Consider the following 107,263-nt stretch of genomic DNA (forward strand, 5'->3'; position numbering starts at 1 on the left):
GACAAGCCACGGAGATTACACTGGTAAAGACTTCCCGGCCTCACCGATTCAGTCTGAGTACATATGCAATATATTTTCCTAACACTGTTGTCCATATTAACGTCCAATAATTACCTTTATTCCTTTTCTTGAAAAGTCGATCGATTGGATCACTTGGGGCTGATGCAGCTTATAAAAGAAACACGCTTATTCCGGTCGTGAGTTTTCACTTTTTCAATCAGTGCATTTAGAATATTTGATAATTTTCTCTTACATGTACGCCTTTGATAGACATGTCTATGTAATCTTAGATTTATTACATAGAGGTAGATTGGTCATCTGCATCTCTTCGCGCTGCGCAGTGAATAAACCTTGTTTATTTCACTATAATATTATTTTCTTTGATCATTGTCCCTGATCGATATTCCACCAACAAGAAGAGCGCGTAAAATGGCACGATACCACTAAAATTTTCTTTGGTAGCCTCGTGTTGTAGATAGACGGCGTCTGGGGCAAAAATTACGTGTTACTTTTAGAAAACAGCGTTAAAAATGGCACTTCACCTGGCTGAAACTACAATTGGTACCGGCCGACAAGAGTCGCAAGCGCATCGAAGCAAGTAAAACCATAAAAAAATTTTTACTGCACAGACTTTCTGCGAGGAAAACTGGGTGTACGCCAGCGTCCGCGCAACGGACGCGCGCTCGCTAGCAGACGATGCATTTGACAAAGACAGCAAAATCGAAGACGTCATGTTGTATAACCGATGCGTCAGATATCTATACGTAGCAAAAATGGTGCCAATATAAATTTGCAGTTGAAATAAAGCTCCACCATGAGAGCGTACGCGCGCAATTGGTCTGAACGCCCGCAGCGAAATTACGTTGAATATGCTGTGCTGCGAAGCGTTTCTCAACCCCCTCCACTCCAATCCAGGTAAATCCAGGTCGCTCGCAGCGCCCTCGCAAAATTTTTCCACACGCAGAGCCGAGTCTCGCACGAGGCGTTCATTTGAAGCATGATTTGAGGGCACTCCCACCGTTTGTGCGCAGGCGCGAGTAAGAGCAGGCGCGAGAGAGAAAATGTGGGGGTTTTTCTTCGTGGGGTTTTTGCTCTTTGAATATGTGACGTCCGCACGCAAAGTTTCACCCGAGACGCCAGCGCTCGTTTCTCCCCTGGCGGCACAGATTCCCCTCCCACGGGTGTATGTTTCCGTCGCTTCCCTTCGCTCGCGCTGCACGCGAGAAATGCAGAATCAAGCGTCTTTACTTTCTCTAGATTGCTCTCATCACGCGAGAAAGCATTTGTTTGCGATGGCGCCTCGCCGGAAGACTGGTAATTACTGTTGTGTTGTGAACTGCCATAATAGCAATGTAAACACGAAAGGGCTGCAGCCACCAGTGACATTCTACCGATTCCCAACTAAATGGTACGAGAAAGGCCGACGACAGATGTGGATTACCGCTGTGCGCCGAACAAAGTAAGTAAACAAATGTTGTTGCATGCGCTAGCAGTGGTCAGAGTTCACGCATGCTGAGAAATTGAATGTGTGCCCGATGCATTGAACACGACCGCAGTTCATTCCTGCATAACTACTGCGGTAGCGCTGAGCTCCCTAGTGCTCCCCTCCTCCTTTGCCTTCTGGATTAGATTGGCGCGGCTCGCTACGTGCTTGCGCGCGCTTTTCCGAGCGCAGATTGGTGTGCGCCTGGTTTTCACACTGGGCTTTTATAAGATCGCCTGTCGCCCCTTTCCTCTGGACTGAATCGGCGCGGCTCGCTAGGTGTGCGCTAGCCTGCGCTAGCCATGGCGCCTGACGAGACGGTCATTTGAGGAATCGCCAGTCCACGGGATTGGCCAGTCGTTTCAGCGGGTGCAAGAGAGAAAATCTGGGGGCGTTTTGCGCCTGAAATTTCTCCCTTTGCCTAGGTACCGCGGAGGAGCAGTTTCTTTGCTCGTTCTATATGCGTTTGTCCCTAGGCGTGCCGGCATTTTGCCGTGTGTCGGCTGGCGATCCTTCATGTCTCCTTCCTTGACTAAGCTGCGCGGGCCGTGCGTCGTCTACAAGTTTTCCTCGTGCGTCTCCTTGGGTGTTGCTGGCGCAGTGCACTGGCGCGAACGATTGTTGTCGTTTGGTCAGTGGTCTCCCGTGAAGGCGAGTATGATATGGCGTTGCCCTGTCACTACCAGTGTCACACGTATACTTCTGATCGCGATCGGCACCGATCCGGATTGAAATTCTCGACTGCGATTGGGTCTCTCGCTCATTTTGTCCAAAGGAGGCAATCACGACCGCGAAATTCGATCAGGATCGGGTGTGATCGCAATGAGCAGTGCGCCGGAACACAAGATACACACACAGCGCACACTGTCAACAATTTCATTGCGAAAGCATTGCGACCTTTGAAGATTAGTGCATGGCATTAGTCACTTGATAGATATAGCATGTATTACATATATAGCAAAATATATAGCATCTTCACAGTTTGCCCTGTGTGTGCGTTTTCGTTCCTTGCTTGTGCCCCTGTCACACTGGTATCCTACCGTCCTCGCGAATTTTTCCATGCGTCGAACGCTTGGAGAGGGCTCAGTTGCGCGTTATTCAATTGCCATAATTTAAACTTTAGAATGCTACTAACTTGTAGCGTGGGGTCTCTTTTTCACGTTTCTGTGTCTTCGTCCGCTTCCGCTGCTGCCTTAGTATGTCAAACGGCAAACTTCTGACTGCTGTTGCAGAAGTCTTAGCGTCACAAGTTGGCGGCTGGACGTAATAATATTTATTTTAAGTCCGGCACGCTTAGGCCTCCGCCACGCTTAGGCCTCCGCCACTCCAATCTACGGGCCACCCTGCTTCCAGCTTTGACCTCCCCACTACCCCTTGGGTGCCCTGGGGATCCTGCGCCGCCTGCTTTATTATAACCTCAGGTCCTCATCTGAGGTCTCCCGTAGCATGTGCCCTCTTGGAGCAGTGCTTGTAAAAAATCCAATCTATCGTCGCGAGTTAAAAAGCGACCCGCGACTTATACAACACCAGTCAGAACTTTGCCTGTCGAACCAAGTCATTCTCACCGAATTATTTAAACGATTAAGCGACTTCTGTAGGTGTCGGTCAATGTCATATTAAGCCACTGGCAAATTTGTTCCCTTTACTGGACGGATCCTGCATCTCGGCATGCATTTTATAGCTGTGTATTCGTATAGATGTAGGAGCTTGGTCGGAGATCTCTATTAGTGCAGGCAGCATGCGCTAACACCATGTGGCAGATACCGCTTGATGATTTCTAGTATACCATACCTGCGCGCAGCTATCGTGTGCGCTACGGCCTTTATAAGTTACTTGGCTCAGCCTAAGTTCCAGCTTTGCTCCGACACCACTTAAGTGCTGGTTTCCCATGTGTGTCTGTCCACCCAGTTCTTTTAGCTGACTGCTGTCATCATTGATTTTCATTTCTCGTTGCCAGGATCGTGATCCCCGTCTTCACATTGCATTAGTACAAATAATAAGAAAACTTTGACTACTATTGTCACCACTTTTATTAAAGTTCAGGTCCCTGCAATAATGTGCATTTCACTGTGCAGCTACCCACAGCACTAGCTATTAAGCAGTTTTGTTCTATTGTGTATCTATCATGAAAAACTAGCATCAACATACACACTTACGGACACTATGATTCAGTTATGCACTCAGCATCTCTGTAAACTTGCAACAATCACTCTCTCAGGCATAAAGCGCACTCTAAAGGGCCATCATAAAACAATATGTATACATTTCTTTTCTTGGGAGTTCTTCGAAAGTATATTTTTTTCACTGGAAGGTTGGTAACAATGAGCACCTCACCGTCATGGGCTAACAGTTTGGTGCAATGTCCCACTCATTATAAAACAAACGGTCTATTCTGTGTTATGGTTCTACCTACCTGTCTTCTACAAGCTGTGCATTCACACAAGAAAGAACTGTATATAATGATAGTGATGAAGCGGTGCATCTGAAATAACCTTTGACATCATCACAGGAACTTGAAAACACGTACCACATAGTGATAACTTTGATAATCATTAATCATGTCTTATACATGGCTGGACATGTTTTCGTTCGCTTCTGGCCTTCCTTGGGTCACATGATATTTTCTGTACCTCACTATGGGACCTTGAAGCATAGGCATCTAAGGCTCTCACCTTAAAATAGAAGGACGCAAAATTGATTGCTTCAATGTTGCTTACCATGAAAATGAACTACTTGTACTTTGTTTAATTTATTCACTTGAGAAATGTACATATAATACCATCCATGTTAACATAGCAGCATAGGTGGCGACTATGTGGGGGGCTCCGGGGCCCGAGCCCCCTCCGGAGATTTCCAGGGGGGGGGGGTGGCTGAGCCCCCCCACCCCAGGCGAAGCCAAAGCCTCCCTCCCCCTTCCCCCCTACACACACCTAAAGTGCCAATACCAGTGCTTTGTCACCCACATCATTTGAGGTTTCTTTTCACTTTCCTCGACCTTTTCCCTTAAAATTTTACTGAGGCTAATAGCTTACTGCATCCTTGTTGGTGCAGACTTGAACGGCTTTTAATTCATATTTTCGATTATTCCTGCAAAAAAAATGTAATTATGCGGTTTTATGTGCCGAAACCGCAATCTCATTGTGAGGCACCCCTTAGTGGGGGACTCCGAAAACTTGGACCATGGGGGGGGTGCTCTTTAACATGTACCTAAATCTAAGTACATTGGTGTTTTCACATTTCGCCCCCATCGAAATGCGGCCGCTGTGGCCGGGATTGGATGTGGCGAGCTCGAGCTTAGCAGCCCAACACCATAGCCACAAAGCAATCACGGCGGGTCACTTTATTTCTTCAAGTCGTGACAATAGGGGGACGCGCCCATCAGAAGCACTCGCGGTGGCTGCCTCATCCGTACTTTCTTACTTTACCATTATTTTAAATTTCCACTGTAAACATCATGCACATATACAATATATTTAAGTATACACACAGGACAAAGTTTATAATATTTTTGAAAGAGATGGAGGTAGCCAATTAAGAATTATTTCTAACGGTATGGATAGCCTGTGCCTAGAGAATGAATATGTTGTTGTATGCTCACGACGCTTCAAATTGTTTTGAGTGGTTTTTTGATCATGAATAAAACCTATAGACTTCAGTGACCCCTTCAGCAGACTCTTTTATCAACGGCGTGTGAAATGCACATAAATGTTGTGTGTCTCGGCATTGCTTCTCTTTACAGTAAGCAATGTCAACAACTCATGAAAAAAAGAACATTTCTAATAATTTACAACATTTATTATGGATGGGAACATCGTCACTTACATTCAAACGTAAATATATACAGAGTGTCCCAATTAATTATAATGCACTAAGATTTAAAAAGAGCAATGCGTTACTCGAAGAAAACCTAGTGCATATTGTTTACAGTACATTGCAGTAGCTGCCAGTAATTTTTTCGTTATAGAGATTTAATTTGATCATTGTAATTAATTATCTAAGTCAAGATGTACTATCCTAATTATCAAATTATCAATGAGGCATCTGAAGGCACAGCCAAGAGACATCTGACTGCGATATTTTCAGCGACGTACTAATTGCGTACTAATTCTTTATGATAGATAAATAAACCCTGCGAAATATGGAGAATACCATGTGACTGTGCTCCCACCCGCATCATAAAGCAGCGCACTCGAACATGCTCCCTCTGAGTTATCCAGGACGAAATAAAGGAAATAAAGAAAAACATTGTGATCGACCTAATGCCTTATCTGCCGCATCCCTGCCGAAGTAACACGTCTCGTTTGGTGTTACCTGGAAAAAAGTTGTGATAGCTGTTGTCTTAGCGTAGATAAAGTGCACGGATGCTTTTTTTTTTTTTTTCTACAGAACCTGTCACCACAAAAGTGAATTGACGTCAGTGCAAAGATTTAAAGGTGCGTTTTGTTCCATCCCATTTGCCATGTGTTTCTCTAATGAGCACCCGGTAAGCATGATCCTTGCCTTGGCATCTGCAAATGGCAACAAGAAAAAGACTGCAAATATGTATATCACTCATGGAAGTGTGGCGGTAGACCAAATGCATCGACTATCATCAGAAATTGTGAAAACCTGAGACAAACCGGCAGCTTCAACAAACCGGCGGAGGACTCCATCTTTGAGTCCTAGCCTTCGCAGGGATGTTCTAGCATTTATGGCCTCAAACCCTCATGCTAGCATGCGGGACATGGCCGGCCAGGTACCAATTTCCAAGTCGTCAGTTTGGAGAATTCTAAATGACAACCTTTCACCCATCCCACCTTAACCAGCAACAATGCTTGGAAGATAGGGTCCCGTAGAATCGTTTATATTTCTCACAAAAGCCCATGAGTCACCATACTTTTTGGGCTCCAAACACGCACCTTACCCTCCCCTTATGTACGCTCGCGCTATCACTACGTCCACACCGACCCTTCCTGCACCCTCTGTCACCACCCCAAAGCCACTCTCGATCACATTCTTTTCCTCTGCCCGGCGGATCCTCCCCCGCGGGGCCTGGAGCACCTTACTACTTGGGAGGCTTGGGAGACCATACTGCGCTCCGAGGACCCGGCCAAGCAAGCCATCGCCACAGGCCGGGCTGCCAGCGTCATGAGCCTCCGGGACATGAACGTTTGAGTGCAGTGGGGCCGTGCGGGGGCCCAAGGACCTGCGTGTCCGCAACTCCCCTGTGTGCAATAAAGTTATCACCACCACCACCAGCAACATCATGTGCACAGATGAAGCCAATTTTCGCCGAAACGCCTAGGTACATTGGCATAATGCACACTAGTGGAGGGACTCCAATCCATAATGTGTGAAGTGCAATAGGCACCAGTACCAGTAGTCGCCCAAATTGTGGTTCGGAATTTATGCTGGTGCTATAATCGGTCCCATTTTCTTCGATCACATACTCACTGGACGGTGTTACATCAACAAAATCCTTGAAGGAGTGGTGGATGAGTTTCTCTGTGAAGTCCCGCTGTCACCTCTTCCGCTTCTGTGGTACCAGCAAGATGGGGCGCGCCCGCACACAGCAGCAGCCAAGCACGAAACTGGCTGGATGCGACTTTCAGTGCGCGGTATGGTGTACAATCTTTACAACGAAGTGACCAGTATTACGAACGATTTTGGAGGTCCCTGGCATTTTCTTATGTCTTTGACTGTACATGTCAATGCCCATCTATCTGTCACCCTGAAGGTCCAAGCCAAGTAGGTCCACTTGCTGAGTTTCTGTTACTGAGTAAGATGCATGCCAATGAACCAGCAATAAGTGCAACATTTTTTTTTCTCAAAGTATAGATCAGAAGTCACTTCTTGAAACAAACCAGCTTGGTGTCTTTATACAAATGCTGCTTAGTCACTGCTAAGCTTTTGCAATTTTTCCTCCATGCAAGCATGGACTGATTTATCTTCTGTTTGGGAGACAGTCGTAGTTTGTCCAGTGACCCACTGGGCTATGTGAATAATGTACACCATGATGCCATTTCAGACTTTTCTATCATCATGATGTCGATGGCACTGTCTACAAGACTATCACCACTGTATTGCCCCTCTTCAGCGGGCAAGGCAGCAGCAGCACTAATAGGTGTGGTACCATGATAAAGCTTACTGCCTATGTTCTGACCATCCCTTCATAGCTTTATTGCCCACATAGTCAGTGCCTTAATTTTATTCCTACATATGCACAGGTGGCGTCCCAATCCTGTAGCCCTCTGGTGAATGGGGGTATTGAGATGAACCATCGCCCTATTAGACCAACTAAAAGTTCACAGGATAAAAATTGTAAACTTGGTCCCCCAATTGATGAATGGCTAACGTCATGAACTATTGTAGTGTTGATAGCTCAGATATGTTGAGATAATTTTTGCTCTTCAAAATGAAAAAAAACACATGACATTGCTGAACTGTGGCTGTTCGTCACCTCTTGATATTAAACAATAGAAAATCTTCTTACTGCCCTCAAATAGGTTGTGCGCAGTTTACAAGCTGGAACATACATTCAAAAAACTTTCTCCTCAAAACTTAATAACTGCTTCTCAGAATTAAAATATTGAAAATTGTTCATGGCAGAACAGCTCTTTTAATAATAGCGATCCCTTGCTATTGATAATAGCGATCCCTTGCTATTGAAAGTTGTAACATTCTTTTCATTAACATTGAAGTTCGAAAGCTTTCAAGTCCTCTTAAATAAAGAAAAAAAAAATAGGAGGCTTGGGACATATTGTGATATAGGGCCTATCCAGACATTTTTAAACTGCTGGAATAAGAAGTGAACATTCATGAATGTTTGTACTGAGAAAAAGGTACCGAGTTCCGTTTATCTAAGCAGTGGTTCATACACACCTTTAACACCACGCCAGGAGGAGCCAGACACTGTCATATTTTTTCCAATATACACCCCCCCCCCCCCCCTCCTTACTTTCTCCCGCACGCAAGAGATATTCGCCAAATGCCAGTTAGGTCGGAAGAGACAAAATAGAAAGGCGTCTTTTTGCGCCTCTTGTTCATCGAGCAATGTTTCAGAAAAAATGACATACAAGGCACTGTTTCCAACTAAATTTTTTATCCAAGAAAACCAATATACAGTAAACTACCACTTGAATGTCACTTAAACAAATTATTTAGCTGTACAAACTTTTTTATATCCCCCATCGAAACACCATTCAACCCAATTCAAATGCCTTTCAGTTTAACAAAATTCAGTACAGTGGCATTTCAGTTCTGTGACCATATTCTGCTACATCATCATCATCATGATTTTTATTTTTACCACTGGATACAAGGTGAAAAAGGGAGAGCCGGAAAAAAGGCGAAATCTCTTCGGCTTGACAAAGCTCCGGTCTCCCAGACAGGCACGAAAGCGGCTGGTGTAGCAATACAATCACGCATAAAGTGTGGATATAAGAGTATTTATAAACACAAATACATATAGAAATTTTCATGTTATTACATAGAAACTAGTTATAATACAGTTGTGTCAAATGACTCCCAGTATACATATATAATCTGTTATCTTGCATATTATTATTTAACACAGACTCAGTCGCATATATCATAAGAATGCAAAAGCAATGTATGTACACATATATATACATATATACATACTTGAACGAAAAAACCAGTCAAAAACACAAAGGACAAGAGGAGAGGTTCACACCACAACGGCTGGACTATCAACTGAGGTTTATTAGAATCGGTGTAGTCCCAGCAAGGCCAGCAGAGCATGCGCAACTGCATCATCGCTAATCACATAGCATGAAAAGACCCCTGTTGTCCTTTGTGCTTTTGACTGGTTTTTTCGTTCAAGTATGTACCAACTGGCCCAGATTTCAACCCTTCTATATACACACACACATACATATATAAATATAACAAATTTCACAGAAGTGTACAATAAACACGTTACCATAAGGAAATGTTCTTTTCTTTAGAAATTATTTTACATACTTGCAAATATATATGTGCATCTATGTTAAAAAAAAAAAATATCTGCATATAGGCTGCTGCTTTCACAACAGACATCTCGGCAACATAGCCCAGGGCGTCGTCACATCCTTGAATTTTAACAAACGCGAAGATGCCCTTTGCAGCATCCAGTTTACAACGCAGAACCCTGCCACGTAGTCCAGGCACAATCACTGCAGCGGAAACCTGGATTCTAGGAATAATAGTTACAAGTGTGAACGTATAAACACAACGAGAGTATATGATAACTTCTGCGGAACTGTTAGAGCAGTTAACAATACACATCTATAAGAACAAATCCAATATTTTAGTTTTGTTTAGAGATAACACATTGTGATGTTGTTAGGACCGTCACGTTGCAAAGCGTGTGACGGGAGGAAGATGGAGGAGACGGTGCATGATGAGCAAACACACAATTATATTAGACGGCACGTAAACACGAAGAATATCTTACTAGACCCACACATACAAGGTTGTTCGTAAATGGAAAAAATGTAGTCTCACGAGGTTGCGGTTAAGTCCGGAGTGTGGTGAAACGTAGAGTCGAGTCCTTGAGGTGGAACACTCGCTTGTAGAGTGATGACCGGCGTGGAAGAGCAAACGCAGCAGCACGGGGCAGGAAAAGGTGGACGGCCCACAGCTCCGTAGACGAGAACAGGCCACTTGGTCGCCCGGCCACCCGAACCTCGCGCGTAGAAGCGGGTTCCACGATGCCGGCAGGCCGACCTGAGGCCTCGTGCAAGGCAACGACCCGAGGCGCTCCTCGTCTCTACGACGGACGCTCGCTCTCCCAAACCTCGCGCGTAGATACGGGTTCGAGGCTGCAGCAGGCCGTTCCGGGGTCTCGTGCCGTGCAACGACCCGAGGCGTTCCCTGTCCCGAAGACGGACGCTCGGTCAGGTGAACCTCACCGGTAGATGTGGGTTCCGTAGGCCCGGCGGCCCTAGTCGTGCCGGCGTTCCAACGATCCCCGTTGCGCGAGCCCCTTTTTCATGCGCTGCACGAGCCTCCCTCGTCTTTCTTTGCCTCTTGTTGAGGCCGGCCGCAATGTCGTCTGCTCTTGCGCTTGGTACTTTGTGAATACTTCTTCACAATCACCCCCTACTTAAGAAAGTTCTTTCGTTCAAAGAACTTCAGGATACTCGCTGTCTGCTGGTCCACCATAGCACACGCGCACCACAAGAGTATTGCCACTGCACCACAGTTCCGAGCACCGCACACTCGGTACGTTTGAGTACACATAAAAAATACCACAGTGCTACAGTTCCGAGCACCGCACACTCGGTATGTAAGAGTACACATAAAAATTACTGCAACACTAGAGTTTCGAGCACCGCACACTCGGCATGATGACTACATTAACAAGACACAACACCACGATAGATGGTAAAAAAAAGAAATCCACGAAACTAACATGCCAGGAAATGTTTGTTGTTCGACATTAAAGTCACACCGGTTTAACGTTCGTGCTTTTGAAATACCATGTTTCCGCAGACACACTCTTTTATGTGCTTGGCAACCGGCTCATATAGTCTGCGCCTACATTCTCGCTGCCTTTAATATACTCAACCGAGAAGTCATACTCCATAAGTATGAGGCTCCAACGTAAAACACGGCTGTTGATGTGCTTGGCCGACTTGATGTAAACAAGGGGCTTATGGTCGCTCTGTAATATAAACGTGCGTCCAAACAAGTAGATGTGGAACTTTTGGACGGCCCACGTAAGAGCTAGGGCTTCTCGCTCAACTGTTGAATATGCAATTTCTCGTGGTTGTAGTCGGCGGCTTGCATATGACACCGGGTGCAGAATTCCTTCATGGCGCTGCATAAGTATGGCACCTATACTTGTTGATGATGCGTCGGTGCGGAGTACGAAAGGCTTGGAAAAATCTGGTGCTCTCAATATAGGTGGTGTAGACAGGAGGATCTTGAGTTCATCAAAGGCTTTCTGTTCACGTTCTCCCCAAACTACTTTATTAGGGCCTCTTTTCTTGGTCAGTTCAGTGAGCGGGTAGGTTACTTCGGAATAATTGTGGACGAAGTCTCGGTAATACCCCGTAAGTCCGAGAAACGAGCGTACTTCTTTTTTCGTCTGCGGACGCTTCGCAGCCTGTATTTTGTCTAGTGTTTCGACCTGCGGTTGCATGACACCGTTTCCAACAAGGTGGCCGAGGAATTTCACTGATCTTTGACCAATTTCACTTTTTGTTGGACGAATTGTCAACCCAGATTCTCTCACTCGTTGTAGAAATGACTCAATTGTACCCACGTGTTCGTCCCACGTTTCAGTGGCAATGAGCACGTCATCGAAGTAGTAGTAAATATGTGGTATGTCTGCTACTACTTTTCTCATGAGGCGGTTGAAAACAGCTGGTGCTGTTTTAATGCCAAACGGCATGAAGCGGAACTGATATAGGCCTGATGCCGTAGCAAAAGCTGTCATTGGTTTCGACTCTTCATCCATGGGCACCTGCCAGTAACCCTTAGAAAAGTCAAACTTTGAAAAATACTGTGCGTTCCCCAGTCTCCCAAAGATAATATCCACCCGAGGTATAGGCTCGTTGTCATTGACCAGTATCTTGTTGAGTTGCCTGAAATCAACGCATAGACGCATCGTCCCGTCTCTTTTCTTCACGATAACTATAGGTGATTGGTAGGTGGACTCAGATGGTTCTATGATGCCTTGTCGTAGCATTTCTCCAATTTCTTTTTGTACCGCTTCTTGGGTAGCAAATGGTATTGGATAGGGCCGCATGTTTACGGGTGTATTCGTGGTAAGTTTCAGCTTACACTGGACGAGATGTGTCTTGCCGGGAACCTCGGTGAATACATTCTCGTATATACTCAGTAGACCCGTGACTTGAGCGCGCTGGTCAGGAGAGAGCGATCCCGATAGACTCACGTCGGCCACCGATTCTTTTCCTTGAAATGGTACACATGGTAGATCGTCATTTTCGGTATCATCAGTGTGACAAGCAGCTGACGCTTCCGGTAATGGCGGTGATATAGGTGGCCGTTCCTCGTACTTTTTCAGTAGATTTATATGGAACAGTGTCGTCCTTGTCCCGAGGTCAATAACGTAATCGACGTCATTTCTCCTCTCAAGTACAGTGAATGGCCCTTTCCACGTAAGAATCAATTTGTTGTTGTCCGAAGGTAGCAGTAGCAAAACCTTGTCTCCAACAGCTAAATGACGTGGTCTGGCCTTCCGGTCGTAGTGTTTCTTCTGTAAAAGTTTTGCTTTTTGAAGCTCCTCCTTGGCTAAACGACAAGTGTCTTCAAGACGCTTCCGTAGCTCGACTACATACCCGTATGAAGTTTTTGCGTCATCATCAATATGATCACCTGTCCATAATTCTTTCAATATCGCCATGGGTCCTCTGACATAACGGCCATACAACAAGTCAAAGGGTGAAAAACCCAGGCTTGACTGAGGGACTTCGCGATAAGCAAAAAGCAAGGGTGCCAAGTACCGGTCCCATTTTTTCGGGCTCTCTTGACACATTCGTCTTATCATTTGTTTAAGGGTGCCGTTGAACCTCTCCACAAGGCCATTTGCCATCGGATGATATGGAGTTGTTGGCAACTGCGTAAAAGAGAGAAGACGGCTTAGCTCCTTCATCAGGCGTGACGAGAATGATGTACCTCTGTCACTGATTATCTCCTGTGGGACTCCCACACGAGAGAACATCTCTAGAAGTGCCTCAGCTATTTTTTCTGTTTCAATGCTAGGCAGTGACACAGCGTCAGGATACCGCGTTGCCATATCGACCATTGTCAGCACGTACTTATTCCCTTTCTCTGACATGGGAGTTAATGGTCCCACAATGTCAATGGCAACTCTCTTAAACGGGGTATCAATAACAGGAGTATTTCCCAATGGTACTCGACCTATTAAATGTTTGGGAAAAGTCCTCTGGCACGTATCGCATGATTTAACAAATCGCGTGATGTCTGATTGGAATCCAGGCCAGTAGAACTCTTCGCTCACACGATCTGTGGTTCGCTTTATTCCTTGATGTCCGGCAAGGATCCCTTCGTGAGCCATCTTCATCACAAAATGACGAAGGCTTCTGGGCACGACAAGCTGTTCCATTTGTTTCTTTGACCGCAGTGTGTACTTTCGGTAAAGAATTCCCTCCTTTACAAAGAATTGGACGTCGGCGAACCTCGTCTTCATCTCTTTGTCCACTGCGTCAAAGCATTTACGTAGACTGCTGTCCTCCCTTTGCCTGCTTTTCAAATCGATTGGGCTGATGTCTAGGGGGTTTATAGCTGGTACTGGCAACGAATGCGAACCTGATCTTGTATGTCTGGTTGTCGCTGCCACTTCCGACTTGTCCCTGGTTTCTCTAGCAGCCGATGATAAAATGTCAGCAGAGATAGATTCATCGGTAGAACAGTTTCCACCTTCTGCTCTAAATGATTCATCCGGAGCGCTCGGTGTATAAAGATGTCTTTTCCATTCATTGTCAGGATTGGAGGCATTCCGGACACCTTTCATATTTCCCAGGACAATATCATATAAAGGATTGTCCATGCATAAAACCCTAGTCTTGCCTGTGAAGAACGGTGACGCGATCTCCACGGTTGCTTCAGGTAGCTTCAACAATCGTCTGTCCAGAAGACAGACCGAGGAAATTTTTCCTGTCAGCTTACTGTCTGGTACGAGGGACCTTTTGACAATAATAGAGTCGCATCCCGTATCTCGCAAGACAGTAGCGGGATGTCCTTCAAGCATACCTTCGGCAGTAGGCATAGACTTCTCGTCTCGTTTATGCATTTGCGTTCTCCCGCATTCCAAACTTCTGGGAACTCGACGCAAGGTCTGTGTCTCTTCGTTTACTGCCTTGGACATGTCTACTTGTTGCATCGAGCACGAAGCCTTCTCAGTACTGTTGGGTTTTTTGGGGCAGTCACCTGTCTTGTGCCCAGTGCGGCGGCACTTTCCACAGAAAAATGTATTTGTATTTGGACCCTTCGTATTGGTCCAGCAATCAGCAGCTCTGTGACCGCGTTTACCACAAAGAAAGCAACGTGGTCTTTCCTTCTCTTTTTGTCGCTCAGGAGTTCGAGCTTGACCTGGTGGCTTGCTAGGTTCTCTCTCGTTTTTACCTTTGCCAAGGTTGACTAACCCTTGCGCCTCCAGGTAATGATCAGTAGCTTCCGCTAGCTTGTCAAGTCCCTGACAGTTCCTCTCTCTCAAAAAGACTGCCAGTTTCTCATGGCAAGTCATCAGAAACTGTTCTGAGACAATCTTGTCCCGCAGAGCATCGTATGTCCGGTCCGTATTGGCCATTTCTTGCCAGTGATCGAAATATCCCAGTAGACGACCGGCAAACTGTCTACCAGTTTCGGAATTATCGGGTTTCGCCGACCGAAACTTCCTTCGGTAGCCTTCCTCCGTGAACCTGAAGCGTTGCAAAAGCGTCTGTTTTAGTGTCGCATAGTCCATGGCATGATCCGGTGCCATTCTGCCGACAACACTCAGAGCTACTCCTGTCAAACAGAGGCTTAGCGATAGGGCCCATTTGTCTTGTGGCCAGCCCTGGCTCGTTGCGACGCGCTCAAATCGTTGAATGTATGCATCCAACTCATTGCGTTCTTCATTAAATGGTGGAATTAGTTTGTGAGGACTTTGGTGGCTCTCGGTAGCATTTGCGTGCACACTCTCTGTAAGCTGCCCAGCAGTAATGCTACCCGCTGTCGCATCTAACTCCCTCAACTTTAACTTGAGCTCGAGGACTTCCCTTTCTGCCTTTAATCTAGCTAGCGCTTCGGCATCAGCTTCTTTTGCTGCATTGCGTTCAGCCAGACGTGCTTCACGCGCTTCCCTTTCGCGTGCGCGCTCTTCGTCTACCCATTGTTTTAGTGCCTGGCCGGTCAACCCCAGTTCTTTTCCAATTGCCGTAAGCTTGTCTGTCTCCATCCTCACCCGTCAGACACGCATATGCAATGTGCTGCTCTTCTCTATAGCGTAAGAGCAGTCCTGTTCGCGGACGCCAGATATGTGATGTTGTTAGGACCGTCACGTTGCAAAGCGTGTGACGGGAGGAAGATGGAGGAGACGGTGCATGATGAGCAAACACACAATTATATTAGACGGCACGTAAACACGAAGAATATCTTACTAGACCCACACATACAAGGTTGTTCGTAAATGGAAAAAATGTAGTCTCACGAGGTTGCGGTTAAGTCCGGAGTGTGGTGAAACGTAGAGTCGAGTCCTTGAGGTGGAACACTCGCTTGTAGAGTGATGACCGGCGTGGAAGAGCAAACGCAGCAGCACGGGGCAGGAAAAGGTGGACGGCCCACAGCTCCGTAGACGAGAACAGGCCACTTGGTCGCCCGGCCACCCGAACCTCGCGCGTAGAAGCGGGTTCCACGATGCCGGCAGGCCGACCTGAGGCCTCGTGCAAGGCAACGACCCGAGGCGCTCCTCGTCTCGACGACGGACGCTCGCTCTCCCAAACCTCGCGCGTAGATACGGGTTCGAGGCTGCAGCAGGCCGTTCCGGGGTCTCGTGCCGTGCAACGACCCGAGGCGTTCCCTGTCCCGAAGACGGACGCTCGGTCAGGTGAACCTCACCGGTAGATGTGGGTTCCGTAGGCCCGGCGGCCCTAGTCGTGCCGGCGTTCCAACGATCCCCGTTGCGCGAGCCCCTTTTTCATGCGCTGCACGAGCCTCCCTCGTGTTTCTTTGCCTCTTGTTGAGGCCGGCCGCAATGTCGTCTGCTCTTGCGCTTGGTACTTTGTGAATACTTCTTCACACACATCAACATGTTGTTGGTTAAAATAGTTAAGTAGGGAAGGTAGTGTATGTTTAAGGCATTGGCAGCCATAATTAGTATGTGTGTGGTGCCTGGTGACGATATGAATATTCACTTCTAGTCTGTTGTAGAGTTGCCAGGGCTAGGAATGAATCGAGCTTTCCCAGCATAGCATTTCTATAGCTTAGTAATGTATTGAATTTATATATGTCACGGGCTCTGATTATTCTGTTTTGTTGGAAAAGCTCTTGCGTATGCTCGAAAAAAAGAAACTTTCGCTATCGCCCGAATTGCTTTTTTTTTTTTAAGTATTTCCAGCATTTGAATATTTTGCGCTGTAGTGTTACCCCATATAAGTGAACAGTAACTGAGGTGTGAATGGAAAAGAGCATGATAAATGAGATGCTTAACTTTAAAAGGTAATGCACTTCTATTGCAATTTAACACACCAACAACTTTTCGTACCTTTGAGCAAACATGACTAACGTGTTCATTCCAAGACATATGCACTGTGAATATTACGCCTACGGTTTTTATGGATGACGTAATGGTAATTTTATACCTACCCCACACAATGTTATCTGGCAATGTAGTAGAACTTCCCGGAGCATGAAAAATAACGCATTTTGTTTTGGTTTCATTGTGGATGAGGCCGTTTGCCTTAGACCATGCTCGAAGTCCATAACAAACGGAGCTTGCTATAGGCGTTATTTCTTTTAAATCTTTACCTATAAAGAAAACAGAGCAATCATCTGCATACGCGACAAATTTACACATATCGCTCACTTGTACAATATCATTAATGTAATACAGGAAAAGTATCGGGCCAAGAATGCTAACTTGGGGCACACCCGCTGTCAAAGGTTTTATCTGCGATCTGTTCTCATTAATTTCAACAAACTGATGTCGGCTTTCTAAATAAGATCAGATAAGTTCAATTGTTATCCCTCGGAAGCCATATTTTTCCAGCTTTATCAGCAGCAATTTCTGGTTGACCGTATCAAAGGCTTTGCTGAAGTCTAAGTATAACCCTAAAGTCAGACAATTTTTTTTCAGTGTTCTCTAGAATAAGCTCCTTCTGTATACTTAAAGCAGTTTCCGTAGACCGCTTTTTCTTAAACCCGTGTTGACAGTCGGTTAGCAGGCAATGTTTTTGCTTAAAATTATCAATACGAAAGTTAACAATTTTTTCGAGTCCCTTTGATAGCACAGGAAGTATAGATACTGGCCGATAATTGCCCATATTATTTTTGTCACCTCCTTTGTGAACTATTACTCTCACTACCTGCATATTACGCGGGAAAACTCTGGTTGACAGGGAAATATTAAAAATGTGCATTACTGCAGGTGCAAGTAAGTCTATGACGCACTTAATTGGCCTAATTTCTAAATCATCTAGGTCTCGACTATGGCTATTTTTCAAGGATGAAAATGTTGTAATCACCTCAGGGATGCTAGTAGGCTTTAGGAATAAAGATTCTTTTAATGAAGCGGCATGCATTGTATCATGAATGTTGTGATCTATGCATCCTACTTTAACAAAAAAGTTGTTAAAACGGTCCGCAAGTTCCGTACCATCTACAAGAGTGCCATCAATGTTCAACGTATCTGTTTGTGTATCGACTGACTTCCGATTTAGTGTTTCGTTTATTTTTTTTCCATACTTTTTCACTTCTGCTAGTACCTCCATGGGGTTGTTAGTTGAGTTTTCTTCTCTATTAGTTGCAGGTGTGCCTAATACAGTGTTTTCACTTTAACCTCCTTATTTGCCTTTCTTCACTCTCATTTCCACTTGATAATTTTGAACTTTAAGTGCCTACAACCCATATTAGGAAGTAGCCGCTAGCAACACTTGGGAAGCAATGTTCTTTTTTATTTTAAGCATGAATGACATTGTCATTCACTGTATTTTGTGTGTAGTGCACAAAGCATCACATGGCAATAATTCCTTTGTTAAAAGAACTGTAAAAGACAGACTGGCAAAAATTACTGCATATTTCATTTGGGATAGGTAAGTTGAAAACCCTGTATTTTTTTTTAGAATGCTTTTCTTCCCAATTAGATGTTTTACTGGAAAACATTTTGCAGCAGAAATTATGTTCCTGTGTCGTTCTTCCAAAAGACATAGTGAAACTTGTGAGGCCACTTAGTGTCTGCAAAACTGAATGAATTGGTTTTATGTGCAAGATTATATAGTAATTTTTATGTTAATTATTAAGCTCAAGGATGTAATTAATGCTTTGAAACATTCGTTCTATGCTTTCATATATGTAAATGTAAGCTTTCACACAGTGAACACACTAAATTAGAAATATGCCTGCTATCCATGCTTTTTGCGCGTTAAAGGAACTTGCATGCTTTTGCATGTTTAGGAAATTGCCTTTTATTCTGTTTATACGGCATAATTTTCTCATCTATACTAGTAGCTTCAGTGTACTGAGGTTGAGTGCCAAGGCAAGGGACCCGGAAGTTTTACGGGAATAACTACCCAAAATTACTGTGGATGGATCTGGCAGAGGGAGCGGTTCAGGAAGCGCACTGAAACTTGGAAATTGATGTTCAGTGTGACCGCAGCATTCTGGAGTGAGGGTCTGTGCTGGAAGGAAACTATGAAATATGTTAGCAACTAGTCAAACATTGTTTTAACCCCAATGAGTGCTTTTAATGGTGCATAATGGGAAAGGACAACCTGTGACATCGATGCGAGCCTTCCGACTCTAAAGTTTGCTCTATGCATTCCTCTGCGTCATTTCATCAATGGCAACAGAGCAGGCGTGTACCCAGTAAATTTTTTCAGGGGGGGGGGGGGGCTTATGGGTTATTGCAGGGTTTCATGATTGACGCTGTTTCGCATTATTTTATTTTCCACTTTATCTAACCCATATCGCGGGTATATTGTTTCAGCTCGCCAGCGTTGCGGCGAGCCGCCACGCGAGGAAATAATGAAGCAAAGGGAAAAGTTAAATGCAATTGGTGTTTTCTCTGACTGCAACTCGTTCCACGAGCCTACACACCAGCTGACTAAGAAACGAATCCCTTTCCTGGTCCATGTATCAGTCTAAACAAAGAAGGTTGAACTAACGAAGCAACAGCGATGCACGTGACTGTTGAATAGATGGTGAAAACTAAAGGCATCTTGAATTCATCGCGCAGGCACCGAATCTATGAGAAAACTGGTCTTCACACCCCAAGAAATGCCGATAACTACTATCATCTAAAAGGAGTGAAAAAGGCAGCAAAATGGCAGCTCAATAGCTGTCAAATATCAAAATTCATTTGGCGATGCGTTAGGAATGTGTGAGGAGTGGTGGCGGGGAGGGGGCGGGCAGGGCTCCCACCACCTGGGTTCGTGCCTGCAAGAGAGGAATACTTAATGTGTTGGAACAAGCCTAAATGGAACCTGGCCTTTACACAAGCAAAATAGTCTTGCAAATCACCAGATGCTATCTGTGAAGGCCTGCAGTTACCATGCTGATGGTGCAAAACAAGTTGACAAGAATTAAAATCAGGAGACAAGGTAGCTATGAATCTTGAGAATTTTTAGCTCTGCTCATGTTTTTTGTAAGCACTGCCGGCATTTAAATTTTTTTTTCTCTGGACCCGTGTTATTGCATTTCCTTTATATACCAACAAGCATATGAGCAAATGGACACACCCTTTGGAGTGTGTCCTACACTCCAAAGGGTGTAACTTTGCCTGAGAGTGTAAGCTCTAAGAAAAGTTTACACCCTTTGGAGTGTATATTTGCCACAACAATAATTGTCATCTGTCTTGCCCGCATTTCCTTGAAAACGCTGCGCTCGTTACTTTCCTGTTGGGAATGCTATGTCATGCTGATAACGTGCATGCTGTTCGTTACTGGAAAGTACCGGGCTCGCCGCGTTAAAGAAAGGAAATGCGTACAAAACAAATGACGATTATCGTTGTGTGGCAAATATACGCCCCAAAGGGTGCAACTGTTTTTAGAGTGTAAGAGTGACGATTATTGTTGTGTGGCAGAGATAACACTTTGGAGCGTACCTCTGCCACACAACGATAATCGTCATCTGCCTTGCTTGCGTTTCCTTTCTTCAAAGCGCCGCGCCCGCTACTTTCCAGTCGGGAATGCCATGTCATTACAGGAAATGCGGACAAGACAGATGACGATTATCGTTGTGACAAAAGGGTGTAATTATGCTTAAGAGTGTATGCTAGCCACCATACCTTTACGATAAACATATCTTCTCTGTAAAAAAGAAAAAAAAAAGTTTACACAGCAATTTTTAGTAAAAAAAAGTCAAGTTCGTCTGGCAACAACAACAAAAAAGTCGCTTCCAAAAATTGTACGCATCTATAGCCAAGCCGATCCATGCCTAAAGCTTCCCAAAATGGCCGACTGCATCGTCAACATCGTTAATAGACACTAAGCGTTCACTTGATTTTTCGCTGCATTGGAAATGCAAGCGGTTAATTTCGCCGAATGAACTGTCTCGATGCTTTACAGCGCCCGTCTCGTGCTTCTGAGAAGAGCTTGCGGTATTGGCGTGAACAGACAGGCAAGTGGACGTCTTTATTCTTCAGTTATTGAACCGTTACTTATCGATACATATTGAAGTTAGTCTACAAGCTGTCGTTAAAAGTTCCGTCTTTCAGTAGACCTTGTGCAGCGTACTCTGAGCTCAATGCTAAATTTTTCACTGCGTTCTCGAGTTTTGTTTAACGGTAATGAGAAGGAGTTAGATAATGCACAGAGGCAAGGTTTTGTCTGGTCTTGCAGAAGTCCCAGGTGCTTTTTCCGCCGCGTACACTGTCGCAATCGTTACACGTCTGAGGAACCAGACTGGCGGCGCATAGGTAAAGCCGGCTGCCAGTGCAAGCCACAGTCCCCTACCTTGTCGCTACAGAGAGGAAATTTGCGCGTGTACTAAGTGTACGCAACGTTTGTTTGTTTAGTATAATTTGGCGGTGCCTCCAGCAGACAAAATGTGGATCCCGTACTGCTCCGTCGGTTTGGGCTCGGCAATGCCTCCGCGTTATGGTGTCAAGATAGGCTTCTAGACACCATATCCGCGTGGCGGGCGCATTTAAAAGGAAGCTTTAGCTCGGGTGTTCCGATCTAAATACATGTAAACGGAGTATTCGTTTTTCTCGGCAACCACTGCACTAAATTTGACGAGGTTCGTTACATTTAAAACAAAAGCTTAGAATCTAGAATTTCTGCATGGTACATAAAAGCCAAGCGGGGCATGGTGCTTTCAGTGCCAATTTTTTATAAAACGTAGTTTTCCATTATAAAGGGGACTGTAATGCGATGTCATGAAGTAAAGGGTTGTCTTATATTCAGAGTCAACTTATGTTTCAATACGAACGAAATTTCTTTTAACGAAATTTACCCCTGCTGTTTAGTTCCATATTGTGCGTAGAAGCAACAGTGCGTGCACTTTCAGCTGCTCAGTTTCTCTTCAATGCTGCTCTCATTTTGTAGAGTTCATCACATGTGCATTTGCAACACATTGGCGGAGGCAATACGAACTGCATTTCTCGCTAGCTGGACAAATCGGAATGGCAATGCATCTTGGAGAACAAGACTCGAATTGTGAAAGTCTGGTGGTAAGTCTGAAGTAATATATTTTCATTTATATCTGGTGTTAACTTTCCATCGCAAACTTTCTATCCTATTGAAGAAACATTTAGCCCCCTGTTTGGCCTGTTTTTTTAGGGCCTTCGATCAGGCCCCCTAGCAAGTTTTAGTTTACACTGCAATTTAAAGCTTCTTGAGACCCGAATACAGCCATGGGACGTAATTACTTTTCAAGGTGGTTATTGCCTCCTGACATGTTGCGAACATGAAAGATGTTATTTTTTTTAATAATAACATAGTTTTAATTTTAATAATAACATAGTTTTAAATAACTGGCATCCTTTTTAAATATCACAGTCACGTAGGCAGGCTAAGAGCTGCATCTCCAACAAGTAAACATCTCATGTTCGCTATGGTAAAAACTGCATTTCATTGCCTGAACGCAGAGGTGAAGATGGAGTTATGTGTAGTAGACTGTTACTTTGCTGCTGCATCCTGGATTTTCATGCATTAATGAGGAATTCAACAGACTTCAAGGTTGCTTCCTGCTGTCTGTGACAATGCAGAGGTCTAGGTCAATTTAGAGTGAAATTTCTTGAAAGTAGATGAGAAGAATATGAGTGAACCACTTTTGACAGTTCCACATGCATTGGACTTCATATCCACAATGAATGTTTTGAGTAATGACTTCAGACTTCTCGCATTGCTTCTCGCACTGGTTTATTATTAGAGGAGACAGAAGAAATTGAATGCCCTCTTACCATACCACCATGAGGTGAGCATGCCTGCCAACAGAGACACTCTCTCCCTCTGCCTGGAGTAGCATCCGCAAGCGACGTTCCTTCCTTGCCTTGTCACATACTTGAGTCGAAGAACCACATCGGGTTCACGTGACTAGCACCACCCATTTTTTTTTCTTATCCAGTTTTGTTGCGTAGCACATTTTCCACCATGGCATTGCGCATTCTGAATTGGGCGATTTACTGAAGTAATGCGTCATGGTGAGCGACACTTTTAAGACTGTGTTTTGCGTCGCACTGTTTGTTTGTGTTGCCTTGACTCTGGCTGGGTGTGGCACTTTCTCGAGAGGGAGGAAAGTGGTGTTTCATTTGAAATTTCAGCTGTCTGTATGACATGGACAGATTTGTCATGAACACCTGTGTCATGTGCTGTAAGGCTGTAAACTTAAGAACAGCATTAAATATGTTCTATTAGTGGTGAATGCAACGCATACTTATCTTTTGCACTCAAAGAAAATGTGAACAGTGTACAGTGCTCCCACTTCTGCGTCAGTCTGATAAAAAGGCCAACAAAGAGTGATACCGCACTAAATCAAGTATCTTGAAATTTGTAGACATACTAGGGATGCTTCTGCAGCAGACATGATTGACCAGAGAGGTTAACAATGTACAGCTGCTTGCGGTGACCAAATGCACAGCACCATCAGCCGATTGAGGGAACGAGCTCGCCTGCAGATCTTGCAACCACAAGAGAGAGGTTCAAGTAGATTTTATCGCATTAAAGTGCAACAAGTGACTAGAAAAAAAAAAAAAAAGCTTGAGCATGTCATCAAAAGATACCGTTGGGAACAAAAGTCGATGGATCTACACGCACCATGAAATACCCAATTTTTTTTCTTACTTGCCATGTTGGCATACACTGGTCCACAGTAAAGTTGCAGAATGGGGCAGGGCCCTCCATTTCATTCCTACTTGACAGAGTTGAGATCTCTTAATTCCACTCTTTTTAACTCCCCAGAATGCGAAGAGTTGTACCATTCCTCCAACTTTAAATGAAATTCCTACTATAGTTGTTCACTAGCTGTGCCTTACAACAAAAAATTTATTTTTGAAGTTCTAACAACATTGCAAATAATGTTATACTTTTTTCACGAGAACAAATTCGCTTTGTGACCTTTTACTTTTGCAGTACGTTGCTAGCTGTATAATCTCTCTCAAATCTACTCTTTTTGATGGTACATACATGTTACCTGCGCAAGTTTAATTCATGAATAAATAATGTGATAGCAGAATATATTCAGTAATGTTAATCTATAATGGCATCAGTTGGGCAGATGTAGTTGGAATGAAATGGGCACACAGTCCTGTAGCGCTAAACCTTCACTTAGAATAAGTCTGCAAAAACAGGTATCTTTGCCAATTACTCTAAACTAGACTAGGCCAAATTTGTTTACATTTATAAGTTTTTACTGAATACTGGCTCTTTCAGTATCTACCTATAGGTCACTACCTCTGCCATAGTACTTGCCAACAAAATGGTATTCTACATATTGTGAAATTCTGAACTCCTGGAAACTGTTCCATGGTCGAGCTTTAATTGCACTTGAACACTAACTTTTAGTTGCCAAGAATGATTCTATTTAGCAAGAGCATGCTTGGACTATGACAGAAGGATGGAGGCCAAAAAAGTTACTGCCCTTCCACTGGTGTGAAGCGGGGTGCAAGCGAAGCTTGGGATCTGCGGCACTTTGTAACGCCTCACGGCGAGGTCAGCACGTCATTGTCGACCTCTTTTTCGAACGAGTTCCTGGTGGCATTAATCAAACACTGCCTGTTCTCTGGCCAAACGCACAACACGTGGCCTGATCCCACTGCCATTCCTTCAACGCAGCCTGCTCTTCGGCAGAACAGACCAAACGCGGCCTCCCCATCTGACTGCTGGGCCTGAACTGGTGTGGGAAACTGCAGGTGTCAGGCGAGCGAACACACCCTCTCCCTCCTCCGGAGGAAGGGTACGCCCGTGATTGGCTCATGCCTTGCGCGGCTTCTACTTACCCTCCTTAAAGGCAGTGTTTGATGAACTGACAGTGGCCGAATCGGTTAGCGTGGTGGTCTCGCAACCCGGGGATCGGTGGTTCGAATCCGCAGCCTGATAAGCAATTTCTATTTTTCCGCAGCTTGGGTTTTTTCGTGCAGTAACACCGACACCAGTGAGGCAATACAAGCTTCTGTTAAAAAGGTCGCAAATGGTTGCATCTTATGCCAGTTCCTGTTGATGTGGACATTCACAATGTTATTTTTCACTGTCAGAGGTATCCTTGAAGAAAAAAGGGGGGGGGTGTCAACAAAGTATCAACACTACAGAAGCAACATCGACGTACATGGTAGTTGAAATAAATTGATGATTAAATGTTGATTATGCTGTCATGTACGACGCACAAATTAAGGCGATGGATCTGGCGAGCTTCAAGATCACGTGTCAGCACTCTCATTGGCTTGTTGAGCATGTGCAGCGTCGGTAAGATTGGCATTGGCAGTGTTGTTGATTGGCAGTGTTGACTGCTGCATTGTGACGTGGTGGAGCATTGCCATTACGAATCCCCTCACAAACTATGAGCTACCAAGCTGCACTGAGACCAGTTTCACGTCTGTGCGCACTCAAGGATGACAGCGCGCATGCATTGTTGGATCTGGAGGACAATTCCAGTTGCTGTCCCCCAGATTTTGGACCTTGCCGTTGGGTGTGGGAGTTGGCCGAGGTTGAGGAGAACTTTGAGATGAAAACTGGAGGTTTATTTACATTATTTACAGTGAGAGTACAAAGAAATTAAGTCATAAAGTCATTACGGGCCAGCAGCAACTCGGACGCATCGGCCCGTGACAAGAAGCTCGAAAGAAATGAATGAAGGAATGCTCTGGTGCTCCCAATCTCTGGCTTTTAACCCCTTCGGTGTCTCGAAGTCACGTCACGTTCGGCCAATCAGCGAGCCCACTCAGGTGGCGTCATTTTCGGCCAATGGTAGGTGCCCGTGCAAGTGCAAGTCACATTCGGCTCAGAGGGTCGCTCCTTGGGCTCCAGTTCTCGGAGGGACTACTTGTCTGCGGTATTGCCTTCCTGGTCTGCAACTGCCGTCACAAAGGTGGACGGGGGGGATTGCTCCCAGGGCTTCACGGTGCATTACGGCCATCGTTGCCTCGCGGCTTGCAAGCACCGTCACAATAGGCGGATGGGGGGAGACTGGTTGTCTTCGAGCGACCTTTCAGAGCTGCAAAGCAGCTTTGCTCGGGACCTACGTTACCTGGAACCGTGCCAGGCTCCCGCTACACTTTCAGGAAGAGTCGAGCAGTGGGTTTGGACATATGCCGCGCCTTGGGAATGTGGTAGATGTGCTTCTGCGCTCCTTAATTAGGTGTGGCGCGATTCGATGTGGTCTGGTGAACTCGAAGTAGGTTCAGGAAAACGTCCCATATCTAACAGCATGCGCACTCAAATGTGCATACATACAAATTCTTGATTACATCTCTCATTGTACTGTTACACTAAGGTACGTTTTAATACTGCATAAAATTACTGCTTAATTTGCATATCACCTAGCATTAATTATAAAAAATTCAGCATGTGCATCATATAGCCGGCTATAAAGAAAAAAAGTTACAGGGCTCCTTCCAACACATCATGCTACGTTTCGCAAGCTGGTCCAACAATGAAATAGATGATTGCACAATGGTGGCCGCTTTTCATAAGTTAGCATCGCTGGAATACATCCGTGTTTGTGGCAAAGCATACAAATTTGGTTTCGTGTCTTGGTGAACTGTGCAAGCTATTTCCGGCCCAAATTTCTTTTTAAAGAGTTGCACGCATTCATCCTATTTTAATGTTCAATGCAGGATAAAGGCACCTCCCTGCAATCTCCAATTATCATTGTCTTGCACTAGCTGATGCGAACTTGTGCTTCCAAATTTCATCCTTGATGGAACTTCCCTTCCCTTGGCACCCATTCTGCGACTCTAATGGTCCACTGGTTATCTACCCTATGCATTATATGGCCTGCCCAGCTTCATTTTTTCCTCTTAATGTCTACTAGAATATCGACCATCCCCGTTTGCTCTTTGATCCACACCGCTCTCTTCCTGTCTCTTAACATTTATCATTGCATTGCTCTTTGTGCGGTCTTAACATGTTCTCGAGATTCTTTGTTAACCTCCAAGCTTACGTGCCATACTGCATGCTTAGAAGAATGTGTCTACCAAGTTGACATTTTCAAATTCCCTGATTTTTTCAGGTTTTCGCCAAGTTTCACAGAACTTTGTATTATGTCAAGATGGGCTAACACCATGTCACCTGATGCTGTCACTCTCTGGTAAGCATGTTAAAAAAATAAAAACAACAATCCAGTTTGAACAGTAAGGAGTAGTGTTTATTTTATTCAAAATAGAAAACTGAAAAGAGGGGTTTGTAAAATGCACAGCTACTAAAATATCTTCGAAAAAGACTTGGTGCCTTTTTACTCTGTGAAGGATGACCAGCGAAGCTGTGTATGTGGGCCCCTTAATGGTGAACTGCACCTCCACTGCGGTTCGGCCTGGTATTGCACTACCTATGGGATTGGCCCGTGTGTGGGGAGTGCTTAAAGCCTGCTTCATCTCCGCCGCAGGTTGGACTGGTATTTCACGACCTTCGGGATCAGCCCACATATGGGGAGTGCTTAATGCCTGCTTCACTTCTGCCTCGGGTCCGCCTGATATTGCACTATCTTCGGGATCGGCCCACCGTATGAAAAATTGTTGGTCTATGCGCGGATGCGATCCGCCAGATCCTAGCCATAGACAGCTTTGCTGTAAAAAAAGTGGTCTAGCTCACGCAAATAGAGTCGAACATATTAAAATGCAAATAAAAAGAGATGCTGTTAGGAATCGCCGTACGGGGTGGCAACGTGCCAGCTATTTCAGCCCGCTGCACGTGTTCCAATCCAACCAGACGGGGCGCACTTCAGAGAACTGCGGATAACCGGCAGCCACGTGGCGCGGGGTCAGCTCAGGAATGTGGTACTCGGCAGCGCCACCCTTGATGGAGCAGAGTTCTACGAAGCCCTCTGACGTCGGCTCCGGACCTTTACACCTGTGTGTGTGTGTGCGGCACTGAAACCTGTGCGACACGTGTTTGTGAGCCCTCCTCCAAAAGGGCGGGTCATCTACGGTGACGTCGAACGATTACTGGACGAACGTTTACGTCCACTGGGAATCAAGGGGGGAACAAGTGCTTATAAGCAGCGTTTGCCGTCATGAGCTGAGTGCTCGTTGTCACGCTCGTAAGCTGTTTGCTGTATGCATCGTCTTGCGTGCTCCATGTGGGAGTCACGCTAGACTGGCGATGTATATCATGTTTTAAATATAAATCCTGCAAATAAACCCTGCTCACCTAGCCCTGTCGTCCCAAGGTCCTCCCGACAACTATGACCGCTCCAATCCCGATAATGCATACAAAAGCAAATAGAGCTATTTGTATCAACTGATCGCAAGCTCATTGGTATTATGCCCGAACTTTGTCACAAGTGAGATTCTCCAAACAACTGGAAAGTCAACCTCAACTGTCCTGGCATACTCTCAGCCTGCGCATGCCTCAGTGTTGCGTTTCACTGCTTTAAGGGGTTCATTTTGGTTTGGATGTGGGTAACCTGCATCTCAGCATCAGCCAACACTTTGCTTTTTGAGCTCAAGCTCCTTCAAAGAGGCGGTGGCACTGTTCCTTTCCTGGTCATTCCTCAATGCAATGGTCTTTCCTATTCTTGTCCTGGCTTTGATTAAGGCCATTTCAAATCTGCAGTTGCAGCACATTCGGAATGCGGATCAATGGTGAATATCTCAGCAACAGTGGGGACAAATTATTAGTGATTGAGGACCTTAACCAAAAAAGTGTTAGTGGGTTTGAAGATTAATATGCAGAAGACAATGTTCAAGAATTCACATCGCCAGTCAGCCTTTAGAGTCTGTACAGGAGTAATTTTACCTAGGTCAGTTGCTCGCAAGGGACCCTGATCATGAAAAGGAAATTTACTTAAGAATAAAAATGAGTTGGAATGCATATGGCAGGCATTACCGAATCATGGCTGGGAGCTTACCACTGTAATTGAAAAGAAAAGTGTACAATTCTTGCATTCTACTAGTGCTAACATATGAGGCACACATTAGAATCGGGTAAATACCGTAATTAAATGTTGTAATATATGGTTCTTGCTTGAAAAGTTTCCTAGGGCAGGCATAAATGGGAGTTGTCGACACGCGATCACAGGTGTTGAATGCATACATTGTTTCCTAAGCATTGCCGAGGTAGACGTGCTGCCACCATAGGGGTCAACAGCGAGTCATTTCTCAAGTTCAAACTATCCCGCGAAGGCCAATTTTACAATCAAAATAAGAGATTCGGGACTAGAAATGTATGACCGCCGGCCAGGACTGAATTACCCGGAGTCGAATTAACAGAAGTCGACTGTACCATACGGCAGTGGACTTTGCAGCAAGAATGTATCTCCTACTGCACATAGCAGAATATTGGCATGCTGCAGTGCTCAGTGGCTGCAGAACAGTAGACTCGTATTAATTTGATCCCGGCTGAAAGTCCCAGCCGGCACACGTGCATTTCTATAGGTCCAAACTTTAGTTATTTTGATACTAAAATAGGCCTTCACCCAATAATTCCAACTTGAGCAGTCGGCATGCATGCTGACCCCTACAGTGAACCCAATAAGCGACCCCTTTGGTGACATACCTTAGAGGACAGTAGATGTGTTAAACAGACTTCATCTCCTGCAGGAAATGCCTATTTTTTGCCTGCCCAGGAGGAGCTCCAAGCAATAATCACAGATCAAAACGTCTGATTGCGGTATTTACCCATTTCTAATGTGTCGTGCTTAACAAAACTTCCTTGGCGATTTTCGTATGCTTTACCGCATAACACGGATGTACTGCGGCGAAGCTCACTTTGGAAAACTGGTTGCAATGTGCAACACATCAGACCCTTCTCCATTTTTTTAAAATAAAAATTGTGTGCGCATTTGATTTCTCTTTCATTTTAGGGGCTTTTGTCCTTTCTATGCTAGTTTACACTTTGGACACACAGACAGCGGGCGTGTGTTTCACTTTGGGGCATGTTAGAATCTGTACGTAAACCATGGAAAATAAATCAGTCGTGTGTGTCGCCATTTCTTCTGCACCTTCTTAAATTTGACCCACCAGATAATTCAGTCTGTCTCGTCGGTCCCATCACAGTCGAATTAATGGAATGAAGTCAACTGCATTTTGCTTGCTGCTCAGAAGTATGAGCTTGAATAAAAAACATAACACACAGGACATAAGGAGACAAATGAAGTGCTGCAACATTTGCCAACTGGCCTAGGTTAGCACTATATGAGCTTGAACCCAGATGTGCCAGCTGCATTAAGATTGTGATAAAATGTAAAATCGCATGGCATGTGTTGAACTCGGTAGGTTGGTTTTCCTTCTTGAAAAAGTGTTGCAGAGTGCCTGTTAAGGATTTACTGAATGATGCTGTCGAACTGTCAACAAGGCTGCCAAAAAATCATTCTTAATACAATCCTTTCATGGACACAGCAAGGTAACAAATTGTTTTGTGTGTGAAGCATTAAGAGTATATTCGTGATCAGATATTGTTCTTAAAAAGTGAACTTTGAAAGCAAACAAGCATTATGTATGAATCAAAAAAGTGGGAGATATATGTCTCACTGTCTAGATACACTATTTTTATCAAGGAGACGATTACATGATCTAGTCACCCGCTTCTACCTTCTCATGGCTGCCTGTAAAATGGTAAGAAGCAGCATGTGCATGTTTGCATGCTTTTGTGGTTTTTACTGGACAGCCTTTACGCCAGCAGCATATTTTGTGATTTCCCATTCCGGTGGTCGGTCACATCAAGATGTTGGGCATGACAATAGAGGTGAACGGCTCGAACACCATCGCAGTCGCTAAGCTCACCACGAAGGCTGAGAACGCCACACGCCTTCTGAGACGAGTAGCCAACCGGCATCACGGGCTCAAGGAGGACAGCCTGCTTAGACTTGCACAGGCCTTTGTAATCAGTCACTTCATGTACATCGTGGCCATGCACTATTGGTCCAAAGTGGAGAGAGACAAGCTTGAAACGCTCTTGCGTAAGGTCGCCAAGAGAGCCATGGGTCTACCCATGCACACAAGCACTGGACGCATTAAGCATGTACAACACGCCGAGCGACATAGCGGAGGCACAGGAACGGGCACAGATCACTAGGCTGTCCAGCACACTTGCGGGCAGGTGGATCCTACGAGAAATTGGTGTTGCGCTTCGGGAGATCGAGTGGAACAGCCACGGGCTAACACCCGACAAGAGGAAAAAGATCAGGGCAGCCCCTCTGCCCAGGAATATGAACCCAGAGCACAATACCGACAGACTTGGTCGAGCCAAAGCACTCTGACAGGCAGCCCCCTCCGGGAAAGCATGCTGCTTTACGGACGCAGCTAAATATCCTGGCAAACGAGCCTATGTAGCAGCGGTGGTCAACAAAGATGGCATGGTCATCAAGGCGTGCACGGTCCGCACTGATAGTCCTAAGGTGGCCAAGCAGGCGGCGGCCATCAGCCTTGCACTCCTAGAATTCTGTCCTTTGAAACAGGGAGCATATCCTGGACCGTCGGCAGAATACTTGGTACTCATCACCTCACCCCACACTATGTCAACTGGTTCCCGGCACACATGGGACCATTCCTCCAATGGCTGCTCCCTAGCCTCAACGACACAGCACACGAGACCGCACGAGCTCTAACTCACCGTGCGAGCCCGGACTTCCTCTCGGCAGGATGGGCAAGCGAGCGCGATCCCCTCGTCACTTACAACGATCTCACCCAGCATTATAAGTTAGTCATGAGAACCGTGCCGCTACCGCACAAAGCACTCAAATAAGCACAAGAAGTCACGTACAGGTGGCTTCAGACGGGCACCTACCCATGCCTGGCCTTCCTGCACAAAATCTTTCCGGATGCGCACCCTCACAATGCGAGTCGCTACTGTAAGGATATAGCTAGCCTTGATCACATGCTCTGGGCTTGCCCCCTGGCGCCGGAACCACAGGGGTGAGTGGGACCGAGCTCTACACAGCTCGGACCTTGAAGCACAGCTCTGGGCTGTCCATCAGGCCCGCGAGGCAGCGGAGAGGCATGGCCTCTCTGTCCCAACGTGGGAGCGGCCCACTGCATAGTAATCGCGCGTACCGACGGACCTCAAGAAAGTTATCCATCCATCCATTATCACAGCAGTTGTCAGAAAACATTCTGCAGGGAACAGCTAAAACACTATGCATTTCTCATTATAGTGCTATTTTGTGTGCGTGAGTTTAATAAATAGATAATTTGCAGGTGTGTGTATGGCAAATTGAGATGCTGACTTCACCGAAATCATAAAAGCACACAGCACTCTACTTAAAAGAATCTGAGCATTTGGCCACTGTTGTGTCACTAATGTGCACTGTCCTAGCCGTCTTCATTACCAAGCAGAAATACAACCAACAAACTATTTTTCGGGCATGCATGAGAATTTGGGTATCTTTGCAACACCGCCACGTACCCCATAGAGGCAATTAATTATAAGGACAGCTGAAATTTCGGATGCTGAAATGCTTTGCCTTCAAAGTGTGGAAGGCACGACCATTGTCAAAAATGTTGTATAATGCCGGTTTTCAAGCGTCAACTTTGCTGCAATATAGCTTGCTACTGGAAGAAGCTTATGCAATGTATTGTGGTGAAGCATACCAGCAGTGGAAAGGGGCCACTGTAACATGGCATGATATGTATTTCTTTATTTACACACATACATACTCTCTCCTGTTACAGCACAAGCACCAAGAAGCCTAATAAGTGTTGTGGTTTGTTTACAAAATTAAGAAAAATTAAATTATGGGGTCTTACGTGCCAAAACCACTTTCTGATTATGAGGCACGCCGTAGTGGAGGACTCCGGAAATTTCGACCACCTGGGGTTCTTTAACGTGCACCTAAATCTAAGTACACGGGTGTTTTCGCATTTCGCCCCCATCGAAGTGCGGCAGCCGTAGCCGGGATTCGATCCCGCGACCTCGTGCTCAGCAGCCCAGCACCACAGCCACTAAGTAACTAGGGCGGGTACAAAACCTACCCAAATAAAGATGTTTGCAACATGATGTGCATGGTATACCGTCCTTGGGAAGACAAGCTTAATTGGTTGCTGTTGGCTTTGTGTCTTGCTTCACTCTTGAGCAGCACTTACTGACTGCACAGTAATAACAAGCTCCACCAAATGGCTACAGATTACTTCTGTACTACTCCAAGTGTTCCAAAAAGACTTTTCGAACACGAAGTAGAAAAAAAATTTTCTGCTCCTAGACTGCTCCAGAATGACAACTTTCTGCTTGAAATCCTAAACTGTCTTGACCACCACTGAGGGGTTGATCTTCAACATCACTTATATACTTAAGATAAAATCTCGAGTAACACTTACTGGTTGTCTAAACATTTTGAAATGGTTTCACAGGTACTAATTTAACACTTCTTATATGCACTTTTTAAAACATAACAGTGCATAACGATTTCGGTAACATATTTCAGTATTCTACAGTTGATTTGGAGGATTATGCGCCATCACTGGTCTGCAATTATGGAAGTGTAGAGATAAAAAATTGGGGGCAAGAATGCCTACGTTTTACACATTGTCGTTGTACAGAACAAAACCTATGCAACTTGCTATAAAACTGATTTATATAGTATTTGAAATTACCATAAAAAAGTATGTAAACAGCTGGGGTTTCATAGTTCTATATTATGTTTTCGACTAGCACGTCCCTTTAAATGGCAGTAAAAGGCATGCATAAATTGTTTTTTTGGACTGCCTGATTTTTTAAATGTTTTGTTTTCGCAGTCCTCAGGGAGCCACCCCCAAGAAAAAGCACCTTTGACTGTAGCAGTAATCAGTGGTTTGCCTAATTGGCAAACAGTTGAGGATGCCAAACAGCCTCGAAACAGCTGTACCTCTGATAGAAGGCACTAATACACAGTGCAATGCACTGTTTCTGCACTCTGGACAACTGTGATAACAGCTGTATTATGTTACCTATTATAACTGCATGGTGACAATACAGACAGGATATGCAGGGCATGCAGCGATGAGGACAGTAGCAATGGAATGATATCACCAGTGTACAGAGCGCTGAATTCATTCTTGCTCTGTTTACTGAGAACTGCATGAAATAAAAAATGCGAGAAAAATTAAGAGAAAAATCCTAAGTGTGAAGAATACTACTCATCATATCTATTGCAATTATTCTCAAACAGCATTCCCTCTTTTTTGCTTTTATTATTAATGCATTTATATAGTAATGCTCACCTGCTGTTCCATGTGTTCCATCGACACATACACAATCAGTTGTGGTGTGGTCATAATGACTAGCATAAAATCTCTCATCCAAAAGGTCCTCATTTTTTCTCTCAAAAATTTCACTTTTGTAAGGTTGTCCTTGGTGGATCCTGCTTGCTTAACAGGTTAATGCAGTGGAACGTCTCATCCACGTTGGACCGCACATTATCCAGTACTGCATCCATGGACACGCCTTCTCGCAGCTTGTCTTGAGAGAGTAAAGAGAAAGTGTATATTAGTTGAAGCATAAGTAAATATTACCGAGCACGCAAGGAAGTGAAATGGGCACTGATGAACATATTTAATATCATTATTTAGAATTCCTTTAATTGAATAATGAGTTACATTCACTTACAAAAAGCTTTTGCAATGGTGTGTAGTAAATAGTTCAAGCTGTCGCAATTTTTGTTCTTTTTACGTCAACTCTTTGCAAGGACATGGTGCTGTGCAGCCTTCAGCTGCTGAAGCGGCAAGATTACATATTTAAGTGTTTCAATGTTTGGTGTCATTGATAAACGGTCATAGGGATCATCTGCACCAGTGTTATCAGGTACGTAAGCGAAGAAATTTATTGTGTGTACCAAGTTTACAGCTAGGCTGCCAATTTCATCCTTCACTGTTGGTAACCTTGTTCGAACAAAAGACATTACTGAACCATTGTGAAAGCATTGCACTGGACTGGACATGTGAAGATTGTGGTTCAGATCCTACCCAGGGCAATAATGTCTTCCAACTTTTATTTCCTTTGCTAAATATTGCCATTATTTACAATTTCTATTCTTCAGTTAGAACTTCATTTTCCAATTACATTCCATAGCATAAGTTATTGCCACTTCTATAGTGGCATGCCACCATAGAAGGGCAAAACAGGGTCGGCAATCGAAAACGTGTAGCATTTCCAGATTAACTTAAACATAAGCATCACTGTTACTGATTGCATTGCTGCACATAATTTTATTAATGTCAATATATATATATATATATATATATATATATATATATATATATAATGAATTAATGCTTTCAGCAATTATTTATATAGTTGATTTATCAGTCATTCATCCATATTTACAAGGAGCAGACACACCTGTGAACGTATGCTTTGAAGGCTATACAGTCATGTGGGTTTTTGAGTTAAAGGTATTATTTCAGTCAAGTAGAGTACTGACTGAACACTTGAAGCTGTTTTACGAGTTCATGTCTAAGCCTAATTATCGTTATCATTCCAATCATGTTTCATTCATGTAGCTGATTCATGAGCATTTAAAATATTTAGGTACCATATTTTCCAAACCATAGGTGCCACCTTAATTTTCGTCCAAGCATCTTGTACAACCGTGCAACTTATATATGCAAGACCAACATGAGACATTCTTTTTCTCCAGCAATGTACTTGATGTTTATTTTGTCTGCTGGAATGTGCAGCTCATAAAAATTTTTTTTACTGAAGTTTAGTGCCCTGAAATGGGTAAGTATGATATTTTAGGATAAGTGTATAAACATGCACAATCGCATTTCACGATGCTGACCCAAGTTAAAATAGATGCATCTTATACAATGAGTTATATACACATTTTTTTCTTTGAAAGTTGTGAAAAGAGGGGGGAAAGGGGGTGACTTGTACAACAGTTCAAATTATAGTCCAGAAAATATGGCACATGGTTTGTGAGCCCTGCATATAGAAGAGTAAAATACAACTTGGGCTGATGAAAGTTTGACATGGACAGTACATCTGCTGTGGATGACCTACAGTAGTGGCGAGAGGTCGCAGTTTCATCGATGTCTGTAATAGTTGCACTTCAATTTAGGCAAAATGGCAGACATAATTATGTACAATGCACCTTAAGTAAACCCAAGTGGAAATGATTCCAGCTTACTGCTGTTTTGAGACATTGAATCCCACTAGGATCATAAGCCATATCAATCCAGGTAACTGCAAGCCTGAAAGATAAAGCAGAAAGGGAAAAAGCCACAGTCTACTGCGTGGCATACAGTGCACCAGGAGGCACTACACCTTCCTGCTTGGTACATGAAGTGATGCAAACAGTATAAACAATAACTAAAGTCGTTGCCTGCAATAAGAATAGCCATATAGGTCAAATAAAGGCCACTGCCTGTGCCAAGGTAGTTGTTACCACTGTGAAGTTGGAGAACGGTTCCCTTTTTTCTCTCTCTCTCTGAACCCTTCAGGCATTGATACAATGTAGCAAAATGATAAACATGTTTATGATGTCATTAACTACAATGCCCTGCAGTCAGTAAAGGTGGCCTCAAATTATGTGGACATGAATTTCAAATGCACTAACATGTGCTCCAAGTTCATTGCATGGTCTGGCATGAGTATTGCCTTGTATTTGTGATGTTAAAAACTCGACAACCACTCTTGATGTATTATAAAGCAGAGCAAAAGCGGTTTCTTACCAGCAATAGCAGCTCTTTCCGACTTGGACAGAAAAACACCACCCAGTTCAAAGTCGTGGCCTCTGTGCTTGGATTGGAAAACCACATACACACTTGTGTTGTCTTCAGTCACGGCCATTGCTGCAAAACATCTTTTTCCACACTTAACACTTGAAGGCCGCTTCAGCTTTTGTTTACTTGTAGCTGTGGAAAAAGATAACCAGGGTGGTTTATTCTAACTTAAGCACTGGACTTCCAACACATGCTTAGTGGTGGTTATACTGCGCCGTTTACACCATTTAGCTACAATTCAACTTGCCTGAAACCTGGCTACGCAAACTGCGCAAAGGTGCGGTATTTTCACGCTTTCAGGGCAACACAGCGTTTTCAGCAGGGGTATGAAAAGACTTAAATATAGGAACCAAATAGTGAATGTGCAAGTAATTCTGTTTGAGATGCATCATCTACTAGACTTTTCAACTATTCAGTAATATTTGCAGTAGTGCAATGGATTGCCCGACATCAATGCATTGCATGCAGCATTTCAAGGGCACTTGGTTTGTCTCGGAACAAGCACACAAATAAAACAAATCTGGGTTTTTACATGCCAATACCACGATCTGATTATCAGGCATGCCTCTCTCAGTGAAAGCTTCGTCCTGGCTCTCAACACCGATCGAAGCAATTACTATATGCAATGCTAACAGGGTATGGTGACAAAAGCAGCATTTATAGCAAGCACAATGGCATGCGCTAAGATAAGACCCATTGACCACTGGAAGGCACACAGTTTGCATTGCATACATGTGCTCTTGCACGTGGCTCAGAACTGTATGACACTTTGTAATCCTTTAAGTACAGGAACTAACTTCTGTGCACGCTTGTGATAGTTGCTGACTTGTGAAAAGAGGGGGAGGTTACTTCTGCCAGGTTCAAATTATTGTCCAGAAAATATTGTATATGGTTTGTGAGCCCTGCATATAGTAGAATAATATAAAAGTTAAAGTGATGGAAGCTTCACATGGAAAGCACATCTGCTGTGGATCTTGTGGACTCGTACAGCAGTGCTTCATCAGTTATCAAAAACCCGTACGAATGATCTCAGAACCAATCGCCAATTAGCCAATCGTACCAATATATTAGCGCCAAGCTTTCTGCGACGGCTTGCAGCCCATATCACAATCACCAAAAACTAATTTCATGGCACACTACCCTGACCTCTGGCCCTAATCAGCACTGCTTCGTCAGGTCGGTTGGGTATCAGCAACTAAAGCTACAGTTAGCTGATTAATCGACTCATATCTATTTGCAGAGGCCAGCAAACCACCTCGCAACAAAATTGAGTGCATGGAATGGTAGCAATGTTGTTCGTGCCCACTACCGCCATCTTTGCATCCATTTGTGCTATGGCACCTCCTTCTGGACGCCGTTCATAGCCTCGCAGCAGTCTCTTGTCGAGCTTCTTGCGTTGTTATCGGGTGTAATACACTTGTGCATATTGCCATAGTGCTTGTGAAAGCACACATGTCATTTGCAATGCACATAAGACATTCACCTTTACTTCTTTTGTTGTGTGACAGAGCAAATTGTTCTAGTGCAGTTGTAATTTCTTGCCTCTCTGACGCCTAGGCACACAGCTGCTTTCATTAGCCCACAAAATTTTTGTTTACAATGGCTTTCTACCTACTCAAATAAAAGTATTTGCAACATAATGGCATGGTACTAATTGGCTGGTTCTAGGTGTTAAAGTTTTCTTAAATGTGTAAGCATTTCTATGCTTACCCAACGTCCATCATGCAAGATAAAAATGTGGGCCGATCCCAGAGATAGTGCAATACTGGGCCGACCCACGGCGGAGGTGAACAGCCTTCAAGCACTCAACAAAGTGAAAAGTGCATACAATATAGATAGAGCATGCAGCAGCGAGTGGCTTTACTTTTGTTCTGCCTGTTGCTACCACGAGATCAAAGCAGCGCTCACAAATCTCTCAGCACACATCGCACCCTGCCCCTTTCGCAGATCGCTTTCATGATATGGGCCCACTCTTCAAGGCAAAGCTACGAGAACACGGTGTTCAAGATATGGTGCACGCGGCGCATAATAATTTGACGTGGACGGATAAGGCACTAAAGAGCAGTACCAGCTTATGATCAGAACGTCGTCAGCACACCTGGTGCCACCATCCGCAGCAGTCCATGTTGCTGCGATGCTGCTGTTTATACCGGTCATATTAACTTCCATAACACTCTTTTTTGTTCAAGTACCCTAAAGAGTCCAGGAGGCGTAGGGGTGGGGGATGTTACGATTGGCCAGCGGGGATAGTGACCTTCTGGCTTCGCTGCAATGAATCGCTTCGTGAAGCCAACAACACGCCCCCTTCGAGTAGCCCTACGGAGCCAGTAAGGCTAGACACGTTTGGCGCACAGGATTGTTAGCTGGTTCGCTGTCAAGTTTGTTCTATGGCGTTCCCCCATATACTCTGGTAATAGTCACGGTCGTTTGACAGATTCAGCAGCTAACTGCAGAGTCAGCTCAGGAACCAAGACGTGCCAGCTTGAGTCAAGCGTGACAACATCTGTCTACGAGGCCCCACTCGTTTCGGTGTGTTCAGTGAAACAAAAGTGCAAGAGAGTATGTTAACCTTCGCCCTTAAAGGCGGGTACTTCGACGACTTTGAATGCTTTGATTGGATGAAGGTTGGATGGCAGCTTTCCCTGGCCTAGGGATCTAGTAAGGACAGAGTGTGTTTAAGCAGACATTTTCGGCTGTTCAGTGTGCATTTCAGTCGTGCTAGACCCCTACTCCTTGTTCTTAATGAGAACAAGTTCCTCCCTTCAACAACATCCTTAGCATTGAATGAGTCGGACGACGGTATGGGCCAGGTACCCCTTTTTTCATGGCAGACACCAACTCATTATCAGATCTCGGCTTTGGCACGTGAAGTGTCAAAATTTGAATGTTTGATTTAACTGCAGGTACGGCGGCTGCCTAGTTCCTGCGTCATTTTAGATTACTTTTATCGTTCATTTCTATCTTCGTTTTCTGTTTGGGCTCCCTGGGGCTAGACCATAGCCGTTATGGCTAGACGCGCCGATGAAAAAATAGGAGAGTCTAGAAGCGTTGCCAATTTTAGTTCCTTAAAGTCAACTTTGCCGTAATACACTGCGGTGAAGTATACCACGAATGCAAAGGGGCCACTGTGAGGGGACACAGCACGAGTTCCTTAATTATACACGTGCGTTCCAGTTTTCTGTCAGTACGAGCACGGAGACAACTAATAACCAGAACTTTATTTCTAACAAGTTGTTACAATTTGTTGGGGTTCTTCAAGCGAGAAGCTGTTGCAAACAGCTTGAACGTCCTTGACAGCACAGCAGTCAGTGTAGAAGAAAATAAAGCATGTATATAATCATATATTATATATAGTGATATACTACACACTATATTAGATCGTGCTTAACAATGGTAATTGCACAGTTATAAAATAGTAAAGAGGGTGGACAGTGCAACTCTATGCCTCAACCGAAACTAACATGAACACAGTATATATATATGTATATATATATATATATATATAAAGAGAGAGATAGAACAGCGCATTAGTAACTCCAGTTACGGATATCCAACATTTGTTCCCGCACACAGGCATCATGTAACGAACGATTGTAGACCAAAAATTATTTCGCGTTTCTTTCCGGATAAAGACATGAACATTAATAATGCCTTGGTTTTCATACTTATTTGGAAGTTAAGCAACATTACAGGTTAGCGATTGCGTTAGATAAATTGTTAGCCTTTTTGGCACGAGCCATCTATTCTGGCGGGCTAGTTGGTGCGAATCCATGAATACTTTGTTTAGCGCAAAAGAACAGACACAAGAAAGACGATAGGACAAGGCGCAGCACCTTGTCCTGTCGTCTTTCTTGTGTCTATTGTTTTGCGCTAAACAAAGTATCCATCTATCCTGGCTGTAGTCCCGACAGTGACTTTACAAGTGAAGAGAATTTGTTAGAGGAAAAAATATGAATGCAGTAAAGGAAGGTCATATACATCTGGCAGTTTGATAGCATCAAATTCGGTAAAAAGTGGTGATGTTGCGTGGAGGTATGGAACGTTGGCAATAATTTGACGTGCACGTTTCTGAAGAAAAAGCTTGTGTGTGTTAGTGTTCACAGTGGTGCCCCACACACGCATGCAGTAGTTAATGTGAGACGCAAATAGTGCCTGGTAAATTTGTAATTTCAACTTTTCTGGAAAGAAATAATGATATTAAGGCCGCTGTGGCTGGACCATCCCAATGAAGTGGAAAGGAGCGCGTTCGCTTTAGGAATGACATTGCAAGCCTCCAGACCAGAGACAAAGAGGTTGGTATCATCTGCATATAGAATGGTTGTTGCCTCGCTTTCTGCGAGGGTTCATCGAGCAATAAGGTTCCCAAAGAGCTCCAGCCACACTGGAAGGTGTGAGGTGAAATTCGGCAACACTGATGCACGCGGCTGTTCCCCCACTCTCTATTCCCCCCAGCCGCACTTTGCCTCGCTGCACCGCTCATTCTTGGCCCAGCACCCGTCCGATATGGAGGTTCCCATTGTTGATCCCGCCAAGTACGAGATTCGTTCCGTAATTCACTTTTTGCACGCCAAAGTGACTCCACCCATGGATATTCATCATTAGTTGACAGAGGTGTATGGCGACAAGTGCATGTCCGTTCAACACGTCCGAAAGTGGTTCAGGGAGTTTAGTGCCAGTTGAAAGAAAGTCCACGATGATGAACGGAGTGGAAGACCGTCAGTTTCGGTTATCAAGATGGCCCAATGCAAAGTGCTTCAGAAGAGGAGGATCAACATCTGTGAACTTGTTGCTCAGATTCCTGGGAGTTCTTACGGTACAGTAGAAAGAGCTTTAACTGAAAAATTGGAGTATCATAAGTGTTGTGCTCAATGGATGCCGCGGCTATTGACATCAGACTACAAGGAGAAACGCCTTGACTGTGCTGGCCAGTTTCTTCAAAATTGTCAAGAAGATAAGGAAGCATTGTTGGGCTCCATTTTTATGGGAGACGAATGAAACAAAAATCCTGATATGAAACAAAAATCCAAAGAGTGGCGTCACCCAGAGTCACCAGTCGCAAAGAAGTTCAAACTCCTGCTGGCAAAGTCATGGCCACTGTTTTTTGGGATCGTAAGGAAGTACTGCTGATCGATTTAATGGAACGTGGGACAACAATAAACTCTGCGAGTTATTGTGCAACACTATGAAAACTCAGGCAAGCTATCCAGAACCGCCGGCGAGGACGACTGGCAGCCACTGTAACACTGCTTCACGACGTCCGACCTGACGTCTCCCGTCAAACCCGGGAACGTTTGACAAACTTTGGCTCGACTGTCACGCCCCACCCACCGTACAGTCCGGACCTCGCGCCTAGTGATTATCACTTGTTCCCCAAGCTAAAGGAACATTTGAGTGGCCAACGCTTCCGGAGCGATGAAGAAGTCGAAGAGGTGAAAGGCTTAATCAATGGGTCGGCGGCAGACTTCTACGACGCTGGGATACAGAAATTGGAGCACTGTATACAAAAATGCGTAGAAAAAGATGGCGATTATGTAAGTTTCATCTTTCCAATAATGTAAATTGCTATGAGAATAAACAGTGTTGCCTCTTTCTAAAATTGATGGGAACCTTATTTCTGGATCAACCCTCGTATGTCCATCCATCATGTCATTAATGTAAATGTCGAAGGGGACCTAAAATGCTGCCCTGTGGGACACCTAACAATATTGCCCTGTTGGAGGAAATACTATTTCCGATGACGACACATTGCCTGCAATCAAGCAGATACGAACACAAGAAAAGAATATGCCATTCCGTGTACACCGTTGGCAGTCAACTCTTAATAGAATCTTGTGTCGTAGACGGTCAAAAGCCTTGCTGTAGTCAATAAATATCCAGACTACTTGGTTTCATTTTTGCAGCTTCTTGATTAATGCCTGCTGAACAAGCAGTGGAGTTTCGGTAGAGCAGGTCATCAAAGCTGTTTCGCCATCGCCAGGGTTCGTGCCACGCTCCAACCATGATTCCTCGCTCCTTTGTGCCCTCCAGAGGGGCACGGTCATGGCCCCCCAAACAAGGGGCTTAAATCACCACTGCAACATAATTGCAATTTTTCGCTTTTAAATATGCTTCAACGCAATACATTGCATAAGCTTCCCTGCTTAACTCAACTGTGATGCGGCAGAGGTGACTTTAGGAACACTTTCTAGACGTGCCAAACAATATGCGCATTCTAGTCGGAACTACACCTGACTTAACATTCCGACATGTAGACATGGCTGGCCCTTGTGCAGTTTAAGATATGGATACGCATGCTGGTTGTGGCTTGAGAAGATGCAATTTCTTAAACATGTTTCAATGCCAATGCCCTAGACTGAGCTTCACCGCAATGCAGTTGTGTTATGTATTGCGTAATGTATTGCGGTCCATCACTGCAGCAACGCCAGAACCAGCTTTGAATGGGTGCCAGATGAGTTATTAGATGTCTCGGTGCGCATACTGTGACAGATGACGGCGCGTGTGCGCATGTATAGTTGGGAACATGTGCAAGGCTGCGTTGCAGTCTCGTATATGGAGCTTGCAAGATGGGCGAAGCAAGGCCCAAATCACCACAACCCTGCCGGAAGTAGCTCTAAATCCCTGCCTGTACACTTCTTAGGGGTCTCGGTGCTTTTACAGTGATCGGAGATTGCACATATAATATTATATTTTCAAAACTGAGCTCATTGAAACATCTTCCTGTTCGTGCTACGCACACAAAAACGAGGAATAAGAAAAAAATTGTGCAGATCCCACACACTGTGGGAATCGATGTAAGTGAAGCTTTCCATGCTGGATGCTCTGACTGATGATATTTAGCAGTGTTCACGGCTAAAGCTTAATTTCTTGCAACGTTTAGGCTAACACGAGATTGGCGAATTGATGTTAAACGTTACCTTGCGTGCACCACTGCTGTTTGTCTGCGTAATAGGCAGAACACACAGGAAGAGGTGTTTGCATGAGGCGTTATTGTGCACCATATCTTATAACCTCTGAGATGGTTGAGCGTTGTCATTTCCTCACACGGCACATCACATTATGGCAGAAGTATTAAACGAATTGGATTATGGGGCTGTACGTGCCAAAACGACACTCAGATTATGAAGCACGGCATAGTGGCAGACTTCAGATTAATTTTGACACCGTGACACCATGATGTTCTTTAATGTGTCCCAAATCTAAGTGCACATGGGTTTTCTATTTTGCCCCCGTCGAAATGTGGCTCCCGCGATTGGGATCAAATCCATGACCTCTAGTAATGCCATAGCCGCAGAGCTAATGCGGCGGGCACAGAAGTGTTGATTTCACAGTCAACCACTTCTGTAGTGTTTCCTGGACGCTGCGGTGCACGTTAATTAATGCAGCTCTGCTTCTGCACGCCCTGTGTGAGTTGCCCGCTTGACATACTTACATGGCGTTTATTTTTCATAAATAGCAGCAATGTATTGTATCGTGCCTTGAACTTAAGCACCCTGCAACCGCTGTTGTATAGTAGTGGAGTTTCCTTGCCTTCTCAAGTCGCTTCCCCCATCTTATATGGGAACTGCCTCTTCTCCCTCTTCGTCTCCTCTCAACAGTTCTATCTGCATCCCCTCTCGCCTCACACGTAAGCCTCACTGCAGTTTCTGCAGTGCTTCTGAAGGGAGTCACGGATAATTGCAGCTGTCAAGTGGCTAATGTGACAACGGCCAGGGAGCTCCAGAGGGCATAGTGTACACTCGATGCGGTGGGGTGAAAACAAGTTTCTCCCATGTCCTTTCCTCTTTTACTTGTGCCTGTCATGTATATAAACACACTGAACACCCTCCCCCCCGACGTGGTGTGTGCGACATCAGCAGCAGCCCACAGCAGCTGCTGGAGTGGGAAAGTCAAAGGAAGAGACAAAGAAAGCTTCACTTTAAAACAAAATGCGTAGAGGTTTCTATGCTTACCCAATGAGGAAACCCGTCCGTCACGTAAGATGGTTGCTTTCAAGATAAGGCCCACATGAGCGAGCGAATTGTAAGATCGGGCCTGCGCAGCCGCGCCATACGCAGCTGGTGTACAGTTGATAATGGTTTGCATTGAGAGGAGGCAGCGTCATCGACCACATCTACGTATGACGTCTACCTAACTTGACACTGTTCAATTACGTCACGTAGAACAGCACGCATTGGCCAATGCTCATCTTCCACGAAGCAGCAACATCATCCAAACGCACCATGACATAAAAGGAGTGAACAGTGCTACTACTGGCCTCTGCTTCATACTCATGATGGTCTCAGTTTAACATTTCAGTGTTGCAACTGCGCTTCTCCATTTTATGATTTTTTTGTGGCATTTCTCGCAATTATATGAAACACAGCAGCATATGACGACAAAACAGTAGGTGATCAGTAGCAAATGCTTATGCATCATTTAGATAAATCCCACAGGATATTCTGCATGTAATTTTATCTTTTTCCACTTTCAGTATGCTTCACCGCTATGGTATGCTTGACTGCGTAACATTGCTATGTCCAGTGTCTCTGACCCTTTCCCACTGTTGGTATACTTCATCACAATGCTAAGTGCGTGGTTGAATGTGTAACACTACTGTATTGGGATGAAGCTAACTTATGGGTCTCACATTAGACAGTTTTAATTTGGCGTACGCTATATGCTATAGTATAGCGTATGCTAAGCTGCACACATTTTTTTAGTTTAGTTGGCCTGTGAGATGTTCGGATCTCAGAGGCCATGTGCCGTCATTGCGGCTATCTCCCGACTGCAGCTATAGGTGGTGCTAACATGTCGAATGTTTCTTTCATTAGGCTTCGACTCGTTCGAAATGAGAAGCGGTCTCAAAAACACCACACGGTTATCCAGAATACTCTGTCGTCGAAGCAGCCTGAGACTAAGCAAAAGCCATTTACACAGTCATTTGCTAAGAACAAAGTGCATTTTACAAAAGCAACGCCAAATTCAATTCGAAGTGGGCAGCCGGGCCGCCGCCATGTTTCACGCAAACTCCGCAAACCACGCAAAGACGCTAACGCTAAATCTGAGAAATAGAGTGCGTACACTATACGCGATAGGTCGTTTAGCGTTCTGCGCATGCGCAGTGATGACCCACTATTTTACAGCGTACACTAAACTAAAAGTGTATATTATGCAGCATGTTTTAGATGCTTGCTAGTTTTAAAGTCCAAACGGCAAGATACAACAGCGTCACACACTATCGTGAGGAAAACGAACCGCTGCATGCAGCAAGTAGCATCAGCATAAGCACTAGATTACAGTCGAACAGCTCTACAATGAAGACCACAATGAATTTGCCTGTACAACAAAGAAACTTATGCGTCCCTGGCGGCTGATTTGTGTTTATAAAACGAATGCCACACCAGCGCCGCCACTGCCCTGTGAAGATTTCACCAGGGTAGGCTGTGCGCTAGTGCTAACAGCAGCGTATTTGAAGAGCGTGCTGATATTACTAGTCCTGTTGCCCTGCTCCAGGATTCACTCAACTCGTATGCTACTTGTTGTAACGCATCAACGGCTGACGAATGCATGGAAAGGCCACGAATGTCAATGAAGGCGACCAAAAATTTTGACAGCAAGGGAGGCTTAGTGGCACTAGACAATCGGGGGCTTTGCTTTGCATGGCTCCTGCATTTGGTTGGAGAGCAAGCTGGGAACCTCAATGGAGCATAGGGTGGCTACAGTAGAACATGCTGTCTGGGTTATTGTGCGGAGAAAAATTATCAGCCTATCTCGTTAAGTCTTTCTTGAATTCTTGTTAAAGATTTTCTTTTGTTGAAAGTGCTTAGCTATTGTGAACAGTGAGCTGCGCAACCTTTTGCACAACGTGACCTGCGTAACGAAGGATTTTGAAGGATTTTGAAGGCGTTTGACTACATAGATACATTCAGAGCAGCGCCTTCTATCCTTTAGCCCATGCAGAATTTGTAGGTCCTATGTTTGTAGGTCCTAGGTTCTGCTGATGTACTGCAGTGAAGCCTTTAATATGTGTCCCAATGTCCGATGCTGCGGAGTTCAATATATCCATTTAATGTCAGAACAAGTTTGATGTATGAAGTTTCATATACATGTAATTCTCTTGGTGATTCACCACCTGTTATTTAAGCAATAATTCCATTTATCATTGTTTCATATAACAAGGTTCAATTGTAATGAATTATTGCTATATGACATTCTTTCCATTACTATAACTAATACTCTCAAGCTTGGAACCTCCCAGCTTCCTCATACAGTTGGCCAATGTGACAGCACACCTGACGCAACAAGCCATGTCGTACACTTACTCTGTGCATATTCACAGCCCATGCAAGCTTGTGCTGAAAGCTTGTTGCTGCTTGCAGAGGTAAACATTTCACTTGACTGTTGTAATGATCTTGCTGACTATGTGATGGAATAAACAGTTACTCCACAATAAAACAGTATCAGGCCATTTTGTAAACATTCGTTTGAAGTAAAACTGTGCCATGCATCGTCGAAAAAGGAAAACAACATTACAGGGATGAGCATAGTTATCGTGGGCTTGTCTCTATAGCTTTTATGTCTTGCTTTGTCCACATTATGCTGCACAGTTTTGGTTGAAGCGGTTATTGGCTGGCAGACGTCTTCCCAACATGTTACTACGAGTTTTGATGAAAGCAGTCTTGGCCAACCTCTCTACCCCTGGTTCTCTGGCTTAGGTGGTGGTGCCTCCAGTGGTTCAGATTTGAATGGGTGCAAATTAATTTTCCCTCTCAGTGAAATCATACCAACTTTCCCAGGTTACCTGGCTTCTACAATTCCTCCTAAGTTGGACTTGTTCAACAGCTTTACCGAGTACTTTAAGTAGGCAGTGTATTCTATGTCGTAGGGCAAACAGAAAATTAGCATAAGTACTCTTGCTTTCAGGCTACCACAGACTTCGAGTTAATAGTGCAGTCCAAATCAACATGTCCTACCTTGATCCCTCCAGCCTATGTGCCAGCCTTCCCTATGAGCCACTACTTGTGCAGGTGGACATACCTTCTTTGTTCCATGCAAAACATTTTGTTAACTGTTTTCAGGAAAAAGTAGTTCAAGCATAAATGGCTAACACATGCTCTTCATACCAGGGTGCCATGGATAATGAAGATAGGGAAGTACAGGCTAGCATCGCTGTCCAAGATCCATCCGGCAGCTTCTCTGTCACAGGTCCATGTGTCCCAACTGCTGGTCTTCAATGGGAGTTGACACTAGGAGGTAAACGCACCTTGTCTGTAAAAGAAGACTGTGCAAACATACCCAGGACTTTCTAGTTATGTCTGTGGTTTCAATGTCGTGATCAGAAGTCATGTATGAAGCGAACCCGGCTTACAGTATTATAGCCAGAATACAATGGTTTAGTAACATTGAAGTTGTTCTGTCATTTTTTTAGCTTGGTCAGAATCACAACAGAATTGAAGGCAGCAGAATTGTGCACCAAAGGCGCAATTTTTGATAAATCCAATGCTTAAGGTGACCATGAGCTTATTCAACCTAAGTTCCTAACGTCTACTTAACATGTCACAAGATGTTAGTGGAAATGAAAAGACCGCCATTTATAGTGATAGAACCAAGCATGCTGTTTGTAGTTCAAGTAGGAATGATAATTTTGAATTGGCACAGAAAGTTGCAAAAAACTGGCCATGAAAGCTTTTTACTTGAGATTTAGTCCATGAGGTCACTGTGTAAGTCACCTGTTATGAAGAGCAGCATACTTATTGCTTAATATTGCAGCCTTTATATTACATATATGTTCCTGCTTTATTGTATGCATATTAGGAAGTAAATAAAAAGTTCACACTAACAAGCGGCGCTGCCTTCAGGGCAACGAGTGGAAGGGCAGAGTGCTGATGTTCCTCACTGCACGGTGGCGAACGTGAGTGTTTTTGTATGAGCAGGAGTTTGCAGCTGAATACCCCGAGTACTGTGCCACAGATGGCTGGCAGCACTAGAGTAATAGCACTACTGGCATACTACTCAGGTTAGCTTGATTAAATAAAATGAAAAAGCTTTCACCTTGTACATGATGAAAGCAGTTGGATGGGAAACCATAAAAGGATGTACCTATTATTGTAGAAATACTTCAACATTTCTGAAAACATGAACAGCAAGAGCATTGGCTCTACACAAAGATTACTTTCTTACAGCTATAAACACTATAAATTGGGAAGGGCCCATTTCCTCCCAGCACAATCCTCGCTAAGTAGACGGCAAGCAACGGCATGGCGCCTCTTAAAAACGGATACATATTCAAACCCAATGGCCTACCACTGCTACTACCCGGACCTTTACACGAATTGATGTAGATTCTGTCAAGAAAGGGCAGACCTACACCATATGGTTTAGGCTTACACTCAGATGCCCACGCAGAATAAAATACACAAGACCAGAAAGCAGTGGAAGACCGCGTAGCTCAGTTGTGCACCGGAAGACCAACTTAAGCGAATCCAGCAGGCCGAAGATGCCGCCATGGTCCAGGGGCTCGAGGCCATCATCTAGGTAGAGAGGCCTAGGTCTGAAATCTGCTGTCCTAAAATAGTTTATTCCTCCTCCTCCTCAGATCTAGGGCTGCACTTGTCTGCTTTCCACCAATGCCAGCGTATAAGTTCTATTATGCCCACCTATCACTGTTTCTGGCAGGTTCCCAGATAAAAAAAATTTATATCAAGAATTTTCCACAGCATTTTCCACGTTACCTCTGTATGGTTGGATACACTGACCGGTAAGCTTTCCATTGCATTTTTAAAAAATGAGTTCCACAAAAACTGGTGTTCAGTCCGTTTTACTAAATCTATAAGTCGCTGTTACCAATTATAGTTAGCAGGCACGAGTAAGTGTGGTTGGTATTCTGGCAAGGTCATATAAACAAGCTTACAGAACTGTTTTAAATAACACGACTGCTTTCTGATGTTTTACTGGCATTTCAATTTTCTTTCTTTTCTTTTTCAAGAACTAAACTTAGGATGAAGTTTTCATAGTACGATCTTGCTTTTGGAGATTAATAATAGGTAAAATACTGTAAAGTACTGGTGTTTCCAGCAAACTTCCTCATTTTCAGCCACGGTGCTACCTTGAGGTTCATGGCCCACATGATGACTAGTGTAGTGCATTTATTGTGTTAGTGCGAGTAGTGTAACCTGTTATGATATGACATGCTAGTCTTGAGTATTTTCTTACAATGTGCCAGCACGCAACATGGGAATATTTACTGTGAGGCAATTCACTACAAAGCTCGTCCTGGTCCAGGACTCGAACCCGGGATCACCGCCTTTCCGGTGCAGCCACTCTAACATCTGAGCTAACCATGCAGCTAGCAGATGGCAGGGCAAAGTCAAATTGCCTTTGCATCGAGTTGTCAACAAATTCGACTTCGCCCTGCCATCTGCTAGCTGCCTGGTTAGCCCAGATGGTAGAGTGGCTGCTTCAGAAAGGTGGTGGTCCCGGGTCCGAGTCACGAACCAGGTCGAATTTTCTTCAACTACGAGGCTTTTCTTTGGAGGAACCCGTATGGGTTTCCTTTGTAGCAGTTGCTATGATTGGGTGGATGTGTCATTTTTCCCTTAATAAATTACTTCTCTCCACCTTGCGGGTTTTTGCAGAACTATTACGTTAGTTCAGTATAGTACACTAACAGAAGACAGTGATGTGTATGAAAAAAAATAGTTTTATTTCAAATAATGCATAGTAACTAGACGTGGTGTATTTATCCGCATGAACATGGAATATTAAAAGCTTAAACGGGCTGTGCTTTGATGTGGATAAAGTGGTAACTGTGATAGTGCGGTGTTCTTTTAAGCAGGATTATGATATAATTGTAGGGAATTGTCATAGCTGGAAAAGTTTGAAGTACCAATTAACATCATACCTGCCAACTCTCCCAATGTGCCTGGGGGACTCCTGAATTCCAACCAATTCTCCAGTTGTAGAAACACGGCCATAAATTTCCCAAATATTTGCCCCGACCCCAATGCAAAAAGGAGTATCATGCAGCACAGCCGTGTCATAATTGCCATTGTGCACTAGAAAGCTAGCTAGCTGAAGTGCCATTTAAATTCAAAACGTTTGTGTGTAGGCCTAAGTAGCCAAATTCGTTTCAGATGGAGACATTCATTGAAGAGCATGTGTGTGAGACAAAGGTGTAATAGGTGTTGCATAACAGCCGGGTCTTTTAGGTCAGCTTTGCAGCACTTGATAGAATACACAAATGATGGTGAAGCATATCAAGAGTCGAAAGGGGCCACTGTAACGGAACCTAGCATGCGGTCCTTAAATATACACGCACGCACGCGGAGTCTCCGGTCAAAGTACAAACATTGAGACGGCTAATAGCTGTACTGGCAGCCATTCAGTCTCACATTTCTGTGAGCCAAGAAAAAGAGTGATTTCATCATTTTATTGTCGGTGGCCCCCCCTCCCCACCTTTGGTTGGCGAATTTTCTTTCGAGGTCCCAAAGTTGGGAGGTTTGATTAACATGGATATCGACAGGAAAGAGAGAAGAATGCAGCCCAATATGTCCCCTGGCTTATTTATAGCATTAACAGAAGTTTAAATTTGCACAGATATGAAAGCATACTGACTGACAAGTTAGCATTTCTTTTTTCACTTGGTTTTACATCGTAGGTCGACACCCCTGAGAAGGCTTCCTTGCAAGCTCGTGCAGCAAGACTTGCCTCTAAGCAGCAAAAGCAAAGAAAGGAGATGAAAAGTCTGCAGCAGTCAAGGTGGCATTTTCAAAAAGAGAATGCTAAACTGAAATCCGTTCTGAAAAGACAAAACACACAATATATTTTATTCAGAGAGCAGGTTTTTGTGCTTGATATTCTTGGTGCTGCAAATCAGTTGTTTTTGCAACAACGAATGGGTAAGCAGACAAGAGAACAAACACCAACAGACTGCTTGCTTAAGCAGAGATATTTTGCTCTTACTTTAAACTTTGCTCTGAACAGGCATACAGGTACATGAGGAAAGTGTTTGATGCATGTTTGCCACATCCTTGAACTTTAGGCAATTGGACAATAGCGGTAATAGAAAAGCAGGATTTTCCAAGGAGGGTGTAAGTGCGCTTAAGTTGCTCAAAGAATAGCAAGCGAGACCATCAAAATATGTGGAGCCTTCTAGTTGACAAGATGTCCATTAAACAGCACGTAGTGTGGCAAGAGGGACATTTTGAAAGCTATATGGACATGAGCAAAGGAGCCACAGGTGACTGCTTGCCACAGGCAAAAGCTGCCTTTGTAAGAATGGCTGTATGCATGAGCCACCGTAATTGTTCACTGAAGTCTGATCACATGACCTAAACTCGCCACTCTGATGTGTCTGTGTCTGCTCAATGTTTTTCAAACCAAGCATAACAAGTACAGCCGCATACAGGTTGCACAGTGTATTGCACATTTTAAAGGAGAGTCATGCAAGTCATACAAGTCATGCAACTACGTCATACCTGCCTTGTTGAGTAGGTGCGTGGATCACGTCTAGGGCTCACTGTCATCTGGTAGAGAAAAACTGCAAAACTCAAATATTAAACAGTACCGGGTGGCACAGTTCTTTCCTTCTTTCTAACCATGCTATGCATTTCATTCAGTGGAATTACACCAGAATGGGCTTTTGTGTGAACTGCACATTATATATCTTTTTACAGGTTTGTCAAATGGACAGTGTACAGGAAAATACACACAGATTACCACATATATCTGCTGGGCAAGGCAAACAGCTGAACATTGGCCTGACAGTGACTTGTTTTTGCCTTGAGAATGATTATGGGTGTGTTGACAAGTTTGGCCGGACTTGTCCTAGGAGCATTCTTAATTTTGATGATTAAAATGAATTTTTTGTGCCTCATAACCGAGAAAACTTACATAATAGTTTTATGAAAAACAATAATGTCTTCACAAAATAAAGTAGAAAAGAAAGCAGGAGTGCCCAGTCAGTCACAAGTGCTTTTTGCAAATTTTGCTGAACCTGCATTTTGTTAGCCCCTAAAGAAAGAAGTGCTGTCGCTAGAGTTTTAAGAATATTAACTCATTACCACATGAAGAATAATATAATCACAAAAAGGAAACATTGAAAAAGATTGACGAAAGTTCAGATTTTTGCTTCCACATGTACAAAGAAGATGCCTTAAAATTTTTCCAGCCTGTTGCGATAAGAGCCATCAAGTTTGAGGAAAATATATTTGCTCTTGTCGGAGCTGAAAATTCACAAGTGCTCCATGTTTAGCATGTTTGAATTAGTGCTATGTTAAATACCTTTTTTCAAAAAGAAAAGCTTTCCTTAATTTTACAAAATTACATGTATTGACATAATTACGCAATATGGAAAAACATGTTCCTATATTTGTTTGCTAGTGCATTTACAAAGCAAGTAGTGTGACTGAATAAATGCCACCACTGCTGTGACAGTGTTTGTAGGTGCTTGATGCAGGTTCTTTTCCTTTAAGACACCAGAACACTTCATGATGGCTCGACGATCGCCTAAACAGAAAATTTATGATTGAGAGCTTTTGGAACATTCCTGGGCAGGGGTCGCAAAACAGTGCATGGGTGCAGTGAGAGAAGAATGGTGGGGCATTGTCACGGGGTTTTAGAGGGCCTGCTCCTGATATCAAGCAATAAAGTGCATCTCTTGCATGTGGAGAGCATCCAAGAACAGTTTACTCTGTTGAATGCAGAGCTATCACTTTATGAATGAGAGAGAGTGTGCAGTGGAACTTGCGGCACCGAAGTGAAGTAAAAAGACACTAATGGAAATGAGATTTCATCCTCCCAGTGCCTGTTTAAAGACTTGGCCTTTCTCCACCAGAAGTTCATCTATTGGTTAGTGAAATAAATTTTTTTTCTTGCAGAACTAAGATTCTTTTCGTTGTCCTCAACACTAGGTGGTAAAATACACTTTTTGAAATCAAAATTAAAAATTGTCGCCATATGTGGCTGGCTTAAGTTATCTGAACACACCCTTATGCACGACATAAATAAGTCACACAGATAGACATCTTTAATGCTGTGCTGCAACAGTAAAATAGTAGCCTCAGATGAGACTACACCTTTTAATTGTTAATATCCTCTGAATACAGGTGCACTTTTCAGCAGCAATCTGAAAAGTAACGGGAGACAGAGACCAGGACTATGTGCGCCAGCATTGAACAGGTGCAGCGGGGTAAAAAAACGTGTTTTTGGAATAAGGCTTCTGCCTTGATGCCATACACTAGGCCATGCCATAGGTTTGGGCAAGAAGTGGTGCCTCTCTGCCCATTTCCTCCCGCGTCGAGATCCAGCAGGCAGCATGACAATGGCGTAATACACTCGTCTTCTGGTTTCCCTGTCACTCTCGCAATGCGTACTGCCCTTCCCCAGACTTTAGAGTTAAGGAAAGTATCTCTCTCTGCGGAAGAGACACTGGCTCCCTGACTTTGGCCATCACTGGATTCGATGAATACTTGCCACAACCTATGAGTGACCCATGCCCAACTATTGCAAACAAGGCAAGGCTATTTACTATGTTTTTAGAAAGTGAACCTTCTCTGTGCAAGTGCTACTTATTGCTCTCCAGAATAAATAATGTTGTAGCTGGCACCACTGGTTACCCAATTTGTCAAAACCCAACGTAGCTATGATTACCTGCAGTACGGGTTGCGGAGTACTAGGGAATGCGGGTGTGTGGCTAGACCAGGAGCTTGCCTTCAGCCCTCTGTTTCTTCAGCCCTGTTCAGAGATGGGTAACATTTTGTTTATTGACAGTGACGTACAGATTCAACTTCGAATTTGTTCATTTCGTAGTACTCACTGCTTGCCCTTCCTTCGTTTGTGTGCGAGTGGATGCATGTGCATGTTTTCCCTTCCTCTCTTCTTTTGATCTCTTGGTATATAAACATGCCAACTACTTGACTATTGCCAACAACTTGGCAATAGCATGCCAAGTCTGCTCAGCTAACTTCTCCACCTACCATTACAATTTCTTGCGAGTGCAGACATATACTGACATACTGGTTGATGTGTATGGTTTGCTTGTGATAAATTTTTAAAATTTTCACCTTTGTAATAGTCAGTAAGGCTCTGGAACAAGCTGCCCAATACAATGGTAGAGGATTTTAATGAAGCTGTAAGGGCTCTTGATTTTGCCAAAATGTGGTATGTTGCAAAACAGTGTGTTGAATATTTTATGACCTTTTCTTTTTGCTGAATTTTTTGTCACTTTCACTCATTAGTAATAATATTGGAATAGCCTGTTACAACACTTATACATATTAAGCCTCTTGTTTTCTTCCATTCTTTTGTTTTCAATACTATGTTATTTGCTCCACATTAGTTAAAGTGCACGTATGGGCAATTTCAGGAAAATAAACATGGAATTAAATACATTCTCAGAACATGCAAGTTTTGTGCACAGTGGGTGAGCTGTGGAGTGTGAATAGTGCAACATGCAGTGCATGTTAAGAGAAAATTACCCTAGGCTAGTGGTATGGCATAAAGCAGCACCAAGATTCTTAGGAATTCTGCGCACTGGAACCAAAATGCAAAATATACCTTTTCGTTCACTATTGTACCTAGTGCGCAATGAAAGACTATAATTAAAATGTACAGAGGAAATTTTTCACCTGATCACAGGACAGAAAACCAGTGATTCCCTTATTTCACAGAAAAAAAAGCATGATTTTCATCTCTTTATATAAAAAGTGGGGACAATCAAAACAATCCATGGCACATAATGCAAGATAGCTCCATCTCTTCTTCAATCATTTCAAAATTAAATTAGGGGACTTGAAATGCTGCAAATGCCCAGTGGAATGCTATAATGGGTAATTACGGATCTGAGGTTTAACATGCACCCAAAGCATGTTATTCAAGCATCTTTGCATTCCATCCCCTGCAGCTACCATGGCCATAATCGAAGCTGCAACCTCTTAGCCAGCAGGAACATTGGACATCCTCTAAGCCACTAGAACGGGTCCCGAAATGTATACCTTGACCTATGCCCATGAGCAAGAAGTATATGGACCAGGGATCGTGCAATAAACTCAATTTTCTCATTCGCCTGTAAATTGAACTTGAAATTTGAGAAGCTAATCCCACAGGTGAAAAATTTTTTTGGAACTAATATATTTATACACGTAGGTAAATACAAGGTTGCTAGAGACTGATACTAAGCTGGCAGAAAAATGTGTGTTGGAACTATTAAGCACATTCTAACATGTCTTGTTTCGCTCTCAGGCAATGCATGATGAGCATGTTGAAAATGCAATTAAGTATTTACATCTGAAGCTTCAAATCACCAGAAATCATCTGAGTTAGAGATATGAAACACATGGGAAAAAAAGAAACAAATTCTGCCCTACAATTCAGCCCACTGCAAATTGCTTCATGAAAAGATTGTGCAGTTGTGCCATAGCAACAATCTCGCCAAGTGGCATTAACAAATGGTTCAAACTAGGGGTGGAGGAGACTGAATGCCCGGTCACTTCCGGAAAGGCGCAGTATATATATTTATTTCTGTTTTGAAGATTCATGCAAAGGCTTAAAATGTTGAAGATTCCAGTTTTACGGGAAATTATGAGACATGATAGCCTCTTCATTGCATAGCAGTCAACACTATTGCACAGGATCATTCACAGTAGATGCTGCATCCAACATTAGCTTTAATGATAGAGTACATAGAACACAAACGGAGCCACTAGCACAACTATCTGAAAGTGCGGCACGTCAGCATGCTGCATCAGCACCCCACCTTTTCTTTCATTGGTGGCGGAGGGCTCTCCTGGATCAGGAGCAAATGATGTATGACGCATGCTTCCTCCTTTCACCTCCAGCCATGCTGAATCTGTGCTCCCATCCCCATGGCACACTTTCTCCTGTCCCATCAGGTGCCTCCTCAGTTCGCAACTGCATCGTCCTCCTCTCCAGTTTTTCCCCTTTCTTGCTGTACGCAAGGTGACAGATGGGTTTTCCTTCTCATGAGCGCTCTAATGCTAAGACATCACAAACAAAAAGAACAGGAAGCCATAATGTCTATGCAGCTGCCAAAATTAGAAGTAATATGTCGTACATTACATGGAAGGCAAACCATGTTGTACAAGATCCTGCTTTTGTGGAGCAAACACTGTTGGGCAAAGCTGGAAACAGCTGGCTGTGTGAACATAAAAATACAAGGTGCATGATAGAAGAGCATTTGATCTCAGTAATTTATGCAGTGATGGCAAGAGGACAACAAGAGAAATGATTCAGGTAGCCCAGATGGCGCAATAAGACAATGTATAAGTATGCCATCAATTGGTCTCACTATAAAAGAAATGTGAATATGACATCGGCCTTTAATAGGACAAAAAATCAGTGGTTCCATGTAGCATGACTTAGGGACAAAGTTGCTTCTGTACATTTTGGTTTTGGTGGTACACTGCACAGTAGTTATATAACTGTTCCTTCTGCGAATTATACATTAAATTAGAAAAAAAAATTCAATTGCGCTGTTTTTAGGTGCCAAAACCACGATGTGATTATGAGGCATGTTGTAGTGGGCAACTCTGGAAATTTGGAGCACCTGGGTTTCTTTAAGATACACCTAAATCTAAGTACACAGGTGTTTTCGCATTTTTCCCCCATTGAAATGTGGGTGCCGTGGCCAGGATTTGATCCCGCGACCTCGTGCTTAGGAGCCCAACACCATAGCCACTAAGCAACCATGGCGGGTAAATTCAGTTAGAAGTCAGGGTTATCAGTGCTGTTTGTTGCTTACATCTTTTGTTTTACGCTGTATGTACACTGGATTTATGACACGGTTTGTACTTCAAGAGGTTGTGAAACGGTTGTGTGACTGGCCCAAGTTTATTATTGCAAGAGTAAAGGTCCAACATGGTCATGGAGACAAACATAACTGCTCTCAGCACATATTATACGAGTTGTGAAAATAGAGTGCATCTTTATAAACTTGATTGAATACACAATAAAGAGAAAACTAATTGACATTTCATATTCTTTATTTCATGTAATATCCATTGACACTCAGTATTTTCATAATACAATGTACACTGACCCACAAAATATTATGGGGTGCGCGAGCACGTGGCAAAACGGCCCTCCTCCGCTTCTAGCGGGGCACCCCTGGTGTCGAGACTGACGCCTGCGCACATGCGCCCCTCCGAGACTGCAAGCGTGCATGTTTCCACGCTTACTCCTTGCACCAGCGATATGCGAATGTAGCCGCGAGGTGCCCCTCTTGTGATTGGCACTGTGGCGGCTTCGACGGGCAAAACTTTGTTTATACAATGGAAATTGAGAGTTCATTTTCTTCTCGCCGGTCTCCTTCTATAGGGGGCGTTTTCTGACATGCTCTTCTGTGGGAGAATGCCCCGTTCATAAAAAGAAACAACAAAGATTGGACACGAAATGGTGCAGCTCAGAAAAAAAAAATTACTTGGGTTCGCCACTGGGCCGTATGTGTTGGCGCTCGTGACTCGACAAAAAGCAGCCGCAGCAGCACGCACAAGCTCAGGCTTCACATAGTTTTGCGCCAATCGGAAGAGGGGCACCTCACGGCTACATTCGGATATCACCGGCGCACGAGGAGGAAGTGCAGAAACATGCACGCTTGCAGTCTCGGAGGGACGTGCATGCATGCAGGCTCGATACCATGGGTGGACAGCTAGAAGGGGAGAAGGGTCGTTTTGCCACACGCTCGTGCACCCTGTAATATTTTGTGGTTGAGTGTACATACCAGACATGTTGTCTGTAGTGTTTATTTCTGAAATATGATCTTTTGGGATGTATAATACATATAATAGGCATCTTAGCTTTGTTGTACATTAAGAGGAATTTATTTTATAAATACTATATAATTATCTGAAAAGATGAATGTTTCTTTAGGTTTCACACATTTCTTTTGCTACATTGTAAATGTATATCCTAATAGATTAGTGTTTCGTATGTTATACGCTTGCCGATAGGAGACTTACTGCTGCCATGCGAGGGCCTTCAGGCACATTAAAGCTGTATGTTGCAGCTTTTCGCCTGGAGGACACTCAACAAAGTTTGTTGGAAATAAAACCATTTCTGGTATGTTAAGTCGAAAATTCTATTTCAAGTCGCTGCCTTTAGACACTTCGTGCCAACCGCCATTTTGGCAAGGCTGTGTGATGTCGGGGAATAAGGCTGCTTCGATGGATTTCAACACCAGATAGCAGCCTTGCTTCACACACTCTGGCACCAAAAAGGGCAGCACAGGTGTCAGTGTTACTTTTGCTACAATTCCTTCACTTGTGCTATAAATAGCAGCAGCAAACTGCCGAGAGATGCCCATGCAAAAGCAAAACAATGCATGAGGGCCATAACATATTTCCCAGCTCCTGAAATCAGTTCCAGTGTTTGCAGTAGGCAAAAGCATGGCCTTCAAGATCAGATTACCAGTGGGAACACTTTCCGAGGGTGCCAATTCATTTCATCAAGACTCAGTGTTGCCACACTGCTTTTGATACAATTGTGAGAAAAAAAAAATTTAAGTGAACATTTTCTAACACATTGAATGCAGTCAAATTTTCTTTCTGTTATGCTTTCCTTTTATTTGAAAGCAAAAAAAAATCTAAGAAAACAAGACGCAAAACAGAAAGAAAAATACCTCAGTATAGGGCGAGCATCATTACACAGTGTGTGAAACCAGATGTGCACGCCTGTGAGGGTGATGATTGGCCAAGTGTGTGCACTATACATTCAGTGATGCTACAGGCACGCGCTCTGCTGTTTGCGTTTCATTTGACGCTGATAGTACATCCACACAATGTAGCCACAGGGACAAGTGAGCAGTGAAGTGAAGCTTTTTGAGATTATGTTTAGCTGGATCATGAAAATAAAATGTATTAATTTATCATATGCCATGGAAGATACAAGCACACGTACACAAATTACTGTGCATGACAGGAGTGGCTGCGAAGATGTATAAGGCCTCACACAAAGGCTGGACAGCAGACAAGGGACGATGATATTTAACTAATTTCACCAGGAAAAATGACTTCGAAGTTTGTGCATTAAGTACAAAGAAAATCCGAAGACACCTAAGCACTTCTTACGAGTTGTGAATACTTTAATGTCCAACTGAACGTCACTGCCGAGTTATGAACTCCTCGCGGGCAAGCGGGCACGTTAAGACGCTTGGCACATATTGATTTAGCCTTACCGAGGCGCAGTTAGAACGCACACAAGAGCTTGAGCAGACAAGGAACACAGGCTTGTGAGAGGGAAGGTGATGTGTTGTCGTAGCAATGCACTCTCCCCTCGCCAAGTAGCGCGGCAGCAGATGTTCCCCTTCGCTCGCTTTCCTCTGCTTAGACACGAGCCAGCAAGTGCAAGCTAAAGTCATGAGCGCGCCTCGTGTGCTCACATGGCGTCACAGTCAATGGCAAATTAGGCACCGTTTTGCTGCTACAGAAGCGTGTAAGAGCACAACAGTTTTTAAGCATTGCTTCATGCTAAGGTCCAAGTCATAAGTTCGGTACTGTCACACAACAGCCACATTAATGAGATGAACAATGGGGGTAAAATGCGAAATTAAGCTGCAAAATCATGAAGCAAAAGCCTTTGAAGCTGTGAAGTTCTTTCGGAACTTGGAAGGTGTGGACATTTGGACATGCAGAGGATGCAGTCTTTGGAAAAACTTGCCAAGTTAATTAGTCGTTTTTACCAAAGCAATATTTCATCACAAAGCAAATAGCTATAATTTCAGTATGCTCCAAGATTGAAGGCCCTATGATGAAAATTTCTATTGCATTTCTAGCAAGTTAATGGAGCAACCAAAGGTAAGAGACATTTGATGCTAGTATTCAATAAATTTCAGTTATTAGAAAGCACTCGTCCTGTGCCCTTCTGTGTGTCTTCCGTTGCTTCCGCACTGATTAGTAAGTATGACGCTAGTGACTGCAATAGAATACGTGAAGGCCGAGAAAATAGCAATGGCAATGAAGAGCTATTGCTTGAACAAAAAAAAAAAAAAAAGCATAGGTGTAGTGCCAAAGCAGAAAGGAAACGAAAAGTATGTGCAAAGCCATGCATGACAAGAGAAAGCAGTAGGCAAGGAGATGTGGTGAGCAGGGGAGGGGGGGTATTCTGTAAGAGCCCACCTAGTGGACTCCATTTCGGCCGCTACTGATTGGCTAGGGCTGCTGGTCTCCTCCTCTCTCACACAGCTGCATCCAATCAGCAGTGGCCGAAATGGGCAGTACACTAGGTGTACTCTAACAGAATACCCCCCCAGGAGAAAATGATGAGATGGATTCTTGCCTTGTGAAGTGCAGCAACTGTTTTTTTTTTCTGTTCAGAGCGAACGTGAGCAAGACTGGAGATATAATGGTGATATGAGGCTTTGATGTGGAGGTAAGCTGTGGTCTAGGATGAAGCACAATTTCGGTTTCCAGCTGTGGATGAATTTCCAGGAGACCCTGCATATACAAGTTTTCTTTAGCAATTAATAATTCACGTATCTGGCGAAGGAAATCATTACAGTGAACATGCGGCATAAGCAATAGTCAGGCACATATAGCAAAATACAGTGCCACTGTAGAGGAAAGGCGACAGGGAAGAGCAACAAAAAGTGATCAAGTATGTGCAGGGAGAAGGGTACAGAAAAAGTACAAGGCATCACACAAAGGAGATCAGTTTGACAGTGACGACAAGAGCAGTACTTATGAGCACAACTTTCGGAAGAAAGTAAGTAGCAAATTAATTGGGTCATCAGTTGCCAAAGAGCAAGTATTTTCTGTCACAAATGCTACTGACGCCAAGCGTCATGTCCTGGCGCTGTTAAGGAAGTGAAGGCGCAGTTGTGGCAAGGGATAGCAGCAGCAGGTGTGTCATAATAATGGCAGTACCAGGCAGTACTGGGCTACAGTGAGCCAACTGTACCAGCCTGTGCTTCTGGAAATCTGTCACCTATGTCGAGTTGAAATGTACTAATAAAGTGGGTGTACGTCGGAAAGACTTTCTCGCCCGTGCGGCGCTCGTGCCGAGTCGGTGATTGCGGATTATTGATTTAATGAGCAATCTTTCGTCTCATTAAAGATGTTTTGTGCCTCTTCCCGGGGGAGAATTAGGGGCCATAGTGTAGACCAGGCATGCCTTCCTGGAGCAGTACATTCGCTCGTGCAAGGCTTTTTGTATGCTGCTCTCCGTGACTTTTAAATGGCATTTTTTGAATGGTCCCCTTCGATATAAATAAAGGTTCTTCAGCAAAACCATGTGCAATAAATCTGTAAGCGGGAGCCGCAGAGCTAGCGAAACGGAAGCAAAGCAAGCACGTCCGACGTACATTTATACAGAGCGTTATTAAAAGCTCAGGTGCTCTCGTGAGGGCTCCGTTTGCCGGTGACGTATGCCATCTTGTTGCAGTGCTGGTAAAAATCCATTATATCGTCGGGACGAAAAAAGCACCCCGCCACTTCTATAACACCAGTCGGAACACTGCGGCCGCCATCACCTTTTAGAGTGGTCTACGGCCATAAATTGCATAACGACTTCCGCTTTTCCCAGCAACAGGGTGCTAAATCTGTTTCAACATGCAGACATGCATGTTCACGCGAATCTCTTGAAGGGTGCAGTATGCACCGATAACTAACATACGATGGACACGGCGTAATGCTTTGGCATTAAAGTTATCCGATTGGTCCTCGATATCACAGGTTCACTGATCCCGTCGCACGTTCCGTATGTTAACGTTGCGACATAAAGCGCAACAAACCCACCAGCAACATCCAAGGAGACGCAGGAGGAAAACTTGCGGACGACACACGGCTTCGTCAAGAAAGACATTTGAAGCATGGCCAGCCGACACACGGCAAAATGCGCGCCTAGGGACAAACGCATACAAAACAAGCAAATCAACTTCTCCTCCGTGGTACCTAGGCAAAGGGGGAAATTCAAGGCGCAAACGCCCCCAGATTTTCCCTCTCGCACCCGACAAACGACTGGCGATTCCTCAAATGACCGTCTCGTTGGCGCCTGCCTTTTGCACTGTGCTTTCAACAGATCGATCGCTGCTCGCGCTTATTGTGAGCGTCGCTTAGCGCGGAAATGCTGTGCCTCGGGCGTACCGTGTATGTAAGCGCGGCGAGGCTCGCTCCGTGGCCGTCCGAGTGCCCACGTCTCCAGGCGGCAAGTGATTTGGCTCACATACTGCGTGAGCAAAAACATAGGCACGTGGCTTTTGAAGGAGATGACCGGCGACTTGCTTAATCTGTAGGGCCACGTCATCGCCGACTGGACGAACTACGCTCCTAAGGTCGTGCGGGACAGGCTGCTGGCGCGACCCCCACTCGGTGGCCCCGGGAAGATTGTGCAAATTGATGAATGCCTCCGCGGCAAGCGAAAGTACAATTGAAGCCGCCTGATGACGGGCGACAACGTTCCGCCGAGCCGCCAAAATTACGGCGGCATTGCAGATCGTGAACCATAAGTATACGGCATGATCTTCGTGACCACCGGGGAGCTCCGACTTTTCAAGGTTGACTGACGAGACTCGGCGACGCTAGGCTCCATTATTGCAGCCAATGTTCAACCGGGGACGGACCACCATCCACAGTGATGAATGAGTCGCACTGCATCCCACACTTAGTGGATGCTCACAGAGCGAGCCTCAATCTGCAATGGGAAACAGCAAACGACAGCGTGAACTTTATGGGCCCGATCACGGGTGTTCACACGCAAAAATAGAAAATTATTGGCAGAAAGTGAAGCGCCACCTCCTCTCCGCCGGCTACAGGGTAACTGCACCGCTGCTGGAATCTCACCTCTCATGGTTGTGGTGGCAGTCAATCAATGGCCACACGTGCTGCAAAAATTCTCATTTCTGCGTTAGAAACCACCGCTGGGCGCTACCCTGTATGAAGACTTTTCTGCGCTTGTTAGAAGCCATCGTTCGGTGCTGATGATTACAAATGCTTTCAACTTCGGTCTCTTGACCACTATTATAAAAATTACCAAGCTAATTACGCTGCTTCCAATTTTCTACATTGTAGGGGACGTGCAAGTTAAAGTTGTGTACGCATGTCGTATTTTATCTGTGCGGTGATACATTTTCATATTTCCTCACAGTGCCGATGGAAGTCCGTGGTCACCAACAGAGACTACAAGGATTTGTAGCAGACATTTTGTCGGGAATTGCAAAAGTAACTGCAGCCAACACCCATCGTATGTGCCGACCATTTTTCCGGCGGCGTACAAGACGCAGACACCTGACCCAGAAGTGGCGCAGAGGTATGATGGCCAGTGGAGCGCAAAATGCAGTGCGCGTTTTAAAGCATTTTGCTTAAACTAATGATTCTCGCTTCCGTGCTCTGCGAGATTGTGTTCCGTGTGTGTCCTTGATAGTTAAGTATGGCACAAAATATAAAGGAATTTGTGCAGGACTAACTTCAGCTCGCATAGTTGCTGGATTTCTGCGAGTGCGATCGTTCAAACAGTATCAAGACAGTCCACGCTGCTACTTTTTCATACTAGAAGACAGCATAATCCAATTTCTGCCTCGGTGCACGAGAAAAACAAAGCCCAAAAAATCTGGGCCGTGCAGTAGTTAGCCAGGAATTTTCCTCAAGGATAAAATGCTCGGTTTGCCCCCCCCCCCCCCCCCCATTCCCTCTCCTGGCTACTCCCCTCTGACCATGTCACTGTGGTGAACTTTGTGGTGTTAGATATGCTAAAGGTTGATTACCATAAATTTACTAAAAGAACACCACATATCAACCTTGCAATGAACAGCTTGATGTAGCCGGTGCCACACTCTCTTATTTACCTTAGATGGAAACGGCATTCTGTAAGGGCAGCCAGATCACTGCAAAATCCTGTGGAGCAGGCTGTGCCTCAAAGTACCCCTCAAGTTTACCCACAAATGCAAGATCAAGATTCCTCTGCTTGCCTGGACGTCTACGACACACTTGCAAGTGATGCGAAATCACCAGAGATGCCTCTCACACCTATCAGTGATGACCCTCAGCCTTCGGCAGGACGCTATGAAACCCAACAAGCTCAACCACTTACACAGGCTGATGCTGTAAGCATGTGCTTTTGACATATCGACCTCGTTTTTGTGTTTACCTGTGAAGTCAGGCTGTCTACATTGAGCATTGCGTTAAATACTTGACAGCCTGTTTTATTTTTGCACACACCGCAGGCATGCCAAACAGAACCAGAACCCGGAGGAAATCTGGTTATCCTCCTGTCAGCGACAAATGGGTCTGAAGCATCAACTCAAGTTTCTCACATTGAACAATGTGACAAGGTACAGTTATCACTACACATTTGCTGGATTCATCTTATACTTACTGTTGTCTTGAGTTTCATCAAAATGGTTGTAGCAGTAATTTATAGGCAGACTTCAGAAGAACGCATTGAAGTATGCGTTCCTCGTAACAAAAATATTTAAATAACTGTCATAATGGGTAAAAGCTGCCATTTTGGTGCATGCCGTGGCAGTAGACTTCATAGCTAATGCAGCACATACTGCAATGCCTTCATATGGTATGTGACATCACCATGCATATTGCATTAACTTGCTTGTATTTGTACAAAATGTGGTGATAGGCATAATTTGTCACCACTACTACAAAGTTCTCTCCCTCGTCATGCAGCCACCACTAGTGACTTTATTGAAGCACAGTTGTACATATAAATATTTTATCACATGACATATCATTATCAATGCACCAACATTAATGCGTGGGCCTGCCACACTGATCAATGATGTGGGCCTTTATATGTGATCTCCTAAGCCCATGAACAGTGGCCACTTATAAGCAACTTTATTTTCATAAAATTATAATTCCAACTATACATTTATTAAAGATAGCCTGAAAGTGCACAGTGCAGCTTACTGCATGAATTGTTTGCTAAAGGGCAGCCTAATCGTATTTGTGCCGATCGTGAAAAGACAAGAGAGCAGCGGCAAGTACATGTGAAGTACTGCCTGTAAGCTAACTTGTCGCTAAAGCCCACTGGTAAAAGCATCCATCTGGGGAACAGGGACAGAAGGGCTGCACAACTGAATGCCGAATTCTGCTTCTCCCCCAGAAGGGTCCTTCTCCACTTCTCTTTCCCAATAAAGATAGGCAGTTGGCAGCAAGGGGATGGAGAGAAATAAATTAATTAGCACAACTTTCTTTCAAGACATGCTTGCCGCTGCAATTTTGTCGCTGACTATGGCTTTCTCTGTAGTGCCGTATTTATTGTATTTATGTGCATTATCCGGCGCTTGATTTTTACTGTCCATTTGCTTGCTACGTCATTTAAAAAACGGTAGTACGCATAAGTAAGTATGAAGTGGAGGCTGCATGCTTTGTAAGTCTACACTTGCTTGCAATACTGTAAATGTAAAGTTCATGTATATTTACAAGAAATTTAATGTAAACAGTTTACTAAGTTGGGTATGATAGCATGACTGGTAATATTTACATTGACTAGCAGCTATTAGACATTTCTTACTTTCTGAGCGTGATCTGTTTCAGAATAGCTATGTCACTCTATGGAGAGTTGGGAAAGGCTACATTGTCCTTAATATAGTCACAAATTTGTAAAAAAATTGATTATTAAGGCTGTATTTCAAATGTTTTCTGTTGCTTTTGTAGGTCACTGGGACTGATGGAAGCTGGGAGAGTAAATTTGAACTTACGCAAAATGAGATTGCTTTGCAAGATATATGTGGCGCCACCATACAGGTCTTTTAGTCTTTTGCTCAATATTCTGCCAGAGCCTAGCTACCGAAGCACAGATATGACCCGCGAAGACAAGATTGTCTCTTTTTATCCAAGCCTAAGCTTAGGGTAAGCTTCAATGCTATGGCTGCAATTTTCGGAGTGGCTGAATCAACTGGATCAAGTGTATTAAAAAAAACGCTCAACATACTTAGCGCAGCCTTGAAAGAGTGGGTATTTGTGCCACCACGGGCTATCATCAAGCAGTGCATGCCACAGCCATTCAAAGAAAATTATCCAGACTGCACATTTATTATTGACTGTACAGAAGTTCAAGCTGAAACGCCATCAAATCCCAACTGCCAGCACGTACTCTACTCCAATTACAAGGGAGGTTATACTTTGAAGGTCCTTGTCGGTATAATTCCAAATGGAATGATAGCCTTCATGTCAGGGGTATATGGTGGGCGGCAGACCGATTCCTTTATTGCCCAAGACTCTGGTTTTCTTAATTTTGTACAAGAAGGGGATATTACCTTGAGCAATAAAGGGTTTCCACGCATCTGGACAGATGTTAAGGACAAATGCCGAGTTATTTTGATGCTTCCCTTCAATTCTGGAGTTGGTCAACTGTCTCCAGGAGATATGGATGCAACATATAAAATTGTATCTGTGCGTATCCATGTTGAGCGGGTTATTCGCGGACTGAAAATATGCCGGATCCTGCGGAACACAGTGCTCTTAACTTTGGTGCTGCACATGGACAAAGTGTTCTCGGTATGTGCTGCTTTGGTCAATATGCAGCCACCATTAATTAGAAAGAAAGGATGAGTGCATTGTTTGTAATGCTTTGTGAGTGAGTTTTGCATGGAAATTTTGTGTGTGAATATAATTCCTAAAGGAAATTTACCAATGTGTAAATCAAGATTGCCAATGTTATTTGTCTTGCACACAGGCTAAGAGTACAAAGTTACAAATGTGGCATCATGATGGACCAGCACATTTGTTTCTGCACAGCCAAAAGAGAACTTTATTGAAAGATCATGTAGTTTATTCGTTCGTAAAGGTGTCTTTAGTTGGGCACTAATTGCACAGCATGATTGAGTTAGCTTATGGTGCACTGCAATATTACTTTGTGTCTGCTGTATGCACAATGATTTTGTTTGCAATGGCTTGCGATTTCAATAAATATTTCATTTATCAGTGCAGTCATCCTCTAACTGTTGCCAGATATTGTGCCTCAAACCCTGAGGTAGACATTAAACAAACTAGCCAGCTTGTCATCTGCTATCTCTAACATTCTTGCATATCACATTAAGTGTTTCTTGATGTATTGTTTTTCAGGTATGTATCAGCAAGCTTTCAGAATAGACAAACAATGGGAGTATTTGGTTTAGGCATTTAATTTCAGTCATATGAAATACCAAAAGTTTATAAAATGCTGTAACCTGAAGAATTCCAAGTATGGTCCATTCTTGCAATGCCAACTGTGTGTGGTAATACAATTTTTAAGAAAAAAACAAATGTTTGTGACTTGTCTAAAAAAATAACCTCTTTGCCACGTGCAGGTAGCAAATGCAAATTGGCATCATTAACATTTTTGTACTAAAAATGCATGCAAGGTTGGTATGTTGCCCTGCATCATGAGTTCATGACATCTTCTCATCTTTATCGATTTAACATAGTTGAAATCAAACATGTAAAGGTAATTTCATACTTTATTAAGACTAGATTCAGCAACATTAAAACATTACATACAAAAGTAACTGCAACTTCTATATCCAGAATGGTGTAATAACAAATTGCATACGGACTAGATACATTGCATATATAAAGGCACTGTAGCCACATTTTACAAGCTCTGCCATATCTGTGCCCAGTCAACAGGTATTCAGGGAAAACGGGAGAAGGAGGGAGATGGAAATTCAAGACGAGCAGAAGGAGAACAAAGTGAAAGCAGGAGCCAATGTTTCGGCAAGTGGACTTGAACAAGACAAGCCCACTTGTCGAAACGTTGGCTCCTGCTTTCATCTTGTTCTCGTTTTGCTCAGTCAACAGGTAGTAGCATGAGCATGAACACATTTGATTATTTTTCTACCTGGATGGACCAACTTTAACAACATCGCAAATGATCAAATAGATAAATATGCATGTTTTCTTGAACTACAGGACGTTAGAAAGTACTGCATATAGGTTAGACATGTTAAACATATTAGAGAAACTGTATTCATATTTTCGAAGCTGTGGCTTAGCCATGCCAACTCAACTGATTGTAATGCATACCTAAACACCACCTGGATGCAGTAAACCTTATAAACATCACAAATGATAAAATAAATAAATGCAAATATTGCCAACAGTATGACACAAATATATTGCATGTAGACCAGACACATCCACAAATCTTTATGAAGGCACTGTACTCACATTTTCAAAGCTCTGGCATATCTCATGCCAACATAAGACACTTCCACTTTGCCTACCAGTATGCAGCAAACAAAAGAAAGAAATCACACATGATAGAAACAAAGAAATGCAAATGTTTCCAACAGAATTGCATGGTACTAAATATTACACGTTGACAAAAATATTACACATTAAAATTAAAATAAACGCACTGCACTTTCAAAGCTCTGACAAGTAGCATGTGAACTAAAAGACTGCACTTTAGATTGTCCTTTCTAACTTTTAAAGTGCATATACCACTAAGCATTTCACATTATGAGGAGGAGGAGGAAATAACTTTATTGCGTGCCGTGCGAGTTGGTGGGGAGGGCCAGAGGCCCTGCCTAGGTGACGGCCAGGAGTTCGTGGGTCCTGGTGGCATGCTCGGCTTGCTGGACGGCCCATAGTTGATCCTCAAGGACGGGGCTGAGCAGCGCGGCTTCCCAGTGCATGCAAAGGCTGTTGCTAGAGGCCGCATTCTCGTTATTGTTATATATCCCTCGGCATTCCCATAATATATGGTCCAGAATGGCTCTGGATTCACATGTGTTGCATCTGCCCGTTTGATATATGTCTGGATATATGATGTGCGAGAGCGCAGGATTCGGATACGTCCTAGTTTGTAACTGCCGCCGTGTGACAGACTGCTTTTTTGTCAATTTTGGGTGAGGTCGTGGGAATATGCCCCTCTGTAACCTACAGTGTTTTGTGATGTCATTATATGTGGTCATTCTGTCCTCCCACTCCCACATTTACTGCACCATCAAGTCTGGAGGGTGTCAAGGCGTCACTTGCGACTGCAGCTCGGTCCGTATGAGATCACATTATGATCACATTACGAGTACATTATGAGACCACAAAAATTTTGTGGACATGATGCTATTGTAGAGTCCAGTAATACTACACAGAATATCTCTAAATTGTGGACCCAGACAGAAAAGCTCATGATAGAAACAGGAGAAATCATTCTAGAACAAAGCAGGAATAAAAACTTGAAATATAAATGCTCAATTTTGGGGATGAGCTCCCATAAGAACACTTCATTCCTCTTCACAGAAACTGACAGACTGATTTTGACTGTACACAAAGATCAACACTTTATGAAAATGAAAAATATAGATTTGGACCTGCAACTGAGTGTAGTATTTATGTGACTTTCTTAATTCAATTATATCATCAATGAATATCAAATATGGAAGGTCACAGTGCCGTTCTTCGTGCTTAATAAATGGTGAATCCTTGATATGTGCACTTGATTTCAATCAGGACCATCTCATAACTGAGCTGTACAAGTCCGTCAGGGCTGCAGCACAGCCAAGGTTAATCAGGAAGAACCACCAGTCCAGTCTAGAAAATACAAAGGTATGACCATGAGGTTTGGTAGTAATGCCGTGTGCACAATCTGTGTGCCTTCATTGCCTTACATAAAAGGAAGGAGTCCTACCTGCACAATGCTTGATCCACGCCCCCTTTTCAGGTCGTCACGTGCTGTGCCTTCCGTTCTAATTCCAGTAATGATATTTTTGTCAGACTGGGTTGGGCAAACCTTAATAAACGTCCTGCAGGACGCACGTCAGCGCGCAGTGGGCGTCCCCCACGCAGGGACCGACAGGGAGTACCTGGCGGCCGCTGCGCGAGCCTGCTGGATGGCCCATTACTGGTCTTGTAGGAGCGGGCTTCGTATGGTCTTCTCCCACTTGTCGGAGGTAGAGTCGGGCGGAGCGTTTCTGCACTCCCAGAGCACGTGTGCGAGTGTCGCTGTGACCCCGCACGAGGGGCACGCATCGTCGGGGTAGACGTCCGGGTAGATGATGTGTAAGGTGGCGGCGTTTGGATAGACATGGTGTCTGTAACAAGCGTAGTGTTAGCGCCTGCGGCCTGTTTAGTTTGGGGTGCGGGAAGGGAAAGAGACGTCGTCCCCAGTAAAAGTATTTGGTGATTTCATTGTACGTTACTGGGGCGTCCCTGTTCGCCTCCAAATCATTGAGACGCGGTTGCCCGGGGGTGACGGCGCGGTCGGTAATGCGCGCGTGCAGCGTCGTGGGCTGTCTCGTTGAGGTTGGGAGGGGCGCCCGGGATCCGACCCGGGTGGGCGGGAAACCAAATGACGGTGTGGTGTTTGAGGGTGCTCGGATCAGCGCCGCGGAAGACTCGTAACGCTTGGTCGGAGACGACTCCTCTCTCGAACGCTTTGATGGCCGGTCTCGAGTAGGTAAATATTGTCTTTCGCTTATCGTTGAGCACTGCCAGGACTATGGCCACTTGATCCGCCACCTCGGGGTCGCGTGAGCCTGGCGGCGTTTAAAGTCCGTTGCGAGGACGCGACCGCTTCCGCGGCGAAGGCTCGGTTGCATCGGTAGGCGGCGGCGTCCACGAAAGCAACAGAAGCTTGAAGTGGGCGAGTTGGTGACGGACAGCGCCTTGTCCGTCGTACATGTTCCTCTTTTAGTCCGCGTCTTCGTAGCGCTCTTTTCTTCAAGTACGAAAGCGACGTCGTCCGCTTTCTTGTTTATGCGTTTGAGGAATGCGGTGGCCCGGGCTAGGCGCCTGCCTCGATTGTGTCCCGGTTGTACGCTTCGCGGAATGGGTGCGATCGTGATCAGGTCGCGGAGCTCGCGGGGAACCGGCGTAAACTCCGGTGGATCCTGGGTGTTCGGCGGGAAGTAGCCGAGCTCGCGCAAGATGTGGCGGTCGGTCTTGGTCATCGTCAATAGTATCATCTGCGCTCTCTCCTGAGCCTCGGCGATCGAGCGTATTGTGCACCCCGAGCTCGAGGAGTCGATACGTCGGCTTGGTGATCGGGAGCCCAAGGGCCCGCTTCACTACCGTTCGGATGAGTGTATTGAGCTTGTCATGCTCCTATTGTTTCCACTTGCGCATTGCTGCGACGTAGGTAAAGTGACATTGGACGAACGCATGTGCGAGACGCAGCAGATTGTCTTCTTTGGGGCCGTGATGACGGTTGGCCACTCTGGGTACGAGTCGTATTGCGTTGTCCGTGTTTGTCGTCAGCTTGTGGACCGTTTGGATGTTTGATCATTATTCAAAAAAGAGGTGAAGTGTGCAGACAGGACACGAGAGTAGAGATGTGGACAATACGAACGCCGAAAGAGGTGAGGCGTGCAGACAGCACACGAGTATAGAGAAGTGGACTACACGAACGCCGACATGGAAAAGGGCTCAGAGTACTATAAATGAAGCATTATATAGCTCAGCTTTCTGCCGTTCTAAGGATGTTTGATTCGCCCGCCTCGATAATCATTCCCAGCACTCGGATGGAGTCGACCCAGGGGAGTGGGCGACCGTCTCTGGTGCGGACGGCGATGTTACGCTCGGTGGGGGTTTCCATCCATTACACTTTTTGGCTTGTCGTTTTGGGCAGTACAACAGCTCCGATTTGGTGGAGGAGCACTTGAGGCCCGTGTGGTCGAGGTAGGACACGGCTGTTTCGACTGCATGCCTCCTGCAGAGCGGATTCGATAAAGCTGTCCGACCCCTTGGAGCACCAGATGGTGATGTCGTCCGCGTATACCGTATGGCCGAAGCCTTAACTGTATCTTCGAGAGGCGTTCGGAGAGCCCAATCATCACCAGGTCGAACAGCATCGGCGAGAGGATGGAACCCTGTGGGGTGCCACGCTGTCCGAGCTCGACTTCTTCCAACGTGAGGTCTCCGGCACGGAGCACGGCCTTGCGACGGGTTATGAAGGAGCGGACGAACTCGTACAACCGGCGCCCGAGCCCTAGGTCCGCGACCGCCTTAAGTATTGCCGAGCGCTCGATGTTGTCGAACGCCTTCTCTAGGTCGAGGCCGAGTATGGCGCGGGTACCCCAAGTGGCCCCGGCGTCTATGATATGGTGTTTCAGGAGAAGCATCGTATCCTGTGTCGAGAGCCCGGGTCGGAAGCCGATCATGTGGTGTGTGAAACAGTCCTGGTCTTCGAGATACTGGCTGACTCTGTTGAGTACGACATGCTCGGCCACCTTACCCACGCACGACGTGAGCGAGATGGGGCGAAGGTTATCGACGCTTGGCGCCTTGCCCGGTTTTGGAATGAGGATCGTCTAGGCGAGTTTCCAGGCGGTAGGTAACTCGCCCCGCCCCAAGTCGCCATTGGCGGCGCCCGTCGGGTACACGACCGAGGGGTCGTCTAAGTTTCGCAGGAGCTTGTTGGTTATGCCATTGGGGCCCGGGGCGGAACGGCCGTTCGTGGAGAGCCCGGCGTACCTCTTCGACAGAAAATTCGGCGTCGAGGAGGGTGTTGTCGGTACCTGTTTAATCGGGATGTAGGGTCGGCGGGCCTGTGGTTATCGGCAGGTACTTATGCACAAGGGTCTTGAAGACGTCATCCGGCGAAGCGGTGCCTTTGGCCTGGTGAAGGACCTTGGTGAGCGTGTGGCGTTGGTCTATGCGGGTGTTGGTGTCGTCGAGCAGGTGTTTTGAGGAGGTTTCACGTCTTCCCGTTGCGGACATGTCCGCCGACCGAGTTACGCACTTCGTCCCATTGCTGTTTGGATAGGGTGCTTCAGTGTTCCATTATGGTTGTGTTCAGTTCTGCAATGCGTTTGCGGAGCCTGCGGTTGAAACGCTGGCTCTTCCATTGTGTCGGTAGAGACTGTTTGGCCTCGAGCAAGTGGGCGAGGCGGCTGTCCATCTTCTCGGTTGGCATATCCGTGCTGAATGTTTTCGTGGCCTTACCGACGTCGGTCTTAAGCTGAGCCGTCCATGTCTCGAAGTTCGGGGCAGTGTCGGGAGGGAGCCGTGAGGCGCGAGTCTACGGAAGAGATCCCAGTCGACCCACGTGTACGACTTTGGCTTCCTGACGATGGTGGGTAAGTGCACGGCCAGTATGAGATGGTCGCTGCCAAGATCCTCCGCAAGATTGGACCAGCGGGCATCGGCTGTGTTCTTCACGAAGCAGAGATCTGGGATGGTGTCTCTGTGCGTGGACGTGCCGATGCCACTGTCTTGTCTGTCACTAGGGTGACATCCAGGTCGTTCGCATGCTGCCGCAGCGCGGTGTCATACACGTAACCCCAGGTGTGATGCGCAAGCGAGGTAGAGGACGATCCCATCGAGGCGTCAGCCCCATGATCGCGTCCGCCTTCATGGCGCGTCGCGGCCCGGCTGTCCGTGCCGTTCACGACGTTTGGCTCGCGTAGATCGTTTCTCCCTCCGTGACACCGTGTTCTTTGGTTCGTTTCGCTTGCTCAGGCGCACGTTTCGTCTTTGTGTTACTCAAGAGCATGCCGAGCGAATGAGTGGGCGGTGCGAACGAGGCGCGATAACGCCATCGCGTTCCACTCTTGAAGGCGAAGTTTAAGCGTCCTCCAATTTTTATTTCTCTCTTTCTATTTTTTTTCTGTTCATTTGCTCTGACATTGTCGCATCGAATAAAGCCTTCTCTTATGTAATGCATCCGGGATTTCAAGGAGAAAATAAATGAAATGAAATAACTGCCTACATTCAGCTTCACGGCCATAATTTCATTCTTGCAGTCATGACCCATAAATTTTGCAAGTTCCTCTTTCACGTGTCTCGACAGCCTGATTTTCTTGTGTGCATGCAATCAACATCAATCCTTCAAGTCATTATGTTGACTACCTCGGTGTCGTCTCATCAGCCTCTAACTAAAAGAAGCAATAGAAACTAAATATTGTTTGATTGAAAAAATAAAAAGAAGGTGACACAAAAAGGATGTGAGAAGGCACACACTGATTCTTGCTATATAATTTTTTGCTAGAGCAATTATTACTCTCAAGCATGACAAACTAGCCCACCTTTCCACTCTTGAAGAGTGAAACAATCCTAAGCTGAAAACAATGGCGAGCTCGCTTCATTACTCATGCTCCCTAGGAATGTGATAATACAAAATCAAAATTCTTACAGCCCCCACATTATTATGAGACTCCATGTCTCTTACGAGGGATGCCATTTTATGACTGAATATAACAAAGGCATAATAACCGGTTCATTTCTGCAGCCGACTGCTACAAGAAATAGCCAATGTTGGGTATCCTCTTGCATCCAGGCTTAGTACTGGCCGGCATACTAAACTGCATAGCTTATACCTCGGGTGGTGTTGAGTGAGAAAGTGATGACACGGCATAAGCACTCTCCTCACTATGTGTTTTTTAACTACAATTCTCTCATGCAACAAACTTACACCTCTGCTACGAGAGTTGCTGGAATGCAGTGCTTTTCAGCGAACTTGGGCTCAATTTATTAACGTGCACCAAAGTCTCAGTAAATAGGCGTTTTTTTTTTCGTACTGCCCTCATCAAAATGCTTACTTCCTGGCTGAGAAGCCCACCACCTGGTAACATATCATGATCACAGTGACGAGATTAGGCATCACAAAGCCCTGAAACAAAATAAAGTTTGTGCCTTAGATAAGAACGCTGCATTGTACCGCAAAAATACCGCAGTGTGTGCATTCTGGAGAATCCTTGAATTTTGCTTTTAGGTGACGTGCTTCTCGGATGACCGGCTTCCTTATATGCATTTACTAACGGGCCTCGAAACATCAGTCCGAACACTGGCACGTTGCTCCTTTGGTGTTCTGCTGGAGGCGCCGCCAAAGTATGCTAAATAAAGGCACGTTGTTTAGGCGTAGTACATGCGCAACTTGTCACTTTCCTCGTGACCTGGCAGAAGGTTGTAGCTTGCACTGGCATTTCGATTTACTTATGCGACGCCAGTTAGGTACTTCAGACGAGCAACGCGATGAAAAAAGCCCGCCGAAACCTCTGGGGAGGTATTCTGCAAGTGTCCACATAGTGCACTGTCCATTCTGGCCGCCTCTGATTGGCTTGAGCTGCACGAGCGAGGATCTCGTCCTCGCGCGTGCCCCAGCCCGAGAAATCAGCACTTCAGCAACAGTCGAAATGGACAGTTCAGTATGTGGACACTTACAGAATAACCCCCTGGCAACACCGGTCAGAGCCTTGCCCACTTGGGCAACTTATGCAACGGGTTTGCACTTTCTGGGCTATTCAAGATGTGCAAGACTCTGCGCTGTACTTCTTCACCCAACCATAATGCGGCACGCGCATTACCGAGGTTTGCACGCAGTACAATATCGTTCTGTGTAGATGCGGCACTGTCCTGCACCATGACGACCCTGTCGGCAGTACTGGTTCTAGACATGATCAATTTCTGCGTCAAACGCACTTGGAGACACTATGTGCGCACAAATGTTGGCGCGCGCGGCCAAGTGACAACACCACCCCTCACTAAAGTCAATGTAGATAACAGCCGATAATCGGCCTACACATATTCAAGTCAACAATGCAGAATAATGCACGGATGGGCACATGTTCAGACGGCAAACGTGCCGCCAACGTTCCTGGTAAAGAATAGAGAAGAAATCGAAACCGCGCCAACCGGCGGGCTAGCGTTGCCAATCTGTATTGCCAAATATGACAAAGGTCTGGAAAATTTTAGATCGGTATTTTTCAGCAATGTGCGAAAATTCGAAACTTTCGAATGCCGAATCGGATATTGACCTATTGCACTAGGCCTTTGAACAATATATTGCGAATGGTTTTCTAATATTTCAGATCGCCAGCTAATATTTAAACATTTCTAACTGTGCGCGATTAAGTATACATTTGGAGCAAAATTGCGAAAGGTTTATACCGCTGGTCATAAGTGACTCACCAATTTCATTAAATTTCAGTTCGATGATAATTACCCTAAGGATGCAAAGGCACAATCTTACAGCATACTGAGCTCTATCTTAAATCATTACTTTCTGCACATACCGATGAAGACAGTTATTGCCACTTACGCTTCCCAAAATGAATAAAAGTGTGGGATCGGAATATTTTCTACTATTCTCGATTGGTCGTTTTCTCTTCGCCTCCCAGACTTCGTACCGATCTTGCTAGCGGAATTTTAAGCTTTAATCCTAGCCCTTGGTAAATTAAATACATCAAAACGTTCCACAGTGGTCGTGACGGATTCTCTGTCTCTGTGCTCCTCATGGTCCTCCCTCACTGCTTCTGATGACTTCCAGGTTTCGCGAGCTTTCAACTCGTTAGCGTTCCCTCATTTAGCTTTGATTAGATTGGTTTGAGTACTAGAACATGAGGCCCTATTCCTAAACCAACTGGCGGATTTGTTGGCGAAGGCGTCCCTGAATGGCCCAGGCATTTAAATCCTACTGGCACATAGGCGTATATGCTGGGGGGGGGGGGGGGGGGAGGGGGGCCACTTGCCACCCTCCACTTTCAAAACTGGGAGAGGCAAATAAGGTAGACAGACTGAATTTGTCAGGCATCTCATTCCGTGCTGGAAACACTGGGAGGCAGGAAGTTTGAATAAACGGTCCCTGCTGTACCCACTAATCGGCGCAGCTGTATACGTACTTCTTTCGAGATCTCAGCCCTCGTTCATTCAAAGATGCAACACCACGGCCGCTTGGCTGGCGATACACAATACTGAGAGCACGTTAAGCAGCTCGGTCCGTACGGCAGTACAAAAGAGAGTCGGCAGTTTGTGTTCGCTATGGGGAACAAAAATAGATTCTGGGGTTTTACGTGCCAAAACCACGAAACGATTATGAGTGAGACCCGCCGTATAGTGGGGGACTCCGCATTAGTTTGGACTATCTGGGATCCTTTTAACGTGCATTCAATGCACGGTACACGAGTGCTTTTGCACGTCGTCCCCATCGAAATGCACGCGGCCGCCACGGCAGGGATTCGATCCCGCGACCGCGGGCTTATCAGTGCAATATCAAAGTCATTACGCCACCACGGCGGGTCTGCTATGCGGCTAGAGTCTAACGTTGCGTGCACTTGCAGCCATATGCGACTGCGAAAAAGAAAGCTGCCCGATTATTCTTAGGATTATTTGACCTGAGACACATGTCATGTGATGTACGTGTAGCGCAAACGGGGCACGTAGACTTACTTCTTTGTCGCCTATCGTGCCCAGCTTGAGCTACACATCGCTTCACTGACGTTTCCAATCGCTTTGGAACGGAAGCAACTTAGGTACCATTGACCAAGAACGTCTGCCAGTCCATCCATGACTTGCGCGTTGAATGTGTATGTTTCATTTATAGCGTGCACACGAAGTGCATGTCTTTTCAGGTTCCATCTTTTAAATTTCACGCAATTTCGTCACGGAGGAGAGACAAACTGCTGCCCTGCGTGTAGTACAATCGACAGTGCACAAATGTCTAATTATTTACGATTTAACAACACCTGCAGTCGGGCTAGATGGTGCATTGCAGATTGACGGAAAGTAAGCGCACAGGAAGACACACACACACACACAGCCGAGAAAGACACAGGACAGGATTAGCGCCTGTCCTGTGTCTTTCTCGGCTGTTCGTGTGTTGTTAGATATGGAGCTGTTTCCTGCGCCTACTTCGAGTTCCCCCGGACCACATCGAATCGTGCCACTGCTACGTAAGGAATGCAGAAGCATGGATGACACATTCCTGAGGCACGACAAGTGCAAACAAGTTGGCGGCCCCCACTTCGTGTGCCCCGCAGTAGCTATTCACTGCTTGACTCTTCCAGAAAAGCGAAGGGATAGCCCGGCATTGTTGCAAGTAAATTGGGTCCCGAAGCAAGACGGCTGTAATGCACCGTGACAACAAGACGGCTGTGATGTACCGGGAAGGCCTGGCAGCGCCTCACCGGCCGCCTTTGAAGAGAGCATTGCACCACAGCAAGGCAAGACCGCGGGGAGCCGCCGGGTGTGACATCACCGCACGGGTGCCTACCATTGGCCGAAGGTGGCGTCATCGGAGCGGGCTCTCCCATTGGCCGAACATGACGCGACTTCCAGTCTTCGAAGGGTTTAAAAGAAGCATTCCAGAGAGACCAGAGCATTCCCATAGAATAAAGAACAAACTTAGAGAAGGGAAACTGTACCTTCCACCGTGGTTCGAAAATAAGCAGCGGCAGCGCATGGAACTTACTTTGGCGGACGCCAGATGACGTTGCTTAATCCGGAAGCGGAAGTGCAAATTTTTTTTTTTAGAGCAAAATTCAATATGGCCGTTTTTTGCCGGTCGCGTACGCTGGTACGCGCCGTGCTTGCCCTGCAGGCTATGCGGCATGCCTCAATGCCTTCGCTGCCGCGTAGCTGGTGCGTTCTAATTGCCAAGAGCCTCTACTGACGCCCATACAAACAAGCCACAAGTGAGTGAACAGAACGCGCGACTTTATTGGCAGAAGACAAGCAGTGTACATTCTCGTGCAATAGCAGAAATAAAATTTGCATGTCGAGATACGCTGGAATCATTGACGCGAGCTCGTAAACGACTCACCGTCGTCGTCGCACGGGGTGGTCAGGTTAAGGAGCAACTACCAGCAGCGGAAACATATTGGACAGAGTGTGCCACTTGTTTGCAGCGACAGTCGCCGTTAAAAATGCCCAAATTGCATTGCGAAGCAATCGGGAGACGCAGGCATCTGCTGCCGCAGCCTACACAGCGACATGGGCTACCCCAGATTTTAGCCGTTCACTCCTTTAAAAAAAACCTGCACGTTTCTTTTCTTTCGGGGGCCGCTAATGCGTGGCTCACACTTGGTGTCTCACATTGTCTCACTATGGACAAGTCGCTTTCGTGGGCATCGCCTCCATCAGCTACTTTTGCGGGCCTTTCCAACCATCTGGCTATCAACTTCATACGCATCGGACTATGTAAGCACGTATGCTGGTCTCCGTTCATGCCTAATCGCGGCCGAGAAAGGCCAGAGGCACAATATGCCCATTGCTGCAGCAGGAAAGCGCGAACGGGGAGCACGAATCACGGTGCATGAAAATTGGGAGTCTATGTCGCTGTGCAAACTGCAGGAGCGAATGCTTACTTCGAGAGACTGCTTCCCAGTGCAACCGACCAGGCCGCAATATTCAAAAAACATAACACTGCGACCATAACCAAGTGACATAACAGCAAAATTAAACAGCTATCAGTCACCGCATGAGGTTCAGACAATACATTATACATTGGCGACGAACCATATGGCAACAGTGAGCATTCACATACACGGGTCTCTTAGGGTACATTGAGCTGCCTACCTACAGGCGTAGTGCCTGCCTTCGTCGCACGTGGTGGTCTACTAACGAGCAACAACCAGCAGCAGAAACAGATTGGACAGAGTGTCCCACCTGTTTGCGGCGACAGTCGCTGTTAAAGATGAGCAACTTGCAGTGCAAAGCAATCGGGTGGCGCAGGCATCTGCTGCTGCAGCCTACACAGCGACATGGACTACACATCATTTTAGCATTGACTCCTTTCCAGCCTGCATGTTTCTTTTCTTTTGGAGGCCGCTAATGTGTGGCTCACACTTGGTGTCCCACATCGTCTCAATATGGACAAGTCGCTTTCGTGGGCATCACCTTCATCAGCCACTTTTGCGGGCCTTTCCACCCAACTTCATACACGTCCGACCATGTAAGCACTTATGCTGGTCTCCGTTCATGCCTAATCGCGGCCGAGAAAGGCCAGAGGCACAATTTGCCCATGGCTGCAGCAGGAAAGGGTGAACGGGGCGCACGAATCACGGTGTGCGTAAATTGGGAGTCTATGTCGCTGTGCAGACTGCAGGATCAAATTCTTGCTTCGAGAGGCTGCTTCCCAGTGCAACCGACCAGGCCACAATATTCGAAAAACATAACACTGCGACCATAACCAAGTGACATAACAGCAAAATTAAACAGCAATCAGTCACCGCATGAGGTTCAGACAATACATTATACATTGGCTACGAACCATCTTACAGGCATAATGCTTGCCTTTGTCACATGTGGTGGTCTGGTAACGAGCGACAACCTGCGGTACAAACAGATTGGACAGAGCCTCGCACCTGTTTGAACCAACAGTTGCCGTTGAAGATGAGCAACTTCCATTGCGAAGCAATCAGGTGACGCAGGCATCTGCTGCCGCAACCAACACAGCGACATGGACTACCCGGCATTTTAGCGTTAACTCCTTTCCAACCTGCACATTTATTTTCTTTCGGGGGCCGCTATGTGTGGCTCACACTTTGTGTCCCACTTTGTCGCAATGTGGACAAGTCGCTCTTGTGGGCATCACCTTCGGCAGCCATTCTTGCGGGCCTTTCCACCCATACGGCTATCAACTTCATACACTTCGAACCATGTAAGTACATATGCTGGTCTCCGTTTTGAGCAAATCATGGCCGAGGTAGGCCACAAGCACAATTTGCCCATGGCTGCAGCAGGCCAGAACGAACGGGGCGCACCAGTTACGGTGTGTGTATACTGGGAGTCTATGTCGCTTTGCGGACTGCAGGAGCAAATGCTTACCTCGAGGGACTGCTTACCAATGCAACTGACCAGGCCCCCACATCTGAGAAACGTAGCACAGTTACCACAACCAAGTGTGGCAGCAAAACCAGATTCTGCAATCAATCACTTCACTGTAGCTTGCACAAAGACCCAGGCTATCAAGGAAGAGGAGCAATCATCAACGAGACTAGGAATATGGAAAATGAGATAGCTTGCATTCAAGAGAGAAGCCACTCTGCTCTGCAAGCATTGAAGGCTAAAAACATCAAGAAAAGTAAAATGGTGCATAGCACATGTGCATAGGTTAATGCAAGACGCATGCCGATGCTGCATCCGCTATTTCAGGAAAGGAATTGCGCATGACAACATACACTAGAAGATACTGCTACAGATAGATATGTTAGGCTGCTAGACAGTGACTGGTATTAAGTATCAGCGAAGAATCGGTTGACCTTTATATTTGGATGAGGATGAATGACCTCTAACAAAAATGGGCAATGAGAAAGCTTGCATTTATAGAAGAAAAATTACACTTGGCACAAACGGAATTAACATGGCTAGGAAGCTGATTAAGGGCAAACTGATGGAACTCAATCTTTTGGCCAGCGTCGTCCGTGCTTGGTCAGATGTTGCAGGTGCATCTGAAGACGAAGAATTCCTAGAAAGTCCTTTTTGAGTTACCTAGATGACTCAGCCAAATGTCCGTGCTGGTGGAATGGTGGCTGAAGCTCTTTTCAGTCTTGACACAGTCCTCTGCAGACTTGATATCTCATTCATATTCTTCTGCATGTGCTTCTTTGTTCTTGGTGTAAAAGCCTTGCAAATTCGGCTCCAGCCCCTTCCTGTTGGCGCAGATAGGAGCTCCTGTGATGACCAAGATGTGCTTGGCATAGACTCTGTTGGGGCAAAACGGTGACACATGAGATACAGCACAGATTAGCCAAATTTATGTGTGTTTTATATGTTCGAACCAATTATACTGAACCATAAATATGAACAAACATTCATATCTGCTGCAAACAGCAAGCCAATACAGCATATATCAAACATATTTATTTCTGAACCATGTGTTGTTTACCTTGTAGTAGTAGCCAATGTCCTCACAATGACCTTGTTGTAGCAGGCAGCAGCTTCTGTTTAGTGCGTGGAGTGTGCTGCTTTATACTGGTGCCGTCCTCATTACTGCATGTCTGGAACAGAAATTTTGACTGAATCAGAAATTGAAAATGCAAAGTTTTGCAATATGAAATGCAAAAAGGTGTGACATATATGTTGTAATGATTTGCGACTACAGAACACATGCAAATGTACACTGTCTGTTCTAGGGTGCTTAAGCAGCATGTTAAATAAATATTGCTATTGTCCATAAAATTGATGTCTGCCTAACTACAATGCATGTCAACAGCGCAAGTACTATTAAGATCACAAATGAGAACATTTGTGGGTTCATTTATGCACTAGAAGTGATCACACTGCTAGTTCCACAAGCAAATGCATGAAAGTCATGAAGCTATTAGAACTGATGCATTATTTTTCTGCACAAACGTGATGCACCGCTTCACTACTGCAAAAATAAATGCCCTACGGTAAACCAATCTGAACAGCAAGAACATTTGGAACCAACAAGTACGAAATATGGGTGAATTATCATGCTTGCAACTGTTTAATACATTAAATTCTGTACTTTCACTTCATTTTACCAAAGGATTATTCGGTTTTGTGGACGAAAGACGTTGCCGGCCGACTCGAAAAAAAAAGTTTAATATGAATATTGATAAGGCTACTCAGTCACCTACAACCACGGCTACAATAACATGAAAAATGAGACGCGCGTTCCGATATCGCTCTTTCTTTCCTGGTTGTGTGTGTAAACCAAACGACAGCCTCGCAAGTAAAGGTTTATTTAGGAAACAGCAACTGAGATCCTCACTGCCCATATGTAATGCAGGATCTAGTTCGTTAACTTGTGCCCGCCTGGAAGGTAATGAGACGGATATTATATAACGATTCAAGCAGCGGTGTTAAACGACTCACCGTTATTGCCGTTGTCAGCCGCAGCAAAATCCAGCTCCCGTTTCGATGCAGACCTGTTCCGAATGGCTCACGACCGAAACCCAACTGCCGGGCTTACATGTCCGCTTGCAAACACGTAACTTCACCCCAAGTTAAATAACGCGAGACATCGAAGCGCAAGAAACTAGTTTTAGAAACAAAGAAGCAACCAGTCTTGAGTGTACGAATGAATGAATCCGTGCCGCCGTGCACTCGGAAATACCGGTAAAAATTTTAAATCCAGGCCAGAGGTCACGTGAAAGATCGATGATGCTGAACGCTATTTGCGTTTATAATGGCGAAGAAACAATAAACTTACTAACAAAGAGTACAATATCTAATTAGCAATGATAATTTTGCCCTGTTTTTATGTAAAAGAAAATGCTTCGGTAATTGTAAGAGAAAGTTTGTAAGATAAAATTGCGCTTATTACGACGCCTCTACCGGGAAATGTTGGAACTAACGAACGCATCCCGAAGTGATGCTACTACGTCGGCTTTGTTAGCAGCGGCGCGCGGTCGATTTTTTCGCCCTCTGTGGCCATTTGTTGAACTTGAGAGTGTGCTACCCCTGGCATTCCCTGAGCAGGGGTACTCGCACCGAGGGAGGAAACTTCAAGGAGTGCGGCTTCCCACGGCATCTACTTTCGACCTGACCAACCCAAACGCGGTCACTGTCACCTCATGCGTACTTCAACAGCAAGTTGTAAGTTCTACCCCCTTTTCACATTGTGATTTGAACGCCGCCTTCACTATAAACGTGATCATTAAAGTTGGGCTTAACGCTAGGCCTAATCTTGGCCTTGGCCGCTCGACGTAACACCGTCGTCATGGGGCCACCATCGCAAGTCGACGCATCCTTAGAACGCATGGAAATTGACGTTCTGAAAAGCAAGGCCGCGCAAAGAGAAGATGACCCCAGCGTCTCTTGTGTTGACCAGCCGCAAGCTAAGCAAGCGAAACTCGCCCCAGGCGCGGACGCAGCCGAGACGCAGGCAGCCAGCGCCGGAGCAGCGTTGGCCAGAGACACCACGGCGGCACCCGAGACGCAAGTAGCAAATGACAGCGAGACCCCAGACGCAGCCGAGACGCAGGCAGTCAATGCGACCCAATGGCAAACTGTACCAGGCAAGCGGCAGGCTATTAAGGAGCGGAAGGCAGAAAACTTCAAGTACCTTAAAGAATTACCATACCATGTAGTAGTCCTTAGGCCCACGGAGAGGCGCAACATTTCGTCATTTCCCCGCGCCACACTAGCCACTGCACTGAACAAACTTGCGGTTGACGCACATTTAGCTAAGCTAGCGGTCTACAAACCTGACAGCAGAAGCAACACAATCACGGCTATTGTGAAAGAACAGCAGCATGCTGTGAACATTTCGAGGCAAGTCAAGACGCTATCCGACCCGAAGTGGGGTACTGTCAATGTCACTAGCTACATGGCACCTCCAAAGAACACGGTGCGGTTTGTAATACACCAGGTTGAGCCTGGTAGCACCAACCGGGATCTCATGGAAAACATTTTCTCCCCGCATGGCACAGTTCTTGCAGCGAGGATGTTAGGCAAAACCAGCACAGCCCTCGTCACGTTAGAGGCACCTAGCATTCCGCAAAGGGTCTATTATTATAACTGCCCGCTCAAGACCTACCCATTCAAGAACAGGCCAGTATTATGCCTTTCTTGTCACAAAAGTGGCCACATGCAAACATTTTGTCCAAATCAACCGGTGTGTTCCCAGTGTGGAGTCGACCATGACCAAGACGCACAGTGCGGAGTGCCTTTTTGTGTCAGATGCCAAGAAGAAGGCCATATGGCAACAAGCCCCACGTGTCCGTACAGAGCATCCCAGGCGCCTTCGCCTCGATCAGTACGGTCAAGAAGCCCAACGCGACGATATGAGGCCACTAGACGTAATAACAAAAGGTCAGTCACCCCAGCAATGCACAGACAGGAATCGAAGTCACCAGCACCACAACAGGAAGCAAGCGGTCAATCCAAGCACCATCCACACAAAACACCGAGTAGGCACCGCAGCCCGTCAAGTCAACCGAAGCAACCTCGCCAGTCACTATCTAAGCTTGACCAAGCTATAGCCAAGGCGCAAGCCGATCTAGAGAAGGCACGGTCCTTGATGATTACGACACAACGTGCTTTCAACGAGTTACTAGAAGAAAAGAAAAAAGTCGAAAGCGCAGAGAAGTTTCAGAAGGCATCAGCTAGATTCTGGGCTGAAAACCCCCTGACCAGCCCTTGTACTCCTCCAATGCCGGATAAGACCTCTGCTCCTCCAAACCCATCCCCACAAAAGGTATGCCCGCCGCCCACATCGCAGTCGGCATACGAAAAACCCGATATGCTTGCGAACGAAAGGATTACGGCAGCATTGGCGGATATCGGGAAAAGACTTGACGCCCAAGAGGAGAAGCAAGCCGAACAGACCAACGTAACTACCCAACTGGCCACAATCATGACGAAACTGTGTGCCCTAGACACGATTAGCAACCAGCTCAGCCAAGTTCACGTAGAACAGCAGAGGCTCCGCCTTGAGCAAGATTACATATTACAGCGACTGGACGCCCTAGAAAACAAGCAGCCACCCCCAACCAAGCACATCTCCGCCGGAAAGCAGAGGTCGGCCCCCTACTAACAGCATAAATATGGCGCCTGTTTCCCCCGAAGATACACCGGACATCCTACAGTGGAATTGTCGAGGTCTTCAAGCCTGTGCATCAGAATTGAATCTTCTATTCGAGCGTATAGGTTATCCAAGCATTCTTCTGCTGCAGGAGACCAAGGGAACATCTCCGGGTCTTCATCACTACAAAGCTATGTTTTCTCCCAGCATCACACATGCTCATTGTGGACAGGAGAAAATACAAGCACAAGCCGCCATTTTTGTACATAAAGACACACCGCATGCGCAGCTGGACACCGCCACCTTCTGCACACCACATCAGGAAATTGTAGCAGCGAGAATACGCTACAACAACAAGCATATAGTCATCGCTAGCGCATACTACAGACCATCGGCAAAATCGCAAGATACAAATTATGATTGGTTATGGCAACTGAAACACGCCTACCCAAGGGATGCCATTCTGATAGGTGGGGACTTCAATGCGCCGCATGAAACATGGGGCTACCGAAACTCAAGCTCAAAAGGAACAAGACTTAATGCAGCCACGGAAAAGGCAGGGCTTTTGTTGGCCAATGATATCGACTATCCCACGCGACGCGGTATGCAACCTGGGCAACGTGACACGATTCCAGACCTGACCTGGCACTCTGGAAACATCATTAAGGATTGGCGGTGCGACCATGAGACAATGGGTAGTGATCATTACCCAATTTGGATTGAGCTGAACTCGACTCTCAGAAAACGAAGACGCACTACTCAAACAGTCAATTGGCAAAAGTTCAGAGAGGCACTCGATGAACATCTAGAGGAACTTCCTGTTGAGGACCTCCTGCGCAGGGCCAAAGAACAAGCCACCACTTCCACACTGGTGACAACAGATGTCCCCACACCAGATACCCACCTCCTCAATCTCTGGGAGAGCAGGAAGCAGGCAGAACAAGAATACCTATTATCAAGAAAGGATTATAAAAAATTGCTGACTTTGCGCAAAAGAACAGCAGAGGTGAGACGATACGCTAAGCAGCTCACCCGGGAGAGATGGCTAGACTTCTGTAGCACTCTGTCACACCGTTCCGGTACAGGGCGCTTGTGGCGCACCTTCCGAGCTATGAATGGTCAAAAGAAGACTAGGAATAATATAGAGAACATCCTGATCCGCACCGGTCAGACCGTCGATGAACTAGAGCATGAGGCAGCATACACCTTTTTCCCGCAGCCCGTTCATTTGCCACCATACGATATTTACACCCCTTTGCCGTCTGAGAACTCCGACGGCATCAATGCTCCATTCAGCCTGTTTGAGTTGGAGCTAGCCCTTTCGCAAGTGAAGCGGAACAGTGCCCCAGGAAAAGACGGGATCTCCTGGAGCATGCTCCGCAACGCAGACACAAATACTAAGCACAAGCTCCTAGAGTTGATAAACAAGCACTGGCAAGATGGCTCCCTTCCTAAGCACTGGAAGCATTCCGTTGTCATACCTATACCGAAACCTGGCAAGCAACCGACGCAACTCGACAATATGCGACCAGTCTCACTTACTCCGACCATTTGTAAGTTAATGGAAAAGATGGTTACTACACGCTTCTCCCACCACCTCGAAGAGTGTGGGTACTTCCACCCCTTCCAGACCGGATTCCGGCCGCAGTTGGGCACACAGGATAGCCTCTATCTTCTGCATACCACCATCAACCGCGAGAGGAAATTTTGCAGAGGACGACCAGACATTCTAGTAGCAGTTGACTTGAAGAAAGCTTTTGATACCATTGGCCACCCTGCTATTATAAAAGTAGTCGAAAGCACTCGAGCAGGCACCAGAATTGTAAACTTCGTGAAAGCATTCTTAAAAGACAGGACATACGAATTTCAGCTATCTCCTGGTCATCTAGCCAGCCACTTCACCAACTCTGTAGGGGTCCCACAGGGGTCAGTCATCTCCCCTACACTCTTTAATGTCGTCATGGCCAAGATCGCGTGGAAGTTAAACGCAGTTGAAAACCTTTGGTTTACAATGTACGCTGATGATATAACCCTGTGGACGACCTATAGGCTCAGTTCAGCTGAACAAGTAACAACGCTACAAAATGCACTGGACATAATTGATCAGGAGCTGAAACCAACAGGCATGAGGCCCTCGCCGGAGAAGACGCACTACATCACGATACATGACAAACATGGAAGTTCCGACGTAACCCTTTACTTCGATGGCCACCAAATTCGCCAACCGGAAGAGGGATACCTCAGAATATTGGGCATCCCAATCAACAAGGACGGCACGGCAAGCACATGGCTGCAACATTTGAAGCAGCAATGGAAACCGATGGTGCACCTTATCAGGAGGCTAACCCACCACAGCGGAGGGGCAGGAACAGAGGTTGCACGGCGGCTTACGGTAGCAGTTCTCATCGCCAAGATAAGGTACGGAGCCCCACATTACGACCTGACGGCCGCAAACTACAAGCAACTTGACAAGCTACACAACATGGCTATGAGGGCGATCACCGGCCTACCAATACACGCAAAAATAGAAGACCTGCACAGATACTCCGGCCTCCCGACGGTGGAAGCATTGGTTAAAACCCACAAGGATAACCATGAAACGAGGCTGAAGAACACGTGGAATGGTCAGCGACTGCTATCTGCACTGTATGGCACCAACCTGCACCTGCCAGAGCTGGATCACCTCCTTCCACCCTGGGATGAAATAAGGGTTACGGAACCCAGACCACTACCTAAGAACACCAAAGGTGAAGGCAGGGCACACCGACAACAAAGTGTACTAGACGCGGAACGCAAGCATGAAGGAACAAAAATATATACTGATGCTGCGTTACAATACGATGAACATTCAGGAAAAATGTATGCTGCTACCGCTTTTTACAGAGAAAACGGGCAAGCACACGCCGTGAGCCACAGCGGCTATGCTTCCTGGACAGCCACCGATCTTGAACTACTGGCCATCGAAGAAGCCATTCAACTCTGTGAGGCGCGCACCGAAGACACGGTTCACATCTACACCGACAGTCAAGAGGCCGTCAAGCAACTGAACTCCCGATCCTACACGACTACCATAGCGCACCGCATAAAACAAGCCTGCCGCCACCTGCGGGACAATAGACATGCACGCATTTTCGTACACTGGACACCTGGTCACAACATGAGGGGAGCTGGGAACAAGGCGGCCCATGAAGCTGCAGGCGAGAAAATTAGAGAAGACCGCCATCGCAGCCGTGAAGTGAGCCCGTCCCTGCTGGACCATACCTATAGCTCCCCGTCATCCGTCGTTGTACCAGATCAACAGATTGCCCGGTTGAAACACGAGAGGAAGGCTCTACTACGGGAGTCCATTCCTAGCATCCTTCCTCCCATTCCCACTCGCCTTCATAGAACAGCCCAGGTCCTCATCCACAAAGCAAGAGCTAAAGCATCTATTACACCGGATGTCCTGAGCAAGTGGAGAAGAACAGAAGTGGAATGCCCCAACTGCCCTGCGACCAACGTCGATCTTAAACATATGATCTGGTCCTGTCCTGCCACAGCCACCCTTAGGGACAAGCACACCCGACCTCTAAAGGTGACATCGTACGAAGACTGGGTCGCACCTCAAGCAGATGCCACCAGAAGAATCAACGCTTTGCTCTCCTTTGCGAAGGAGGCAGGCATCCTTCCTTTCACCTAACCCCCACCTCTATCTTAGGCCACGGGCCATCCCTTCTAATAAAAGTTTCAATCAATCAATCTGGCATTCCCTGATTCACCTCTCTCGAACTTCTTGCCGCGGGCCGCAGCGTCCGAGTTGCTGCCGGCCCGTAATGACTGTACGACTGTTACTTGACTCTCACCTCTCTGTATATAATGTAAAAAATAAACCTCCCAAGTTGGTTTTTCATCCCGAAGTCCGTCCCCCAACCCCTACAGTGTGTCTTCCTGCGCGCTTATTTTCCGTCTATTTACGATTTGTACAGACAATAGCACTTCCGCCGCTTCACTCGACGACACTTTGGAAAACGGCAGATTGCATTGTAACGGGTGCCCGTCGTCCTCCCGTGGCTCTCTTTCCGACCGGGGATGGACGAACTTGCCGATAACTGCACTCGGCAGGCACACTCGAGCGAGAAGAGCGCCATCTTCAGGACTAACTGTCCAGTTACTCTTTTCAAACTTGCCAGTTTTCTGAAAATTGCTTTAAAAATTGATGCCATCAATCAAAATTACACTTCACAATCATTAATATTAACTGTATCTCTCATATGCAACAACTTTCAATAAAATCGGCCAAGTGTTATCTTAGAAAAGCATTTTTGCGTTTTACATGTATATGAATAGCGGCATCGGAGTCGGGCCCGTTTGGCCTTTGTGGGTCTCGGTAAAACTACCAATGAGGCAGATTAGGGGGACATGGACTGGGCCTCTTATGAAGTCAGAGAACAGCATTTCGGGCAAGTTGGTAATCCATTACTCGAGTATTATTGCGCAACAAAATACACGGACGTAAGAGAAGAAGAACACACACATGATTGCAAAATTGGGGGATAAGTGTGTTAGTCGCCCTTCACTGGCTCTCACAGAAAAAAAACTAAGTTTCTAGGATACGGCATCACATGACTCATAACACGAATGCGCAGGTCGCTTTCTTCATGTAAGCGTATGTGCAGTTTATACTACTTCACATATATAAACTGATTCAGTGGCACAATAAATTTAGTTCAAAGTTTGCATTGGGAGTGTACGTGTTCTTCTTCTCTTACGTCCATGTCTTTTGTTGCGCAATAATACTTGAGGAAGTCAGAGAAGCGCAGAGCAAAATTAGTTTTGAAGGAAGACTAAGAAACATGAATGAAAAAAAAAATGTGCGGCTCAAATGCACAGGTACCTGTATTTCAAAAGTGTGGACATGAAATCGAGGAAGAAGTCAAGAAAGTTGGCAACCAAGTACAGGTTAATTGAAAGCGTAAATTGACAACCAAGAGTCACAAAGAAGAGAGTGAGAGAACCAGACATGGTAAATTAAATGTAAAGGGTGGAAAAAGAAAGAAAGACCATAGAGATTTACAAAAAATGGCAACAAAAAGATCAGGAGGGGAAAACCTGTATGATAGCGAAAAATGAAGTGCCTTGCTATTTGAGGCCCCAATTTGTTGTCTTAGGACAAACACAAACAAATATTCGCACGAGGCTGAGGCATGTCTGTCACAAGCAAAACTCTGGAGGCAATTACTCAGCACGTCCTTATGGAATGCGAAAGTATTCACCCAGTGACACGCGGTGATAACATCCACCTCCTAAAAAGGCTTGGATTCACAGCGAGTGGAAACATTAACCGGTGAGCAGCTGAGATATGCAAGGGACATTTAGAGTATTGCTGGAAAAAGAAAGCAAGGAAGGGATTGATAGGGCCGGACCCGTTATAGGCCTAGGTAACTGTGCAGGGTAGATATATGTTTTAAGGAAGAGGGAAAAAATTAAGGAGATGCAGGAATAACCAAAGTGATAAGCGTGCCTAGCTTACCTTATTAGCTCAAGCAGGCTACGTGACTATTTGTCGCCGCCCGTTTCAATAAGATTGCCAATAAATCGCCATCATCATCATCATCATCATCATCATCATCAGATCAAACGATGCTATTACGCGATGCCCGCTAGAACTGGCCTCTTGTCTGCGCAACTTCTATCGCGTCACTGAATCTAAGCGCAAGTAACACATGCACTGGCACTAACAAACAGTCTGCCGCAAAATAATATCGTAATATAGGTAATAATAATAAACAAAATGTGCACGACAAAGGAGCGAGCATAACGGATTATTCTCACTTATCCTGAGATGCTTTCTTGCACATGTTGAAGTTGTATTACACGGTAGCCTCGCAAAAAAAGCAGCACTGTCACGTTGTCGTGACAGTGAAGAATGAGATCGCGGCACAGCGGTGAGTCACGAAACTAACTCTTCACCTGTTTCTCCACAAAATCAGGTTAGACTCGGGCAGAACGGTAGGGACGGGCACAAGCGGGCGATCGTCGAAATCTGATCTGCGGATCAAGCGCGTCGGCTATTAATTTTTTTTTTTTTTACAGATGACTCAGCGAATATTCCATTGTAATCGCTGGTTGTCGCGCTTGTTCTAGATTGTACAAGGCTATTTGTGTGGCGCACGCCGTCTGACTACGCAAGGTTCAGTGACAAAATAGGCGATAGTTAAAATCGGCGACAACATTCGCGTAAGCTTTAGTGCATGCAGCCGCGTCTTGCGTAGAGGGATAATTTTAGCACTTGGTAGGTGAAAAGCGGTCCCGGAAAGAAAGAATAAGCAAATGATAAACAATGTACGCGTGTCAGTATGAAGTTTGAAAAGCGCAAAACAAACACAGTTATTGCCGTCAGTTGCAGCTACAGCTTGTTAGACCATCCATGACAGCGGCCATCGTGCACACATTTTAATTGGCGACGTTCTTATTGTCCGCTACCTTCGGGGCAAATTTACTTAGCAGAGGGTAGAAAGAACTGAGTCAGGATAGTACCGAACAACTTCGCGTGCTTAGGGGGTCTAAGTACTTGAAGAGATCACGCTGTCGCGGCACTTGAGCACACGTTTCTGCCGAGGTCGCGCACCAGAAGTTGCGAGCTCGCGTTCGTGATCAAATGACACTGATCGAACGCCACGAATAATTAGCAGTCTGAGCTTTACAGGGTGCGGCATGCAGTCGACGCTGTTTCCACTATACCGCGCCGCCGCACAAATCCTCTGACTGCCGGTGGCGATGAACCAGAACGAGAAAGCCGAGCGATTCCTATTTCCTTTAGCATGCGGCGTCGACCAACGCAGTTCTTTGGATAAAATTAAGTTACTGCAATTCTAAAGCGAACTAAGAGTCCGTTTAGAACAAGCGACAACGACAAATTCGCCAGGAAAGGCTCACCTGTCGTTCCTCCGGGAAGGATATGACTGTAGTCAACTTGACAGATGAAAGCGCCTAGTAGCTTTGCGTACAGCAGCCGCTGCTTTGTATACTCCTTTTATCCTTTATCCTTAGCCGCTGCTTTACCCCGCGCAAACAGGTTTTGTCAAATATTAGTAGACTTTCAGACAAGGACACGCTACCTTCGCTCCTTTTCTGCATGCTGGCGGAACGGCTCGCAAACGATTTGAGGGTGCCCCTAGAGAGGGTGCTGTCAGGACAGAATTAACATGCGTTTAGGCCAGGCGAGGAGGTCAAACAGCGCCGCCTGAGCGATAGCGCGTGGACAGAAAGTATGCCGGATGTTTTTTCTTTTCTATGTGTTTTTCTTAGACCATATCAAGTTTTTATAAATTGCCTTTGGTGGAGAGCATAATTCTAAGCATTAAGCTGGATTACTCAATATAGACGAATATTACTTGCACGAGAAATCGAAATGCATTATCGACAAATAAAAACAAATACTTATTAACTTTTTAATTAATTACTTTACAGCAAATATTGAAATGCACGAGTTCCACCCGGTGAGTTTGCAAGGCTTGTCCGTTTCGAACAAATTTTCAGGATGTCACCAGTTTCGATATAACCATTACCAAAACATGCAACGAAATGCATGGGCGTTCCAGTTACTTTAGTGCTTCAATGCATAAAACGGCGGTTTGTTAGAAAGGTAAGTGTAACACTAGTGAATTTTTTGCCGAAAGATTCACCGTGATTTCGTGCGATCCTTAGAATTATTTCTGCATTTCTTAAAATTTCTTTGATCTTGCATTCCGACATTTGTACCCGTGGGTGCAGCGTGGTACTTGCGACGTACTTGGAGCTCTACACATTACTGAAAGCTGTCTTCTCCACAATAAGAGGATTTATGTGGAGAAGCCCGCTTCGAAATTATCCTTTGTTTCGCAGGCAACCGCTGTATGCCCGATGGTTCATGCTACCTAACGGAGACACCTCAATGGGACCGGCGAACCAAGGTGCGAGACCGATTGAGGAAAGCTGCAGCTCTACTTTTAAGTGCTTTGAGTGACGCATTTAACGTCGGCTAATTAGCGCATGCAACGCACATTGTGCTTTCTCGTATTTGTTTGACAGTGTGCGCTTGATCGGTAAACATTTCTGTAGCAGCCGGTTGCAAACAGTTGATCGCTTTAGCAAAGGCGTATAATTAGGTAGCCCGTTTCTGAAGAGAATGCCGACTGTACTGTGTGGCATCTTGACTCCGCCCATTTTTTCGCGAGAGGTGGGCAGCGGCGGTTTGAATCACTTAGGCTCTCAGTCGTTCTTCAATATCGACGAAACACGGGCATGCGCTTTCGATTGCAATCAAGTCCTACACGGATCAAAATTTTTGGTCGCGATCAAGAATGGTAGCTGCTGCGCGATTCAGCAGTCCGGATCGAGACAAGGTTGAGCTCACTCAGCACTATGGTGCATATGACAGCTTACGATCGCGATCTACTGGATTCGGATCGTGCAAAAACGCGATCGAAAGTGCCTGTGTAGTGCCCGTGCAGCGCTCCAAAGTCCTTGACAGGCAGCGGTATAACTTCATCAAGGGTTTAGACACCTTGGGATCGTCACAGGCATTGTGTCGCGTGACGCGATGGTAAAATAGTCTCTCTTGATACTTGCGAGGCGTCCTTACGCGTGAGTCGCTTTTTTTCAGTCGTTGACGAATACTTTGCCTCTATCTTCGTTTTACAGCGAAGCTGGATATGACTAGCCGATTCGTTCGGCCTGTACGCCGAAAACTCATCCGGCGCAGCCTCATGCGCATGCACGAGAAAAAGAGAGAGAGAGAGATAGAGAGGCACGCGATTGGCTGCGTCAGTAGTGACGTCGTTGCTCTCGGTCGCAGCCGAGCGCGCGCGCAGCAGTTTCTCTCCGGCTTGAAATTAGTAGGCCACGCGTCATACGTACTCCTGATGAGCAAGCAGCTTTCGATCAGCAATACGCAGCGAGCAGAACCGGGAGCGAGCTTGTCTATGCCGCGCCGATGCTGCAGCCCGGCATCAAGAACAGGCTCGCGCAGCCGAGCGCAAGCAACAACTACGTACCGAGGATCCGGCAGACTACCAAGCCGTGGTTTAATGAACCGTCGGGATTACGCCATGATAAACACCGGGGCCGCCCGTTTCAGCTTCGCTGGTTCACCATCTGTACGGAGTGCTTGGGCGGTGATTTTTTTTTTGTTCTTAAAATGCGGTAATGTCGCATCACACTACGCCACTCGCCGCTATAGCGCGAAGTTGCCGCTGCTGCCGATGCCCAGCGGGAGCACCCGGCGGAGGCAACGAGCCCCAGTGTCCCCTTTAATAATGGATCCCGGTTACATGCGAGAGCCCCCTCGACTGACTGCGTGACACGGATAAAATTTTGGCATGTGAACACGTTAAATAAATTGTTATGCGAAACTGAACAAGTGCGACTTACTTGACACTGCCAACAGCCGCAGTGGTTCATGCTTGTGTATTATCTCTTTTTGCACTACCTGCCCGGAAACAGGTGGAAGGTGACCCTTCGTGTTTTCGAGACTGTTCTGGCACCGAACAGCAGGATTGTGCGGACAAACGCTCGGCAGTCACAATCTCGGAGCCCGCATTTCGGTACGCAACACGTTTATGCGACCGCCCCGCCTGGCGGCTTTTTCATTTGCTCCCGCGAGTGGCGTTGCTCAGTAGCGTTCGTAACGCCTCCTAGCACAGGCTGGGAAGTCTATGAGGCCGGTAGGCAGCGCTCGCTGGACGCCGTGGCCGACGGGGCAGTTGTTTTTGCCGACACGATAAACGCTTGTACAAGTATGTCGCGCCTAACAAAAAAGAAAAGAAAAAGGCACCTGCTTGTACGAAGAGCAGACGTGCCTTTTGTACATGTGTGCTTTTCTTTCCTTTGTTTCTTTCTTGATTTCATCCGCAACTTAGAGATTCTGTTCTTGTTCAACCATCTACCCACCCCTTGTGTAACGCCCCAAAGGCCCTGAGGGTAAATAAGTAAATAAAGACCAAGGGGAACACCTCGCTGAGACGACAGGTGTGCGCTGCTTGCCTGTGAAATGCTCTTGCACCGCGGCTCTCGATGTCTGCCGGTGCTTTGCAAAACAGGCACAATTTCGACATAACTTATTCTACTAGTCACTATCTCGTGTCAGACACAAATTGTAGCCAATTATTGTGCCACCGTGAGCGGCGATATATTCGAACGCCTCGGCCGGGTCGATCGGACCGGCAAGGAACATGCGCGCCGAAGGCGCCGCTTATAAGCGACTCCCCACGCGTTCTCTGAGCTGCGTTTGGCTGCGGCCGCCCGATCGCTCCCGCCGTCGTATGACGATATGCAGGCAGTTTGTCGTTCGTTCGTTATCCCCATCTGACGCCGCATCCCGTCGTAACTTGTTGGAAATCGCCGGTGTGTGGCTGCTATGTGTCGGACCCCGGACCTTACCGTTAGAACTGAGGTTGAACAGCGCGAATAAGACAAGGACACGAGGAAACAAATACCACAGACAAGCGCTGACTGCCAACTGGAAGTGTATTTGAAGTTCTCCAGCCATTTTATACCTTTTGCAGCACAGGCATGCGTACACGAGTCGCAAATACATCTGCAAAATCAGCTACATCATAATATTTCATGCAAATGTGAATATGAATATGAAAATCTAAATGTGAACCAACCATAGCCCTCCTCAAGATATTACTAAGATCTTACCTTGTGTCTTCTATACTTACGTCGGAGTCACGTGTCACCACTCGTGCCGTCACTTTGCTTAGCGCTTTGAAAAATTACGTGCTCACAAGTGCGAGTGATTACACTTCAGCGAGACATTTGTCTTCTCCTCTGCGCTCGCCCCGATGGTGTACTTTCTTCCTCTTTTAGTCTCCTCTTTACCCGCGGTCCAGTATAGCAAACCGGATATTTCAATTTGGTTAACCTTCCAGCCCTTCCCGTTATTCCTCTTTACTCTCACTATGCGCTCCCATAGCACACCACAAGGCGTGCGAACATCAGCCAAGCTATGCCAAGCGCTGGCTGCCCGCCTCTGTATACGCTGCTGGCACGGGTACAGCGCAACGTCGAATCCGTCGGCGCGCCGCCCCGCGTGGGCGGGCTAACTCTAAAAATACAACCATGGGCTAAAAACATGTGCTGTTATCATTGTGTATTAGAAGAATCGCGTATTCTGAGTGCAATGCTGACGCATTCTTCATTTTTTCGCATTTTTATCCAGTATCCCTTTAACTATATATCAACCAATACGTTCTAGTGCATGGATACGCATGAACCTACAAAGGACAAAGAACGAACGAAAGCAAGGAAAACAAGGTATTATTATCTTTATTTGATACTCGTCGATGTTCACCTCACACAATATAATGCAGCGACAATAACAGCCGGTCATGTAAGGATGAAACTTTCATTCGTTGTTAACAGTAAGGATGGCATGCTGACACATTGTTCTTTGTTCGCAAATATTAATTATAAAGTTCCAACACGGCGTAAAAGCATTCAAGAATTTAATTGTATTAGTCAGCTGTCATTACGGTCCTTGTCTTTATTCTCTTATTCTCCGTCTTTGACGTCTTCGTTATCTGTTCATCCAGGATCACTACATCCTCGCGAACTTCAATTATCATCCCTCCTGGTATGATAACTGACAATACACGGTCTTGAGAATACCTTGGGGCTTTGCTGTTTTCAATATTGAATATGGGCCTACAGACGGCACATCGAATCCAGCCGTTTAGGGCCAGCACCATGTCTCCTGGTTCAATATGGGCCATCGTTGACTGGTGAGCTTTGTCGAAGCTTATTTTATCATCGTTTTACGATACTTTTCTTTCTGGTTCTAATCCAGTGGCTTCTCGCTAAGTGTCATTTTTTTTTTTAACTATAGCAAGTTCCTTGTCCGCAGGTAACCAACAGGGTTTGCCGAAAGCGGCAAAGTAAGGGCTACATCCCAAAGCTGCAGTGTGAGATCGCTTATGGTGACGAACAGCTGCTTCCAGAAGGCGCTTCGACCCGCCTTTAAAGTTGGGGTACAGAGGTAGGGAATGTCTTAAATCCCGAACCACCCTTTCTGCAAGAGGATTCGCTTCTGGAAGATATGATGCGCTGGAATAAACGCAGCTCGACACTTCTTTGCTTTAGCCCGGCGGTGAATTTCCTCGCTTCTGAACGCCGGTCCATCGTCCGCCACAATGACCTTGACATTAGAGAAGACATCCATCTCGAGCAAAGAGCTTACGCAGTTCGCATCTTCCCTGCCAGCTTTAGCGCCCTCGAACCGGGCACACTCGTCCACTGCAATTATAGCAATGCTTGGGTCTCTTTGAACCACTCGCCCTTCTACGCGAGTTCAGCAAAATCAGGATGTAGTATTTCGAAGTGCACATTCGACTATTCCGGCGTGACCATTCTTGCTTCCACGCAGCCTGAACTTGGCAGTTGCGACACGTCTTTTTGGCATATTTAGCGACATATTCCTTCATGCCTTTCCACGCGAATCTTTGTGTTAGCGATCTGTTAGCATACAGATCGTATGCGTCCTTGTGCTTTTGTTTTGGGCCATGCGCTAGCTCGAAAGTGTATTGTTGAATTTCCCTCGCCCATCTTGCCACTATCTTTTGGCTGTGTGAGTTGCAAGAGAGGAGTCAGGGCTTGATTATGATAAATAATTTGAAGCTTCTTCCTTCCAGATAGCTTCTAAAATACTTCAGGGCGATAACTACAGCTAACACTTCCTTTTTTGTCGTAACGTCGCTTACTTGGCCCTTGTTAAATGTATAAGAAAAAGATCCTATCGTCACTGTCAGGCTTGCTGACAGGTCTTTGATAAAGAATGATTCCTGTACCATAATGAGAGGCGTGCGTCAGTTCAAGTGGAAGGTTAAAATTCGAGAGCGTCAAGGCAAGGTCTGAAGAAATAATGTCTACAAGATCTGCATAGCACCGCTCACAGTTTTCGGACCACACAATTGAATAGGGCGTCTTTTTGGGGAATGGATGTGAGACATTTTGTCTTTGTTGCATAATCCATTATGAAGGCGCAGAAATCTCCTGCAAGGCCTAGGAACACTCGACGATCAGATCAGCTTGAAGATCCAAGGGCTTGGCAAGACTTTTGATCCGCTCAAAACTTTCTTATTTGGTACTTTTTGTCTTCCCATCGAATGCCCTTCCAAGAAAAGCATCCCTCGGATAGGAGAAATCACTCTTTGTCCTGCCAATCCACCTAGAACCATTGATAGATGACTAATCTGGTCATCTCCCGTTCTTGAATAGACGAGTATGTCGTCGACATACACACTACGAAATTTTCTAATAAAGTCTTTCAGCACAGTGTTCATCATTCTCTGGAACCATGCGCTTAATTGAGTTTTTTCAGCCGAATGGGAGCCAGTTATATTCGTAGATGTCGAAAGGTGCAATAAATGCAGTGAACATCTTGGTTTCCTCTTGGGGTGGTACTTGACAATGCCCTTTACATAGGTCTACCAGGAAAAGCATTGACACCCACCAATCTCGTCAATTATTTTGTCAACTCATGGCATCGGGAAAGGGTACAAATCCGTTTGCCGGTTGATAATCGGGTAATCTGTGCCCGATTGTGCCAGATGGTCCGTCTTCTTTCAGAACTATCATAACGGGTGAGCCAAATGGAGAGGTCGAAGGTCGGATGATCCTTTGCAGCTCCTGTTTAACTTATACTTTCTTTCCATGGCTTACTTAGCCCATAGGCGCCGACTACGGGGAGGGTCTCCGGGGCCCGAGCCCCCTCCGCAGTATTCCGGGGGGGGGGGCTCAGCCCCCCCCCCCCCACACACACACCTAAAGTGCCATTACCAGAGCTTTTTCACCCACATAATTTGAGTTCTTTTTTTTTTTACTTTCCTTTACTTGCAATTTTGCTGGTCTAATAGCTTACTGCATCATTGTTGGCGCGGACGTGCACGGCTTTTAATTCATGCTTTCGCTTTATTTCTCCAAATTCTGACAATAGGAGGACACGCACATTAGAAGCACTAGCGGCGGCTGCCTCATCCGTTTTTCTCACTTGAACATTGTTTTAAATTTCCACTGTAAACGTAATACACAATATATTTAAATATACACACAGGACAAAGTTTATTATATTTTCGAAAGAGGTGGAGCTGGCTAATTAAAAATTATTTCTAAAGGTATGGATAGCTCATGCCTAGAGAATGAATATGATGCCTCTATGTTCACCACGCTTCAAATTGCTTTGCGTGCTTTTTTGACCATGAAAAAAGGAACTATAGACTTCAGTGACCCCTTCGGCAGTCTTTTATCAATGGCATGTGAAATGCATGCGAATGTTGCGTGTATCGGTGTTGCTTATCTTTACTGTAAGCAATACTAACGACTCATGAAAAAAAAATTCTTATAATTTGCCGCATTTATCAGGGATGGAAACATCGTCACTTGCATGCAAAGTCACAAATATGTACAGGATATCCCAATTAACAAACATGCACCAAGATTTAAATGAATAGCAATGCGTTACTTGAAGAAAACGTAGTGCGTATTGTTTGCAGTACAGTGGAGTAGCTGCCAGCATTTCTTTCGTTACTGAGATTTAATAAAGTAGTTATAATTAATTATCTAACTCGAAACGTACTATCCTAATTACCGAAGTGTCAATGAGGCATTTGTAGGCACAGCCAAGGGTCATCCAACTGCGGTATTTTCAGCGACGTACTAATCGAGCACACATTTTTTCCGAAAGACAAATAAATCCCGCGAAATATGGAGAGTACCACGTGACTGTGCTCCTACCCGGTTTATAAAGCAGCGCCCTCTAACAGGCTCCCTCTGAGTTATCCAGAAGGAAACAAAGGAAATAAAGAAAAACAGCGTTATCGAGCAGGTGCCTTATCTACCGCGCCCCCGCCGAAGTAACACGTCGCGTTTGGTGTTAGATGGAAACAAGCTGTGATAGCTGTTTTCTTAGCGTAGTTAAAGTGCACGGATGCTTTTTTTTGCCCCAAAACCTATCACTACAAAAGCCAGTATACAACGTCAGTGCAAAGGTTTAAAGGTGCGTTTCGTTTCGTCCCAGTTGCCATGTCTCTCTCTAATGAGCAGAAGGTAAAAATGATCCTTGCAATTGGGAGCTGAAAAATACAACAAGAGGAAGGCCGCGAATATATATCAGCCATGGAAGTGTGGCGGTAGACCAAACGCGTCGACTATCATCAGAAATGATGAAAACCTGAGACAAACCGGCACCTTCAAGAAACATTGGCGTAGGTCCCCATCTTTGAGTCCAGCCTACGCACGTATGTTCTAGCATTTATGGCCTCAAACCATCATGCTAGCGTGCGGGACGGGGCCGCCCAAGTACCAATTTCCAAGTCATCAGCTTGGAGGATTCTAAACGATGGCCTTTGACCCGTACCACCTTACCTAGCACAAATGCTTGGAAGATAGGGACCTGTAGACGCGTCTAGATTTCTCACATTGGGTCCTCACAAAAACCGATGAGTCACTGGACTTCTTGAGCGACATCATGTGCACAGATGAAGCCAATTTTCACATAAACGCCCAGATAAATTTGCATAATGCACATTATTGGAGTGGCTGCAATCCACACTGAGTAAAGCGCAATCGGTACAAGTACCAGCGGTCGTTCAATGTGTGGTTCGGAATTTGCGACGGTGCTATAATCGGTCCCTTCTTCTTCGATCACGCAATGACTGGACAGCGTTACGTGAACGAAATCCTTGAAGTAGTAGTGGATGAGTTTCTCAGCGAAGTCCCGCTGTCCCGTCTTCCACTTCTGCGGTATCAGCTAGATGGGGCACGCGCACACAGCAGCAGCCGAGCGCGAAACTAGCTGGATGCGACTTTTCATGCGCAAGAGATTGGAAGGCACGCGCCTATAAATTGGCTGGCTAGGTCACCTGACCTCTCTCCACTCGATTTATTTCTTTGGGGTTATGTGAAAGATCGTCCTTACATGATCGAGATGGACGTCAGATTAGTTCAAGACAAGGATAACGGATGTTTGCCGTAGAATTCCGGCGTAGGTCATCAAGAAAGCCACTGAAGATGTGATAAAACGGACTCAGTACTATGTAGCTGAAGAAGGAGACCTATCCGAGCACGTCCTCTAGGCAGCAACTGGTGTTCACGAGCTTAGGAATTCATAGATAATAAGGGCACACTGAAATCTGATTTTTTTTTTGCAGACATTTTGATTGCCAATTCGGCTCATTTAGAAGCGGTATGTTTACTTACTTAAACGCATCAGCTTTGTCGATTCTCTACACGTTGGTCGCTTCCAATCAGTTTATTTCGCTTTTATTTTCTGACACGAACCTCTTTTTGCAGGGCGTATATATTTTCATAAAAAATAAAACGGTCATTTTAATTTGGCTTTGGTCCGACGCAAGTCTCTGGCGCAAAATATAGCTTCGCGCGCACTCTTTCGATGCGGTGCGAGCAAAGCCGGGATTTTGAAACATTCTATGCCTATTACATTGCTTTTGAGGGGCGCTTCGGCCGCGTTGTCAAGGGGCTTTTGTTACCAATGTGATCAGTCGGCCTTGAGAGACGGATAGGATGTTTGACGTAGAAATGTGGAGGAAGGAATAGCTGCGAAGCCAGGAAACCTGCTGTTGGTGCTCCTTCCGTGTCATTGTCAAGGTGATGCGCTGTCTTTTCGGGTTTGAGGCAGGTAATGCAGTTGCATTCATTCAGCTTATTTGAGCGCGCTGCTTTATGATGCAGGTGTGAGCGCACTCATGTGGTGTTTTCCGTATTTCGTGAGGTTTCTTTGCCAGTCGAAAAAAATTGTACGCAATTTTAGTACGTCGCTGAAAACACCGCAGTTAGATATCATTTTGGGTGGCTACAAATGAGTCATTGACACTTTGAAAATTAGGACAGTACTTCTCGAGTTCTATAATTAATTGCAATTACCGAATTGAATCTCAGTAACGAAATAATTACTGGCGGCTACTCCATGGTACTGGAAACAATTTGCACTAGGTTTTCTTCGAGTAACGCTACTGCTCTTTCTTTAAGTCTTGGTGCATGATAGTTGAACACCATATAATTCACTCAGTAACTGAAATTAGGCCAAGCCGGATTCACTCGAGATCAGAATCAACAGCAGTCATGCGGAGCAGCGCTTAAAGACAAGAACGGCACCGCGAGCGGCGCTGCTGCGCCGGCGTGAGAGCGCCGCATGCGGGGCAAAATTCAATTAGCGGGTGTACGCCTCTCCCACGGAGGAAGGAAACTAAGGAGAGGCCCTGACGTCACTCTTTGTGAAGCAAAAGTGAAGCCGGAATTTGGCGTTGCTCATGGCGATGCTCCGCCTTTTGGGCCACCCTCCTCTCTTGTTTACACCTTTCGCGAAACCACGCCGCGCTGCGCGTGGTGTCGCGCTCGGAGCGCGCGCGCTCGCACAACATCTGGCAGAACACGGCGCAAGTAACACAGCACAACAAGACACGGTGACTAACGCAAACCCGCCCACTCAGCGCCTTTGCCACGGCCCGAAACCTACCAGAGCAACACGTGTGAGCGCTCAAAACCATAAGAACGCCGCCATTGTGGCCCAAAAGGCGTGGCCATACAACAAAAAAATAAAAATAAAAAAGCAGCAAAAAATTGAGAACCTACTACGTCATTTCCGCCACACTTTTCTCCTAGCGCGCGGAGGGGGTAGGGCCTCTCCTTAGTTTCCTTCCTCCGTGGCCTCTCCCGTCTCTCGTTCGCACCGCCTTGATTGCCTCTTGCACAGCGCGTGTTTGGGCACGTTTCGTACCGCGCACGGTGTGTGCCTGCGTGCGTGTGCTTGGACGTTTTATTCGAAGGACTACGCACACGCTTACATTTGCCTTTAAGAAGGTTGGTACGCTTGAGGATTATTTTTAGGGCAACGTCTGCTTAACCATGTAAGTGATGCTGAGCAGGTAATGGGAAACGACATCGTATGTGCCGCCGGAAAAATCGTCGGCAGATACGATGCGTGTTAGTTAAACTCATTCTTGCAGTTTCCCACAAGATGTTTGCGACAAATTCGTGTTGTCTCTGATTGCGACAACGGACTTCCATTGACACTGTGCGGAAATAAACAAAATATATCGCCGCATAGCACAAGTATGACATGCGCACACAACTTTAACTAGTACGTCCCCTACAAAGAGAATAGAGGCAACAATGCAAATAGCTTGGCCATTTTTTAACTGTGTTCAAGAGACGGAAATTGAAAGTATTAGTAATCATTTTTGCTTCAGCAATGCCGGCGCGACCAAGACGCGGGCGTGTATCGTCCAGTAACTCGATCGATCGGTGTAGTGGTGATGCAGGAATGAACTCTGGTCGTGTTCAATGCATCGTGGACATATTCAATTTCTCGGCACGCGTAAACTTCAGCCAGTGCTAGCGCATGCAACAGAAATGATTTCCATTCTTGGGCAGCGCACACACAAACGAAACACGATAAAGAAGACAGGACAAGCGCTGGTCGAACAACTGAAAGTTTTTCTATGAATAAAAGGATTATATACCAAGTAATCATGAAATTCATGTGGGTTACATATAAAAACCGCCATATACTCACGAGTGACCAATGAACGAGCTCGCTTCGTTTGCAAGTTGTTTACTTCGTTCGGCGCACCGCAGTAGTCAATGTCTGTCGTCTGCTTGTTTCGTACCATTTTCTGGTGAATCGGCAGAGTTTCACTTGTGGCATCAACCCTTTCGTGTTTACATTGCTGCCGTGACAGTTAACGACACAATAATAATTTCCGGTCATCCGAAAATGCGCCGTTGCAAACAAGAGACGTTTCGCGCGCAGCGCGAACTGAACGCGGGCGCGACCCTGAAGGGAAGCGGCGACGGAAACCTACACCCGTTGGAGGTGAAATCGTTCCGCCAGGGGAGAGACGAGCGCTGGCATCTAGGATGAAACTTGGCGTGTGGACGTCTATACTCGCACTCACAGAAAAGAGAGAGAGAGAGAGAGAGAGAGAAGCGGCAGTTTCGCCGCAAATGCGAAGCAGTACTAGTGATAGCCAAGTATGCGACAATTAGACGAAGGAAAATTACACCACAGAGAGGACTTAGGCTGTGAAATTGTAGTCTCCTACTATGAGGTCTTGTATATACTCATATAACGCCGTCACTTCAGCGCTCAATTCATCAAGGTCACACGAAGTTTCTACAAATGCAAGAATATATATATATATATATATACATAGGATTCGGAAGTTGGTCTCCCCCCCCACCCCCCACCAGAAATACGAAAACTCTCGGCCTATGGCTTAGCCGTCAGATACGGGCCCTTTTCCCGGCATTACTCGAGTTCCCCGACCACATCCAATCGTCGCCGCATTCCAATTAAGGTGCGCAGAAGCGCGTCTAACACATTCCCGGACCTGTCAGACGAGTTTGCGACCCCCACTTCAGGTGCTGCACGTCAATCTATTGTCTCCACCCCTGCTTGACTCTTCCCGAAAGTTCAACAGGAGACTGGCACGGTTCCAGGTAGTTGATCTTGGTCCCCAGAAAAGCTGTTTTGCAGCTCTGAAAGGTCCATCTTAAAACTTTTTGTGCGCAAACAAACAGGGACGAAGAATCGGGGCAACACAAGGACGAGCGCTTCTTCGTCCCGGTTTGTTTGCGCACAAAAAGTTTTAAGATGAATCTGTTCCAACTAGGCCAACTCGCAGTTATGCTTCTGAAAGGTCGTTCGAAGAACAACCCGTCTCCACCAGCTGAGCGCTTGCAGACCAGGAAGCAACGCCGGTGATAAGTCACCCGTCCGGCAGTGGAGCCCTTGGAGCAACTCCATCTGCCGAATGTGACGGCACTTGCACGGGCGCCTACCATCGGAGGAAAATGACGACACCTCAGCAGGCTCGACGATTGGCCGAAAATGACGTGACCCCGAGACACCGAAGGGGTTAAAAGCGAGACAGGGATTAGAGACAAGCATTTTCTTCATCCATTCATTTTTTCGTTCTTACCACGAGCCGCAGCGTCCGATTTGCTGCCGGCCGTCAATGACTTTATGACTGTTAATTACTTTGCGTTATTAATGTAAATAATGTACATAAATCTTCAGTTTCATTTCAAAATCCTCCTCAACGTCGACCAACTCCCGCACTCAACGGCAAGATCCAATAGCCCATAGGCTTTTTTAGCACAACACTTTTGTGTCGAAGTTCAAAAGTCACGTCTTGTTATGCAGACGAAACCGTCGAATGACTTGATGCGCAGGCACGACGAAAGCCGCACCAGACGCATACGACGATACCGATCTACGGAACTAGTGGCAATCAGAGAGGCCGTTCAATATATTTCGCGACAGCCTCCTCAAATATGGACAGTCTTCAGCGACGCAAAATCGGCTCTTCAACTACTTAGAGTGGTGTTGAAAGAAAGCGCTTACAGAGTGTTGGCTCTTCAAACTGCCGAGCTCTACACTTTAGCGGAAGAAAACGGCCACCACATCACATTTCAGTGGATTCCCAGTCACTGTGGTATACAGGGCAACGAACTGGCCGACGCCGAAGCGAAGAAAGCACTCGAAGAACGAGAGTCACTGCTTTCAATTCCTTTTTCAAGAGCGGACGCCAACTGTCTCCTCTCCAGTGTCACCCGAAAATTGACAGCAAAGCACTGGGACAATCCGGATAATCGCCACAGACGACTCCAGAGATTGGACCCTGCCATGAATTTTAGGCTACCACCGAAAATTCAACGAAGCTGTGCCAGTCTTCTGCACAGACTAAGGCTGGGGGTAGCGTTTACGCGCGGATACGTGCACCTCATGCGACGCACCGAGTCTCCACACTGTGCGGTGTGCAATGTGACTGAGACTATAGCTCATGTGCTTTGTGACTGCCCTAAGTACGTGGAAGAGCGTGAAAGGTTGGACAACGACCTTACGCGTCTCGACAGCGCACCGTTGTCGGAGGACGTTATTTTAGGCCCTTGGCCAGATGCTCAATCGAGTTTCAAGGCCATTCAGGCATTACTGAACTTTTTAAAAACTACGGGCCTGGATTGCAGACTTTGAGCATGCCAAATTGCTTGCGATATGTTCTACATCTTCCTTCTATCGTCATCGTCACCCATCATGCACCTCTTCCCTCTTTCTTTCCCTCTTCCCCTTCCCCCAATGCCGAGTAGCTGGCTAGAGGAATATACCTCAGGCCGACCTCTCAGCATTTCGTATCATTAAACTTCTCTCTCTCTCTCAAAAGTCACTTTGATTGCAGCCGTTGACACACAAAAGTTACGGAAATTTCTACAATATCTCGTCGAAGCTTGCATTGTCCTATCTTGTGACTGAATAATGTTGGAATTCTCGGTGGTGATAACGTCGTTCCAAGGAATGTTCATTTTGAACAGTTTCATGTCTTTGAAGTCATGAAGACAGATGACGATTATTGTTGTGTGACAAATACAGACCCCAATGGATGCAACCGTTTTTAGAGTGTATACACTCTTAAAAAAGTTAACACCCTTTGGGGCGCATCTTGTCTCACAACGATAATCGCCATCTGTCTTGCCCGCATTTCCTTTCTTTAACGCTGCGAGCCCGGTACTTCACAGTCATGAACGGCACGCGCGTTATCAGCGTGACGTAGCATTCTCGACAGGAAAGTAGCGAGTGCCGCGTTTTCAAGAAAGGAAACGCAAGCAGGGCAGATGACGATTATCGTTGTGTGGCAAATATACACCCCAAAGAGTGCAACTGTTTTAAGAGTGTAGGTACGGGTGGACGTTAGGTATCCAATCGGAGTCGCTGC

At 45.6% G+C, this 107,263-nt stretch overlaps 3 long non-coding RNA genes across 10 annotated transcripts; 2 read left to right on the forward strand and 1 right to left on the reverse strand.

Annotated features, from left to right (window-relative positions):
- The first annotated feature begins 1,155 nt into the window (after positions 1-1,155).
- LOC126537906 (uncharacterized) lies at positions 1,156-67,311 on the forward strand. 4 transcript variants are annotated; one of them, XR_011893929.1, is made up of 5 exons: positions 1,156-1,459; positions 63,513-63,674; positions 64,215-64,467; positions 64,588-64,695; positions 66,038-67,311. It is a non-coding gene; the product is annotated as an uncharacterized lncRNA (long non-coding RNA). The 4 variants fall into 4 exon arrangements; XR_008613860.2 differs by lacking the exon at positions 1,156-1,459 and adding an exon at positions 1,688-1,762; XR_008613858.2 differs by lacking the exon at positions 1,156-1,459 and adding an exon at positions 62,423-63,181.
- Positions 2,006-51,254, forward strand: LOC129386490 (uncharacterized). Of its 4 annotated transcripts, XR_011893925.1 has the most exons (7): positions 2,006-2,134; positions 7,491-7,586; positions 20,719-20,770; positions 21,700-21,824; positions 26,819-26,896; positions 47,546-49,176; positions 51,076-51,254. It is a non-coding gene; the product is annotated as an uncharacterized lncRNA (long non-coding RNA). The 4 variants fall into 4 exon arrangements; XR_008613862.2 differs by lacking the exons at positions 2,006-2,134; positions 7,491-7,586 and having other exon boundaries at positions 19,584-20,770; positions 47,546-47,672; positions 49,095-49,176; XR_011893924.1 differs by lacking the exons at positions 2,006-2,134; positions 7,491-7,586 and having other exon boundaries at positions 19,583-20,770.
- Positions 33,852-47,549, reverse strand: LOC129386489 (uncharacterized). 2 transcript variants are annotated; one of them, XR_011893927.1, is made up of 4 exons: positions 46,742-47,549; positions 36,390-36,572; positions 35,846-35,909; positions 33,852-34,176 (listed from the first exon to the last, which is right to left on the reverse strand). It is a non-coding gene; the product is annotated as an uncharacterized lncRNA (long non-coding RNA). The 2 variants fall into 2 exon arrangements; XR_008613861.2 differs by lacking the exon at positions 35,846-35,909.
- Positions 67,312-107,263: the final 39,952 nt, after the last annotated feature.

This window comes from Dermacentor andersoni, chromosome 4 (assembly GCF_023375885.2).
Source record: "Dermacentor andersoni chromosome 4, qqDerAnde1_hic_scaffold, whole genome shotgun sequence".
Lineage (NCBI taxonomy): Eukaryota > Metazoa > Arthropoda > Arachnida > Ixodida > Ixodidae > Dermacentor > Dermacentor andersoni.